Genomic DNA, 136,794 nt, shown 5'->3' on the forward strand with positions numbered 1-136,794 from the left:
TGGCGGCTGGGCTGGCTGGCTGTACTGGACGGACTGCTGCCACTGACTCGCTCAGGCCGCACAGCACGACACAGCACACAGCCTAGCTCGTGGTCCGAACCCACCCTGTTCTGTAGGGGCTGGAGCTGGATGGGTCTCTGTTTGCTGCTGTGCTGTGCTGCCCCATCGGTGCCGTCCTGAAACTGAAACCGTCGGCCGCGTCGTGGTCGATGATCGATCGGAACGGTGGTCTGAGCTCTCCCACGGCCGTCGCCGGCGCACTGCTCCGGTGTTTGGACAAGTCAATTGCCCGCAGAGATCCAGCTAGATAGCTGTGCCGCACGACCGAGATGTTGGATCGACGCTGCACTGCACATGTTTTCGGGGGCAGGGGAACCTCGAACGACTCGAACACGGGATCCACGCGCGCACTCCCAAGCTGCCAAGCTGGGAAATCGACACATCTGGAGCCTCTGCCTGCCTGCCTTGCCTCCAAACCCGAATCCTTGCTGGAATGAAACACACATGAGGTGGCAGTCTGGCACGTACGTACGTAATGATCTCATGTCAGAGCACAAGAAATCCCTCGTTCATGTGGATCCAAGCATACTACTACTACAGTAGGCGGTAAAACAAAGAGCCAGCCTTCTGTAAACCGACAATATTTCCAAGCGCGTTGCACGAATTAAAGGAACGTATGCCTAGTAGTTGCCAACTGCTAGTACTAGGAGTATTTGTTCAGGGAGAAAGAAAGAAACAATGGCCGGGCACGGTGTATCAGCATTGCATTGGTCAGCAATGCACCACCAGCTGTCCAGCTGGAAGCCAGCAGAAAGGGGTAAAAAAAAAGGGAAAAGAACCGGGGTGGGGTAAACTGAGAGCACGAGGCAGTGGGTAAAAGTGAAGGTGTGGCCTGCAGGATGAGCTGGCTTGGCAGCTGGACCTGGCAGCGGCAGTGGCAGTGGCAGGGTTTGGAGGGGAGGGGCATTGGATTGATTGGATTGGATTGGCAGCTGGACCACGGGCTTGTTTGGTTCGCACTAGAATCCCAGCGTGCTAGAAATAGTAACAATTTTGACGGTTAATTACGGTGTCAAATAAAATCAGTTTGCAAAACCAACCTCAGGACCCCTGTGCTAGTGACCATAAAGAATCTAAGAGGCATTTGACCGTGCGATTAGAGGATGGTACTGTAGCATCACTGTAGCAAGTCGTCGATTAATTACCGTCATTAGATTCGTCGCAAAAAGTTACATCCACCCCTAAAAAGATTTTACAAATAGACTTTATTTAGTGTTTCATATGCATGTGAGATTTTTTTTCTAGAAAACGTGCACGCTGGGTTCTACTATGCAGAGGAATTTAGTGGTTCTACACTTAATGTGGGAATCACATATATGTCTAGCCACACTACTTTGCACAGAGTATCTGTCAGTCATATTGACTCATCTCTAAAAATTTCAGTCAATTTCGATAAAATTTTATAGTGTGAACGCGAGGTTTTAATTCCAGGATCCGGCTCTTGATGTGGAGCCCACGTGTAGTTTTAGCCACGCTGCTTTGCACAGAGTAGCTACCATTCGTACTGAGTCATCTCCAACAAATTTCAGTCAATTTCATCAAATTTTTATAGTGTGAACGCGAGATTTTAATTCTAGGGTCCGACTCTTGATGTGGAGCCCACCTGTAGTTCTAGCCACGCTGCTTTGCACAGAGTAGCTGTCAGTCGTACTGAGTCATCTCCAACAAATTTCAGTCAATTTCGATAAAATTTTATAGTGTGAACGCGAGGTTTTAATTCCAGGGTCCGGCTCTTCATGTGAGGCCCACAGATAGTTCTAGCCACACTGCTTTGCACAAAATAGCTGCAAGTCGTACTGAGTCATCTCCAACAAAATTCAGTCAATTTCGATAAAATTTTCTGATATAAACACGTGGTTTTAATTTCAGAGTACAGCTCTCACGTGGGACCCACATTTATATATAGTTATACTATTTTATAAAAAGTATCCATTTCAACCCACCCCAACCCGCCTCAACCCGCATTTATATAGAACCCGCCCCGATCCACCCCATTAACTAATACAACCCATTTTAACTCATCCAAACACACTCCATTTCAAAACCCACACCATAAAACTCATTTCAACCCAACCCATTAACAGACCTAGTCGAGTGCGCGTGCTAGCTGTAGCCAGCCACGCCGCGCTGCCGCCGTACGCGCGTGCGGACCACGCCGCCGCGCACAGTAGTACTCTGGCACCGCTGCGCGACGTCGATCGTGTCGACTCCGATCGGGCGGCCGGCCTGGGATTTATGGAACCCGGCCGGGCCGGTCGGTCGGATCGGAATGTTAGGTGTACAGTACAGCGCGATTTTGAGTCGCGACGTCGTACTGACGCGTGTGCAGGTACGGTCTCGGGAGCTAAGCGCGTGCTGCGTCCATGATGGGCAGATGATCGCATCGCATGCAGGGGCCGGCCGGGCTGGACGCGTTTGTGGTATGTAGCGCAACTCATGCGCAGCACGTCCCCTTACCTACGAGTACGTGGAAATTTCATTCCGCGCTCGGCGCCGTGCGTTCCGTACGCTGCAGGTACCTAGCTGTATTCGTATACGAACGTCGCAATCTTGTGCTAGGTGTAGCTAGGTAGCTAGGCTGGCCAGCGGAGAGTAGCTGCTGGGTTGGTTAGACTATAGTAAATAATGTACCTGCACGCCGCACCTGAACCGCATGCATAACAATGTCAATGCAAGGACGACGACGCCCTGCTCCGATCCACGCACGTCTCGTACCGGCCAAAATGCGGTTGCTCGTTCGATCGAGCTGGCTGCTGTGGTGAGGTGTACTGTCAATAATGTTACGTAGGTACATATATATATTATATATTGCATTGCCGACGATGGATGCACGGCAACGTACCGATCGATCGATCCAACTATTCAATGAATCCGACGGCACGGACGATCTCTTTTGAATTTTGATGAGTACCGTGAGAACCGCCCAATTTACCCTCAGTTTAGGTGAAATTATTGATTAATCCTTTAAGACGAGGGCTAACACGTGTCCGTCTCTCGACACGCCACGTGCTAATCCACGCCTTAGAGGCACTTAATCAACACAATTCACCCAGAACGAGAGCAAACCCGGTAGTCCCGGTACGTGTTTGCCACATGCCCAGGATTAAGCACACGTACCGTTATACAAACGCATACATTGCTGATGATCCACAAAGAGCAATTTTATTCATTTATTATTACAAATTTGATATAGGTGGGTCCAACCTAACTTCATTACAAACCTTGGGCTCACAGAAACCATATTAAACAGAAACTTAAGGATTATTATATTTACATGCTCTCACGGAGTTCGATTACGAAGAAACTTACTACGATGATGATGTCTTGCTCAAGGACACCATCCCAGCCTCAACGACCTACTCCTCCCCCGCGCCTAAATCGGCGGGGTAGAAGTGGCCGAACACCACTTCGGGTTCACCTGCAACTAGGGTTAGAAGCACCCTGAGTACAAAGGTACTCCGCAAGACTTACGCAAATAAATAAGCAAGGATCATGCAAAGGCTCAAATAAAAGCTTTAAGGTTAAGTAATTATTGCATAAACATGAGCTCTTCTAACAAAATTAATTAAAGTTGCCCAAACCCCCAAACACTTTTAGTTGATTAAGAGAGTAACATCATCTATAACTGATCATAGATGTAACAAGAACCGTTCCCATCATAAACGATAATCTATGAGGAGTTCATGGGATAATGAGCTTGCTCATAACCGAGAGCGCGGCAATTCGAATTGGTTATAACCTTGCAAGGGTGTACTACTTTACCCACACGACGCGAGGACCATGCGACTCACCCAACCGGCCAAAGTTGGATAAGGGGGCACTCGCGACAACCGTTCCCAACATGGCTCGATCATTGAAATCTTCACACCTAGCTTACGCGTAGAGACTTAGTTTCCACCGGGGACATCTCTAAACTTTCCTACACATAGGTCCATCCGGGGGACACCTCTAAGCCTCTCTGCATAGCCTTTAGCCACGTATCTAGGACTGTACATCAATGATCAAGTCAAAGAAGGTAATTGGCTTATCCGTTCCATTATATTGGACATGTGGTAGCACGGAAAGGTGCTCAAAACCAACGTCGTCCACTCGGTCCTTAATCGATCCAAGCGGACTATGCCCATGTGACTTCATTCTCTAGGCCCTAACATTCCGCTCGAATCTCGATACTGCACTCCACTTGTCCCAGATACTCAAGTGCACTCAAGGATAATCAGGTAAGTGTGATACTCCAAACCATTCCTTTCGAGCAAGCAATATGAGTATTCTAAGCAGGGCTAAGCATCTAATCAGATTAAGTTATTAACTGACTAACAAGTGACAAGGACATGGATAACAATTCAAGAAAGGGTAATGCAAGAGAATAGGTATCAAAATGCAATACATACATACTATATAACCCCATATTACCCGGTGATGTAACTAACTAACTCAGATTAAATAGGAGTAAAGAATCATGCTTAGCTGCTTGCCTGGGTTAACTTCGGGCTCGACCATGAACGGGATTCCGGGTTCAGGCTCGACGGACTCGGCAGGCTCAACGGGTTCGTTCTCCGACGGTTCAGTCACTATAATGCATGAATGAGATGCCAGAATTAGCATGATGCCCTGATTGTGCAACAAATGCTATGCATGAAATGAGATGCATGCATTAGTGTGATATCCTAGATTATGCAAGGGTGACAAGACGTGAATAATGAATGGCACATATGCGATGATGCACAAACGTAACACACGCGACAACAACCAATCACTATGCAAACACGAACGAGGAAACTAGAGCAAGAATTAGGAAATAAACTTATAAAACAAACATAAATCACAAATTAAATTGAGAAAGCAAAGAACATTACAAGGAACTCATGAAAATTTGGATTTACATCAAAAGCATTTTCCTAGAATTAATCATAAATATATCAATTTTTAGTTACTCTAAATAAGATAAATAAAAAAAGAACATGCAAACGAGTCCAAACAATTTCCATAAAATTTGCACAGGAACTAAACATGTAAACAAGGCTAACAAAAGTGGTTTTGCCATTTTATCATTTTCAGAAAATATTTATGCAATAAACAACATTTCAGACCAAGCACAAAATCGAAACAAAACGCTAACCAACATGCGAGATTCATGCAAGCAAGTTGTACCACTGGAAAGAACATTTCACAAGGAGCCTAACAAAATTTGGTTTAGCATTTTTAGAGCATCACACAAATAACTAAGCATTTAACTCACTTTTGCAATATTAAACCACAAGTAAATCTACAGGACAGTAACATGCAAAACTATATTTTTCAGGAGTAGATCTAAGCAAAAGGAAACTAACAAAACAAGTTTCACTATTTTTGGATCTATATATATTTTTCTATGATTTTTGCAAACTCAAACACACACAAGTACAACAAAGATTGTTATTAGCTTCTACCACTGCTCATCTTCTTCGTGTCCCCGAACAGACCCACGACACGCGCGACGCGGCGGACGGCGGCGCGGCGAAGCAGGGCTGGAGAGGGGCCGGAGGCGCGCGCAAGGCATGTTCCAGGCGACGGCAAAGCTCACCAACAACGGCACGGGCGGAGAGGAGCGACGACGGGGCGGCGCGACGACGAACAGCGGCGGCGGGCGGAGGGCTGCGCCAACGGCCCTGCAGGGAGGGGGAGGAGGCCTGGTGAGGAGGGAAATTGAGCGAGGGAAGGGAGGAGATGCTCCTCGCGCAAGGAATCGAGAAGTAGCTCACCGGAGACGGCGAATCGACGGCGGCCGACGGAGCTCCTCGCGGCGGCGTCAATGGCGGCCGGGCGGCGCGGGCTCGATTCCGCCGGGAAAACGCGGGAGCGAGCTCGAGGAGGCTGGAGGAGGTGGAGGGCGAGGTGAGGGGGCCGTGGGCGCGCGAAATCGAGGAACGGCGGCCGGAGTTCGTCGGCGCGGCGATGGGGGCGAGCTCTGCTCGAGTTCCAGGAGGAGGAAGATGGGGAGGAGAAGGAGAACACGGCAGCGGGGAAGGATAAGGCCGCGGCGTCGTCGTGGAGGATGGGGCGAGCGGAGGACGCGCGCGGCACGGAAGCCGGGGATGGCCGGCGCGTGGCGACGCGTGCGTGCCGCGGCGCAGAACAGAGAGGAGGAGGAAAGAAGGAGGCTGACGGGTGGGCCCGGCGGGAAAATTTTATTTATTTCCTTTTTTTTCTTGGGCTGTGACAACTCTCCCCCCTTAAGAAAATCTCGTCCCGAGATTTAGGTAGACAAGAGGGAAAGGATAAAACTCGGACTAGGTTGATGTCATATTCACCTAGACAAGATAAACATCTAAGAGATGGTGCACAATGACACGAATGATGTGACAGAGAGACATTCCTAGGGCTTTCTTGATGGTGATTGTGTCCACATATATAAAATTTAGAACAATGAACTTCATCAAGAAAGTGGAGTGTGGTAGAGAGAGCACTTACTCATCGGAAAAGAAATCAGGGTATTCTTTGTAGATAAGACCTGATTGAAGATCGAGTGCCTCCGAATCGACGGGGTCGGTTGGGACGCTATGACACTTCTCCAATTGAGAGATAAGAATAACATTGTATAAGGCGGAGAGTGATTGCGGATGAATGACAGAGAATGATACACCAGGAAACATTTCTTAGAGAAAGGATATATTTGAATAGCAGCACAGTAGATTAATTGGTATAGATTTGGAATCCAAAGAGGGAATACAGTCACCATCAAAGTCGGCTGAAAAGGGCTGGTTGACCATTCTAATGCTAACACATAGTAAGATTTGGCAGAGAAGAGAGGTTCTAAGTTCTGGAAGAATCAAATTCTGAATTAGGTAGTGATCCTATATAGAAAAGACGTCAAGGTGAGTTCTTAAGGAGCTCGGAGAAACTGAAAAGAAAGAGTATCAAGGCAAGTTTTTCTCAAGAACATTCTTGCTCGATATTGTTTATTAATTGAATTGAATGATGCAAGATGCATATGTTGACATGGCAGTTAGTGTACTAATACCCCTAGAAACTCAAAACTAAGACAACCCATTCGCATCGTCTATAAATGTAGGTAGCTTCTGAGCATGGACGGACAACCTAGCTACCTTGGGGCAATTCAGGATGTCTGCCTGGCCGGGCGGGACGCGGGCCGGCCCATTCATTCGCGACCGCGCGCGACCGGTGCGGCGCTAGCGCACTATCTACCGGCATGGGACGGCCACGGCGGCGGACATTATGGTATGCGTGGCCGGATCCACCCGCACCCATCCTTATATTATTAGGGTCTTGTTTAGTTTCTTTCAAAATTTCAAAGCTTTACAAGATTTTTCCGTCACATCAAATCTTTTAACACATACATGAAATATTAAATATAAATTAATAAAATAACTAATTAAATAGTTTGTCTATAATTTGCGAGACGAATCTTTTGAGGCTAGTTAATCCATGGCGGGACAATAATTACCAAATACAAACGAAAATGCTACAATGTTTTACACCCAAAAATTTATGCATCTAAACAAAGGAGCATATTAGGTGCAAACTATGGAAACTTTAATCTAAGCCATCGGATCAACATCCAAGGAGAGGGACGCAGGGGGTGGAAGGGAGAATTTGCAAAAGTGTGATTACCCAATCTAAAGGCGGGTCCAGAATGTAAAACTACACAAACCCCCATGCCCCTTGAATGTTGATCCGATGATCCAGATTAAAATTTCTATAGTTTAGACAGAGAGGTTGGTTTGCACATAATACAATCCCTCTATACAAGGCCTAGGACAATGCGTGCATGCATGCCACCGACCTGCCGGCTACTTGCAATCTCACCGGCCGGCATCAGCTTTTGGCTTGGGGCCGCCGGCCAGAGTCACTACCTAGGTCAGAGCTAGTTAGTAGGTAGGCTATAGCTCACGGCACGGCACGGCCGCAGCTAGCTACTGGTGAAGTGGCTATTATGCAAGGAGATCGAGCCCCTGCATGAACGCGAGTCGGTTTGATTGCTTGGGGATATATAGGGAGTAAATTCCCCCTATGCTATTAGAAAATTGAGATGATCCCTTATGTGCCATTGAAAATTAGCTTATCCCTTCTATGCCATCATTTATAATTTTTCATCCCCTCTATGCCATTGCTGTTAACTTTCCCTACCGGATCCGTTAAAGAGTATCGGGAAAAGACCAAAATACCCCTCCGTTTCACCCCGTTTCAGAGTAACGGACGGGAGACCGCGTGCCAGTGCCGCCCGCAGCGCCGCCTCCGTTCTCCCCGCGCTCGGCTCGACCGCCCGCGTCCGGTCGGCATGCCACGCTCGCCCCCAATCCAGCGGAGGTCCCAATCCCGCACCACGCGCGAGCGCCAGTCGACGGAGACGCCAGGTCGCCGCCGGGCCCGTCGTCCCGGCACGACTGGGGAGGCTGCGGCCGCCGCAGGAGCTCGCCGGGGACGCCGCCGCAAGCCGAGATGCCGGCGGGGAGCGGGCTGGAGAGCCGATTCCCCGGGAGCGCGTCGAGGCGGAGCAACCCGGACCGTGGGAGGCGGCCGGCCCGTGCGACGCCGGCGGCCGGTGGCTGGTGGCGCACGCCGGGGCTGGAAGAGAGGGCCGAAGGGCGACGACCGACTGCAGCGAGCAGAGAGGAGCTAGGGTTCATCCAGGGATGAGCCTCTGCCGAGCCACCGCCAAGCCGCCGCCGGGCCATCACCGAGCCGCCGCAGATCCGCGGCCAAGCCGCCGCCGAGCCACCGCAGATCCGCGGCCGCTGCTCCGCCGTGGCCATCGGAGGGAGGAGGCACAGCGAGGGAGGAGGGCCACAGGCCACCGCGGCCGGATGAGGCATGGAGCATGGAGGAGCGACGCCGAGTGCTCCATGGCAACCGCCGCGCAGACCCCGACCACCGCGGCGTAGGGCCCGGCCGCACCGCCCGCTGGCCCCGGACGCCGCCGCGCAGGCCCTGGTCCGGCGCGGGGAGGGAGGAGCGCTCGCCGGGGAGGGAGCAGTCGAGAGGAGGAAGGAGGCACCCGCAACCGCGCTGCCCGCGCGGAGGCTGCCCGTCCGCCGGGGTCGGACCGCCCCGTCGTGCCCGCTCCACTGCGTCGCGCCGCCGCGCGCGGACCGCCCTGCCGTGGCCGCCCGTCGATGGAGAAAGCAGGAGGAGGCACGCAGGCCGCCCCGACGTCTACTCCGCCGGCCCCGACAAGCTCACACGCATAGGCCAACGACACCGCCCAGGCTGCGCCGCCGCGCGCCGACCACGCTCCGCCGCCCGGTCGTGCCACTCCGCCCTACCCGCGGCCGCGCGTGTCGCTCTGCCGTCGCCGGCGAGGGAGGGGGAGGAGGGCGCCGGTGAGAGAGAGAGAGTGTGGAAGGGAGGAAGACGATGGGGACTGTGCGGGAGGAAGACGATGGGGACAGGCGGGGACAGGCCGCGGCGGCTGGGTGGTGCGCGAGGGCGCCGAGGCGAGGGCCGTGGCGGCTGGGCGGTGCGCACGGGCGCAGAGGATGGAAGGGAGTTCGGCAGCGAGAGAGGTCACGGGGGCGGCAGGGGCAGGCGCAGGCGCAGGTCGACAGCGCTGCCAAGCTGGGTGCGGTCAGCGCGGCGCCCCGGCAAGGTGCGGCAGGGCGTTCCTTTCCCCGTCGCCCCGGGAGAGGGGAAGGAGAGGCCGAGAGGAGGAAGGAGGGGTAAAAAAGTCTGAACTTGAACCAATTTGACGCTGTTAACGTGTTTTCTGACGGCAATGGCACGGAGGGGATGAAAAATTAAAAACGATGGCACTGAAGGGATGTGCTAATTTTTAATGGCACATAGGGGATGGATTACATTTTCCAATGGCACACAGGGAATTTACTCATATATAGGCCGGTGTTATGTTACTGTACCTACGTGTGCCATGCATCTCGACCACAGTCGTCCATGCCAATCCATGATCCTGCACCATACCAACATCAAAAGGCCGCCGCATGTTGTATATATGGTTCATCTAGTAGTCCCAACATCTCATCGCAATAATGCATGCACATCGCAAACAGTGAAATAAAGCGCGCTCCTGCACCAATCAGCCATATGGGGAGAGATCACATCCTAATAATCTATCCTATTATTTATCTTGCGCCCATGCATCGCACATACTGTAATAAGAAGCTATACTAGACGCTGCCCCAAGACACACGAGCTAAAACAAGCAAAAAGCTAGGTAGCTCGGTCTCTGGCACTTTCTGGACATGCCGTGCTCCAACGATCGGAAGCATGGGCACATCACCTACTACAAATTAAACTAACAGTAGCGACTTACCGGCGGCACCCCTATGTGTTTTGTCCATTTATTTTCTTTTCACTGATCCCCCCGTGTAGTCGATTGAGTAGCTAATAGGTGGGAGGACCGGACGCTGGTGCTGCAGGGGGCCAGCCATACACCCTCAGCGCCGCGCGCTTGGCGTGTTGCACGGTGTCGCCCGTCGCCGCTGGAACTGCAACGGCCGCAACAAGGCCTCACCGCCGACCACTGTCCGTGTCCGGCTGGCCCGCATCGGCCGACGGGGACGCCTGGTCCACGTACGTACAAAGCAGCTGACTGTCTATATATAGCTGCTAGCTACCAAATTAATCTGATGTACGTGGCTGCTCTGTACTGCACGTATTATATAGTACATAACATATACACAGCCTACAGTAGTGACAGATCATCTAATGCCTGTGTATGTTTATTTATATATCTGTATATATAGACACATGCATGTATATATATATATATATATATATATATATATATATATATATATATATATATATATATATGTGTGTGTGTGTGTGTGTGTGTGTCGCGCTATCGGTCGGTCATTTTCTTTTATGTGTCGTCTCGAGTTTGGTGGCTCGTGATCAATGTGCGTGCCGGCGGGGGGCCAATGCATGGATCCATGGATGGACGACGCAGCTGCAGGCAGGCAGAGCATGCAGGACAGCCGCAGGAGGTGGCCGGGCCTGGGCCAGTAGTGATGATGTGCTAGCTACCCTTGGCCGCTCATATGCGTTTGTATTTTGTCGTGTAGGATCTGGATCGCAGAGCTACTCCGATCCTAGCAAAAATCCATGGAAGGATCCAGCTCACTTGTGGCACTAGTACGCTGGATTGCAGTTGCAGATCGTTGCATGCAGTGGCGGCAGCACTGATCTGACACGGGCGCGCCTCGCCTGCCATCGTCATGGCGGCTAGTTTATTTCTCGGATACCGCCGATGTCTATGCGCGTGTGCCGGTCACGTGCACATATATAGAATCTTTTTGAAAATTCACATATATAGAATCACGGGTAGTTAAGCAAGTTATTTTTAGCCCAACAGCAGCCCACAAAACAGCCCACGGTCCATAATTCGTTTCGGCATCACCGCGTCCTGCAAAATTCTGTAGGCAAGCAGCACCGTAGGTAGGTAAGTCAGATGTTCAGTGGATAGAGAGGCCCTCCTACCCCTTCTTTTTTTCTCTCCCTTTCTATCCCGTTTCTCTTTTAGACGATTTTATTCAAATACTTCAATTAATTCATCAAGTGTGCAGTGTAGATATGTGCCATTCAACAATTTCAAATGGTTAATCAACATTTTTCTGTAATCTAATTCAACATTTAGTATAAACTAATTGAACATTTTATACGAAAATGTTCAAACAATATACTAAATTGTTCAACTAGTTAATTCCAAATGTTGACTTTTAAAATTTAATAAAAATATATTCATATTGGATCTCATTGTGTTGGATTAATTCTTAAGAATATAGTGGTTTAAACAGATTCGAAATTGAGTGTACCATTTATGAGAAAAATACATTTGAACCTCCGAATCCAAAAAATACCTACACCTACATGTGTCCAGCTAACTCCCTCAACGTACCAACTCTCGAGCCCGCTGCCCGCTGGGCGCTGGATGGCTGGATGGTCCGCTCTTGCTGTGTTGCCTTAAATCCGATGGTAGAAAATATTCGCACGGATTTCAAACATTAGAAGATACGTAAACAATTTTCTTCCGGAAGATGTACAAGATCCCAGCCAGGCAGAGGACGTTTGAAGTGGCCCAAGCTAGCCCGGCCCAACCCATTTGAACGAGAATTGGGTTTAAGGCACGGCGTGGGGTTTATAACTAGAAAATGGCAGATAGATTGGTGCAAGGGAAAAGAAAGGAATATAGGGTCAGTTTCGCAATTAGCAAATGAGCGAGGGTCTCGTTCGAAAGAGCACTCCCACACCTGTAACTCGACTTGAATTTCTCTAAGGTGGGTCCAGTGTGCTCGCAAAGTTTGATCATTCAACGACAGGTGATGCGGATCGGAGGAGGAAGACGACCGCTGTCTGCCTCTTCACGTAGCCGTGGAGCCGCAGAGCTAGAGCAGGGCGTCGCTCACCGTTGATGTACGTCACGTGAAACTGCCAGTGAACCTGGCCTGGTGCCTGGTGGTCACCGGCAAGCTCAGCGTCGCTTTAGTTAGTGATGTGCATGTGCCCAAAGAATCCACACCCACGACAGTTACTACTACACTGTTTACGACGAGAAAAACGCCGGATAGAATAGGATAGAAGAATCAGTGGTGCCAGCCAAAGTTTTTTTTTTTGACAGCTCAGGGGTATAGTGACAAATTTACCAGAAAAGATCAGGCAGAGACGATGTCTTTTCTCCAATAATACGGCTGCAAGAAATTAAACGGGTGGCAGTCTGCTCGGCGGGGCTCCGGCTAATTAAGTGGCTAAAATGAATTCCTCATACGACACGCGCACGTCAGGCAGCGCGGTGCGGTGACGTGACACCAGCGGTTACAACATGCGTGCGAGGGCGATGACGTGGGAGCGTGACGTGACGTGACGGCGGCGCGAGGGAACTAGTAGCTGCTGCGCCCGCCGGGAATTGAAAGCGAAAGGGAGCGGAGGAGGAGGAAACCGGGCGACAAGCAGGCAGCTAGTAGCCGCACGAGCCAATTGCGACGCCGACGGCGACGCCCGCCGACCCGCCTCCGGTGGTCGCTCGGCAGCGACGTGCGATCTTGGCCGAAAGCAAAGCACGGGAGAGCAGCCAGTGGGGATTTGATTAGAGAAAAGGAGAGCCCCGGCGCGACGTCGCCGTCACGGACACGGGAGATCACAGACATAAGTAAGGAGTAGATCAGTAGATTACAGCAATAACAGGGGGGGAAACGGAAAATGACGCACGCCTTGGTCGCCCGAGGTGACGCTCTGGTTGTGCTTTTGGCTACTTTCTATTTATTTTAAACAAAGTATTGGAGCGTGCCACCCGGAGTCCCGGACCCGGTGGTGACGGGATTTCCCATTGGCTCGTAGAGCAGCAGCGGTTTTGTTTATCTTTACTGACCGACGCCGGTGATCGCGACCGGCTGGGAGATTCCAGTTTCCTTGGTGCAACCACCTCCACTTCCCTTGCACCGAATTTTCGTATGTTGCATGCATCATTCCGAATCTTCGCTTGCGGGCCTTTCAAATCGAAGGAAATAAAAAAGAGAATCGCTTGCGTCATGGCTTCGAAAGGAAATTTATATGGAAAGAGTCCAATTAGTAATTGGTTTCGGCCCATTGGGTAACACAACACAAACGATCCATAATTTGGCCTTTTATTTTAGTGGCCCACCACCAGCAAACAGATATGGTACGTACATGGGCTGACCATTTCCACACGCTTTGCTTTTGGTGCCTAAATGGGCCTAGAACGCCTCCCAAAGGCAAGTGGCAAGTGGCAAGTGGCTGCAACAACAACGGATAAGGCAGGCAGGCGAACGCTGCTGGGCACGACGCGCGGCGCTGCGCTGCGAGCGGAAGGCCTCCCCGCAGCCGAGCGAGCCCCGCTCTGAAATCTGAATCCCCCCCATGGCGCGGGGCCTCGTCGCTGGTCTCTCTGTGCCGGTGCGTCTCGGCGCCAGCGCCGCGCCGCCCTGCACCGGGCGGGCCTCCGCGCGGCCGGTGGGAGGGCGCGGGCGGCGGCGGGGCCTGATGGTGGTGCGCGCGGGCGGGCCGCCCAGCACCAACGCGCTCATCCTGGCCTTCGTGCTGCCGCTCTCCCTCTTCGTCGGCACCCTCGTCACCGCCGCCCGCGTCGCCGACGACCTCGACGACCGCTTCCTGCGGGAGGTACGTACGCAGACGAAGCGGAGCGATATATACTTGCATGCTGACCCAATCAATATAATTTGCCTCTTCGTACCTGCCACCACACCAATGCAATGACAGTAATCAGTAGCAGATGCTCACTAATTGGCTAGCGCATTCCAAGTGAGATTAATTACTTGAGCTGGTTCGTTCAAAAAAAAAAAATTACTTGAGCTGAGTTCCGTTAACATCGCAAAATTAAAAGTGAGTAAAGTTGAGCTACTTGAGTACTACTAGAGTCGTGCGACAGATTATTTTGATTTCTACCTGTGGTTGTTTGGTTGGGATATCTACACAAGTCTAGGAGGCATCAAATTCGTCAGGAGCATGCATGTATGATTGTGATCTAGCGCTGGGCAGAATAATAAATACTCCCATATGTTTACACTTGTCAAAACGGTTGCCTACCTGTACGCAGATGGAGATCAACAAAGCGATACTGGAAGAGAACGAGGCTTCTGGTGAAGACGATGACAGAGAGTACGACGAAGACGAAGGGTATGAAGAAGAGGAGGAGCAAGCCCCGGTGGAGGAAAAGGAGGCCGTTGTTGTTGGTGCTGCGGTAGCTGCTGCTGGTACACGCACCAGGAACAGGCCGAGAAGACAAGTATAACAAGATCCCTGGAAAGATGCGCGTGATTTTCCTTCCCCTGTTCTAAGACTTGTGATGGTCGACTCTCTTGTCTTTTAGGGAAAAAAAAGGGGATGCTTGCAAGTGTGAAGTTTGACAGGCAGAGCCCGCATGTTATAGACAAAACTGCAGTGCAGTATTTTGAAGTAACTTGTCCTATATAGTATGCGATCACAGAACGGAAACTTTAACTTGAATCAGCCTGTGTGTTTGATGAAGCTAGCGCAGGGTAAACAAGTGGAAGGTACAGCCGCGATGTATCACATTTGCATTGTGTACCCAACCACTACTGCTTGGTTCATCATTCCCTTCCGTGATAGCACTGCTCATTATACACAGCACAGAACACATGCGTGCCTGTCATTCTGTAGTTCGTCAGCTGGTTGGTTAGTGCGTCCCTTAATTATACTGACGCCGGCCGTCAGTATAGTTAAGGGAGGGACGAGTCTTGTGTGGACTATTTTGTTTGGCAGACCGGCCGTCGACGGACGGGCTGGTATGCACGGGCCTCTTGGGCCGAACCAAACTATTTTGTTTTTGAGGGCGGGCCGAAACAAGCAAGTTAGGCTTAGGCATGCAGCTTGTCGGGCTTGTCGCAGATCTGAACGGGGTTCACGACTTGCACCCCCCGAAGCCGATGGTGACTGCATGTCTGCATCATTCACAAAATTTCTGTTCCTTTCCGCGGCGGAAGCGGAGCTGCGACGAAACGAAGCGAACGCCTCCATGGGAGTTAGGCGATGATGCCGCCGGAGCCCCGTCAAACGGGGCAAGGCAAGGCAAGGTAGGATGGATTCAGCTATGAGTCCGGCCGGTCAGCGAGGCTTGGAATTCCACGAGCCCGGCCAAGGCGTGGCTTCGTATCGATCTGTATGTACGCGGTGCATTCTCCTGCGCAGACACACGAGGCCGCGATCGGCGGAGGACCTCGCCCTGTACGTTATGTATGTTAGGCCGCCCGGGATAGCGACCACCACCGGTACAGTTCAGTTCACTGCAGCAGCTGTTTCAGTAATCTACCAGCTAATCTGGTACAGGCCCGTACCTAGCCTGCACGTAGCTGCAGATAATCAGCAGCAATCGAAGATGGCGAAGCATCAGGGTGTCGTCGCACTGGCATTGCTCCTCGGAACACTCGCAGCCATCCCTACAGGTACGAGTACTACTGTTATGCATGGCCGATGGCGCCGGCGTGCGATACCTTAATTTCCGAACCCATACTCCGATGTTCAACGAGGACCAGAGGCTCGGAGTAGAGATGGAGAAGCACTTCGGAATATTGTTCAACCCGGACAAATCCCCGGCATACTCCATCAATTCCCAAGCGAGACTCGGACGGATTAATTTGATTATACAAGAACAAGACAAATTACGTACAGATCGATATAGATACACGTACAAATAACCAGATACTTCAAATTTGATGAATAAACTATCAGATACTTGCCCAGCGCGGCAGGGAGACCTGCCCCCGCTGACGGTGGAGCCGGTCGATCCGTCGTCGGCCGTCTTCGCCGGCGAAAGGGAATCCCCCTCTCTGCTACCTTCTCTTGAGCCCGCGGGCCACCACGGCGCGAGGGGTCCGACCTCGAGGAAGACGACTCCCTAACCTGCTGAATCCAGGCCGTAGAAATCCAATCGAACGGAAGGTGTGTGCCCAGGGGGTGGACGGTCCACCCCCGGTCGGTATTTCAAACGACGTCCCCCCCCCCCCCCCCCCCCCCCCCGCGTCGCGACGCGAGCCGAGGAACGCCGCCTCCGCTTCAGTCCGTGCCTTGCCGGATCTCCGCCGCAGCCAGGCCGCTCCGTCTTCCCCTCTCCCCTGCCCATACCATACCAAACGACGACCAGTCGACCAACGCTCGGGCGCACAAGGGATCGGAGGCCACCTCTCCGCCTCGCTCTCAAGCTCGCCGCCGGAATCAGGTCTGGCTTACCGTTCGTCCATCTCGTTTCTCATGGAGGTCTCGCAGCCGCACGCCCTGCTTCGATCAAGGTCCATGGTCCACGCGATCTCAGCCCAGCTTCGAGACCAAGGACTGCAACTCTGCAAAGCTGCAGTAGCGCTGATCACTGCCTCAAGCCAGCCTGAGAATTCCGCTGTTTCAGTTATTCAGTTCAACCATTCAACGTCATCTCAAAGTCCTGCCGTATTTGGCCGTCTTCACCAGCGAGGCAGCGACAGGGAATCACCTCCTCTGCTGCCTTCTCTTGAGCCGCGGACCAGCACGGGTCCAAGCTCGAGGAGGAAGACGACTCCCCAATGCGCTGAATCCAGGTCTCGCAGCCGCACGCCCTGCTTCGACCAAGGTCCAATGTCCACGCGATCTCAGCGCGCGGGTTGCTCTTTTGCAGGAACGCAACTCTGCAAGCTCCAGTAGTGCTGAGCGCTTCCTCAAGCCAGCCTGAAAATTCCGCTGTTTGTCAGTTATTCAGTTCAATCATTCAACGTCATCTCAAAGTCCTGCCATATTGTTCCTTTCTTTGATAGTCACCAAATTTTGTGATCCCCCACTACAGTGAGCTGTACCCCTTAGAATCTTAGATGATTCATCATGCGACCATTATTTCAACTAAATGGGAATACAACCCCACCATTTTATCCCAAAAAAAAATCAGGGCTCACACTTTGTAATTTACAGAAAATAACCACTCAGTCCTATGGTTCTCTTTCTCTCTTTTTTTCTTAAAAAAAGAAATCTCCTCTGTACATGAAATTCAGGCAGATTCAGGAGCTTAGTGTAACATCACTGTGCTTCGTCCCGTTCTCCATCCGTATCCATGACACAGTCGAGGATGGGTTCTCAGTTATCTGAATGATCCTTGCTCCTCTGGGCCAGTTGCCGTAACCTCCATAACCGGTGTGCCGAGCAAAACATAGCCACATCTTCTCGTACGGGCAGCACCAGTCCAGCCCGTGGTTGTGCCCAACAAAGATTGCCTGTCAAAAGAAAACAGTGTTATTTTACATACGCAGTAGTAAATACCATGGCACATTACTGATCTGAGTCTGTGACATACCTTAACTGACGGCCTCTTTGCAAGAGCATCCATCATACCCCATTCAGCTGCTTGTGGCGCCACATCCTCCTTGTTGATAGAGCCAACACAGGGCTTCCTAATTTCAGATTTGGCCTTTGGAGCTACCTTGACATATGCTGTGCTTGGTATGTGCCAAAAGATCAGCTCAGGGATCCTGCAGGCCTCAAAGAAATGATGGGGTAAAAAGACAACATAGCAGTATCATCAGTGCGATTAACAGACAAGTTGCAGTATGTCTGACCTTCCATTTGGATTCAGGAACTGCGACTGGCTCTGAAACCACTTGACCTGAGCACTAGATAAGACCTCCGTGTACGATCCTCCACCGGAATCAAGGAAATACAGGAGCAGAGCCGGGTCGTCGTGGGAGCGTGAGAGCACTTGCAGGACGTAGTTGGAGACGCCGGGCCACAGGTCCTTGGGGCCGCTGGATGAGTAGGACAGCCTGTTCTTGCTGATCTCTGCTGTGATGAGATCAATCCGCGGAGTCCCTCGGAAGCTGCATCCTTGATCCGCACCTTATTACACACAACGGGAAGCAAAGCAATCAAGGACCTCAATCAATTGAGAAAAAAAATTAGATGTTTATTTTTCTATTTCAAGTTGTTCATTCATGTTTACCTGAAGCGGACATGCTCGTGGGTGGTGGGCAGCGCAGCGGCGGAACGCCGTCAGGGGAGAACCACTCGGGCGGCCACTCGAAGGGCATGTCGTCGTGGTTCCCGAACACGGACGCCCACGGGATCCCCCTGCCTCTGGCCGCAGAAACCGCCCTGTCCCAGTAGAGGCTCGCGTTGGGGATCGGGAGGTTGTTCGCCGTCACGAGATCGCCGAGGTACACCACCAAGTCTGGAAAGGAGAGGAGCTTCCGAGCTTCAGTCTTCAGAGGAAAAAACTGGGATTTTGCAAGTGCGCGTGCTGCATAGGGGTACACAAGGGCAGAGCAGAACGCAGGGTCTAGAGAGACAGAGCAGAGCAGAGCAGGCACCGGACCGGGCTTCTCGGCGTCGAGGACGGCGGCCATGACGCGGTCGGAGCCGGCGTCCTGCGCGGGGCCCCAGTCCGTCCACGCGTCCTCGCCGTAATGCAGGTCCGCGAAGAGCGCCACCTTGAACGACCCTCCCGACCCAAACCGCAGCGGCGGCCGGCTGGCGTCGGCGCCCGACGGCGGCTGCCCGCGCTCCGTGGCCGTCGGGCGCAGCCCCGCGGTTGTGAGCGCCAGCGCGGCGAGCAGGACGCCCGCGGCGGCGAGGCTGCGCCGCCACCGCATCTCGGCCTCGGCCTCGGCGTGGCCCCTACAACGGGTTTGGTGCGCTCTCGGTGGAGCTGGTGCGCGAGACGTGACGCCTGGCCGTGGCAGCTCGGACCAGAAAAGTCAGGCAGGCAGTGATTGATGCCGGCCCGTGTGAAATTTTAAACCACAGCCAACAGCGCAAGAACGTCGCTGCCGCTCCCGTCCTTGAGAAAACAACGTCAGAGCTGCCGTGCTTGATCAGCCGATGCATCTGCATAATTTCGTCACGCAGATTGGAGTCATTAGTAGGCCGATGAAGGTAAGAAGAGTGTGTGTACAGGAAAGAGAAACAGAGGCTGTTTCGTTACGCTGACGGGACTCGTAGCATCGGAGCCCGTCAGGTCAGCAAAAACCGGGGAGGGGAGGGGAGGGGATATGCTGCAGGAGCGCGCAAGAACATGCTTTAACCAACTGGTGCGCGTGAATCCTACGTGTGTCCCACTGCACCATTTTCTTCTTAACCAACTAGTTAAAGCCGTGCGTGCTCATCGTGTTATTTTCTATGAGATTCTAATCTATCTGTTTGTCAGAACAATAATATTATTACTACTGGTAGAGTTAGCAGTAGATGTGAGGAATGTTGATTACTCTATCCTGCCTGTGATGAGTGAATTGTCAACCGTGTGGTGTGATCGTGCGCTTGGTATTTGGATTGCAAGTACACGGGCGTCGAGTGTCGACGGATAGTTGCCGTGGAGGAGCTCGGGCCGGGCGGCAGCTGTGGCGTCCACTCCTGAATCGAGGACGCAAGCGGCGATGGAAGGCGGGTTTCTTGGTTTGCGCCACAAAACCAAGGAGGCAGACGACGGTTGAAGACGCCAATTCGTGGAGGCACGAGCGTCGGTCTCGGGACTGACGGAGGCGACGGGCGTCGACGGCGTCTAGGGCCTCACTGTGGGCGAGGAGGTGACAGGCGTCGGGCAGCGTCTAGGGCTGTTAGAAGGCCGAGGCGGGAACGACGTCTAGGGCCACGGCGTGGAGGCGGGAATCTTCCCTCGCGTGAAGTTTTGGCGGTTTTCTCAAAACCAGCCACCTACCCGGGTTTCGCGGACCCTCCAAAACCGCGGACCGGATCTTCGTCCACACGGCGGCATCGCGAAGAAGACTTCGACTCGAAGAAAGAACCTCGGCCGTCGGATGAGATCATGTATCTTTTTCCGATTTTGCCTCTACGGGCTTTCTAGTTTAGTTTTATGTCTAGGGGTAGTTTAGTCCTTCTCGTATTAGAGCTAGTGGGATATTTAGGAGAGGTGGACAGCCACCTTCTCTCTCAGTTTTTTTCTTTCCCCTGGCGCAAGAATAGAAGAGCTGCGCTCTTCCCGTCGCCCCCTTCCTATCCTTCATCTTCCTCCCTCTTCTCCCCTAGGGTTAGGATTTTGTGATGAAAATTTGAGACCTTGTATCATGGATTCGCTGGGAATGGAGGCCCTACTCTCCTATGCCCTCTTGGGGTTTTTGATTTGAGGTGATTCGAGTTCTTGCTGCTGTTCTTTTTCTTTTTCTTTCTGTTTCGTGGCCTAGCAGGTAAATCGAAGGTGCAGCTCGCCCAGGGAGGCGCAGGCGGCGGCGGCGGCAGCTTGCTTTGCTGCAGGGATACGCGCGGCAGGGCACAGGGCAAGCACAGGCAAGGCTCAGCACACGCGCAGCTCCAGCAGGCAAGCACTTGGGGGTGCGGAGCACACAGCACAGCAGCAGCATGCAATAGCTCGTTGGTGACCAGGTGCAGCACGCAAGGTGAGTTCTTGTGCAGGGAGCCAAGGCGTGGCCTAGGTGTGAGGGGAGATGAAGCTCGACTCAATCCACGGCGTGCAAGGGATAGCCGCATCACCACGCACTCAAGGTGCTCGACTGAATGCACAGCCGGTCTAGAAACAAATCAATTAGCTAGCTTTAGTTAGTTTTATTCTTGCTAATTCTTGTTAGCTTTTGTGTGCTTATTTGTTCTAGGCTTTAGTCATGCACCTAATCACATTCCCGTAGTTTGTTCTTTCTGTAGCTTTTGAAGTTTTGCTGTGGAATTAAATTTCTTGCTCTAGGCCATAATTAATTTCCTGCTTAATTGAAATCAGAAAAACCTCTAAAAATTAGTTGCTAGCCTTTTAATCTTGCTTACTAGCATGCTAGGGTTAGATTAGTTTTTACTTGAGCATTTAATTTCGTTTTTGTTCGACTAACCCTCTCGTTTTGGTCTGTTCTCGTTTTGCCTAGTTTCAACTCGTTTTGCTATTTGATTGCGTGTGCTCTCGGGTTTTGCTTCCGCAAGAGTTTTGCAACATTTTGATTGTGCTCCTAGCACTAGCTGCTTGTCCATGCTGCGTAGTGTTGGCACATTTTAGAAGCAGTGGTGTGGTGTTTGTATCGGGACTTTTTTTTCCTCCTCAATTTTCGGATCGAATTTGAGGCTCTCATTCAACCCCTTCTGGTCGACTGTCCGGTCCCTCAAGATGATTACAAATATCGTGGCAATACCGGGGAGGTGGCTGCCAAGGTAACAAGATCGCTCTCAAAAGTCAAAGCCAACATTCGCGGCAAAGTGATTCAAATTAGGAAATCGGACCACTAAATCAAGCATAAAAATTTATAATCATTAAGTATTTTGTAAATGATATATTAATAATAATATTGAGCTATATGTACCAACCAATTCAAACTAAAAGTTTAAACTGATGGAAAAAGATGGACGATTGACTTATATTTTAATAGATAAAAAATAATTGACAGTCAAATCCACGTCTAGTTTCAACTGTACTTGAGAGCACGGTGAAATGAAATTCAACTTTGTTAGCCCAACAAACGTGTCGAATGCCCAAATCTCATTACACCTCGCACACACGCACACTACGTAGACGTGCATCAACTGCTGTCTGGCACGTATACTATACACATGGCATGGGCCATGGACCCCTCCCAGCGTACACGTCCGAGCAAACAAGAACTCAGCGGTCGCAATAACCAAAAAACGTACGTATTCAGTATTCAGGGTTTGCCATCAGGCGCCGAAGGTGATTGGGTAAACCCTGTCCATGTTGGGGTAGAAGAGCCCCCAGTTCTGCTCCACGCCGGCCTCCTTGAGGTCCTCGTTGAACATGGCGAACACGTAGGCCTCCACCCTCCTCGTCGGCCGCCGCGGCGTGCCCTGCCGCACGTGCCGCACCAGGTTCTGGTTGTACGTCATGGCGTTCTCCACTGACGCCGCCGCGCCGCCGGCCGTTGGCCACCCGGTCTCCGACACCACCACCCGCACCCTGCCGCCCCCGAGCTTCGCCACCGCCGTGTGCAGCGCGTCCACCGTCGCGTCGAACAGGTTCTGGTACCCGTAATCGCCGTCCTGCACCACCGTCCCCGGCGACGTGAACAGCGCGAAGCTCATGTCCATGCCCAGCGTATTGGTGTAGACGAAGTACGGGTACAGGTTGGCCAGGAGCGGCGCGCGGGTCCGCTCCAGGAAGGCCACCACGTAGCCCATGAACGAGAGCGCCTCCGCCGTGAACTCGCCGGCCGACGGCGGGAGGTGCACGGCGATGGTGCCCTGCGAGATGGCCGTCGTCACCTTCACGTGCCCCAGCCCCGCCGCCGCCAGCGCCGCGTGGACGTTCTCCATGGCGGGCACCAGGTGCGCCGTCTCGCCGGCGGGGACCTCGTTCCCGACCACGACGTACCGGAAGGTCACCAGCGGGTGGGCCTGGATGTTCTGCCGGACCCAGGCCGCCGCCGCGGACTCGCTGGTGGCCAGCGCCGGCAGAACGTCGTTCGGCGCGCCGACGACCACCTTGATGCCTGTGCCGGCGAGCGCCGCGAGCGCGGCCGGGTCCGGCCAGTAGAGGCGCACCACGGTGAAGCCGTTCTCGCGGAGCATGCCCACCACGGTGCTCGCCGGCGGCAGGTTGTCGCCGCTCGTGCCGTAGCACACGCCAACGGACGCCGCCCCTGCAGCATTGGACCTCGCCATTATATTGATCCACACAATTCAAGTGAGCAAAAGCTCAATTATTATAATCTCTAATAAACCAACACAACAAGATTAATAATCCAATTAAGATTGTGGTTTATTAGTAGGGCAGCAGGGTATGTAGAATGATCACCAGCTACTTCGATTTATATCCATAAAAAACTGATGAGCTATGTACTTGAGCCATCGTATGCGTGGAAGGATCGATGAGTGAGTACTAAAGATGGGTCGCGGTACATGAATGGAGAAGATGAGTGAATAACTGGATCCGGTACATGTTGGGGATGAACATGCGTGGAAGCATGTATCGGTAATCGATTTGATTAGTTTGATGTTTCTTGTTGCCAAGAGTTAAGTTGTGATGGCGTGGTAGTACCTCGTATGAATGGTACGTACTCTCTCTGTCTCGAGTTCTCAGCTGCAGAATCAGTCAACTACACTATATGGAGTGCACAGGACGTTCAATTCAGAAAAGGGTGGGCTTAATGCTGTTCAAACATCCTTTTCTGAACTTTTTCTTTATGATGGAGGAAGAAAAGGACAGGTAACTGAAAATTCAGGTAGATTCCAAACGTTGCAGCCTGTTTCTTTATGTAGTGCTCTTTGATGGAACATGGTGCTAACTTATGTTGATTATTCTCTACTTTCTGACTGACGATGATGTTTTACATTCTCCCGATGACTTCCAAGAATCTAGCTAGGTGAACTACATGTCCTGTAATGAAGGAGGTAGTTTTTGACCGTTAACTCAACTGTGAGAACAAAAGTAAGCAATCAGCAGGCTAGACCAGCGACTTTTGTAACCCAAAAAAAAAAAGGATTAGAGAGCTTCTGTTGCAACGTCTGCAACAGGACCGTTAGTTAGTCCATCTCGCCTCCGAAAGGGAACAAAGAGATGTCCATTCCGACAGAAAGTAGTAGCTGCTGGCTGCTAGCACTAGAGCTCTCCGAGCCGGCGGGCAAGCTCGAGTGCCTTACAAGCAACATGGATTAGTGCAGAGGAAATGCAGTAATAACATCTATTTTGTTAAACTAAACAAAAACTTCCTCATGATAATCAAGCTGCTCGATTCGCACTGGGAGAAGTAACCTGGCCGTGCATGCAGGTGATCTGATGCCTGAATAATCGGTTGGTGCAATATTTTTCGGTTGCAGCCAGAAGGCATGAAGTGCATACGTGCTCTCGTACCAACAAAAGCTGGTATACAGTCAAGCATCGTCATGGGACCCAATTGACTAGATTGCGGTCCTAACGGAATGTAGCTTGATGAACCAAGCGACCAAGGGAACTTAAGCTAAGAGAAGGAAGGCTTTGCTTGCACGGAGAAATTAGACTTGATGAGCCGAAATATATGCTGATGCTAGACTGCTCGTAGATCGATCCAATCAACAAAAATGCTGGTGCTGTTCCTAGACGCCACCGCTGTCTCTCTTGTTCTCGGGCGGCACTCATTCAGAAAGAGACCTCTCGAAGACGAGAAGGATTAGCATCTACGGACAAGCTTATTATTATAATCAGGGTTTCCTGAAACGAACAAGGAAGAGAGATGGAGAGGGTTACTTGCAAGGATAGCAGCCAAGACTCCGAGGAGCAGCGCCATGTCGAAGCCGGAGAAGAATGGGGGAGCAGCAGCAGCTGCAGCTGCTGCTGCCATTGACCTCTCTCCCAAGACGATGACTGCCCAGACTTCTATCTAAGCTTCGAGCTGCTGCTGCTGCTGCTACTTGCAGAGACCGATAACCACCGTTTCTGCAGTACTGGCCAATATATATAGAAGTTGCAGACATGCTGCATCAGTTGAGTCCAAACCAATGTATGGTGCTCTCTGACGTATTAAAGAAAAAACGGCGGTCTCTGTATGCGCAGGTCAGCGTTTGGCCAACTTCACTTTAAGAAGGATGACCCACTGACTCAGCGAGCAACATGCAGCATAGTAGTATGATTTTCTAAAAAAAAAACATACAGCATTTGGGTAGTCGTCACACTGTCCGGTAGGATTAGGAGACCTCACACTTGCACTTGGCTGCTTGCTTGTTCTCAAGTCAAATTAGGCAGCAGGAAGAGGAAGACAAGCAGGCTCATATTCGATCGAGCGTCCGTGCAAAACATGACTCTCGCGGCGCCAAACAATTTGTACCAGAGATGATCTCTAGTGCTCGCACCACTTACGCTTGACCAATCTTTGTTAAATCTGAAGTCTTTAAAATAAAATAAATCTGAAAAGCATCAAGTCAGAGCTAGTGAGAGCCTACACATTGTGTGCATGGGTCTCTGAACCTAACTGCCCCTATGTTTGGGAGTATTTAGGGGGTGTTTAGTTGCGCTCCGTAAAATTTTTGAAAAGACATCTTTTTACATTTGAAGTATTAAACATAGACTAATCACAAAAATAATTACAAAACTCGTCTGTAAATTGCGAGACGAATCTAATGAGCATAACTAATCCGTCATTAGAGGTTGTTTACTGTAGTATTACTGTAGCAATTTAGCGTCTGATTACATCTTAATTAGATTCATTAGATTCGTCTCGCCATTTACAGACAGCAGTCGCAATGCGTTTTTTATTTCGTCTAGATTTAAGTCTCCATGCAGGTGCCGGAAAATTTTTTTGGAATTTGAAATTTTGTAACTAAACACGGGCTCAGTTTCTGAAATATAATCCCGAGACTGCTATCTAGCCTCCAATTTCAGGGCCTACACTACATGCGCCGGACGGACAATGTGCAAATTTGGTGGCCGGAGGACGGATAACCTGGAGTTTATGCAAATGGTCCTTTAATTAAGAGTACAACTGCGCAACGTACGGCATGCTCTGACAAACTCCCATAACCACCGGTGAGGACAGCATGCATTTAGGTGCACCGAATGTTTGGATGTAGTTCCATGCATTTTGTTTTGGAAAATAATGCTTCTACTCTAGCGTAGTTTGTGGCTACCTATAGCAGTACGTAAAATTATCATTTACCAAGGCAGAATAATTCTCTAGACTGATTATCGGTTCTAGCAAATAATGTCCATGACATTTCTATAACACTCTCACTGAGATTGGAAAAAAACATTTTCTTGCTTCGGACTTCGGAGACATAGCTAAGCCAATTTTAATTTACCTCTAGGGAAAAGCTATAGTACCATGCATTTACGTACCTCATGATTCTGTTTTCGAGCAAAGCCAAACTTGCTGGACGGAATTCGCTTTACCAATATTAGGCCCACACCAGATATGAGATGATATCTAGGATGGAGTAGTACTCATCATGCATGCATGGTTTAATTTGTAACGTGACATTTCCTTGGTAATCAGTCCCTATTGCCATGATATAGGTAATCTTGCTTCCCTTTAATTTCCTTTGCTTGCACTTTCTCCTTGCTACGTTTAACTTTTCACTAGACTAATTAATAATGGACCAGACCATTTCTGTTACTCGAATAGAAAATATAAAACGAAATAGTACTGTAGATTCTCGTCTCTTTATTTTAGCTATGATGATGCGTAAAGTCGAAACTTGGAATTAGAAGGCAGAAGCAATAATTGCATAAAACTGCTGTTCATTGCAAAAAAAGGGACCTACAAATGAGTTTGATACAAACGACCTGTACGGATGAATAATTATATATATATATGGTACAGTACTAAACTATGAAAATAATCATAATTTCTAATATTGTTTTTGAACATATGGCTTAATTATTAGGTATCTTCTGCCCTCTCACAAAAAATTTGAACTTAAAAATTTATCCAATATAATACGACGTTAGCGTTTAAAAAAGAGAACTATAACATATTTTAGTGCATGCAGATTATATATATAGCAACCGAATTGAAATAATTTGCGAGTAACCGAGCTGAAATTTTTGTTGAGGACTTAAGTGGTGGATTGTTTGGGTGGTGTTGGCGCTTCTCTTTACTTGTTTTGCGCGGCTGCTCATCGTACACGCAATTAGTGGCCGGGCCGGTTTATGGTTAAGCGAAGCGAGCGGCCAGTAGCGAGAGAGCCCAGCGACCGGCAATTCGGCGTGTGGTTTATGGTCGCCGAGAGAGACGTCAAAACCAATTCCAATGCCTGCTGGCTCTCTTTGGTTTGGTTTATCCACTAGCACTATATAAAAGCTGCTTGCTTAAAGCCGTCTAAAGCCGTCGTCGTCGCCGAATGCTGATAGTGGCCTACGTAACGTAGTGGAAGAAGCAGGTGAGGTGTCAAAAGCAGAAAGTGAACAAGGGCCCGGCTAGTTCTCCCCAAACATACGGGCCTGGGAATTGCTACACTCTTCAATTGGGCTTCATTTGCTACAATCTTGCCTCAGAATTCAGAAATCAGCTCCACACAACGAGACAGTCATATACTAGATTTGTTTGTCAGTTTGTGCCTTTGTGGACGATGAACAATATTGACGACGAAGATGCAAACTGGATCAGAATTGCTTTCCCTTCATTCATGCGTGCACGCTGCACTTTATTAGTTTAGTTACCACTGCTGTGCTTGCAGCTTATTACTCTAGTATTTAGTATTTAGTACTTATTTAGGGTGATAAAAGCATTGAAGAAGATAGAGGCATCTCCTTCCCATCATCTTCTTCTTCATTCCATACTCCGGTTGTTTAGAAGCGGATCGGGTACACGGGCTGCTTGTTGGGGTAGAAGAGCCCGAAGTTCCTCTCCGTGGGGTCCCCGCCCTTCTGGTTCTCGTTGAACATGGCGAAGATGAAGGTCTCCAGCGCCGCCCCGGGCCTCTTGGGCGTCCCACGCCCGACGTGGTCGATCAGCCCCTGGTTGTAGCTCCGCGCGTTGTCCACGCTCGCCGCGAACCCGCCGGCCGACGGCCACCCGCTCTCCGACACCACCACCCTCACGTTCGGCGCGCCGGCCTTCTCCAGCGCCGCCACCACCGCGTCCACCATGGCGTCGAACAGGTTGGTGTAGGTCAGCCCGTTGCCGCCGTCCCTCACCGTCGTCGAGCCCGGCCGGAACGTCGCGTAGCCCAGGCTGATGTCGCGCGGGTTGCCCCGGTACGCGAAGTAGGGGTACACGTTGGCCAACAGCGGCGCGCCGGTGCCCGCCAGGTACCGCGCGACGTCGGCCATGTACCCCTGCGCGAACACGCCGCTGGACGGCGGGAACGAGCTGGCGACGGCGTCGAAGCGCACCGACGTGGAGACCTTGATGCTGCCGCCGAGCCCCGCCGCGGCCAGGGCGGCGTCGAGGTTCCGCATCGCCGGGAGGATCCTCGCCTGCGCGGCGGCGCCCTGGACCTCGTTGCCGACGGCGATGTACTTCATGTTGACGGCCGGGTAGTAGGGGCGCACGTTGGTCTGGACCCACGACGCGGCGGTGGAGGCGCTGGAGGCGAGCCGGGCGAGGACGTCGTCATCGTTGCCGGTGTCGAGGATGAGGGCGATGCCGGAGCCGCGGAGGGCGTCGAGGGCCTGCCTGTCGGGGAAGTAGATGCGCATGCCGGTGATGCCCCTGGACCTGTAGAGCTGCACGACGTCGCTCCTGGACGGGAGGTTGTTGCCCACGACGCCGTAGCAGACGCCGATGGAGTCCACGGCTGCGATTAATTCATGCACACTGTACTGTTAGCTGTTGTAACTTGTAAGCTGACGATGCAAACTGGTAATATTTAATTGCTGGGTGTGATGAGTGCTCTATCGGTTTAATTATGATAGACCTAATAAGATTCCTCCTGTGACGTGCACGCATAAAAATTACTAGCAGACCGATCGTTAGTACTGGTACCGTAGCAGCTACTGTAAAAGTTTTGTCTGAAAATCACCCGGCAGTTTCTTGTACAGATCCATTACAGAATAAAGCAAGGGACAGCAACGAACAGGATTGATTAAATTGCAAAAACAAAAACGCAAAGCAGCAGTTAATAGTTCAGGAACTGCGTCCATATGGGCGCTAGCAGCTGTTTTTTCATTCATTCATTAACACTACTAGTACTAAACGCTGGCAGCACTAGCCGGATGCAAGCAAACAAAACAGAGCGAGAGAAGAGGCAGAGAATGTGTATGGCGATCATCAGTACCTGTAGGAATGGAGGCAACGATGAGAGCAACTGCAAGCATGGAAGAAGCAGCCTGTTGCCTCGCCATTGTCGCGACGTACACCCTTTGCTGGGCACTCGATCGAACAACCGATGTGCGGGGAATGCAAAGCCATGCTCCCCCGCCGGGTCCTTTTATAGACAAGTTTCGATCAGTTGCCAGCCCGGTGCGTTTCCCGCGTCCAGAGACGCATTGCATTCATGTGGTGGCGCTGCGTCGCACCGTTCGCCGCCAGCCGGCCGGCCGCGTTCGTTTGACCGGCGCGGCCGGGATCAAGTTGCGTCGTTGGCATGGCCTGGCCGCGCGTACGTGTCACTCTCCGCTCCGGCCAGCCCACCGCACGTCGCCCTCCGCCCATTTTCCACGGCAATAGCTAACTAGTAGTAGCGTCTTCCCCAAGTCCACCAGCTGTGGCTACCGGTAGGCCGGTCTCGATCTGTTCTTCTGCGCTTTGTGCGGGCGCACCTGACCCCTGAGTGATCTGTGATCATAATGAGCGAGCGAGCGTGCATCGATATGATCGTCCCAATGCGATCGCGTGCAAAGAATAATTTCATGGAATTTCTCCTCTCCCTGCCGGTACACCGCCGGCGATCGCGCACCTTTGCACGGATCGCATGGCGGCGGTCACTGAGCTCCGAACACGTCGTCGTCGATCTCCGATCCTCCCCCAATTTTTCCACAGCAAGGAAAAAAATGGCCATCTCTGAGAAAGTCCAGGGGTTGTGGAAGACGGCCGGCGGGCCTCCACGATCGGTGTTCCTCGCGTACTACTACTCTGCTTATCTCTGCGTCTGCGGACATCCCAATTATGAATTATCTTCCACACCCGCCGCATGGAAATTCTTCTCTCCCTCCCTGCTGCGGCACTCGGAAATTTTCATTTCATCTTGCCGTGTATTTCTCTTGGATGTGCATGATGCGATCGTATTCATCGCGTGCGTACGCCGCCGTATGCGTACGGGTAGAGATAGATGTTGACGAATACTGTACGTACGTGGAATTTCAGGTCGTCGTCTGGGGTGTGCTAACGGATTTGACTTGGACTACGTACCCAACTGGATCGGATTTGTTTCTGTCTCTGTTGTTGATCCTTGTTTTGTCAGATAGCAGTAGCTGCAAAGAGTATTTGATTTCTTTATTGGAATTGTTTTTTCTTCAAGTCTTTATTATTGTTGAGCTAGTATATTTGTGCATCATCTTGCACTGATCTGCGCTGACACGCCAACATAATCCGCCTCGTCGTGATGACACTTTCACCGGAATCTGATGGGGGACACCGCAGACTTGTTTGGATGGAAGAGCCCAAAGCTTTTCTCCGTGGGATCCCCCGGCTTCTGGTTCTCGTTGAACATGGCGAACACGTACGCCTCCAACGCCGCCCCGGGCCTCTTGGGCGTGCCCTTCCCCTTCCCGGAGTGCTCCACCACGCCCTGGTTGTACGCCCGCGCGTTCTCCACGCTCGCCGCGAACCCGCCGGCCGACGGCCACCCGCTCTCCGACACCACCACCCTCACGCCCCCCGCGCCGCCACCACGGAGTCCACCATGGCGTCCAACAGGTTGGTGTAGACCAGCCCGTTGCCGGCGTCCCTCACCGTCGTGCCCGGCCGGAACGTCGCGTAGCCCAGGCTGATGCTCCGCGGGTCCTCCTTGTAGGCGAAATAGGGGTACACGTTGGCCAGCAGCGGCGCGCCGGCGGCCGCCAGGAACCGCGCGATGTCCGCCATGTAGGGCTGCGCGAACACGCCGCCGGAGGGAGGGAACGAGCTGGCGACCACGTCCAGCCGCACGCACGTGGACACCTTGACGCCGGCGAGGCCGGCCGCGGCCAGGGCGGCGGCGAGGTTCCGCATGGCCGGGAGGATGCTCCGCGCCGCGCCGCCCTGGACCTCGTTGCCGGCGGCGACGTACGCGATGCGCACGGCCGGGTTGTAGGGCTTGACGTTGGCCCGCACCCACGACGCGGCGGAGGCTCTGTTGGCGGCGAGGTCCTCGTTGGCGACGCCGAGGACGAGCCTGATGCCTGACCCGCGGAGGGCGCCCAGGACATGGGTGTCGGGGGCGTAGATGCGCATGCGGTTGATGCCGAGGGACTTGTACAGCTTCACCACGGCGGTCGGCGGCGGGAGGTCGTTGCCGACCATGCCGTAGCAGACGCCGACGGACTCCACACCTGCACGCGCCGGCCGCCGTGTGCTAACCATAATTAATCTTTCAAACTCCAATTTCAGCACGTCAAACTCTAATTCGCTTCTTGCTTCATATAATGACGATGAAAAAACAAGTCAAATATGAGCACGCACGTACCCTTTGGAACCAAGCTGTGGAATCCAATAATAACAAACAATGCGAATGCAAGCAAAGGAGCAACCCCGTTCATACCCACCATCTGAAATTCTGAATGAAACCAGCAAATGCAATGGGCAGGTCAAACTGGCACACCTTGTTTTATACTTGACGTCGTCCTTTTGCTGATGGAACAGAGGGATACGCAACTTGTCATGGATTGCACTGTATAGCTAACACATTATTTGCTACGATCGAGATTATGCAACTTCGTTCTCACGAGCGTATCCAAATTCTTGTGGATTGATGCACATGTTTTATATAAAAGGATGGAATAAAGACATTCCTTTATAAGAAAATATCTGTATGAATTATTACATCCCAGCAAGGTATACTTGAGACATATGATCCTTGTACCACAAATTTATTTGGTGCCAACTATAGCTAGTGATGCCTATTTAGGTGCTAGAAATGCACACATCATTCAATTACCGGATAGTATATGCGTATGCGTATGCGTATGCGCATGTGTATGTATAGCTGTAGTGTTGCACAGGATTATTATTGTCCTTTGCCACAATCATCATAGCAAATCTTTGCATCACTATTATTACTATATATTGCAAATTCGCAATGTTTGTTGTGGGAGTAATTAGCATGTAGTACGATATTTTTTATTGAAATAGTTTTTTTGGGGATCATTTCATCTGAAAGTGAGGGGATACACCGGAGACTTGTTAGGATAGAAGAGCCCAAAGTTCTGCTCCGTCGCCTCTCCGGGCTTCTGGTTCTCGTTGAACATGGCGAACACGAAGGTCTCCAACGCCCCGGGCCTCTTGGGCGTGCCCTGGGCGGCGCGGTCGATCAGGTTCTGGTTGTACGTCTGCGCGTTCTCCACGCTGCCCGCCGCCCCACCTGCCGACGGCCACCCGCTCTCGGACACGACGACCCTGACGTCCGCCGCGCCGGCCTTCTCCAGCGCGGCGTGGACGGCGTCCACCATGGCGTCGAACAGGTTGGTGTAGATGAGCCCGTTGCCGCCGTCCCTCACCGTCGTGCCCGGCAGGAACAGCGCGTAGCTGAGGCTGATGTCGCCGGGGCTGCCCCTGTAGGCGAAGTAGGGGTACACGTTGGCGAGCAGCGGCGCGCCGGCGGCCGCCAGGTACCGCGCGATGTCCGCCATGTAGGGCTGCGCGAACACGCCGCTGGAGGGAGGGAACGAGTTGGCGACCACGTCCAGCCTCACGCACGTGGACACCTTGATGCCGGCGAGGCCGGCGGCGGCCAGGGCGGCGGCGAGGTTCCGCATGGCCGGGAGGATGCTCTGCGCCGCGCCGCCCTGCACCTCGTTGCCGACGGCGATGTACAGGATGTTCACGGCGGGGTAGTAGGGCTGGACGTTGGTCTGGACCCAGGTTGCGGCGCAGGATGGGCAGCCGGCGAGGTTGCCGATGTCTTGGTTGACGACGCCGAGGATGAGCCCGATGCCGGAGCCGCGCAGGGCTTCCATGACACGGCTGTCGGGGGCGTAGATGCGCATGTTCTTGATGCCGCTGGACTTGTAGAGCTGCACGACTTCGTCCGGCGCCGGGAGGTCGTCGGCTACCATGCCGTAGCACACGCCATTGGATTGCACGCCTGCACCGCGTAATATGACTGATTAAGCATAACAACATTTACAGTACTAGTTCCCTCCGTTTGAAAACAAAAAAGTACATTTCTGGCTATGCACCAACTAGACAGTATGTCCAGGTGCTTAATTTGATCGGGATAACCATTCGGGAAATATGTACAATCGTAGGCTATTAAATCGATAGATTTTATAGGAAGAATAAGATATCTTTGTATTTACACCACTCAAACCTACAAGCGGCCTGTCTAATTATTTTTTAGAAACCTATGTCGTTATTATTTTTTTTCTGATTTCTTCTTGCATGGAGTATATGTATGAAGTCACATACACCTTTCATGCACTTGCCTAACATGAAACCAAATTAAATAAAATAGGAAAAGGACAAAAGTCAGGATACTGCAGCACTGGAAAAGGACAAAAGTGTCCTGCTCAACTTGTTGTTTTTAGCTGTAATTTCATTTTGGAGGCCTAGTCCAGGATAAAAATCGTTTCTTTACCAAAAAAACAAAAAACAAAAACTAGTTCGCAAATTCAATACAAACGCGTTCACAGTGCAGTGCTCTAGTTATTCATTAACAAATAATCGCAACGTTCAAGAAGCATAGTACATGCTTCTGTTACCCGCAGAAAGAAAACCGTTCTAAACGAGAAATTGTTAAAACACAACTTTGGAGCGTAAGAATTGCATTTTTTTTTATGGAACTTCGGTTTAGTGATGAAGCATTCCAACCACGTACCAGTAAGAAGGGAGGCCAAAACTCCAACAGCCATTGCCCCAGCAAGCATAGCGGCAGAGCCCTGCATAATCGCCATCTTGCAGCCCAAGACTGAGGAGGCCGCCAAAACTCCAATAACAAGCAGCAGAAGTTTGCACCTGGTTACCTAGAACATGTAAGTATTCTACAAGGAACGCACCAGGGCGACCTTAATTTATACTGGTTGTACCCACCTTGGGTTGGTGGTGGGGATTATTAATTTCCTTTAATGTGGAGCAGCAGAGCATGTGTGGTTGTTTTTAGAAGGAAAAAGAAACGCGTCCTCATTGTGTGCAAAAATCAAATTGGATTGGGAGATCTTTTTCCCCGATGCTAAATTATTTTACAGTCATTTTACACCGTTTTTTTTCTCATTCTGAATGTAAACACTGTCAAATATTTGTAATTTCAAATGGACAGGAGAGGCGCCCCTACGGCTGGAACTTTGCAGTTTCTGATTTGTGCCACCTCACAAAACTTGCCATTCCGGAAGAAATAGGACTGGAATTGTGAGGTTTGGATACGCATGGCTCATTAAAACTTGCCATTCCGGAAGAGAAATATATAGAACTGGTGGAGTTGTGAGGTTATTTTGATATCTGCCATCTCGAAACTTTAAATGATGAAACCTCAAAAGAGGAAACTTGACATTGAACAGCTTTGTGGAGTATATGTAAAGAAGGCTATGTGCCACCTCAAAACGAGCCAATCTGTACAAACCTGCAATTCAAGGGAGAATTTCGACCTCAAAAGATTTTATTTCGGTGAATCTCTCTGATATACATGCCACTTAATTTTGCGTTCCAAATGTGGAGAATGGCACCATTAAACATTTTATTTCCAGCTAGTGGCATTATTCGAGGAGATTAAAATGAGAGAGAAAATATATAAATCGCCAAGACCAATTCTACCACGCTTCGGTTCTAGTCCAAGCAGTAGTCACAAGAAAGAAAGAAAGAAACAAGGGTCGTGGAAATAGAGGCCAATGCAATATTCTTTTCTTTTTCATCAAAGGAGCAAACAACCCAATCAATTATTAAAAGATCAAAGCGAGGCCAACGCTCCAACACCAGTGGGCTACCTGGGGCTCCCTCGGATCTAAATGCAATATTTTAAATAATGGGCTGAATGTACAGCTCACGATGATCATTTTCAAATTCCTCTGAGCTTGCAAAATAAGCCTTTAATTTGCTCTGTCCTCGGCACAATGGTTATTTTTAAATTGTATTCCTATCTCTCCAATCCTCTATACTTGAATTTTTTTTTGAGGGATCTATACTTGAAAATTAATAGCCATGATAACATTGGAGTAGTGTCCGCCAACAAAGGAAGAGTGTCCTTGAGCAAACTTACCCAGTAAAATATGTTGCCGTGGGATGATTCTTAATATGTAAAATAATATCATTCCATGCTTGTTCTCAAACTAAAAGTGTACTTATTCATGAGTTATTTATTTATATATATGGTTGCAAAAAAAAGTTATTCATATATGTATATGCAGCAAGGTTTTAAATCTTCCGTTATAGCTTCCGCTATAGCCCGCTATAGCTATTTGAGGCAGGTATCCTTATTTGAACTCATGTGTAATTTAACATTTACAGTCCGCTATAATCTTATTTAGCCTGCTATTAGCTGTTCTTATAATTCAACCGCTAAACCTCTTAGCCCGATATTTAGAACCATAATATGCAGTATTCGAAGTATGTGGCTTGTATGTACTCCTGCTGCGTCATGCGAAATTAATAGGGTAGACTGGTGTCTTGTCAGGATTGAACAGCCCGAACTTCTTCTCCATGGGGTCGCCGTCCTTCTCGTCCTCGTTGAACATGGCGAACACGTACACCTCCATCGGGCCCGGCTTCCTCGGCGTGCCCGTGCCGGCGTGGCTGATCAGGTTCTGGTTGTATGTCCGCGCGTTCTCTACGCTGGCGCCCCTCCCGTCGGCCGACGGCCACCCGCTCTCCGACACCACGACGTCGACGCCGCCGCCGCCGACCTTGTCCAGCGCGGCGTGGACGGCGTCCACCATCGCGTCGAAGAGGTTAGTGTAGGCGAGCCCGTTGGTGTCGGTCACCGTCGTCGTGCTCGGCTCGAACAGCGCGAAGTTGAGGTCGATGTCCTGGCTGTCCTTGTAGGCGAAGTAGGGGTACACGTTGGCCAGCAGCGGCGCGCCGTTACCGGCGAGGAACTGCACGATGGGCGACATCACGGAGGGGTCCCTGAACACGCCGTTGGAGGGCGGCGAGGAGTTGTCGATCACGTCCATCTTCACCGCCGTCGACACCTTGATGCTGCCGGCGAGGTTGGCCGACGCGAGGGCGTCGTGGACGTTCTGCATGGCCTGGAGGACCGAGGCTGCGCCGTCGACCTCGTTCCCGACGACGATGTACCTGATGTTGACGTCCGGATAGTAGGCCTGCACGTTGTCCTTGACCCAGGACTCCGCGGAGGCGGGGTTGGCGGCGAGGTCGCGGAGGTTCTCGTTGCCGACGTCGAGGGCGAGGCCGATGCCCGATCTGCGCAGGGCGTTGAGGACGTCCTGGTCGGCGAAGTAGAAGCGCATGTTGGCGATGCCGTTGGACTTGTAGAGCTGCACGACGTCGCTCTTGGACGACGACCGGAGGCCGCTGCCGATCACGCCGTAGCACACGCCGATGGCTCGCACACCTGCACGCAGCAAATAAAAGCAAGGGCCGCCGCTAGCTTGATGAATATAATCTCTTAGTTTAGTTTCCTCTCTACGCTATAGCCAGATGCATGGTTCGCCGGAGCTCAAGAAGAAGATGGACGGATATATACTTGTAGCGGTGGCGGCGAATGCCGCAACGACCAATGCGGCTGCGAGCACGGGAGCAACGCCCCGCTTAGCCATCTTCTTCGACGCCGGCCGGCCTCTGCAGCCGCTGCGAGTATCCAGAGATCGCCCGGCCTTGCAGTGGATGCCCATCACAACGCAACCCTGATTGTATTTATAGCCGTACCAGCCTGCCTGTTGCTTTCAGCCCCAGCAAATGAGACTTGTGGTGATGAGCAGAATTGGCTACCGTGCAATTAGGCGCAAAGACCGGACAGGGTCAGCTGATCGAAGAAAATATCGCCGTCTTGCGTACGCTTGCTTGGAACAGATTGTTCTTTTTCTTTTTTGTGGTGCGCCCATGGCCACCGAAACAATTTTGCATCCTTGGCGAGAGTCCGAGAAGTTTGCAAGTACAGAGAGGGCGCGGACTTGGAAGACCTCTGCAGACTCGCCTGCCCAAGTTTTCCAATGCCAACCAGGACTTGGCGCTACGGTGCTTCAGCGTGTCACGCGTGAAAACAATCAGCGCATGCGGCGAGTCTTGTACGCCAGTTCTTGTGGACAGCACACGTATGGATCCAAAGCTGAAATTCCACGTATGGGTCCAAAGCTGGAATTCCAGGCTATCAAGCCGCGTAGCAACAGGAATTCCATGATATCAACATAAGAATTTCAGGAGAAATGGCCCTCGATTCAATGAGGTAAAATCCAGTAAGTTACAGAGCAAGATGCATCATATATAAATCTACTATGAATACACGATACAATCATACAGCAATGCCACACGCCGAGATCAAGACAACTTGACTAACAATGCATTAGCCTCTCTAATTGATCATCATCCCTTAATCACACTTCCTTTGTAGAATAAATGATAGATTAGATACTTAAAATGATTCCTCGCCAGTGCAGTGTGTCCCAATTTTCTTCTCAGATGTTATAAAAACTGTACCCAGTCAAGGTGACGACTGACGAGAAAACTTCAGAGCCAGCCAACTTCCAGTGGGCTTCGTTTGTCACCTTTGAAGGAACTGATTTCTCACGGTATTGCAGATCTCATCTGCCACACCAGCGTTTTCATGTAGGAATTTCTCAGCTTCCCCCTTGCCAGGCAGGAACTCGCCATTGATCCAATACCCAGATCCATCCTTCACAACAACTCCGACAGAAGAAGCCATCTCCAGAATCTCAGATTCATGGCAGATCCCCTTCCCAAATCTGATGTCGATACCGGCTTCCTTCAGACTCGCTGGAGCTAATTTGTTCTTCATGATTTGCACAGATATACTAATGCCAGTAGCCTGCATAAGCACAATACATTTGTATCACCTAAGTTTTACGTGTTATCATGATGCTTGTGTGTAAGACTCCTACCTGGTCTTCACTATAGCGCAGTTCCCTCCTTGAAGTCCTCATTCTGACTGCAGCATAGAATCCTAACGCGTTACCGCCGCAAGGCACCTCCTTGTAGATCCCTGGACACTGATTCGAGCTCAACTTCGTTCTAACCTACAAATATCACCAATAAATAGCCAAAATAAGGCAGAAACATCGTTTTCCATATGTCAAAAGAAATCAAGATACATAAACGAGGCCATACCTGATTCACGAAAATAATAAGTGATTCAGAGCGACACAAAGTGTACTGAATTTTCCTAAGCGCCCGAGTCATCAAACGGGACTGTATGTCTTCAGAATTCGTGTATATTTCACCTTCCATTTCACACTTGGGAATAAGTGCTGCCACCTGTCACAAGTCCCATAAAAGCAAGGTAAATAATGGTGTTGCCACGCAAATATACTGAGGTTGGTGAACTTAGCATTAGCAAATCAAGCAATAGATATATGAAAAATAGGATTTCAGGCCTCAAAAAAAGGAAAGAAAAAAAAATAAACAAGAGAGAAGGCATGCCCAGACAGTGCTATCAGCAGTACCTCTAATCCATATTCTAGCACTGTGTTACTTAGGGGAACATACCTTCGTAATAATTAAAGAACTGAAGACATAACATAAATATATGAAAAAGATGTAAGGAAGTAACATACACTATCCACTACAACAACAGCAACAGATCCACCAACAAGAGTGTTTACAATGCTCAAAGAATTTTCAGCAGAATCAGGTTGGGCTATCAAGAGCCTTTCACTGTCTACACCAATAGCTTCTGCAAACGAAGGGTTAAAAGCATTTTCTGCATCAATATAAGCGCAATAACCTGCAAATATGCAGTCACAATGCCAATCAGGTATGATAATATTTAGTAATACGAGAAGGCAGTAGTAAATATCTTGCGCGAAGAAAGAAAGAAAATTTCAATAGATTCATCTGTCTAAAATAGTAAATAGTAAGAACAGCACACTTAATGACAATCTTTAATAATGCTTGTAAAGTAAAATAATAAAATATGGCAAGAGGGATACAATATAAATGTATTGATAAAGATCACCAACCATACTAGGTAGCCCCCTAATATGAAAGAAGTAAAAAATGGAGAAAGATTTCAGGAGTATAAAATAAAATGTTTTCCTATTTGGATTCTTTTTCAATAAAATACGCACAAGCCTTAAAAGTGGAAGGAAAAATAGGGCGTCATATATGAAACTCAGACCTCCATTCTTTTGAGCTTCCTTGACAACATGAAGTGCAAGTGTTGTTTTCCCAGATGCCTCTTTCCCAAATATCTCCACCATTCTACCCTGTAGAGATACTCTAATCAGTAATTTGCGAAGCAGGACCAAAATTAAATAATGATAAACATCAAGTTCAATACAATCTACTGCCATGGATCAAATTTCTCAAGGAAATGCTGCTATTCAACACATTATGCTGACCAGAGAAAGACAGCTATAAAGACATGGGTGATCATTTTTTTTTTCTCGAACAAGACGTGGGTGATCATGATGGCAGCATTTCTAGGCAAGACATCCTCTCAAGAAGAAATTTTAGGCAAGAGATAAGCATAAATGTGTTCTGGTGCTTATATTTTTCTGAGCAGATATGCTGAAGGAAAAAAATGCACTTAACTATAACTAAACTAGCATGCTTACCAATTGCAAAGAGAAGGACCTTTGCCACTAAATAAACTAGTTCACCTCTTGATGGTGATTAGATCGATGCATAGAGTAGTAGGCATCAAAAGATACTAAGAATCACATGACATACTCCATGACTTTTGAAACTTACTGGTACTGACATATGCTATCCATTAAGTGTATGAAGTTTGTTTCTTATGTGTAATATCAACAGGGGATATGAAACATTAAAGCCTCAAGTGAATACCTCTAGAAATATATATATATAAAGTATATCACATGGATAGTTAAAAATGATATGGGAACACATTATGACCTTTGGTAATCCTCCAGTGCCGAGAGCAAGATCAAGCTTAAGAGAGCCGGTAGAGATGACAGATGCACGCCTTGTACGGGAAAATCGCTCCAAACATAGATTAGATTCTCTATCAAAACCACTGGCAAGTTGAGAGACAGCAACATCTAGTGACGACTCCTTCTCAAGAGCTTTTGCATCATCAAGTGGGGGGTCACTCTCATAGTCTAACTGCATATCAACTGGAAATTTGTAGAAATTCCTGAGTAACGATGCAACTCATAAGGTAGTGTGGATACAGCACACTAATGACTAACCGTTCAACTTTGGAAATTATCAACTCTCTGCTACCATACTAAATTTTTTAACAAGTTGCTTCGCAAAAGGAACAGTAAAGGTGGAATCTTTTATGGTAGAAACGCTAATATTAAGAAACATTTGAACAATGATAGCATAAATGGGTATACCTGTGGTTGACATTGAACAGCCCTTAGACCAAGAGGAACAAAAGGTCTCTCTTTTTCCATTCTAGCAAATCACAGAGAAGAAAAGGTGATCAGCAATATGTGCAAATATCTTGAAATCTAAGCAACTTAGCATTCTGGAACTCCACTCAAACTAAAAGCCACAATTATCCCGAAGTGGAAAAACGCTGACATGGGAATAGCACTAGCAGTATTCACAGCACAGTGCTGAACTGCTTATTTTCTCCGCTTTTCAGTTTTCACACTGCTATGCTAGACATGAGCAGACTTGTAGGCTCATGTTTAACCTAACACGGGAAATCGACAGCAGAAGCGAGAAAATAGTTCTTATCCGTCTGGTTGAAAATTCTCCATTACAAAAAAAAGGTACAGATCCCTAACACATGACAACAAGCAACAAGCCCAGAAGCGATGGAGCGGCAGAGAGATGGGGAGGGGGGGGGGGCAAACCTGGCGGAGAAAGCGGCGGAGAGGAGAGGATGCGGATGCTGTGGCGTCACTCCAGCCCGCGCGGGAGAGCAGGGCGGCGGCGGCGGCGGCGGCTCGTCGGAGGAGAGTGGAGGAAGAAGAGAGGAGCCCTCGCATGGCTGCGGCTGTCTCCGAGCAGTGGGCCGCGCGCGCGCTGGAGCTGCCTTCCTACGCCGCTGCTGGTGGGCTCGCCTAATCTTATCGGCCCAATCCAGATAGGCAGCTCGACCCAACAACCGTCTCCCGTGTGGGCTCTCTTATACCTACGCGCCTCGATCTCATCCCATCTCGGAAAAAATTAAACATTGTGAACAGTTGCGTGGAGAGATTCAGATCAACATGATCGTCGATCATTACCAAAACACCACCACAGCACCACCTAAGAAAAATAAAATAAAATTGTGGCTCCACACAACATAATGAAACGGAGCCATTACAGGTCAACATTGGTGATGGGCCCTTGGAACCAGAACCGGGCGTGGAGCACCCAGGCGGCGACGCTGAGCAACAGCACGCCGCCGACGAGGACCGGCGTGTAGTTGAAGTTGTCCTCCGCGACCGGGTACGCCACCGGCAGGGAGAAGAGCACGGTGACGAGGGCCACCCAGGCGACGGCGACCCAGCCGACGAGGAGGCCATATTTTCCGAGGTGGAACGGCCCCGGAACGAAGGGTCTCCGGGCGGTGGTCACCCGGAAGACGATCAGCAGCGCGTAGGCGACGTACTGCCCAACGGTGGCGAGGGACACCATCGCCTGGAACGCCACCTGGCTCCCCAGCGACTGTCAATAATTAATGAAGCACAAAATGAGCCATGTTATGAGATGGCATGTAACTGTACTGCAAGCTAAGTCTGAAACCACTCCGAGTTCTTGAGAGATGAGAGCAGGGCGCACACAACGTTAGGGCCATGACGAAGGCCACGGCCACGGAGAGCCAGACAACGTTCAAGGGGACCTCCTGCTTGTTCACCCGGTACCAGACATGCGAGAATGGCATGGCCCGGTCCCTGGAGAAGGCGTACCCCATCCTGCATGTACATTACAACTTGGGTTTCAGAAAGATTGACAAAAAAACAATGGAGGTAATTGTCAGACGCCGCTTACTACCTTGAGTTGCTCGTTATGCACGCACAGCCGCAGAGGAAGGTGGCGATTGCAACGATCCCCAAGCAGACGAGCCCTCCGACGCCGGTGCCGAACCTCCTGTTGAAGGCGGTGTAGAGAACCTGCGTGACGACGTGTGAGAACCGTCCAATTTAATACTATTTTAAACGAACCGCCGGTCATTATCATCCAGATGAGAGTTAACACGTGCTTACCGGAGAGCGTGTCACGTGTTATCCCACATCTAGAGACACGAATAACCGACACGTCATTCATCCAAAATAATATCAAATCCGGTAGTCCTGGTATGTGCTCCAACATACGTCCAGAATCAGCATATGCACATACCGTTTACAATCGAATACATCGCCAATAATCCACAAAGAGCAATTTTACACACTTAATAATACAAGTTCAAAATAGGTGGGTTTCAAACTTCACTTACAAGCCTTGGGCTCACGAAAGTCATATTAAACAGAAACATAAAGTTTATTGCATTTACATGCTCTCACGAAGCTCGATTATGATAAAGACTTACTAAAGTAATGACGCCTTGCTCAAGGACATCATTACTGCCACCACGACCTACTCTTCCCCCGCGTTTGGATCAGCGGGGTAGAAGTGGCCGAACACCACTTCCGGCTCACCTGCAACTAGGTTTAGAAAGCAACCTGAGTACAAAAGGTACTTGCAAGACTTACGCGATTACATATACAAGGATTATGCAATGGCTCAAATAAAAACTTTAAGGCTAAGTAATTATTGCATAAGCATTAGCTCTCTACACTATCACCTATCAGAATTAATTAATCTTACCCAACCCCAAACACTTTTAGTTGATTAAGAGAGTAATATACTCTATAACTGACCATAACTATAACATGAACCATTCCCATCATAATCGAAATTCTATGAGAAATTCATGGGATAAAGAGCTTGCTCATAACCGAGAGCGCAGTAATTCGAATTGATTATAACCTTGCAAGGGTGTACTACTTTACCCACACGACGCGAGGACCATGCGACTCACCCAACCGATCACGCCTAGCTTACGAGTAGAGACTTAGTTCCACCAGGGACATTTCTAAACTTTCCTACACATAGGTCCACCTGGGGACACACTAAGCCTCTCTGCATAGCCCGTAGCCACGTAGCTAGGACTGCACATCAATGATCAAGTCAAAGAAGGTAATTGGCTTATCCGTACCATTATATTGGATATGTGGTAGCACGGAAATGTGCTCAAAACCGACGTCGTCCACTCGGTCCTTAATCGATTCAAGCGGACTATGCCCATGTGACTTCATTCTCTAGGCCCTAACATTCCGCTCGAACCTCGGTACTCCCACTTCATCACCACCCAAACCGAACCAGTGCGATCAAGGATTATCGGTAAGTGTGATCCTCCAATCCATTCCTGTCTAGCGAGCTATGTAAGTATTCTAAGCAGGGCTAAGCATCTAGTCAAGTTAAGTAATTAACTATCTAACTAGTGCCAAGAATAGAGATAACAAATCAAGGAGGGATCATGCATAAAGATAGGTATAAAAATGCAATACATACATACTATACATATATAGCCCAACAATACCCAAGTGGAATAGCTAAACTAAATCAAATTAGAGAGGTGCAAGGAATATGCTTAGCTGCTTGCCTTGGTTAACTTCGGGCTCGACCACGAACGGGATTCCGGGTTCCGGCTCGACGGATTCGGTGGGCTCCTCGGGTTTGACCTCCGACGGTTCGGTCACTATAATGCATGAATGCGGTGCAAGAATTAAGAAATGAACTAAAAAACAAGAATAAATCATGAAATAATTTGAACATGCAGAGGACATCACAAAGAACTCATGAAAAATTGTTTTGTAGCAAAAGCATTTTCCTATAAATAATCATAAATATATCAATTTTCTGTTACTCTAAGAAAGATAAACGGGAAAGACATGCAAACTTATCTAAACAAATCCAAGAAAATTAACACAGAAATTAGGCATGAAAAAAAAGCTAACAAAATTGGTTTTACTATTTTCTCACTTTCCAGCAAAAAGTTCTATATTAAACCATTTTCAGATAAAGCATAAGAAAACAAGCTAAAACTTTGACAACCAGCAAGAAAGCATATGAACAAGTTGCTCCACTGAAAACTAAACCTCACAAGGAGTCTAACAAAATTTGGTTTGGCATTTTTTGAGCAGTACACAAATAACTAAGCATTAAACTCACTTTTGAAGATAAAACTATAGATAAATCTACAGCAAAGTAACATGCAAAACAATAATTTTCCTAAGTATATCTAAACTATAGGAATCCAACAAAACAAGTTTCATAATTTTTGGAGCTATACACGAATTTCTACACATTTTGCAAGACTGCTGCTCAACTAAACACCCAGAAAAACGCTAAACGCACCCACAGCCGGCCAGCCCAGTAGCTGACAAGCGGGGCCCATGGGCCAGCGGCCCACCAGCCCGAGTCAAGGCCAACCAGGGGCCTTGACCCGCGGCGGGGCGCGGCCAGGGCACGCTGGGGCGCGTCCACGGCTTCGCTCGTGCGCGCGCGCACGCGTCGCGCGCGGCGACGGCGAGCGGCGGCGGCGCGCGGCGGCGCAGCGAGGCGAAGCTGGAGCGGGGCAACGGGCACGCGCACGGGGTGGAGGCGACGACGGCGAAGCTCACCAGCGGCGGCGCGGGCAGGGAACGGCGACGGCCGGGCGGCGCGACGACGCTAGGCGGCAGCGGACCGAGGTGAGCGGCGGCGGCGCTACACGGCGAGGGAGGAGGCCGGGTTAGGGGTGGAATGGGTCGAGGAAGGGTAGGACTAGGGGGTGCGCGCGCTAGATCGTGGAGGACTTCACCGGCGGCGGCGGCCGGCGGAGCTCGGGGCGGCGCCAATGGTGGAGGGGAAGGGCTAGGGTTTGGGGCGGGGATGCCGGTCGAGCGCGGATAAGGAGAGGGGGCGGGCTCAGCACGGATAAGGACGTGTGCGCGGAACGGAGATCGTCGACGCGTGTTACGAGGATCGACGCCGGCGACGGGGCGACGCACGGCACCGAGCAGAGCAAAGAGGAGGGAGAGGGAGATGCTGACGGGTGGGCCCGGCAGAGATTTTTATTTCCTTTTTTTCTGGGCTGTGACACGGCGTACCCGCCGGCGTCGTTGCCGGGGTCCAGGAGGGACGGGATGTCCGTCACTAGCGACGTCAGGGCCACCAGGTAGATCCACCCCAACACGCTGGACAGAGCAACAGAAGTCAGGATCCCCATTGGGCCACTCCAGTCAGCGTTCTTCGTCTCCTCTGTCTGCAGTTGAAAACAGATGCATCATGCCATCATCAACCGCCTGCTTCTGCTAGTTTTCGTGTGTCTGAAACTCTGAATAATACGTAGCTACTGTAGAAAGATTTACCATATGTGCAGATGCATCTAGCCAATAACAGAGTACTGGCTCATTAGCAGCCCCACGGCTAGAGTGTAAGCCTTGTCTTGGATCCCTGTGGCATCGTCTACGTTGAAGTGGGTGAAGATAAACCCCACACTCGCTCTCTCCTTAGCAACTGCTGGAATCAAGATGACCAGAACAAGTATACCTACCATACATCCGATCCATCCAGTTAAATACCAATGATCAATGTGTGCATTCAAGTGTTATAATTCTTTTTAAGAGAACTAGCAAGGACAACAACTACTTGTAATTTGCTTAAACCTTTCTTTTTTTTGTTGCATAGATAGATACAATTCTACATTTGTAATGAGAAGGATACCTGCTGCATTCCAAAATGCTCCAAGTTGGCCAAACCATGCCATGTATTGGATAGGGAGGCTGTTGATCAGCCCGTGTATGACAAGGATGGCACCATAGATGGCCAGTACCACATACTTGGAGGCTATGTAGCCGCCACCATTCAGTCCCCCGGTGCCAAGCAGGACGATCACTTGCACAAGCTGCGCCAAGGAGAAGTCGATGCTCGTGGTAGCAGCCCACTGTGTGACAGTTTAATCAAGAAGGTCAAGCACTAGCTAGCTACATGATTGATGCATTAATAACTCATGGTCATGGAAACGGACGAGGTAAATTTTCAACATTAGATATTAACATTTTATATATTAACTTGTATGTGATTGAGACATCGATAAATTTTCCAAAGGATTGAAATCAATGTACTTTTTTGCAAGTTGAAACTAGTGTGCCTGATTGTGCTAAGGCCGATCTCAATGAGAGTTCTATGTCACATCATCAATTTTACTAACATGATGAGGAGAAAGAGGTGGGAGTTTCATCTCTATGAAATTTATCCGGCACAGTTACCTTGTTCTCAACTTTTAACTATACCATAAAACTGTGTACACCTAGTATATTAATAAATATAAACTGAAAGTGCGGCCAGCCGGTCAGCGTATGGAAGCAAACCCACATGCCAGGATGCCTGCTTAGCAGCCAGTGAGCCAGGTGGCAGTCTAAGCACGCAATACTAAATTTAATATACTATCCTCTCTCTTTTTTTGCGGGTAAATTTAATATACTCTCAAGCTAGTATACGATCTAAGCCTGGTATAGATTGACCCCATTAAAATTACGGGAATACTCAAATAAGGTGCAATGGCCAGCGTACCTGTCCCACGATGTTGAACCTGTAATGTAGGACACAGGATTAAAACTGTTAATTTTTTTTGAAGAAAACAGAGGAGCACAGCTATATCAATTAAGAGGAGGATGTCCATATATACTTGACGATGTCCATATCATAGATCATTCTTTGGAGGTGTGTAAATATTTATTTAATTGTGAGCCAGCTATGTGTACACACAAAAAAAAATGGCGAATAAATGATACTAATAATACTCAGAAAAATCCGAACAGAACGCACCATCCAGTGATCCAGGAAGCTAGTGGAGCCCATTCCTTGCCGGCGAGCTTGGCGCTCCATAGTAGAGGCCACCGGAGGTCGGGTAGGCCGAGCAGATCTCCGCCATGGACAGGGCGACGCAGCCGTTGAACAAGGTCACCGCGAACCACCCGAGCGTCATGGACACCGGGCCGCCGTAGCGCAGGCCCGTGTTGTATGTTATCGTCACGCCCATCATCACGGAGATGATCGAGAAGGACAGGGCGAAGTTGGAGAGAACGCTACATGATGCAGGAATGGAGCAGAAACGTTCAGTGGCGAAAGGAGGACGGAGAAATTAAAGCAGCAGGGGCATGGGGAATTATTATCGATGGAAGCCGCACTTACGAGAGGCCGCGCTTGAGCTCCTGCATGTAGCCCAGTTGGTGCAGCCGGGCGCGGTCCGGATCTATGGATGGCAACGGGTAAAAACCCGCTAGGGTGAGGATACAGTTTCAATTTACACCCACGGGTACGGGTACGGGTTTAAATTTGTGCCCGCAGGTACAAATATGGTGGGCACAGAAATGTCTTACCCGTGCCCGTGAACCCACGAACCCGCTTCAAGTCCTTGACATGTGGACCTCGTGTATTAAATATATAATGGGGAAGCATCAAGTTTTCTAGGGTTGCTTCCATTTCACTCCTCCCCCACACTTCTAGCCACCTCCCAGGCCCTCCCCACCGCCGCCGCCCCTCCGATCTGCCCCCCGCCGCCGCCCCTCCGATCTGCCCCCGCTGCCGTCCCTCCAGTCCTTCCCACCGCCGCCGCCCCACCGCCGCCGCCCCTCCGGTCCTCCCAACTGCCGCCGCCCTTCTGGCCCTCCCCCGCCGCTCTGGCCCTCCCTGCCGCCGCCGCCCCTCTGGCCCTCCCCAGGTGGCCGCCGCTAGCTGCCCGACGACGCGACCCTGATTCGACCCCGTCCGCATCTCCCTCGTTCCCCGAGGTCCCGAGTCCCCGACCGCCCGATCTCCGTCTCTAGCTCTCCGGCGGTCCGCGACTCTGCATCTCCGACCCCCGTCTCCGCCTCCGGTCGCTCGGTCCGCCCTCGTCTCGAGCTCCTCCAAGCCGCCGCCGCCGGCCCACTCTTCGGCGTCCGGCCGCCCTCCATGCCGCCACCGCCGCCAGCCCGCCCTCCAAGCCTGCACCGCTCGCCCGCCCCCCAGGCCCCCAGGCTAGGCGCGGTCGCGAGGAGGAGGTGAGCAGGGAGCGGTCGCTAGTGCCTGAGCCCCGCCGTCTGCCGCCCCTATGGATCTCCAAGGTATTGCGGGTATGCGGGTACCCGCAGGTATCCCGCGGGTGATGGGTACGGGCATAGCATTTCACCCGGCGCGGGTTGCGGGTGCGGGTACGGGTTTGAGGGTAGCCTTGCGGGTGCGGGTCTGTACGTCCCTTACCCGCGGGTAATGTGCCCGTTGCCATCCATATCCGGATCGGCCGCCGCCGGGTCGGCAACCGGCGGCAGCTCCAGGGAGCGGCGAGACAAGGCCATCGTCGTGCTCTCCGGCGGAGCAGGCCCGTCGATCCTCATCCTCTGCAGGTGCGGCAGGGTTGCTGCTATCTACTTACTGATGATGATGCTGGTATAGTTATCTTTGGCACCGCACACACATGTAGTCAACGGAGTGAGTAGAAATTTCGTATGGTTGCCCGTTCCGTCTTTCTTCAAAGTTAGGAGATTCTTTGGTGTGTACGCTCCCCCCCCCCCCCTGCGTCGTCAGCAATATTTCTTTCCGTCAGGGAAGCAGACAAAGCGAGGCAATCTGCGCAAGCGACTGGGAGCAGCAACCTCGCTGACATCCCACACTGTCGCTTTGATGTGACGGATACTATAGGAAATTTTTTAGAAACTAAATAGGACCTGAGTATATATGTTTAGAACAGTGTGCACATAGGAGGCGCTCACATACTAAAAAGAATATTCAATGAGCGCAAGCTGCAGCTGAATGCCATGGCTGCCAATTTACACGTCAACATTTGTGATTGGCCCTTGGAACCAGAAGCGGGCGTGGAGCACCCAGGCGGCGACGCTGAGCAACAGCACGCCGCCGACGAAGACCGGCGTGTAGTTGAAGTTGTCCTCCGCCACGGGGTACGCCACCGGGAGGGAGAAGAGCACGGTGACGAGGCCCACCCAGGCGACGGCGACCCAGCCGACGAGGAGGCCATATTTCCCGAGGTGAAACGGCCCCGGAACGAAGGATCTCCGGGCGGTGGTCACGCGGAACAAGATGGGCAGCCCGTAGGCTATGTACGCTCCGACCGTGGCGACGGACAGCATTGCCTGGAACGCCACCTGGCTCCCCAGCGACTGTCAGGATAACAGAGACAAGCACAGAATGGTTGGAATTGACATGGAAATCCCGTTGCTGTGACTGTGACCGCTTGATGAATGAAGCTATGGAGGGTCAGATAGGAGCAGATCACCCCATACCGTGAGCGCCATGACGAAGGCCACGGCGACGGAGAGCCAGACGACGTTGAAGGGAACCTCGTGCTTGTTCACCCGGTACCAGAAGCGCGAGAAGGGCATGGCCCCGTCCCTGGAGAAGGCGTACCCCATCCTCGAGTTGGTAGTTATGCATCCGGAGCCGCAGAGGAAGGTGGTGACCGCGACGACTCCCAAGCACAGAAGCGCCCCGCCGCCGCCGCCGTACCTCCGGCGGAAGGCGGTGTAGAGAGCCTGCGCGACGGCGTACCCGCCGGCGTCGTTGCCGGGGTCCAGGAGGGACGGGATGTCCTCCGTCATGAGCGACGTCAGGGCCACCAGGAAGATCCACCCGAACGCGCTCGACAGAGCGACGGCGGTGACCAGCCCCGTCGGCCCGCTCCGGTCCGCGTTCTTCGTCTCCTCTGTCTGCACTCGTGACTGATCGGTCACAACTCTGATGTGCTGATGTCTGCACTTAGTGTCTTACCATGTGTGCCGACGCGTCGTAGCCGATGAGAGAGTACTGGCTCATCAGCAACCCCATGGCAAGAATGTAAGCCTTGTCGTGGATCCCCATGCCATTGTCCGTGTTGAAGTGTGTGAAGATAAACTCCAAGCTTGCCCTTTCCTTTGCAACCGCTGGAATCAAGATCACCAGAACAAATATACCTAGCATACGATGCAACCATCCAGTTAACAGTTAACACCAATGCTATAGTTTGCATAGCATACGTTGTCTATTGTATTCAAAGTCCAAGTCACTACTACTAAAAAAATAAACAATGACCTTTAAAAAAGTCCTCGGAGGCGGGCATGATTTTGAACCGTCTCGGTGAATGCTAGCGATTAACCGAGACAGTCATTTTTCATTAACTGAGGTGGTTAAACAAATCAACTCGCAAAATCGATTAACACAAGTGGTTGTTCTAACATAAACGCCTCGGTTAATACCGAGGCAGCTACGCTATAATGCCCGCCTCGGATAATTGTAGGTCATCTCGGAGCCCAAACAGTCCATCTCGGCCCAATATGTCGCTCGAAGTATATAAGAAGGTGTTAGGGTTTCCCTCGCTCATTCCTCTCCTCCCTCTCCCAGATGCGCCTCTCTCCATAGCGCCGCTACCCCTCCCACTCTCCACAGCGCCGCCCCTCACTCCCTCTCCACAACAGCAGCAGAGGCAGCGCGACCCTCTCCTCTATAGGCGGTGTGGCTCCCTCCCCCACCCTCCCCTTCATCCGCAGCGGCACGGGGAGCAAAAACAGCAGCGGTGGAAGCAGCATGGCGCGCGTGAGCTGGAGGTGACGCATGCAAGTGGAGGCAGTGCACGCGAGCGGAGGATCATCACCCTTCCTCACCTTGAGAGGTCTCTCTCTCCCCGGCGGCGCCCTCTCTCCCTCAGGCCCGGCGTGCCCTCTCTCCCTCTAGTGGCGGCGTGCCCGAGCCGGCCCGGCACGCCCTCCGATCCTCCGGCATGCGACGTCCGGATCCGACAAGCAGGGACCGGATTCGACAAGTAGGCGCTCCTCCTCCACGGGCTGGATCCGATGTCATGGACACCAGATCCGGCGAGCAGGGGCCGGATCTGGCCTCCCCCGGCAGCACTCCAACTCCTCCATCCACAGGCTCAAATCCGACGTGGAAGGCCGGATCGGTGAGCGGCGGCCGTGGATGGGCATGGCGCGGGCCCAACGATGGGCTCGTTGGGCTTATCCATGGACTTTCTTTTTTTTTATCTGATTAACCGAGGCGGGTGGCCAACCGTCTCCATTAATGCATGATTAATCGTGACCTTTTATTGGAGGCGGTTGGCAAAACCGTCTATGTTAAGATTTTTTGCCTGCTTCAGTTAAAAATATTGTAGCAGTGAGTCCTGCATATATATATCTGCTCTGTGATCAAAGATGCATGTACAGTGTACCTGCGGCATTCCAGAATGCTCCGACGTGGCTAAACCATGCCAGGCACTGGATTGGGAGGCTGTTGATGAGCCCGTGAATGACCAGGATGGCACCATAGATGGCGAGCACGACGTACTTGGACGCCATGTAGCCGCCGCCGTTGCGCCCCCCGGTGGCAAGCAGGATGATCACTTGGACGAGCTGCGCCAACGAGAAGTCCACGCTCGTGGTACCAGCCCACTGCGTGACAATTCATTCAACCATGTTGTTGCGGTCAAGGAAATGGACATAAATGTTGTTGCGGTCCAACTAAGGAATTTGACCATCTCAATTCTTCCAAGATCATATATTTTGTTATTGATTGGTCTAGGTACCACACTACTGCACCTAGCAAGTAGCAATGGATTGGGAGCCAAGAGTAGATTTCTTTTACTTTCACCGTCAGATTTTCAACCATTAGAGATCAGCATCTGAAGGTCCAATTGAACTATTAATATTGCAGTTTTAGGCTACATAATCATAGTATGTGACTGATGAGGCATGAACAAGCTAGCAAGGAAGCCTAGTAACTAAATAAAACCTGGAAATGCGGCCTGCCGGCTCGCGTGTGGAAACAACAATGCCAATAATGCCACATGCCAGGATGCCAATAGGTGCAGCCAGACGACAGTCCAAGCATGAGTGCAGCATGACCAAGTAATAGCATAAAGCTAGGTACCGAAAGACCTGTGAACATCAAGCTAGCCGGCGGCGTACCTGTCCCACGATGTTAAACCTGTAGTATAACACAAGAAACAAGATATAAAACTTGATTACAGTACTGTTCTCCCCAGTTTCATAAAACAAATAAGATACCGAATCTCTGTCTCATACAATTGTTCGTTTCTTATACTAGCTAGGCACAAGATCATCAATCTATTGTAAATGTTTTTAAGTATTTGTGTTTATTTGTTGGCCAGCTACAACTAACATAGACCAATACATAGCAAAATTAAATGAGGTTAATATCTAGCACCCAGATTAATAAAACTCCGAACAGAGCTAGCTAGCGTACCATCCAGTGACCCAGGAAGCGAGGGGTGCCCATTCCTTGCCGGCGAGCTTGGCACTCCAGTAGTAGAGCCCGCCGGAGGTCGGGTAGGCCGAGCAGATCTCCGCCATGGACAGCGCGACGCAGCCGTTGAACGTGGCCACGACGAGCCAGCCCAGCGTCATGGACGCCGGGCCGCCGTAGCGCAGCCCGGTGTTGTACGTTGTCGTCACGCCCATCATCACGGCGATGATCGAGAAAGACAGGGCGAAGTTGGAGAGAACGCTACATGCACGCATCGAGTAGAAACATTCAGTAGTAGTGATGGCTCTTTAAAAAAAAAATCAGTAGCGGAAGGAGCGAGGACGAAGAAGCAGCAGCAGGGAGGCAGGGACATGGGGGCTCATCGATCGATGGAAGCAAGCACTTACGAGAGGCCGCGCTTGAGCTCCTGCTTGTAGCCCAGTTGGTGCAGCCGGGCGCGGTCCGGATCGGCCGCCGCCGGCGTGTCGGCAACGGGCAGCTCCAGGGAGCGGCGAGACATCATCGTCCTCGTCCTCTGGTGGTGGCCTCTACCTGGTGCCGCACGCACGCAGACGCAGCAGGTTGCTTCTTACTTAAGGCAGCTAATGTGAGATAGATGCCCAAGGAGTCAACATAAACTGTGGAAATTTGGAATGGTTGCCTGATTCCGGCATGCATGTGAGAGTGCTAATCAGCATTCTTTTTCATATGATTGGGTTATGGATTTTTTTTTTGTGTGCGTGTGTTTTGACTCAAGGGGATGCATGCGTCTGTGATTGCGATGTGCGATGCCTAGGCACTCTACTCGCCATACGACGTGTAAGCATTTCTTTCTTTCTGAGAAGAGGGAAGATGTGGATCATAAAAAATATTAGAAGAGGCTTATTCACTTCATCTTCTACCTACAGCTACTCCTTTCAAATTTCAGTGGCTATAAATTTATAGGAGAGGCTTCATGCTTCTAGCATGGGTAGGAGAGGCTCGAGCTCCGGTTGACCCAGTGCTAGATCCACTCCTCAATGGAGCCATGTGACGGGGATTGGGTCTTGCTTCCCATTTCTACATTTCTAGAGCATGGGAGAGCCAGGCGACGGTGATGGGCACCTCATCGTTCAGAAGGTACCCCAAAACGCCGAACCGCCCAAGGTGAAAATGGGGGCACGTTCAGTTCGCACCTTGCTCCAAAAAAAAAAAAGTTTGCTCCTTGCAAGAGGTTATGAATAGGAGAAAGTGGCCCGTGTAACTAGGCCTAATGCATATGGGGCCCAAGTGATCTTTGTGGATGGGCCTCCACCTCATAACCGGAGCAACGCAGGCCGGATGGCCCATCAACAATTTGAAATCGACCAACAAACGCTTAGAAAATCTTACTATTACTAATTGCAGGCTTCTTTTAAAGCCTCCGGGTGAAGCCACCTAGGATCCTAGGTGGACAGTCTAAAAAAAATAGAGAAATTCTACAAATTCTCACAAAAATTAGAAACATCTAGCCATCAATTCGGTTACTCTAATCATAATATCCATTGGATCTGTTATTTATTCTAATAAATTACCCACTTTTGCCATTATGAAAATAGACTAAAATAACCCCCTAAATATGTATCTAAATTACCCACCTCTACCATTATAAAAATAATCTAAAGTAATCCCTAATCTTCATATAAATTATCCACTTATTCCATTATAAAATAATATCAAATAACTCCTTAAATATTTATACATATTATCCAATGATAACATAACCAAAAGTTAAAATAAACCCAAAATCTGAATCAAAATTATATTTTTATGATAAAATCTTAACGCACATTAATATAAAATTTTAAATTACTATTTCTATCATTATTAATATATTATTTATGTTATTATTTATATAAAATACTAACCATAATGTGTGTGTCACCATATATTCATGTATAAGAGAAGAGATAAGAGTTTGACATTTATTACAATTACATGATGATAAATATGTATCTTTATAGTATTAAATTATAATATTTAATTGGTTAAAAAGAGTTTGACATAGATAATTATTAGATAACTAGCCCGTGCGGGAGCACGAATTGATAGACTAGTGATTCCAAATTTGAAAAGAAGCAAATCGATGCTAGCTAAAAGCAGCAATTTAATTTCCCCACAGCGTGTTCATTTTTTTTTTGAACAAATTCGGGGGGGATCCCCACCTACTTTTCATTCATTACAATTGTACTAGAGTTCAGGTACAAAATACACCCGGCATACCGGGGAGAGAGTACAGCGTTCTCCTGCAATGGAGGAGAAATCAGGAGACTAGAGACAAGAGAGCACAAAGGAGTGCCACCTGTTAAAATCAGAGGCAAAATTTCTAAAGCGACACCTCCAAAAGTCTATATCCTTTACAGTTTTAACAAGAACCTCTACAGGAGAGGTGTTGATCTTTTCAAAAATAAGTGCATTACGGGCCTTCCACAATTGCCACAGCAACAGAAGAATCACATCCACCTGAACTGAATGAGGAAGCTGGAGTTCGCATCCCAACACCCAAGGAGCTCGCTGCATGCCCCCCACGACGCTGACACCCAGCCGACGCCAGACCTCTTGCGCCCGAGGACAGGATATGAAGATATGGTCATCAGTTTCCAGTGTACCTGGGCAGCGTGTTCATGATCGCATCTTAATGCCCTAACACACGGCACAAAGCTGTTGGGCCGCACAAGTACCTCCCGAAGTGGAACAACCCCGGTACCAAGCAGGACGATCACTTGCACAAAGCTGCGCCAAGGAGAAGTCGATGCTCGTGGTGGCAGCCCACTGGCACTGTATGACAGTTTAATCAAGAAGGTCAAGCGCAAGCTAGCTACATGATTGATGCATATTACTGACTCGTGATAACGGAAACGACGAGGTAATTTTTCACAATTGGAGATTAACATTTTATATATTCACCTGTATGTGATTGAGACATCAATAAATTTTTCAGAGGATTGAAATCAATGTACCTTCTTTTGCCACGTGAAACCAGTACCTGACTGTGCTAATATACTAGGTGATGGTGATAAGGGTGTACTAATGTTTTTTTCCATAATATTCTTATACTATCGTACTACTCATGTATACTACTACATGGTGATTTTTTTTATAGTAAACCTTCTTTCCCCTCCAACTCCACTCTCTCCTTCTATAAGAATTAATTTAAATAGTCAAATGTTTTTCACTGGTATAGTCTCCGCAGAAGTTCCAGACATAATATACACTCAATTGAAAGAGAAATACGCAATAGGGCAAATAAAATAAATTACTACCTATAAGAATTGTCTCATGGCTACAAGAAACATCATCCATGCAACATTTCAGCGGGTCGTTGCAATACTCCTAATGATTAGATGATGGTGACAAGCTAACATTTGGTTCTACAAAAGGCATAGTTTGCCCTGTTATGAGGTGAGGAATATATGGAACGCGGCCTCGGATGCTGTGGAGAGTAGAAACCGTACGGTCTTGAACGCGGTCTCCTCTCATGATGCCGACGAGGTGCAGCCCCGTGTGGAGCTGCTCCACCAGGAGATGGGACAGGAACACAACAGCTAGTTCCGCTGCCAGCACCTTCACACTCGCCGAGGTGTTTGCTAGAGCTCCGATGACATGCCAATGCCAGTCAATGAGTGGAGAAACTAATGTATTCTTCAAGACCTCATTCCAGAAAGGGGCCGAAGCCCCCCTCCCCCAAGAACTGCGCCGCGCTCACGCCGGAGGCCGTCAGCACGCAGAACGACGCCTACCTCCACCGCTTCGTGTGGCATCAAACGAAGACGAGGTCGAGCCGAACGAGGGCTGCTGCGCGGAAGCGTGAAGCCGAGCCGCTGCGGACCTAGGTGGAAGCCGAGATGCAGAGCCGTCGCTATCTGACGCTGCCGAGCTCTGCTGAAGGAACCGTAGGATCTCCGCTCGGCGAAGATCCGGACGGGGCTGCATCACATGGGGTTTGCAGCCCTCCTCCACCAAATTTTTTTCCGCCGCTGGTGCAGTAGGATAGTGCCACGTCTAGTGCGTGCGATTAGCAGCGAACAGTGTCCATGCTCAGCTTCGCCTTATGATCGGCCCATCAACAATTTGAAATTGACCACAGACGATTTGCATGAATGGAATGATTCGAAATTTGAAAAGAAGCAAATCGATGCTATAAAAGCAGCAATTTAATTTCCCCACAGCATGTTCATGATCAATTCCCCATACCAGCACTGTTGAGCCGCACAAGCACAGCCAATTGTAGAAATCAATGGAACGCATACCCATGAGGGCGCCGGTGATCTTTATTATATAGGCCGGTAGATGACCGACTCGGGTAGGATACAAAGTAGAGTCCATGTAGGACATCGTGTACATGAACAATATATGAATTAGGACTCTAAAGTCTGTATCCTATTACTCTTACAGCCCCCCCTCAATCTAAACCGTGCAACACAATTAGCCACTTGCAAGGTTAAGATTGTGTCGAAACTCTTGAAGCTGTCGCAAGGATTGAGCCTTTGTAAAACCATCCTCCACTTGATCATTGGTGGAAATAATGTGAACATCCAGGAGCTTTTGAGCAACACGTTCACGAACAAAATGATAATCCACTTCAATGTGCTTCGTGCGAGCATGAAAGACTGGATTGGCTGTTAAATAAGTAGCTCCTATATTATCACACCATAAGATAGGAGGGCGAGACTGCACAACTCCAAGTTCATCAAGCAAAGATTGAACCCAAATAACTTCAGCAGTAGCATTGGCCAAAGCTTTATACTCAGCCTCCGTACTTGACCGAGAGACGGTAGCTTGTTTCTTGGCTTGCCAAGAAATAAGAGTGGCTCCAAGAAAAATAGCAAAGCCACCCGTGGACTTGCGGTCATCCGAGCACCCTGCCCAGTCAGCATCTGAGAAAGCACTAATTCCTTGAGATTTAGATGCAACAATCTTTAAGCCAATATCGATGGTACCACTGATGTACCGTAGTATTCTCTTGACAGCACTATAATGCTCTGAAGTGGGACAATGAAGATACTGACAAACCTTGTTGACAGCAAACGCAATGTCAGGACGTGTAAGTGTAAGATACTGAAGACCCCCAACAATGCTCCGATATCTCTTAGACATGTCATCATCCAAAGGATCACCACTATACATAGAAAGCTTCTCAGAAGCCGAAAGAGGAGTAGCCATAGGCTTGCAATCTCGTAACCCTGCTTTGAGCAATAATTCACGAGCGTACTTGGATTGTGAGAGCAACAAACCACCATCAACAGCGGACACTTCAATTCCCAAAAAATAATGGAGTGGACCAAGATCTTTTAAGGCAAAATCATCTCTTAACTGATGCAGTAGACGATCAACAGCTGAATCACAAGAGCCGACCACAATAATGTCGTCAACATATACCAACAAATAGATGATATCATTGCCATGACGAAGGAAAAATAAAGATGTATCAGCTTTGGAACCTTTGAAACCAAGATATTGTAATTTGTTGCTCAACCGAGAGTACCAGGCTCGTGGCGCTTGCTTGAGACCATAAAGGGACTTGTCAAGTTTGCAAATATAGTTTGGATAATCTTTATCCTCATAACCAGGCGGCTGTTTCATATAAACATCCTCCTCCAGAACACCATGCAAGAACGCGTTCTGAACATCTAGTTGGCGAATACTCCAATAATTTGAAACAGCTAATGAAAGTACGAGACAAATAGTAGCTGCCTTAACAAAAGGACTAAACGTGTCCTCATAATCCAAGCCGTACCTTTGTTTAAAGCCCTTTGCAACAAGACGAGCCTTGTAACGATCCACAGTACCATCAGCTCGATGCTTGACCTTGAAAACCCATTTACAGTCAACAACGTTATTGGCTGATGAAGACGGTACAAGATGCCATGTTCTGTTGCGTTGTAGAGCTTCAAATTCGGAGTCCATGGCAGCCTTCCACTCGTCTGATTTAAGAGCTTCTCGAACAGACTTTGGTTCTAAAATTTCACTGAGCAAACCATAGCGAACAGTCCCATCCGTATATGTTTTTGGCTTGCAAATATTATGTTGAGACCGAGTCATAATACGAATTGGTCCCTGAATGGGCCGGGGAGGTCCAGGCGGCGGAGGCAAAATCTGACTAGCTCGAACCAAAGATGTAGGGGCACCCGGTGTAGAAGATCCAGAGGGCACACTAGATCCATGCGGCCTGGACGGGGTTGCATCCATCGGTGTAATAGCAGAAGAAGTAGGCACAGTTGGCGATGGCGGGGATAGCGCGTCAGGAGAGGCTGCAGCCGAATCAGCCTCGACTGCTGGCTCTGACAGCGCAGGGAGAGCTGCATCGGGATCGGCGACAGGAGATTCCTCGACCGGGGTAACAACTGTGTTAGATACCCCGTGTTGATTAGAAGACACGCCATCAGCTTCCAAAAAAGGAAAGACCGCAATGCGTCGTGTTGAAATGGGTGAAGCTGACCCTGCATCATCAGACAACAGCTGTATAGGCTCTAGAAGAGCATTAGTCACATTAGCAACACCAAAATCCATACTCCTGTCGTGATTAGTAAGATGATCGGGTAAAAGAAGGATTCTGTCAGCAATACGTTTACCAGAATTTGGAGTAAGTTCAGCAAACGGGGAAACACTCTCATCAAAAACTACATCTTGAGAAATATAGACACGACCAGAGGACGTGTCTAAACATTTGTATCCTTTATGAAGAGTGCTATAACCAAGAAAAACAAACTTCTTTGATCGGAATTGGAGTTTGTGTTTGTTGTAGGGCCTAAGGTTTGGCCAGCAGGCACATCCAAAGACACGAAGAAAAGAGAAGTTGGGTTGTTCTTGAAAGAGACGAGTCAAGGGTATGTCAAAATTAAGAACACGACTAGGAGTGCGGTTAAGGAGATAAGTGACTGTCAAGAATGCTTCATCCCAAAATTTGAGAGGCATAGATGCATGTGCTAGAAGAGAAAGACCAACTTCGACAATATGTCGATGTTTGCGTTCAGCGGAACCATTTTGTTGATGAGCATGAGGACAAGAAACATGATGGATAATCCCAATTTGTTTAAAAAAGGAATTAAGCTTTTGATATTCACCTCTCCAGTCGGTTTGCATAGTCATAATTTTTCTATTAAACTGGCGTTCAACAAGTTTTTGAAAGTCAAGAAAGACTTGATAAACATCTGATCGATTCTTAAGAAGAAAAATCCATGTAAATTTACTGAAATCATCAATAAAACTTACATAGTATTGATAATGACCAATCCATTGACTGGAACCGAAGACACAAAAGGATTGTAGTCAGAGTCCAATCCATTGAGAATATAACCAATGAGGTCATCATCTTCAATCTTCTTGCCAGCTGCCGCCATCTCATCTGCAAGGCCTGTCATCTTGCTGAAATATTCAGCGGCAGAGTAGTCTCCCTTCTTCTCTCTGGCTAACTGAGATCGTAGCTGCAGAATCTTGGACCGAGACTGTGAGGAGAACATCTCCGTGATTGACTTCCATAAGGAAGCAGCGTGTTCATGTGATGACACTTGCACCAAGCTCTCTTTGGTCATGGTGGATAGAAGATATGCGAGGAGCTGCTGATCTTGAACGATCCATGTCATGTATGCAGGATTATCGACCTCTTCATCGCCACCACCTTGTTTCGCAACACGTATCGTTGGCGTTGGTTGGACGACGGATCCGTCGAGGATGCCCATGAGACAAGAGCCTCGAACGGCAGGGAGAACTTGCGCTCTCCACATAAGAAAATTGGCGCGATTGAGCTTCTCCGAGACAGGGATGCTGAACATCACAGAAGCTGACGTCGAACTTGATGAAGCCATAGATGTCGCCGAAAAAAAAATTGCAATATGCAACTAGATGTATTTGGTTGGAGAAGGTGGCTCTATTACCATGTAGAAATCAATGGAACGGCATACCCATGAGGGCGCCGGTGATCTTTATTATATAGATCAGTAGATGACCGACTCAGATAGGATACAAAGTAGAGTCCATGTAGGACATCGTGTACATGAACAATATATGAACTAGGACTCTAAAGTCCGTATCCTATTACTTAATTTGGTTTCAATTTACGGCTGGCTCGTCGACGTTGGTGACGGGCCCTCGGAACCAGAAGCGGGCGTGCAGCACCCACGCGGCGAGGCTGAGCGCCAGCACGCCCCCGACGGCCACCGGCGTGTAGTTGAAGTTGTCCTTGGCGACGGGGTATGCCACCGGCAGGCAGAAGAGCACGGTGACCAGGGCCACCCAGGCGACGGCGGCGGCGCCGACGGCGACCCCGTACCTCCCGAGGTGGAACGGCCCCGGGACGAAGGTCTTCCGGGCCGTCGTCACGCGGAAGACGATCGGCAGCGCGTAGGAGATGTAGAGACCCAGCGTGGTGATGGACACCATGGCCTGGAACGCCACCTGGCTCCCCAGGGCCTGCCGAGATCGAACAGGAGCAAATTACTCCACTTTGGAACTGTCAATGTCAATGCCGGCCGGTTGCAGTTGAGAGATGGGTGGGATACGGATACCGTGAGGGCCATGACGAACGCCGCGGCGACGGAGAGCCAGACGACGTTCAGGGGCACCTCCTGCTTGTTCACTCGGTGCCAGACACGCGAGAATGGCATCGCCCCGTCCCTGGAGAAGGCGTACCCCATCCTAGAGTTGCTGGTCACGGACGCGGTGCCGCAGAGGAAGATGGCGACGGCGACGACGCCCAGGCACGCGATTCCCCCGGCGCCGGTGCCGTACCTCCGGTGGAAGGTGGTGTAGAGGGCCTGGGCAATGGCGTACCCGCCGGCGTCGTTGCTGGCGTCCAGCAAGTAGGGGATGTCGGTCACTACCGACGTCAGGGCCAGCAGGTAAATCCATCCGAAGATGCTGGACAGAGCAACGGAGCTGACGATCCCCATCGGCCCGCTCCAGTCCGCCTTCTTCGTCTCCTCCGTCTGCGGGCGCTTGCATTGCGTGTCATCAGTGCGCGACGAAGAAATGAGTAGAAAGAGGCGTTTGATGATTGATTGTTCACCATGTGAGCAGATGTGTCGTAGCCGATGCTGGAGTACTGGCTCATGAGCAAGCCCAGAGCAAGGATATAAGGCCTGCTGTGGATCCCCATGCCGTTGTCTGTGTTGAAGTGGGTGAAGATGAACTCCACGCTCGCCCTCTCCTTGGCCACCGATGGAATCAAGATCACAAGGACAAACACACCTGCTACGTTCCAGAGAGCCCCGAGCTGGCCAAACCAGGAGAGCCACTGGATGGGCAGGCTGTTGATGAGGCCGTGCACGATCAGGATGGCGGTGTAGATGGCTTGCACGACGTACTTGGAGGCGAGGTAGCCGCCGCCGTTGGCTCCGCCGGTGCTCAGCAGGATCATCACCTGGATAAGCTGCGCCAACGAGAAGTCCACGCTCGTGGTGCAAGCCCACTGCACGAACGCGACACTTGAAATCATCAGAGGATCGCAAGTATAATAGTAGATAGGGTACGGTGTCAGTCAGCGTCCTGACTACTTCCTGATCCTGTGCAGCTGGAGATTAGCTAGAGTACCTGACCCACGATGTTGAACCTGCAGAGCACAGGACAGAAGATAAAACAAATATAATTAGACTCGTGACATGATTGCTTGGGAGGACGTACGTCATCCATGGCATCATGGAGAAAATTACAGAATTAAACCGGATGGCTTGCTATGAGAACAACAGTATTGATCATCAGGGGGAAAAATAGAGAATTCTGAACAGAACGTACTCACCATCCAGTGACCCAGGACGCAAGGGGAGCCCATTCCTTGCCGGCGAGCTTGGCGCTCCAGTAGTAGAGCCCGCCGGAGGTCGGGTAGGCCGAGCAGATCTCCGCCATGGACAGCGCGACGCAGCCGTTGAAGACCGCGACGACGAGCCAGCCCAGCGTCATGGAGGTCGGCCCGCCGTAGCGCAGGCCGGTGTTGTACGTCGTGGTGACCCCCGTCAGCACGGAGATGATGGCGAAGGAGAAGGCGAAGTTGGAAACAACACTGGAAAAACCCATACATGCATAGATCGATATTAAAACCGAACGGGATCAGAACTTGAGAAGCTAGCGACATGGAATGAAGGAATCGAAAATTGCACGGAAGGAATCGCAGCGCGTACGAGAGGCCGCGCTTGAGCTCCTGCTTGTATCCCAGCTGCTGCAGCCGCGCCCGGTCGGCGTCGGCGTCGGCGAGGGGCAGCCCGGCCTCGACGGTGCCCATCGCCCTCTCTCCGGCCGGCTACGGCGGCGCTGGAGCTGCTGTGCTCTCGTCTCCGGCTGGCAGGGTCAGTGCCGCTCTGTAGTCGTTGTAGAAGAGTAGTCGGTGACGATGAAGGAGGAGCAGTCAGCAGAAGCAACTGAAATCGTCGCCAAGGGCAAGGGCAGCTGCTCAGCCGGGCCGGCATGTGCGAGTGCAAGCTAGTCCAGCGCATCTCTTTCAGATGACTCGGTCGACATGCTTTGACTAGAGGGCGGCGATGCGCCGTATTCTCGCCGTAACCATTTCCATTCGCACAAAAAAAGAAGAATGACATGATCGCACACGTCTGTTAGTCAGTCAGGGGTAGCGTCGAGTCGTGTCTCGTGCGAGTGTCGGTGTAAATTGGACTTTTCCCATACAAAAACAGATCTATCTATCTATCCATTATATCTATTATATTATTAAAGGAGTGTTAAAAAAAGCCACCACGTTCGCCGAGAAGGTCTAGAAATTCCCACATTAATCTAAAAAAGAGAAGAATTTGCACCGTTGGATTTTATGAAGATCTAACGGTTCAAACTAACTCAAGAGTTCATATCAAATACGATTAATAAATAGCTAATTTCGGATTTAAAAAATTAAGGAAAATTAAGACATGGCAAAGAGTCCATGTTGAATACTATTAGTAAATAGTTTAATTCGGAATTAAAAAAATAAGGAAATTAGGGCTTAATCAAATAGTCCATGTTGAATACAATTACTAAATAGGAAAATTCTGAATTATCAAATTAAAAATATAGCATTACCACTAGATAAAAATTAATATTAGCTGAATAGCTAAATTTAAAATTAAAAGTATAAATTCTATTATATTAGTAAGGGAGTGTTAAAACAAACCACCACGTTCGTCGAGAGGGTCTAGAAATTCCTACGTTATTCTATGACTGTCCAACTGTTGTCAGTTGACTAATTTTTTAGTATGTCATATTGTTAGTACCTGTTAAAAGTTTTGCAAACGGATTATGCGTTCTGGACGATTGAAGAAGAGGGGGGCATGGGTAATACATGAGCTTGATGGAAAAACATATGTTTTAGAATTAATCTGGACTGTTAATACCTCTTTGCAAAGAGATAATGTTGACTTGAATTCCTAGCAACTATTGGTAGCTAGCAGCACGGTGGTCGCAGGCAACAGGCTGGCAAAGGGAGCCTCCGACGCGATGTGCCCCCGGTGTCGTGGCACTGCCCCCGACGTGAAGGGATGTCGAAGATGGATGGACGGACGATTTTGTGATGATGATGGAGTAAAGAAACACGATGAGATGTCAAATACGATTAATAAATAGCTAATTTCAAATTTAAAAAATAAAAAAAAAAGACACGACAAAGAGTCCATACCAAATACGATTAGTAAATATAGCTTAATTTGGAATTAAAAAAATAAAGAAATTAGGACTTAACCAAAGAGTCCATGTTGAATACAATTACTAAGCAAATTTAGAATTATAAAATTAAAAAAATTAGCATTGGCACACGACAAAAAAAAATTTATTATTAGCCAAATAGCTAAATTAAAAATTAAAAGTATAAAAAAATTGGCATCAAATATGATTAATAAATAGATAAATGCAAGAACTAGAATAAAAAAATTATTGTTGATATGTGTAGGGATTATGAATCATATTAAGAAGAAAAATAGCTAAATAAATAGTATCAAATGCAATAATAAAAATCCAAGTTTGAGTTTCATGGCAAATAAAGTTAATAAATACTCTAAATTAACGAAGATCTAAATAGTATTTGTGTATAGGATTTACACCATTCGATTTAATGAAGATCTAACGATCTAAATTGGACAAAAAGTGTCTGTATCCAATTAAAGTTAAATACAGGGTCCGCATGACATAAAAACTCATGTTACCATCTATGTCTCGCATTAACCTTCCTTAAAGATGCAAAAAAAAAATGGCAGCAGCATAAGCGTGACAACACAACCATAGTTGTATTGTATTGGTACTATTGAAAGAGATAATTGCTTTGAAAAATCTTTGGAACGCCCTGCACTACGACGCGACCATAGTCTTTGCCCGAGATTCCAAATCACAACTTTTTGAGTCTCAAGAACGTCCTGCAGTACATGCAGCTGCATGAAGCACACTGGATTCTACTCAAAATCATTGCCGAACTCAATAAATCCATTTCTTCTGGAGCAACCAAACGTCAAGATAGGGACAAAAAAATAATGATGATGCGCAGAGTTTCACATATTGCAATCTATTGCAAGACCATTGACACCTTATGATTGTAAGTGTGGGCCAATGAATACGCAGACGAATTAATGTGAGAGAAATATCCGCTAAAGAATCAATGCTTTCTCCAAACAAGGATTATCATCATAAATATTGCATATTCTTGAACAACTTTAGTTATACAAACTAATCTGATGGTGGTCAACAAAGAATTATGATTCTATGGGCATATAAATAGTTCCATACAAGTAATAATCACTGGGATAAAGGGTAAAGCACCGAAACCTACAAATAAATGTGACTATTATTAGCTCAATCTAAATAGATGCATGGGAAAAATCAGAGAGTTAGTCATGTGAGGAATCAAATAGCATAGATAATTATTAACATTGTTATCCCCATCTAATCTTCTATAAGTACACACTAGGCATGGAACACAAATGTGATCGATACCTGTAAAGAAGTATAGAGAAAGAGAAGAGAAAAAGATAAAGAAGCACCAAGATTGAACTGGTAAGGAAAGTAGAAAAAGGTGAATAGAAAAAGAAGACAGGAAAAATGAGAAAATGAGGGCAAAAAAAAGGACAAAAGTGAATTTATTGGTTTAGTCTATAAATAATATCATTAGAATGAGAAAAATATTAAATTATAGCCATGTCATGTTGGACATTTGACATCTTTCATATATTCATGAAAAAAATAGAAGAAGCGGTTCTACCGAACGGTTTTCAAAACAGCTCTATATCCATAAAAAAACTGCTCCATCATAGAAGCCACAACTGAAGTTATTTTAGCCACAGATACAGGCCTGAAACCCTGCTAATCTATCTCAAAGTCGATTGCCTACAGTACAAAATCAAATGATTCAAACAAATATACGTTGTCGATGCTCCTCTTCGCTCAGGAAAAAAAAACCCGAGGCACAATACTAAACAGGAAACTTCTCCATTAGATGCATCGGATGCGATACACACTAATCGATTTCAAATATACCGAGGAACAAAATAGAAGACAGAGAAATCAATAAAAATTGCTAGAGAAAATGAAAAATAAAGAAAAGAGTTAGAAACAACAACAAAGATATATATATGGAACTATCTATCACCGAGATGACAAAACTCTAAAGTAGGCCAATATATGCAGTCATATGGGCTAAAAACAAATAAATTGTGCAGTAACCAAAGTGGGAAAAATAATAATAGGTTCGGTTAAATAAAAAATTTAAAACATATATGCATTAACATAGCACGCATATATATAAGTTTTGCATAATATTTATTTACAAAAGCCAGCAGGAGGCCTCAACTTATTTTTTAACATAACTTTTTTTTGTCTAATCCATGATCATTTTTTTTCGCTCGATGATGAGTCAGGTCTAAATCTGCTAGATGTTACTTAAGTGCTCTAACAACTACACTAGATATATTTTCGCTAAATATTAATCAAAATATTGCAAGATACAAATCGAACTCCAACATCTAAGTTACAGATTGTTGGCAAACATAACTATCAAATACATATAAATATATTTCATAATTATAAAAAAAACTTTATATGAATACAATTATGTACAATTTGCTCCGTATTCAAGGTGATCCAAAATTGAATTCAATCCTCAAATTTAGATTTTGCAGGTTTAAGTACTAAAATATGCAACTATAATATAGAATAAAACAACATAAAAAGTGATGATTGATATGAACTCCTATGCATAGAAAGCTGCAAGTAGTATAATATTCAACAAGAGCAAATGAGAGATAAATAAATTACAAAATACATCTCTTCTGTCATTGTAAATATGTTTAAAGAATTAAATAAAAAAACTAGCTACCCGCGCTATTAGCGCGGGCCACCTTGCTAGTTATATTAATAAGAGAAGGTTAAGAGAAGTCGAAAGAAGCCACCACGTTCGCCGAGAGAGTTTAGAAATTCCCACGTTAATCTAAAAAAGAGAAGATTTGCACCGTTGGATTTTATGAAGATCTAACGGTCTAGATCAACTCAAGAGTCCATATCAAATATAATTAGAAAATAGTTATTTTTGAATTTAAAAAAAATAGGACATGACCAAAGAGTTCATCGCTCACATTATTAAATAGATGCAAGCTCAATTTTAGATAATGAGACACCCGGTCTAGATAGATGCAAGCAAATAAATCCAATCTATTATATTAATAAGAGAATGTTAAAAGAAATCGAAAGAAGCCACCACGTTCGCCGAGAGAGTTTAGAAATTCCCACGTTAATCTAAAAAAGAGAAGATTTGCACCGTTGGATTTTATGAAGATCTAACGGTCTAGATCAACTCAAGAGTCCATATCAAATATAATTAGAAAATAGCTATTTTCGAATTTAAAAAAAATAGGACATGACCAAAGAGTTCATCGCTCACATTATTAAATAGATGCAAGCTCAATTTTAGATAATGAGACACCCGGTCTAGATAGATGCAAGCAAAAAAATCCAAGAATTAGCAACATAATTATTGATGAAAAGAAGTTCAATCCAATAAAGAACAAGATCTCGATAGGGATAGGGTTGGACGGTTGGCTAGGCCGCGATCCGCAGATGAGAAAAATCAATTTGGACAAGAAGTAATTAAATTGAGTCATGAGAACTTCGTTTAGGCAGGAAACAACTCGATCCCGCGGATGAGGAGCTCGATTTGAGTGCTGTAGCTTCCATCCTAAGGCTATGTTTAGATTCCAAAAAAAATTAGGACCTGCAGTAATTTCGAATGTTTGACCACTAATTAGAAGTATTAAATGTGGATAACTAATAAAACTCATTCCATAACCCCGAGTGTAATTGTGAGATGATTCTTTTAAGTCTAATTGGACTATGATTAGATAATATTGTGCTACAGTAAACAATCTCTAATGATAGATTAATTAGGCTTAATAGATTTGTCTCGTGATTTTCCGTCCATCTGTGTAATTAATTTTATAATTAGATCATGTTTACTCCTTCTACTTTCAGTTGAAAATTGCTACAGTGAATTTCGTCTAAATTTTTTCAGCATCTAAACACAACCTAATTTGTTTTATTTGCTATGCGTACAGAAATTGATCAGCCTGACTAGCAATTCGACAAAAATAAGAGGCACGACTTGCATATGCCAGTACTAGGGCCTATGGAATAGTGGTTCAAATATTCGCCCTATATATATCGATCTGCACCATATTAAATTATTTCAACTTAGTCATTCAGCGGGTTTGTTCTCTGATGCTGTGGAGTGTGCAAAACTATATGTTGAACTATTCAAATAGCAAGAAGCTAGCAGCATGCATTACGAATAGCAAGGCACCAATGTGGTTGAGCCCGTATCCATAATAGACGAAAGCACGATACCCTCCATGCGCCACGCTAAACCATACACACGTGTGATATTCTTGATGCGTAGGCAAAGCGTTAATTTCCATTAATATGAAGAAAAAATTAACCTTTCTAAGTATAATAATTAATTATTTATCTATTATCAAATGTAATAGTGTTAAAGGAGACACAACGTGGTCTAAACTAACTAGAAGAGTTCATGTTGAATTCAATGAAGATGTAATATTCTAAATTACCCAAAGTTCGTATTACCAAAACAGAGCCCGTAGCAAATACAAAGTTCGCATAAGAATCCATATTTCCATTAGTGTCTTGACTTATACCGTGTTTTAAAATATTACATATTACATAATTTATACATAACTTGTGAGGGGAAAAGATAAAGAAGGAGCAAAGTAGATCGGACAAAAAACTAGAAAAAGAGAGAAGAGAAAAGAAAGATAGAAAAAATGACAAAAGTGAGGGGGAAAAAAGAAAAGATAAATTTTTGGCTTATTCTATTATTATATTACTACTATGTTACTTCATATAAAATTATTTTATTATAAAATCATATTATAAATTGTAGGAGAATAATAAAATTTATTTGTACGGAATCATAAGCTAGGAGCACTTTGCATATTTAACATATTCCATGTATTCATGAAAAAATAGAAGTAGTTTTACCAAATGTTTTCCAAGCTCCATCTCCATTAGAGAAGTTGCTCCATCAACGGAGCTACAACCGGAGTCGTTTCAGCCATAGCCGAAGTCCTGCCAAACTAGCCCTAAGTTGATAGTCTACAACAAAATAATTCAATCCAGTTGGTGTTGTTTCTCCTCTTCGCTTAGGAAAAAACAGCAAGAGACACAATCTAAACTCAGCAAGTGAGTCGAACTAAACAGGGAACTACTCCGTTAGGTGCATCGGATGTGAAATACACTAATTGATTTCAAATGTGTGGAGAAAAAAGCGGAAGATGGAGAAATCAATCGAAATTGCTCAAGGAAATGGAAGTCAAAAGAAAAGAGTTAGAAACAACAGCAAAGACATGTCTGGAACTATACATCGCCGAGCTGACAAAAGTATGAAGTTGACCAATTATGCAATCAGTCAGATGGGCTAAAAATAAATAAAAAATCTACATAAATGGGGAAAATACCCATAGGTTTCACTGAATAAAAATTAATATATAGATATATATAGTAATATAGCATGTATATAAGTTTTGTATGGACAAGTAAAAATGAATAAAAAAATAATATATTTTGACCGAAGTCAGCAAAGAGGCCCAACTTTTTTCTAAATATTTTATCCATGATTATTTTTAATTTGCTTCCACAATAAGCTAGACCTAAGTCTACTAGAAGCTACTTAGGTATTCTAACAACTAGGTTTGAGATCTTTTTACTAAAGAATAATAAAATATTGCAAGGTACAAATCGAGGTCAAACATCTATTCAACATGACCCAATATTAAATACGATTCTCAAATTGATATTTTGCATATTAAAGTATTAAAATATGCAAACGTAGTATAGAAATAAATGATTGATATAAACTTCTATACATAGAAAGGTATATGTAATATTAAACGAGGGCGAAAGATAGGTAAATAAAATAGCAAATACATCTTTTCTATTAAGGTAAAAATACAAAAATAATTCAATAAAAAACTTGCTACCCGTAGCTATAAATTCGAAATTAGAAGAATATAAGGAAATTAGGAATTAACCAAAGAGTTCATGTTGGATACAATTATTAAATATATAAAGTCATAATTATAAAAATAATAAAATTAGAATTATTAGCATTAGCACTTGATATAAAAGAGTTACTATTAGCAAAATCGCTAAATTTAAAATTAAATATATAAGAAAATTAGCAGTTCACCAAAGGGTCCTTATAGAATATAACTAATAAATATATAAGTGTAATAATTAAAATATAGAAAACAATTAGTAGTTAGTTTGTATAATGATTAAGAATCACTAAATAAATAGTTTAGGTCAAATGCAAATAATAAATCATAAATTTGAGTTATAAACGAGACTACAAGTTCTCAAACATTTCATGTTCAATTAATTAATAAATAGCTAAATTTAGAATTTCAATGAATAAACTTAGTAGTTAATTTGTATATGAATTTTAAACAAAGTGTTAAAAGAAGTCATCACATTCGCCAAGACGATTTAAAAATTACCATATTAACTAAAAAAAGAAAAAAAAATATGAGTTAGCCACCAAGAACCTTAGCCGAATAGTAGCATATTCTACATAATTGGAAGATAGAAAAATTGCTAAGAAGTGATTTTGATATGGAGAATGATGAGCGGATGAGAGTCTCTAAACATGAAAAACTCATAGATAACTAGCCTAACAAAATTAGAAGCATAGCGATGACTGCATGGTGGTGCATCTATATCATAGCCACGACATAATATTAGCCCTATCACCAAGTTGATGATTGCTCTAACATGGATTGCATTGTCTCTATTACCAAAGCATGACGATCATCACTAGCGACACCAAGAAAAACTGAGATAGTGATGTTTTGCTACGTAATATTGTCATTTGATGATGACCGAGAGCTAAAAATATTTATAAGAGAAGAAGGCACGATAGATGATACAACCATTATGGAGCGATGATGCGAGATGTAGAACAAAGCAACTTGAAAATTGATGTTTGAGATGCACGCCCGTTGATAGCAAGCCAAATGTAGTGTTCAAAAGTAATAGCGTGCACCATCAGTGATGCATCTTCGGTTACCATAGTATAGCGGACAAAGGTTTTTGGAATCATTATGGAGATAACTATACCTAAGATAATATGAGAGCATGCATTACAAGGCTATATCAACGGGTGATTGGAGGATAATGAAAAAAAGTATATTATACTTTTATTGGTATCTAGATTAAACCACTTACCAAAATCTTCTTCTACAAATTTTGGAGTAATTTATTTATCATGCACCATAACTAGAACATTCAAGAAAAATCATACATCACAAGTGTTTTTTAAAAGTAATATTGATGTCAAAATAAAATATATAAATATTTAGTTACTCCAGTAAATACCCAAAAGATGTATTTCTATATAAAGCATTCATTTTTCTAAATTATAATAAAAAACACACCACAAAATATAATAAAAAAATAAAGATGTACCTGTGTGTCTGGACCATGATCATTAGAACAAGACAATCACAAGGATACAACTAAACAAAACTATTTGCATTCAACTTTTCTATTGTAAAAAAATCTAAAAGTTTAGAGGAAAAACTAGATACCCGCGCAAATTGCGCGGGGCACCTTGCTAGTTATATTAATAAAGGAGTGTTAAAAGAAGCCACCACGTTCGCCGATAGAGGCTAGAAATTCTCACGTTAATCTAAAAAATGAGAAGGATTTACACCGTTGGATTTTATGAAGATCCAACGGTCTACATCAACCTGAAGAGTCCATACCGAATACGAAAAATAATACGCTTAAATTCATAATTAAAAAATAAGCTAAAAAAATAGAAGATATTTCTCTACAAACAATCTGATTTGGCACCGAACCATGACAGGGAGGTCGAGAGAAGCAATCGTGGTAATCCGATCAAAATCTCAGCCATATACCATAGTCGAGTCATCGAAAGACTCCCTGCCGCACAACACATGGGTCTTCAAAAGCAAAAACTGAGCATTACTACTCGAGTGTGCTTCATGAATCTTGCTAGCTCAGATTGGGTCTTCACGTCGACACTACAGTACTGATCATCTTACGCAGTGCAAGCGGCGCTCTAGCACAAGCTGGGTTCAAGGCTGTTCCGGACACAAACGAACACATGCATACGGCGTTGATCAACAACAATGTTTCATGCAAATCACCCCCTGATGATGATGGTTTTAGACTTTCTATTTTTGATATTGCACATGGTTCAAAGTTTCAAGTGAAATTAAGATCGCATTTAGGTGGAACAAGATGAACGGGCCAACTATACGCACGCACGAAAACAGCCTCTATATTTCTCTGTCAATATTGCCAACTATTAAATAGTAGATCAGAGGTTGTACGTATATGATCTGTTTTGGTGTACCAACCAGACATGATCTTCCATGAAAGAGAAGGCAAAGATACAGGCAGGAGTGCAACAGTAAAAAAATAGTGAATCTATGCAGCTTTTCATGCAAAAGCATAAACTTTGGCACAACAATATATAGTTCACATCTTTATGTTCAATAAGTTGTAGGCTGATAAGATAGAGATCAACGGAGGTGATTGTCCTTGAGTTCGGTTCTATATATCTCCTGTACAATACTGACAATGTCATATACGGGTTGCTAACTTGCTATGTAATTTGATACTGTTACCGGCTTCATTGTAAGCACATGTCATTCAACATCTAGACTATAAGAACCTACAGAGGCACTTTGTATATGCTTTCACTAGCTAAATGGTAGTAACAAACCTTAATCGACTGATCAAATTTGAACGACATGCATAATGTGCATGTAGTGCTTGCTGCACACACTTCAGCGTATGATTGTAAAAAGAAGTTACATTGAGATAAATTTTCTTTGTTCTCATTTTGTTGGTACTAAGGTCACATGCAAAAAGCACCCATAGGAACATTGGAGACTGATTTGAGGTGGTTTAGAACAACATAAACTTTGGTGGACATTAGATTGCGGAATAGTAGTGTTGGCTCATGAAGTTGAGGAATAGAGAGAGATTGAAGGAGAAAGAGAGGGCCAATAATACATGGTTGGTGAATAAAGTAATATCATTTTTTCCTATAGCAAAAAAATGTTAAATTCAAGATTTTTACATCAAGTTGATGTAGACACCTTGAACCACACGTTCTAGGCATCTGCTGCATTACCAGAATATACAGAGCCAAAAATAAAGAAAAACAATGAACTAAGATGCTACTAATGGTAATCAATCCATAGACTAGATCATAGGAGGAGGAGGATAAACAAAGGAATACAATGTTCTTTGTTTAATAAAAGATAAATGAAAAATAATTGCATTGACAACTGAAGAGCAGTGAAAAGGGCTCCAAAGGAATCGGATTCCATTTGTTTTGGAGTTTGAGCAGTCCGATGCCATGACCAATAGGGTCATAGCAACTGCACTTTAATGATTTCGAGCTCATATGTGATTAAGCTCAATAGACAATGTTGGATTAAATATATTAGCAAATATTTGATTAAATTTATTACAAAATCAATGACCATCATAGTACGCCATGAGCCGGACTTGGATCATGAAGCTTACAATTACAGTGGCAGTCCTATACAATACGTTTGACTTACTACTACCTTCATTCCAAAATATAGCTACTTCTAGCATTCAAATTTTACCTCATAATATATACTTTTAAGTTCCCAAGTGAGTTTTTTGGTATGCTAGGTCAAAAATGCCCCTCCTTGCATGCAAGTTAATTATGAAATGCAGATCTTCATACAAGCTAAATAGAAAAATTATAACTATTTTCTAAATTAGTACATGGTAATTAAAGAAGGGTAATATAGACTTTTACTCTCCATCATTAATCTGTCTAAAAAACTTTAGAGTAACAAAAAAAACTTTAGAGTAACAATATTATGGTTTTCATATTAGTTAGAATAAAAAATTATAATGATAAAAGTTTATCTGGAATCTAGCCGCGCTATTAGCGCGGGCCATCACGCTAGTTATATAAATATTTGAGTGTTAGAAGAAGCCACCATATTCACCGAGAGAGACTAGAAAATCCCACATTAATCTAAAAAAGAGAAGAATTTGGACCGTTGGATTTTATGAAGATCTAACGGTCTAGACTAACCTAAAGAGTCCTTAACAAATATAACAAGTAACTACCTAAATTCAGAATTTAAAAATAAAAAAATACTTGACCAAAGAGACCATAATGAATACGATTAGAATAGCTAATAGGTAAATTCAAAATTTAAAAATAAAAACAATTAGCACCCATTGAGGAGATCGTCGTCCATCCACCGAGAGCGTACGAGACAGAAGTATGCATTAGGATCATCTTCACCGCGCTCTGCCACTGGCAGGCTAATGTAAAGATGGTGCCCAATTCCCAGTGGCCGCAGCTCATGATCAATCCGAGTTTTATTCATTCTCACCTTATCCCTAGGTGGCGCCAGCAAGTTTCAAAAAAAAAAAGGTGGCGCCAGCATTCCGAGAATAATCTTAGGCCACGAGACCTAGATCTAACGGTCTAGACTAACCTAAAGAGTCCTTAACAAATATAACAAGTAACTACCTAAATTCAGAATTTAAAAATAAAAAAATACTTGACCAAAGATTCCATAATGAATACGATTAGAATAGCTAATAGCTAAATTCAGAATCTAAAAATAAAAACAATTAGCACCCATTGAGGAGATCGTCGTCCATCCACCGAGAGCGTACGAGACAGGAGTATGCATTAGGATCATCTTCACCACGCTATGCCACTGGCAGGCTAATGTAAAGATGGTGCCCAATTCCCGGTGGCCGCAGCTCATGATCAATCCGAGTTTTATTCATTCTCACCTTATCCCTAGGTGGCGCCAGCAAGTTTCGAAAAAAAAGGTGGCGCCAGCATTCCGAGAGACCTATGTATGGATACGTAAACCAATATGTTATTTGTTCATTGAAAAACAATAATCGCGTGCTGCAAAACGGCTGCTGATAGAGATGCAGCAGGGTGGAGAGCGTTGGCAAGCACGTAGAGCGGTAGAGGGCTTCGCCGCCCACGACGTGGTGGTGCTTACGTTGCTACTGTGCATCCAAGCACAACAACATGTGCAGCTCAATGCTGGCGACCTTAGCCCCCGGGATGCGGCATGACGGCAACATCCGGTAACCCGCTGCATGACCTCTTAGGTGTGTCCAGCTTTAGCGAGCATTATCGTCGATCTGACCCAGGTCGTCAAGGTTGACCCGGCCATCCCGCCCAAGATTGTCTGTCCTCCTCGGCCGCAATGCCGAGGGACTGAGGAACCGTTAAAAGAAAGCCACCACAGGTCGTTAAGGTCAACCCGGCCATCCCGTCCAAGATCGTCTATCCTCCTCGGCTCCAGTGCCGAGGGACTGAGCGACCATTAAAAGAAAGCCACCACATGTCTTCAAGGTCGACCCGACCATCCCGCCCAAGATCGTCTGTCCTCCTCGGTTGTGGTGCCGAGGGACCGTTAAAAGAAAACCACCACAGATCGTCAAGGTTGACCCAGCCATCTCGCCCAAGATCGTCTGTCCTCCTCGGCTGCGGTGCCGAGGGACCGAGGGACCGTTAAAAGAAAGCCACCACATTTGCTAAAATGTATTAAAATTCGCATGTTATTTTAGAAAACAAAAAATTTATACCATTGCATTTATAAAGATCTAATCTATATCAAATACCATAATAATTGCCAAATATGTTTACTAAATAGCTAAATTTGAAATTTAAAAAATAGAAATAGCTTGACGAAAGAGTCCATGAAAAATAATATTAGAATATCCAATAGCTAAATTAGAAACTAAAAAATGAAAATAGCAATTGGAAAAAGAGTACAAACAAAAAATATAAAAATATTAGCAATTGACTAAAGAGACCATCTTTAATATGACTAATGAGCAAATTTTGTATTTTAAAAAATAATATATCAGTAGTTAGTTTGTATACCGATTAGGAAGGAAAATAGTTTAATAAATTGTATATGTCAAATATAACTAATAAATAATAAATTTGAAGTTAAGAAGAATCGGCCGCGATGCCGAGGGACTGAGGAACCGTTAAAAGAAAGCCACCACAAGTCGTTAAGGTCGACCCGACCATCCCGTCCAAGATCGTCTGTCCTCCTCGGCTACGGTGCCGAGGGTCAGAGGGACCGTTAAAAGAAAACCACCACAGGTCTTCAAGGTCGACCCGACCATCCCGCCCAAGATCGTCTGTCCTCCTCGGTTGTGGTGCCAATGGACCGTTAAAAGAAAGTCACCACAGATCGTCAAGGTTGACCCAGCCATCCCACCCAAGATCGTGTGTCCTCCTCGGCTGCGATGCCGAGGGACCGTTAAAAGAAAGCCACCACATTTGCTAAAATGTATTAAAAATTGCATGTTATTTTAGAAAACTAAAAATTTATACCGTTGCATTTATAAAGATCTATCTTTTTAGGCTAACATAAATAATCTATATCAAATAACATAATAATTGCCAAATATGTTTACTAAATAGCTAAATTCAAAATTTAAAAAATAGAAACAGCTTGACCAAAGAGTCAATGAAAAATAATATTAGAATATCCAATAGCTAAATTAGAAACTAAAAAAATGAAAATAGTAATTGGAAAAAGAGTACAACCAAAAAATATAAAAATATTAGCAATTGACTGAAGCGACCATCTTTAATATGACTAATGAGCAAATTTTGTGTTTTAAAAAATAATATATCAGTAGTTAGTTTGTATACCGATTAGGAAGGAAAATAGTTTAATAAATTGTATATGTCAAATATAACTAATAAATAATAAATTTGAAGTTAAGAAGAATCGGCTGCGATGCCGAGGGACTGAGGAACCGTTAAAAGAAAGCCACCACAGGTCGTTAAGGTCGACCCGACCATCTCGTCCAAGATCGTCTGTCCTCCTCGGCTACGGAGCCGAGGGACTGAGGGACTGTTAAAAGAAAGCCACCACAGGTCTTCAAGGTCGACCCGACCATCCCGCCCAATTGTCTGTCCTTCTTGTCCTTCTTGGTTGTGGTGCCAAGGGACCGTTAAAAGAAAGCCACCACAGATCGTCAAGGTTGAACCAGCCATCCCGCCCAAGATCGTCTGTCCTCATCGGCTGCAGTGCCGAGGGACCGAGGGACCGAGGGACCGTTAAAAGAAAGCCACCACATTTGCTAAAATGTTTTAAAATTTGCATGTTATTTTAGAAAACTAAAAATTTATACCGTTGCATTTATAAAGATCTATCTGTTTAGGCTAACACAAATAATCTATATCAAATACCATAATAATTGCCAAATATGTTTACTAAATAGCTAAATTCGAAATTTAAAAAATAGAAACAGCTTGACCAAAAAGAGTTCATGAAAAATAATATTAGAATATCCAATAGCTAAATTAGAAACTAAGAAAATGAAAATAGCAATTGAAAAAAGAGTACAAACAAAAAATATAAAAATATTAGCAATTGACTGAAGAGACCATCTTTAATATGACTAATGAGCAAATTTTGTATTTTAAAAAATAATATATCAGTAGTTAGTTTGTATACCGATTAGGAAGGAAAATAGTTTAATAAATTGTATATGTCATATATAACTAATAAATAATAAATTTGAAGTTAAGAAGAAAAACTACGAATTCACTAAATACTTCATATCAAATATAATTTATAAATAGTTAAATCTAGAAAAAAAATAATAAAAAAGCAGTTAATTTGTATATGAATTTTAGGAAAAAATGTCTACATAAAAGTATTTGTGAACTACAATTAATAAAGAACTAGATTTGGAAATAAAATAATAAAAATAGATATTTTGATTTATTTTAAGTTGGGAAAGAAAATGACATGTGTGAATAGTCCATATAGAGAAAATTTATTTAAGCTATGTTCAAAAGTATGGGTTGAATCGTCAAGATAATAGATAAATATTTACAATGTTACTTTTATAATCATCTAATGTTTTAGGTTAATGCAAAGGGTTCTATAAATATATTTAATATATGGGTTAACTTGAAAATAAAAAATAGAAAAATTTTACTATTTTACTTGAATTTGGAAGGAATTAAAAATATAAATTCCATGTAAATATCAAATGAATATATGACTATATTACAAATTATATAATGGAAAATGATGTTTTATTTCCATTAATATTTGGAACCAAATTAGTTAAATAAAAGCACATGTCCATTTGCGTATGTGTACTGCTTGCTTCACCAATTGTCCAGTATCGTGGAGTACATCAACTATGTTATAGTAATTGCTACCTTCTAACATCAAGCTTTACTCTACAATATAGTTTGAAATACATTACGAATCAATCATCATAGATCAGTAGCTAGGTTGAGGCTCGACCATGGCGTTCATCGAGCCTTGATGTGCACTTACATCATATTGGCAACGTCTCAAACACCAGTGCTGTTGATGATACCACAAGTAATCCTTGTGATTGTTAGGGTGTATTTGATTGGACTTCTCTAACATCAGATGAAGTCCTACCAAATAAGTTAAAAAGATTAAACAACTTCACACAATAAGCCCACATGGATTTCCAAAATAACTTACAAAAGAGGGAAGCAGCTAAAAAGCAGCTTCATCGACTTATCCTCTTTCCTTTAGCTCTAAAATATTCTTAGAATTACCAAATTATCATTAAGAAGCTGATTTCCTAAATATTTTTTAAAAAATAACTTTGACTCAAAAAAGTAGTTTTATAAATGAAACCAAAGCTAAAACTATTTTTGAAGGTTTTGAAACTTACCATACAGACCATCATTGTGCAATTTAGAGAGCGTGCTAATAACAACCATGAAAAATCATTGGAGTGGCTGCGGAGAAGCACAACTTAACAGTAGTATGTTATATGGAACAACTACGATGAGAACAACGAAGAATTTTTTTTTTTTAAAATTTCTCGAATTCCAAGAGGGTGATGACGAATATACAGACTCTGCATTCGGCTGGTCAACTTATGGCTGGTCTGGACTGGAGGTGTTGTAGCCCGTCGTAGCCAACGAGCAGCCAGCTTGCTGATTCCGCCGTGGACTGTGTGAGCGAGCCGTGGACTCCATTTTGGATCCGGACTGGGTGAGCGAGCGACAGACGGCGATCGAAACTACTAATTGGCAAGTTGGCCAACCGAACGGCTGCTGTCTTCTAGCCGAACAGTTGAGCTGTGTCAGCCCAGCCGAATTCAGCCCAAACAACTTGCAGTCAGCCGAACAGTGTAAGAGTGGTGAGCATAAAGGAGAAGTTTGTACCTTGCCAGCAGTAATACTAAATTTGTAGACCGCGTATGGACGACAAGTGACACAAAAAAGATGAAATACTCATATACAGAAAAGAAAGAAGACTACTTGCTTTTACTGGTATACACCGCCAATCAAAAATTTTAAAAATATTCATACAAATAATATTAAAGCATGAACATGAAAATATAAAAATATATGTTTGTACATAAGAGATTCTATTGTCTCTTAAATTCATGTTCCAAAAATATTTCATAAAATATAAATAATGTAAAATGATATAGATGACCCTCAATTTGAACTATTTGGAAAACGAATTACAATAACATTATCGAAAAATATAGAGATTAGAAAGGAAAAAAACTAGCTATCCGCGCTATTTGCGCGGGTCACCTTACTAGTTAAGCAGAACCAAATGTTTGGCGAACAGGTCTACCACGTCAGAGAGATTAAGCTGATTTGTCTAAAGAAAAAAAGGATTAAGAAGGTCGATAAGTACAAAAACAAAGACCGAATCGTAGCTTAACACAAACAAACAGAGCGTGGGTGGCCACCTCTCCTCATCGGTCATGAGGCGTCGCCGAGGTTGGTGACGGGCCCTTGGAACCAGAAGCGGGCGTGCAGCGCCCAGGCGGCGAGGCTGAGCAGCAGCACGCCCCCGACGGCCGCCGGCGTGTAGTTGAAGTTGTCCACCGCGACGGGGTACGCCACCGGCAGGCAGAAGAGCACGGTGACGAGGCCCACCCAGGCGACGGCCGCCCAGCCGACGAGGACGCCGTATTTCCCGAGGCGGAACGGCCCCGGCACGAACGACCTCCGCGCCGCCGTCACCCGAAACAAGATGGGCAGCCCGTAGGCGATGTACATGCCCAGCGTCGTGATGGACACCATCGCCTGGAACGCCACCTGGCTCCCCAGCGACTGCCATTTTGTTCATCAAGAGAGATGATAGCTAGCATGGTTTCCCCGACTTAGCTGCATACAGTTATCAAGAGGAGATGATCCAGCGAGATCAGCAGGCGCACCGTGAGGGCCATGACGAACGCCACCGAGACGGAGAGCCAGACCACGTTCAAGGGCACCTCCTGCTTGTTCACCCGGTACCAGACCGGCGACAACGGCATCGCCCCGTCTCTCGAGAAGGCGTACCCCATCCTGCATGCAGAGATGTGGTTGCAGGGCATTGTATTAGTAATGGTCAGGAGGCTCTTCTCTTTTAATTTGTTAGGAGCCGAGGCCTGCGCACCTTGAGTTGCTGGTCACCGACGCCGTGCCGCAGAGGAAGATGGCGACGGCCATGGCCGCCAGGCACACGATCCCCCCGGCGCCGCTGCCGAACCTCGAGCGGAAGGCGGTGTACAGGGCCTGCGCGATGGCGTTCCCGCCGGCGTCGTTGCTGGGGTCAAGGAGGGCCGGGATGTTGGTGACGATGGATGTCAGGGACACCAGGTAGATCCACCCGAAGACGCTCGACAGAGCAACGGAGACGACGATCCCCATTGGCCCGCTCCAGGCCGCGTTCTTCGTCTCCTCTGACTGCATGCATTCATCAATTCGTAAACATCCACCACAAGGATCAATTTTTTTATTACATCTCTGGATTGAACAATTGATGATTACTGGACATATCAACGAATGATTTACCATGTGGGCGGATGTGTCGTATCCGAGGAGGGAGTATTGGCTTGTCAGCAAACCGATGGCTAGTGCATAAACCTTGCTGTGGATCCCCACACCAGTGTCGGTGTAGCAGTGGGTAAAGACAAACTCCATGGTTGCCCTCTCCTTAGCAACGGCAGGAATCAATATCGTCAAGGCAAATACACCTACAATCATGACCGATTAAATTTAAAAACCATCACCATGGATAATAAATGAATAATGCCATTGTGAAAATGACATATATACCTGCAAGGTTCCAAAAGGCTCCAAATTGGCCAAACCATGCCAGCCATTGGATAGAGAGGCTGTTGATCAGCCCGTGTAGGATCAAGATGGCACAGTAGATGGCCAGCACTACGTACTTGGAGGCCATGTATCCGCCGCCATTGGCTCCACCCGTGCTAAGCAAGACGATCACCTGGACGAACTGCGCCAGCGAGAAGTCCACGCTGGTGGTGCAGGCCCACTGTGTGTGTGACAGATTAACCAATAAGAAAGTAGAGTGACAGATTAACCACACTGTCTCGTGATTTGCAATAATGGTTCAGATAATCCCATGGCTCGATCAGTTGGTCCAATGATTCAGGGTTAATCAAAAGTAGAGAATCCGACATGCCAGCAGTATGACGTGCTGCCCACAAGCGGCCAGGACAGTTCAGTTCAACTTGACTGCATGGAGCTCAGCTGCAGCAGTTGCTGACTGCTGTAATGGCACGCTACTGACTAGCACACAAAAAATCTAGGTTGTTCATTACTATATTTGCATTATTGGCTACAGTGTCATTGTTAGAGTTCAAGGCCGTGTTTAGTTACAAAAATCAAAATTCCAAAAAAAATTTCCGGCACCTGCATGGAGATTTAAATCTAGACGAAATAAAAAACGCATTGCGACTGCTGTCTGTAAATGGCGAGACGAATCTAATGAACCTAATTAGACTGTAATTAGATGCTAAATTGCTACAGTAATACTACAGTAAATAACCTCTAATGACGGATTAATTAGACTCATTAGATTCGTCTCGCGATTTACAGACAAGTTCTGAAATTATTTTTGTGATTAGTCTATATTTAGTACTTCAAATGTAGAAAGATGCATTTTCAAAAACTTTACAACGCGCAACTAAACACGGCCCAATGCTTTCTTTTTTTACTTGAGATCAACTGGAAGTCTGGAACCTAGTCCAAGTTGGCTGGCTGCCTATATATAGCTAATAAATATATAAGACTTTAGTGACAGGGAGCATAGATACTACTAGATAGATACTGCTAAATATAAATAAGAGTTTACTAGTTTAGGGGCAGCAGACTTGTATTATTCATGGTCTGATCTGATGGAGGATCCTGTGAAGTGAAAGCGCATACCTGGCCCACGATGTTGAACCTGTTAAACATGACACATGATTAAATACAGTAATAACTAGCACTTTGACAGACGATCATTCGAAAATGTCGTTTTTGTCTTCTTCACTATATATGATAGTAACATAAAGTCATAAACAAAACAAAAAGGTTTCCTAATTTTGAAATGGTGAAAAAAAACCCACAATGAAGCGTGTGTTGTAAGTAATTACCATCCGGTGACCCAGGAAGCGAGTGGCGCCCAGTCCTCGCCGGCGAGCTTGGCGCTCCAGTAGTAGAGCCCGCCGGAGGTCGGGTAGGCCGAGCAGATCTCCGCCATGGACAGGGCCACGCAGCCGTTGAACGCCGCGACGACGAGCCAGCCCAGCGTCATGGACGCCGGGCCGCCGTAGCGCAAGCCGGTGTTGTACGTCGTGGTGACGCCCGCCAGCACGGAGATGATGGAGAAGGAGAAGGCGAAGTTGGAGAGGAGGCTACGACATGCTCATGCAGGGGGAAAAGATTTTACATGTCAGGTGTAGTAGTACTACTCAACTGAGCAGCAGGGTGAGAACGAAATTGCTTGAGGGATGGAATGGACTAGCTAGGAATAATGAAACCGCATGCTGTGCAGATTGCGCAACGTACGAGAGGCCGCGCTTGAGCTCCTGCTTGTATCCCAGCTGCTGCAGCCGCGCCCGGTCGGCGTCGGCGTCGGCGTCGGCGTCGGCGAGGGGCAGCTCGGCGGTGCGGGGAGACATCACAAACACAAAGCAGAGTTGCTACTTGCTGGCTGCTGCTCCTAGGACTGGGTTGGTTCGCACTTGACAGGGCCAGTGGCGCTCAGTACTGATAGTCGTAGCCCAGCCGGAGGCTTCACCTGCTTTAATTTGTGATATTTCTTGATGCATAACAAGGTAGGAGTAGTCCAAGTCAACAGAACGCCGCTCTTGCAAGTCGCAGTCCGTTTCGAACGAGATGGTTTCGCCTTCACGTTCCTTGACTGACTCGTAAGGGAATACGCAGCAAGCTCTGTATGATTGCGAATTTGCGATGATTTGTATGCAACGTTACGTCAGCTTCATCAGTTCGGTTGATCCTCACGCTGAGAAATTTCAGTTCTACTTGCTTGCTCCAGCTTCAACTTGCACCAACAGCCAACTAAACTAACAGGTGCAACAATTATTCGGAACCCGCACAAAACCAGTGTTGCACAGTTCCAACTCAAAAGTAACAGCCGGGAGTTTCAAAAAGTCACACAAACGAGCATGAAAATGAAATCACAGAGCATTAGTATATTACTGTGTGCAATCGACCTTGAACGATCGGTAAGTTGTTCAGCCAGGGTGCAAGGCAACGCCTGTCGGCTAATAAGTTTTTGCAAAAGTTTTTTTTTATTACAGGCAGCAGTTCCACACAATAACTACAAGGCTGCCTTCATCTTTTAGCACCAATGTTTAACAATGACAAAGAAATAGCACCATAGCATTTCCATGTTAAAAATTACAACATGAACAAATAGATAGGTTCCACACGCCCCACTTAAGGTTCACATACCACTTAGCATTCTCAAACAAGTATTTCTTTTCCCCATCTCCACAGTTTCCTCCCTCTAGAGGTGAACTAAAACAGCACTTGACAATAACCGACACGCGCGACTTGTTCAGTAAGGTCGGTATCGCCAATCCCCTCTTGATCTGCTGCTTCCTCTGCTGGGACCATACCCATACTGGAACATGACAAGGATTGATTATTAGATCATGCAAGAAACAGGTAACAGCAGCAAAGAATTTTGAAGATTTCTGTTTTACAGGACCAAACCAACCAATTTCATTTCTACCATAATAAGCCTACTATGCCATGATAACATCTTTTTGTGCTTACATTATAATCTAGACTGCCACAGAACCTGCCGAAAGATCGCATTGAACCATAAGCGCCATAAAGGTCCATGGGATCAACATAAGCGCCACCAGATGAATCGCTCTCAAGCGGTGCAGCTGTGTCAATTGCAACCTGAAATAGCGAACACAACTCACATTTTTCCCCCACGGTATAAAGTCAAGACTATCATATTTTTATACTAGATGCAAGCAGCACAACCGTCTGTAACCGGAAGGTCCCGGGTTCGAGCCCCAACCTCTGCACATTTGTATGGGTAAGGCTTGGGGCTTAAAAACAACCCTTCCCCAGACCCCGCACAGTGCGGGAAGCCTACGGCACTGGGTACGCCCTTTATGCAAGCAGCACAACAGCCGCAACAGCAAGGGATGCCCCTTACCTCTTGTCCCAGAATTTCATGGCTTCTGCGAGCTACCCGTTCTGCCACACTCTCATCAGCGAAGGTGACAAAACCAAAACCTCGGTGGCCACTTCTTTTAGGGTCCTACAAGGGCAGAAAAGTTTATACAGATAATATGCCATGACATGGCAAACAGTAGCAGTCTTAACCTCACCTTTGGAATATATGCATCTACGATTCGACCAAATCTGCCAAAGTAATGCCTCAGGTCATCCGTGTTTGCTTCTTGTGGAAGCCTACCAACAAATATCTTCTTGCCAACTGCTTGAGAGGATCCATAATACCCTCCTGCTTGAGAGGATCCATAATACTTAGTCCAATAGAATAATTGCTGCGTGTTCAAAACTGAGATAAACTTATAACCGAAGACTTACTTCCATAAGCTGATCCTGGATGGTCATACAGTGTTGGTGCACCTAAGGCTGCATATCTGGTAGCAGCTGAAATATATGCGTTATATGCACCATAGCCACCTTGCGATGCCCTGCTCGGGGGGTACCTGACATCTTCATCCTGATACAAACATATTTCAGGTCATTAGCTGGTTATAAATAGTGGGCACCTAAGTTGATGATCTAGTATTTTAGTTTACACAGTGCACTAAAACAATTACAAATGTATCACTAGATAACCTAGTTGGAGCTAATAATTCAACTTGACCACCATTGAGTTCTATTTCAGAACAGATAAGGTACCTTTGGAGTTGCACGATCAACAACTACAGTTGTACCATCAAGTTCATGCGACTCTTGCATGATGCTGTCCACAGATTCTGTTAAATAACATTTAAAATTAAAAAATGCAAAAAGGAAATAACGCAGAAACAAGTAAAAGGCTCAGGAGAATGAGCACAAGACAACTTTTATGTTCAAAACTGAGTAGTAGAACAAAAACAGCAACAAATAGATGGTTCAAGCGTTACTACAACTAGAAACCTATCCCAAAACCTAATATATCACATGTCAAACACAAATTGGAAAATCAAAGAACAAGGATGGTGTAACAATTGTCTACAAGCGTAGTCATCTAACATAGAAATATATCCTTGGCCAAAGAACAATTTGCAACAAGATAAGTAAGACTGTTGTAGATCACTCTAGCATTTACTCTCCACAGCTTGACACGTAATTGCTACCTCAAAAAAAAAAGTCAACTACTTCTTTTGTCATTCTGCTTCTGTTAAAGCTGCTGTTCCCCACCCCCTCGACTCAGTCGAAAAAACTATTCACATATAACAAACTAGAAGGTATCCGTAAATGTACCTGCACTCTGAAACGTGATAAACCCAATTCCACGATGCCCTTTTGAACCATGTTCCTACACAGGAGATAAGAGTGTGGAGTGCAAATTTTAGTAAGATCTTGTCATATCACCAGCTGAATTCTACATCAAGTCCTGCAATGCCGCATAACTATTGAATGCTACTCTAAATTGATTTACAAATAATGCAGCAAAATACTAATGAAAAAATAAAGTTTCTGCACTATGATCTTAACGCCGATAGCAAGTACAACGTCTGTCTTATTCAAATGCTATGAACGTGCTGATATAATTTCAATCCTCATCCTCCCTAGCACTACCCATATTCCCAAACTGCTACACGAATGATACCTCACCAGTAAGGCTAAAGAAATCCATGAATGTTGCATACAAGTCAGGAACAAAGCAATTTCATTCTGTGACATTTAAGGACTAAATTAGGGATTTAATTTTACATATCAAACATACTACACTTATATTTTTCATTGCATGTTAAAGCCTAGGCACTGATGTAAACCACATACGATTTATTCAGATTAAGATGAGGTGTCCCACAATTACATAGGCAACAATGATAAAATTACTGAAGTTCACCTTACTCAATACTGCTGCGAATTAATAGGTTGAACAGGGCAACAAGCATATGCGCCTTATTTATGAAACAGCAGTATCGCTATTGAAGGATACCAGATGCAATGCATGTCAAACAAGTAAAATTTTTCTAACCTTTGGCATGTAAAGATCAAGAATTTCTCCAAAAGCTTCAAAATGCCTATTAATACAAAATCCCAGTTTAGACAAGCTCGATACAAATCAATATGTAAATAAATAATTAAGAAAAGTCGGCCTTTTGCTCACCTACGAAACATCGACTCATCCACAGATTGTGGAATTCGAGCAACAAATATCCTTGTAGCTTTCTTTGTTCCTTGTGATTTCATTTCTTCCTGCAATAAGTGAAAATTACACCATAATCGATTTCAACGTCAACTTGATCACGCAGAGGAAAGGTAAGTTCTCGTGTATGTTATTTACCTTTGGAGTAGCTATCTTCACTTCTAAAGTCCGGCTCCCAAGAACATGTTCACATTCAAGAACATTCTGAAAGGATAATGTAGTGACTCAGAAAATTAAATTTGGCACGCTGCATATGGATTCTAGTGAAAGGTTGCACTATGTGCAGAATTTACCTTTGCATCATCAGCTGATGAGAATGTTACATAGCCAAACCCACGTGATCGCCCAGAAGACCGCTCCTGTTATTTTCAACATGCAAGAAAACATATAGTGATCAAACCCATGTAATGAGCTGATGAACACAAAAAAGGTTAATAGTTGCACGCTTTTTCACTGCCCTTGAATACCACAAAAAAATTCAAAATGAAATAGTAAACTTCAAACAGATCAAATGGATAAAAAATTAATACACAGGACATGGCCACACATAGTTACCAATTCCTAAGCAAATCATCCATACAGCAAATAAATATGAGATAAATAATCAAGAGTTTCCATACAAAAATTATCAAATACTGCTGAAATTGCGATGCCCCAAAATTTTGTGGAAGCAAACATAAAGAGTACGCCAGTATGATATATGATACTCGATCTGGATGTGAAATTATTTCGAACCTTCATGACAACGCAGTCATCTAGGGGTCCAAACTTGGCCATGTACTCCCGTAATCCTTCAGTGTCAACATCCCAGGGGATACCAAGAACCTAAGTGCATTAATCATTTAATTGTGCGTTCTCATTATTCCTCAGGTTAGCATTCGTGTATAGAATCTTACAAAGGAAAGAAGTGGGGTGGTCACTTACCACAAGTTTTGTAGCCATTATAACACTGGCTACAATGCAATATAAAAAAATCTTAGGATCCTTATTCCCCTGTGTCCAGGAAAACTCTCAGCAACGTACTGGAGGTTACCAAAATTAACAAGGATATTGCCTTGAAGTTATGGTGAAGCGATGCTTGAATTTCTTAAACACCTTATGTCGAGTTGGCAAGCTTCACTGGATCTGAAAGTTGATATGATTTAGCGGTTGCTCAGCCAGAGAATATCCATATCATATGTGGAGTAAAAAGTAAAAACAAGCATTTAATCATCAAAAATACAATGGTAACCCAAAATTTAAATACTACATAAGGACGGTATCTATCTGTGCTAGATGACAAAAGAAAAGAATATGACATTATGATATCCTCAAAAAGCAATATTGATACTCGTCAGGGGTTAGCTGGGTATACCATAAAAGGTGGCATTAATGTGTGAACAAAAGAGGGGGAAGGATAAACAGCAACTCGACATTAGGTAAAAAAAAAACCAAAGTGAGTATTGTGGCAAAAGAAACTATTACTGCAGAATCATTGGATTGATCTCATCTCCCTCTATCTAGTTATCCAGCAGTTACATGGATACAACCATACAATTTGGTGTTGCCACGTGCCCCCATTGGGCTCATGCCGAGGCCCAAAATTTACTTATCAGATGCCGAGGCCCAAAATTTACTTAACAGCTACACAACAGGGTTTCAAAGCTAGAAAGAAATCATCTCCAGAAATCCCCCCACCCCAATGCGAAAATGGCAAAATCATAATTCCAGATGGACCACACCGTACCAAGCACAGGATCCCATTGCCTTGGTCACAGCTATTGAAAGCTGCAACCCTAAATTTCGCGGTTAATCCCTCAAAATCGCAGGGGAAGACTTGGGGGCGGGCATGGCAGGCGCAGGGGCGGACCCAGTAGCGGACATGGATGTACACACGGATACACCCAATAAATTTTGCAAGAGAATCGAAGTTAGTAGGTGTGTGATACATGTGCATACTTGCAATTGGGTCAGATCCGAATACGAATAGGTTACTCTAGGGTTTGGGCCGCTCAGTTTCGCACAGCGGGATGAGAAGAGAGGGGGCGGGCGTACCTGGTGGGCGCTCGTCGCCGTCGAAGGGCCCGGCGAAGGGCGTCGGCGCTCGCCAAGTCGTCGCCGCCGCCGTGAAAGGAAAGCCACGAGAGGAGAGGGGGGGAGGGAGGGGGAGCAGAACGGGAGACAGAAAAAGACGACAAGGGGGGTGCGCAGCGCACAGCAGCAGGAGGGAGAGGCAGCGCTTGATGGATGGATGGATGGTAGAGCGAGGATTTGATGGGCCGAATTTAAGAACAACAGCTTGGAATTCGGCCCATATGGGCCTTTGCTAGTTCATTCTCCGTGGGCCAAATTTAAGAACAACACTCTGGAACTCAGCCCGTATGCGCTGCGGGCCGATACTTTGTTTGGTTGGATGTACTAGTGTGGTTTTCTATTCTGTTCTGCATTTCTCAGTTTCAGTTCTGACGCTAGATACTTTTGAATCGGTCGTGGAGTTTTGGATTAGCGATAAATAAAAGAAGAACGTACTGTTCTTAATAATATGTTTAGCTCGATCGACTGCTTCTGCTGGGGCTTTGGAAGGTGCGTGGAATTGCGATGATCAAAAGCTGGAGGCTGGTGTCTCCCATTTCACCAGATTCATTCATCTTTGACATCATCCATCCATCTACTATGTGGAAAGGAAACCGGAGCAGGAGCAGTGGAAGCTAACCAAACTGTCACACGCTCCATGCTCAGGTCAATGCCACATGGCGGCCGGCCGGGTCAAATCGTCAAATGCTCACGAAATCCGCGCAGCATCGCTTTCTTGATCTGAATCATATCGCCCATCAACAAGCTGATGCTAATAACGTTGTCCGTCCATTATTCAACAGATTATTTCAGCTAATAATATGCGTTTGGCATTACCTTGTGGAGGTTTCTGGTAATTTTCTGCTGCCACTCGAGAGGGTTTTGAACGTTTCTGCCGTTGCCATGATGATAGAAACCTCCTCCGAAATCCGAATCAGTTCCAGCGAGCGATCGTCTCCTTCGTTTTCAGGTCGAGCTCTGCCTGCTCTCCACTCTCCTCCCACCTGCATCATCAGAATGATGAACATTCTCCGATCCAAAAGCTTTATTTGTTGATTGGTATATGAAAAGGAAGGCAACTGAGAAGCTTGATGAATAGCAGAAACACGATCGAAGTGCCTTTCTTTTTCAGTCTGGGCGGAAAGGTGTTCTCCAACTCCAACCCAAGGGCGGCAATTGCTTCATACGCGGGGCATGCATGATGCATATACACCCGAAATCAAACGCCGTACGTACTGCGACTTTTGCTTGCATTGGAGTGGAGCGTCGTATATAAAATTTGAAAAAACTTTTGAACCTACCGCATTAGCGTAAACAGCGCGTGCCCCCATTAATTTGTTTTTCGGCTCGCGTGCGTCGTCAAACCAGCCAATGCAAGCTTTTGTCTCCGGAGCCAGCTAGCGGCCCCTACAACTACGACTGTCAACGCACCAAGCAAGCAAGCTGATACAAAAAAAAAATCATATATATAGTTCCCTTCCTTCCCAGCCATTAGCCATTTTACACGTGATCGATCGATATGAGCTTGTTTCGTTCGAATGCTAAATCATTCAGGTTTGATTGTTGAGTGTTTGACGAACAAGCTAGCTAGTCTCTCCTGCTTTGCCGTAAGCAACGTAAGCTTAGCCGTGCGAGGCCGATCGATTACAGGTGGTTGCGAGTAACCTGTCAGGCATAAATTGTACAAGCGTGTATGTTCTCTGCAAGTGAAGATAGCCGGCGCGGCACAATGCAATCAGCTGTCGCAATTTCGCAGTAGCATTATTCTGTGGTCCGGCTCTGGTCGGTGGATAAATAGTGGCAGTCGTAGCTGCAAGTTCGTTCAGTAGACTAGTAATCCAACAAGGACCAGTCTTGAAGGGAACTCCAGCCACAAAAGTTGGGTGCATGTTCATGCGAAAAAGGTCTGTCGATCTACCAGGTACCAGCTGTGGTCATTCCTTTCATCTCCTGTTTCTGAGGCCCAAGTCGGCAATCGTTTCGTTGCATCGTCGTCGTTCAATGCACCGGCTGTTAGTTTGCCTATGAATCAATCATTTTCTGTCGTAAGTGCTTAATGATCAAGCACACCGAAAAGACATGATGAGGGGCTAACTAGCATGCCAAATGTCGGAACGAGGGCAGAAGAAACGAAAAGCGTTCTCCGTAGTGGTCGCATCGCATGTGACCTCTAATCTCGTCTTAATTTGTAGTCGTCCATAGTGGGCGTACGGCCCTGATTGCGCGCATGTTTTCCATCATGGCGGATGGATCATCGATAGCGTCGTATTCATAGCTCCACAACGAATAAACTAATCGCCGTCTTAATTACAGTAGCTCCGTAGGCGATCGGCGATCGCGCACCTCAAGCATCCGACCCTTAAACACGTTGCTACCGTTGCAGACATGGTTGACGAGTATGAAAATCAGACGGAAAAATCGCCAACGTTTAAGCAGAAACGCTCTTTTTTTTGAAAAGATTAGCACAAACGCTCGGGGATCCATTCCAACCAAAAGCTTCTGCAGTCTGCACAAACAGACGAATGGCCTGTTGTGCTGCCTGATTCAGGGAGCGTTTAGTTCCCAAAATCAAAAAATTTTGGGTGTCTCGTCGTTGTTTGACCAGATGTCGGGAGGGTTTTTCGAACACTAATTAAAAAACTAATTTCAGAACTCACTTGGAAACCGCGAGACGAATCTTTTGAGGTCTTTGACCGCATCATTAGCACATGTGGGTTACTGTAGCACTTATGGCTAATCATGCCCTAATTAGGCTTAAAAGATTCGTCTCGTCGTGTACATCCAAACTGTGTAATTAGTTTTATTATTTAATTACATTTAGTGCTTCATACATGTGTTTTAAAGGGGAGGTGAAAATTGTTGGGTGAAAATTTTTGGGAACTAAACGGGGCCTCAGAAAACGGAAATAAAAACAGAGCTTTCAAACCGTAGTGGCCCAGCAGCAAGCAGCTCGCCTCGACCTCGACGTCGACGGCAGCAGCAGCCTCCAGCACGGCGCCTAGCTAGCAGTAGTAGCCGTTGAACCGCCCCCGTGCGTCCCCGGCCCCACCCGCCCGCCTTTAATTTTAATTACCTTTCCTCTCTCTCTCTCTCGTCAGTCTGGAACCGGGGGGGGGGGGGGGGGGGGACAGAGAGACAGCAGCCTACCCAGCCTTATCTGGTCGTCGTCTTAAAACGGCCGGGCGCCCCGCGCCTCTCTGTCACCAACGAACGCCCAGCGCCGCGCCTCTCCTCTCCGCTATCTATTATAGCCATCACGAGCTCGCGATCGCCCCCTCCCAACGTCTCTCAGCCCCTCCCCCTCCTGACCTGACCTAACCAACCATGGCAATGCCCGGCCAAGACGACCGCGCCGCGGTGTCCGCGCCCCTGCTCCCGCGCCCCGCGCACCTCTCAACCTCATTCTCCTTCTCCTCCTTCGACTCCACGTCCTCGTCCTTCACGGACGCCGCCGCCTCGCCGCCTTCCGCGGAGGGAGGAGGAGGCGCGTCGCCGATGGGGGGCCCGACCGCGTGCAAGGCACTCGCGGTGCTGCGGGACCACCCGGGCTCCGTCTCCTGCCTCTCGCTCTGCGGGGAGTTCCTGCTCAGCGCCTGCACGGGCGCCGACATCGTCGCGTGGCAGCAGCCGGACCTCCGCCGCTTCGCGCGCTTCGGCCACGGGGAAGGCTCCGTCAAGGCACTGGCCGCCGCGGGCGGCCGCGTCTTCTCCGCGCACCAGGACGGCCGCGTCCGGGTCTGGCGCGTGTCGCGCCGCTCCGAGAACGCCTTCAAGCTCGTCGCCGCGCTGCCCACCGCCAGGGACTACCTGGGCCGCATCTTCCGCCAGGCCAGCTACATACAGACGCGCCGCAACCACAAACGCCTCTGGATCGAGCACGCCGACAGCATCTCCTGCCTCGCCGTGCACGACGGCCTCCTCTACTCGGGATCCTGGGACAGGACGCTCAAGGTCTGGCGCACCGCCGACCTCAAGTGCATCGAGTCCATCCGCGCCCACGACGACGCCCTCAACGCCCTCGCCGCCGACGGAGGCGTCGTTTACTCGGCGTCCGCCGACGGACGCGTCAAGGCCTGGGAGAAAGGCAAGGCCGCGCATTTCCTCCAGGGCGTCCTCCTCGCCCGCGACGGCGTCTCGTGGAACGCCCTCGCGGTCGCCGCCGACCACCGGGTGTACGCCGCGGGGTCGGACGGCCACGTCGTCGCCTGGGACCGCCTCGGCAGCAGGAGCGCCGCCCGGTGGACTCTCGCGTGCGACGTCAAGGCGCACGACATGGCCGTGCTCTGCATATGCATCGCCAGGGACCTGGTGTGCACCGGCTCCGCCGACAAGACCATCGGCCTGTGGCGCCGGCAGAGCAGCGGCGAGCTCGCAAAGGTGGGCGCCATCGTTGGCCACGAAGGCCCTGTTAAATGCCTGCAGGCTTCCTGGTGCAGGGTGAGCAATGGCTGCATGGTGTACAGCGGGAGCCTTGACAAGAGCATCAGAGTTTGGTGGGTGCCCGGTGGTTTGGACGGCAATGATCACCACCAGCAGCAAGATAAGTGTATCAAGGATCAGAATCAGAATGATAACAAGGCCTCTCTGTTCTTGAGATGAAATGTTTTTTCTTTCAAATTCAAAACGAAATTGTTTGTTACTGCTTTGGTCTAGTAGTTATTAGCTTGGATTGTTTGGCACTGCCGGGGTTGGTGATTCTTATATTAGAAGAGGAGATAGAGCATAAAAAGTAAAGTAGCCATAGAGTGCGTGTAATTGTGTAAATGGCTGTATACTATATTCTGATTTTTGAAATAATTTTTTTATTGGAAGGAAAAGGCTCGATGACCTTATTTCTGAATTATAATGTTTTTATTCCCTCATTTTGTTTAGAACGGATTAATTCTTGTTCGTATTCCCTAAGGTCATTGAGTATTCCCTAAGAAAGAAAGATGATGAATTGATCAGAGTTCAGGCTTTAGCTCAATTCTTTGAACATGAGGGCCGTATCAAGATTCAAGAATTCATACAACAAAGCTCAAGATAAACGACCACACATCGTTACATCTCTAGATGGATGTAGAGAATGTTGCTGCCTGCATTTATGTCTGGATCTTCATCACCACGAGCTGGAAGTTGAGAACCTGGAGGTATAGTCCCGGAGAGATTGGTGTGGTGGTTTAGCAAGTGAGGGATTAAGGAAGCAGGAAGTTGGTTCAGTGAGAGATTAAGGAACTTATACTGCCGATTGTATCTGGAATTTGGACATGGAGGAAAATCCTTGACAGATCCAGACTTATTTTTTTGAGTCCCACAGCAGCTCCACAATTTCAGCAAGAATTTCTGCAATCAGATCATTGTCAGAAAGCTTTAGGTTCTTCATCAGATGAAGAATGCTATCACTCTTTTCTTCTCCCTTGATTGTAATTCGTAGACCCTCATTGTAATTTATTAAGACCACTGCTAAAAGACAGCGACGATGTGAATAGGCTCTGATTTGCCATGAATCCCTTTCGGTAAAGTTTTGGGCAAGTGCCTCAAAAGCTTGTTATTGGCGAGATCCAACAGTAGGCATTGGAGTTTAAGGATATATAATGATGAATCATGTGTCAAGAAACACAAGGCATGAAATCAGCAATAACAGATTATAATATTATCATTCTGCTTATGATTCCTTAGTTAAAAGAATCCAAATACTGAAATATTGCCTTTAGTTCCTAACCATCTCCTGATCCGCTCATCAGTCTGATCCCACTGTATCTCATTCTTTTTAGATAAAAGGCAAAAACATGATCTTTGCAGAAAAGATATGCATCACTTCCACTGTTATTCCACTCTAGTTGATTAACGTGCAACAATGTTATAGTATCTATTGGAAGATGCCGGTGATGTGAAAATTTATATAGCATGATAATTGGAGGTAATAAATAAGGGAACATATCAGGTGCAAACCAATCTCTCCGTGCAAACTATGAAAACTTCAATCTAAACCCTCAGATCAACATCCAAAGGGAGGGGCGTAGAGAGGTGGGAGGGGGGATTTGCAAAAGTGTGATTACACAGTCCAAGGGCGAGTTCAGATTGTAAAATTACCCAATCGACTCATAGGAGTTAGGACAGCCCTATCCTCTTGTCCGACACCCAGTTCTGTCAGATTAGCTAGCCGCAACGCAAATTCTGATTTACGTTATGCTATTGATATTGCGGAAGGAAGCTTGTATGAAGCACAGAACGAGGGGGCATGAAACCTGAAGCAGTGGTAGCAAGTAGCAACAGCAAGCGGGGATCCCACACCTACGGTTACCGCGGGCGCCTCCGCCGCCGAGAATGCCGCAACTGAAGGGGTGATTGTTTGATCACTAGTGAATGGCGCGCGCTATCGCGCGCGGGCTTGTGGATAACGTTTCAATTTGTGATCTTGTTTTGATTGTATCACATGATTTGATTTGGACACTAAAAATAAATAAAAGACTCTAAGTTATCAAGCATTATGATCAAGGAATCATTGAGATATGTTAACTAATTTGCCAGTTCATTAATATAATGCAAACTAAAACAGCAAGTACTATTACAGAGCACAAATATTATAAATGTCCGGCTCGACAAATATTACTAAAAGTGATTCTAATACTACTTCACTGGAACGATGGAAGTTGAAGTGGCAAGTACTACTACATAGCATAATTATTACAAATGCTCGGTTCAGTGGACATAGCTAAAAGTAGGTCTAATATTGCTTCGGCTGAATCTTGGTGGAATTGTCTTAACAATTAGCTGTAGGTCCATGGGACGACCGCTGAGATGTGCCCTTGAACGCCTACATTTAGATGTAACATGTTAGCCCTCTGTTAGTATAGAAAGTATATCTTTGCACAGGCTGCAAGTTATATCAAATAAACAGTCTATTTAATACCTTTGGTAAATAGCAGTTCCAACGATGGCAAAGGCGTCTTTTAGCATAGCGGAATAAAGCAATGAGGTAATACTCAAATAAGGTTAAAACAGCCTGGATGCAATGTGCCAGTGTTAAGAGAAAAGGAGGTATCAGCTGCAGTAGGAGAGTGTTGTATGCTTTCGCCTTAAGGGTTGGATGAGATTCAGGCAAGGCAATGATGAAGGTAACTATCCAGATAAATGTTGGTAATGTGATACAGAGTTTGGTGTTTCTAATGGCTGTGAAACACATCCATTGAAGTGGATACAACCAAGCTGGAAGGTGTGGGTTTCTGTAGTTTTGGAGACTCTGCACCCATGCTGGTGAATTAGGCAATCTGAGACCGCAGTGGACAAAGAGAAAGTGCAGCAGCTTTATGAACATTTCAGTTACTATTGTGGCCAGGCTAAAAGCTCTTAAGATCGGAAGGACTGCCTTATATTTGTCTCCATAAGCTGGCTATCGAATGTGATTTGCATTGTTAGCGTGACAGCTACACTTAGCACTGGAAGTGTTAGCTGAAATCTAGGTATGTGGATCTGGGATTCACCTTCTGAATCAACAGAAATTTCAGCTAGTGTATCAGGTTCAGAAGTTTCTGGCAGAAAATCTTCTGTAGATATGTTTAACACCACCTCAGAATGGGCAAATAGTTGTTTCTGCTTTTTGAATGTGTCTTGCGCATGCTGATCGGGCAAACCTAGAAAAGAAGTAAAGAGTAATGAGCATATGTATTATACCTATAGCTAGGATAGAATGCTTATTTGGAATAGAAAAGGATAACATTATCAATTGATATGTGCAACATTTTTAAGGATCTAGATAACTGCAGCATTCTAGATCGAAGCTATTAACAAACTGAGAAGTTGAAAACATTGATATGTAAATAAGGAAGGAAATTTGGAGTATCAAGTGTGATGTGCTCTTCATGTTCAGCATGAGGATCTAATACAACATGGTTCAATGTAATAGGATTTTTGAAAGTGTTAGTTAACTCTTTGTACGGTAAGGAAAAGTCATCTTAATGCATTAAAGATATTCTTACAGCAAGTCCTTGGGAGATTGTGCTTTGGTAGAACAAATGTAGGCATGCAATTTTAAAGGGGAATTTAATTTCAGGTTTCGTGGGCTATATTTTGAGGAATGTTGAGTACTCTATCCTGCCTGTGATGAGTGAATTGTCAACCGTGCGGTGTGATCGTGCGCTTGGTCTTTGGATTGCAGGTACACGGGCGTCGAGTGTCAACGGAGAGTTGCCGTGGAGGAGCTCAGGCCGGGCGGCAGCTGTGGCGTCCACTTCTGGATCAAGGGCGCAAGCGGCGACGGAAAGCGGGTTTCTTGGTTTGCGCCACAAAACCAAGCAGGCGGACGGCGGTTGAAGACGCCAAGTCGTGGAGGCACGGGCGTCGGTCTCGGGACTGGCGGAGGCGATGGGCGTCGACGGCGTCTAGGGCCTCGCTGCGGGCGAGGAGGTGACGGGCGTCGGGCGGTGTCTAGGGCCGTCAGGAGGCCGAGGCGGGAACGGTGTCTAGGGCCACAGCGTGGAGGCGGGAATCTTCCCGCGCGTGAAGTTTTGGCGGTTTTCTCAAAACCGGCCACCTACCCGGGTTTCGTGGACCCTCCAAAACCGCGGACCGGAACTTCGTCGACGTGGCGGCATCGCAGCAAAGACTTCGAGTCGAAGAAAGAAACTCCGCCGTCGATTGAGTCTGTACAGCGGGCTGCTGCAGACCCGACCGGTCTGACCGGTCTAGCCAAGGCAGCCGAGTATTTAAGTCGCCCCTTCTCCAGGTCATGGCTGGCGAGTCTCTTGAGTCCTTTTCGGTTTTTTCTTCCCCTCCCCCCTGCTCCAGGTTAGGTCCAAGGTCTCCAACGCAAAGGAAGGTTAGATTATAGCTAATCTCTCCAACCTAGAGGGTGGATGATGGTGTGGTAGGCTCTAGCCTTTGTATAGGTGAATTCTTCTGAGATTAATGAATGAAATTCATTTGAGATTCACCTTTGTGTGCTGAGTTCTCGTCCTCTCCCTCCTCTCCTGCGTTTTGGGTTCGAATTCTCCTCTTTTGGTGTGTTTTTTGTTTGGAGGAGACAACCTTTTGAATTCGTGCCTTATTGAACTCTTTGTGACGATTCCGATGCATCAAGCCCAGTGCCAAACCCCCTGAAATCGCGAGTTCTCACGAATTGGAGTTTTTGTGTTCTTGAGAAAACCTCAATCCTTCTTGATCTTCCCTTAAATTCTCAAGTTTCATTGATCTTTTGGGAAAGATCTCTTGGGGATATGTTCGCAGGTTAGTTGCGGAGGTGTCCTCCAAGTTTTCGTTGGATTTGGACTTCATTTGCTCGAGATTCTTCTTTTGAAGTCTTGTTCACGGGTTTTCCTGAGTGGCACCGGTCAGACCGGACGGCAAGACCGGTCAGACCGGTCCGTTGCACCGGTCAGACCGGTCCAGATAGACTGTTCTGCGTTTCGACTCGTTTTGCTTCCGCATAGTTCCCTAGGGCGTTGTTGCTCAGAGATAGCTAGTCCATAGCTATTCTCTCATTTCCTAAGTGTGAGGGCTTGAGGTGATTTCTGGGATATAGGCTGATGGATCGATTTCGAAAGAAATTTTGATCGGCTCTCATTCACCCCCCTCTGGTCGCCGGTTTTGGTCCCTCATATTTTTGTTAAGTTTTAATGTTCAAAGGTTAAGTCCTTTGGATCCTGATGTTCAGAACATCATAAGTTAGGATATGGAAAGCAGTGCTTGTATTTATAGAATACGGTTCCCAAATCGAACAGGAGTTTGTAATGTGTAGATACTAACACACATGTCAATAAAAAAAGCAGCATAGATAGCATGCAAGCAGCAATACTCTTTAGGAAAATTGGAGCAGTTTGTAGGCTGCGAAAATGGCATCTAAACAGGAATACAGAACTACTGGCATTCAGTCTAGTAAACTATTGACGTTTGCTACTGAACATTAAGGAATGAAAAAAAAAACCCGGCCTCTGGCATCCATCGCGCAAGTCATGTATATTAAGTTGCAAAGGAAAGATTTGCCCCCGGTTCTGTCTTTGTGTCAAAATTTTATTTCGCATTTCGATTCTCGAGTTTTTTCCTTTCTAACCCCCGCGTGGACTTCCACTTTTGTCGCTATAGCTAAGATCTGTATTGAGTTGCCGGACTACCGTACAGGTCCGGACCCCCTTGCTACTGGAAGAGGGGTCCGGACCCCTAGGGACCTGCTCTGGAGAGGGGGTGCTTGTTTTCTGGGGTGGTTCGGAGTCCTGTGTAGCCGCTTAGCCGGTTCCGTACCCAAAGCCTACACACTCCACCACCCTGTAACGAGTGCTCTAGTACCCGGAGCTGGGTAATTAGGGGCCCGGACCTCATTCTAGCTCAAGGGTTGGCTTCCTAAGTCCTATACGGCAGTTCCAGCTCCATATCTCAAAGGATCGAGTATGACAGAATGACCTCACCCACTGCTAGGGAGGGGTCCGGAACATCGGAGCCGGGTCCGGCAAGGCCATGTTTGATTCCTGGAGTGGTCCGGAGCCCTGTGTAGTGACTTAGTCTAGTTCCGTACCCTAAGCCTACACACTCCACCACTCTGTAACAAGCATTGAGCTGCCTGGACCTGCGTATCTGGAGCTCCGGACCTCATACTAGCTTGGGGGCCGGTTCAGAATAGGTCCCGCGGGCCTGCTACTAAGCTTTGACTTTGAGTGGTATGCAGGTTAAGCCTTGACTGGTGGTAATTAGCCTCAAACCATTGAGCCTACCTACTAGGGGGTCCCGGCATCCGCTTTAAGGCTTCATGCAGATCGAGGTCCAGACTCAGTGGTAGCCATACTCAAAACAACTGAGCCTGTCTCCCAGGGGGCCCGGAGCGTTTGCTTTGAGCTAGACACCAAGGATCGATTCTGCATGCGTCAAACAGCTAAGTTACAGTATCATTACTACCATTCCAACGAGTTTTATTTTCCTCTCTGTAGTTTTTTCTGCTATACAGGGAATAAGTCGCTCGCTCGACTTGCAATGTATGCTACACCTATGCCCAAGGACGCTTGCTCAACCTCATACGGGGGGTCCGGAGTGTCTTCTTCGCCTCCGATGGTAGATAGGTCCTAACAACTGAACCTATCTACCAGGGGGCCACGGCGCCGGGGTGCTGCATACCGCAAACCAGAGCAACTGACAAACAGCTAAGTTGAAATTTTCTTCTATTAAAGTTTCAACAAGTACAATGTTTTTACATAACACAAAAAACAAAAGTACGCCTGTTGTGATGGTCCAGCTCAGGAATCTGAAGGCTCCCGCTTGAAGTAAGTAGCGGCGAAGTCGACGACGTCCTGCACGCTTTCCCGAGCGGAGGCCTCCGTCTCCACCACTGGACCATCGATGACGGAGGCTAGCGAGATGGCAGGGTCGTGGCTCCGGAGGCAGGTCAAAATGTACTCCGCCACCATCCGGCACAGCTCGCGGCCCTCGGCTTCAAGGTGGCCAGCAAGGATTGGCTCCAGGCACCGGAGTCTATCGGAAGCAGAGTTCAGCACTGGGAGGGTGTCAGCAATCGAAGCTGGCGGCTCCGCCACTTGGATTGGACTCATCCCAAGTGGCACCAGAGCTGAGCTTGCTTCGCTCGCCCAGTCGATGATTCCCTGGCCCCCCATGCGCTGGCCCTCCTGCAGCTTCCGGACTGCCTCTTGGACCGCCTCCTGCACCTAGGCATCCAGTTCCTCCTGAGCCGTCTCCAGCTGGCGGGCCTTCTCCAGGAGCGAGGCCTGCTTCCGCGCCGCTGACTCCTTCAGGGTCTTAAGACTCTCGCGCTGGCGCGCAAGGGCCTGCTCCATGCTGGTGGTGAGGGATTCCCGCCGGGCAAGGGACTTCCTCTCCCCCTCGAGCTCTATCTCGGCAACAGCCTGCTGGCTGGCGGTCTCCTGCAGCTCCTGGCGCCATTGATGCAGCGACTCGGAGAGTTTGTCGAGCTCCAGCTTGCGGACCTCGAGTCCCTGGATGCGAGACTCGAACTCGGATCGCTAGGCCGCGAGGCTGGCCTCCTCCTTGGCAATAGCCTCCTCCCGCAGCGCCAGGGCTTTCTCCCATCTCGACGCAGCGAACTCCCGGTCGAACACCTTCCGGAGCCCTTTCCTGTAGGACTCAAGGTTGGCCTCAAGCTCGAACCGGGCGGCGGTGGCACGGGAGGCTTCGGCCTTCGTGCGCTCCTCCAGGTGGATATGCCAGTCACCGAGGCGCTGACGCTCGCTCTCTAGAGCTGCGCACTCCCGCCGGAATGCTGCCTCGGCGGTAGAGGTCGCCTCCTCTATCGTCCGCCGGACCTGGACCAGCACCCGGGGGAGGGGAATCGCATCCTCCTCTGGGGGACCCTGCAGGAGCCGCCTACCAGAGACCACCTCCAGCTCTTCCTCTGCTGCAGGTTCGGAGTTGGGGGTGGGGACAGCTGGCACAGACGTCGGGACCTCGGGTACCGAGGTGCTCGTCATTGCTGCACCCGCTGCCGCTGTGCTCGCCGTCGCCAAGCCCGGTGTCGGCGCAACTGCCACCGTAGCCGGGGCCTCGGGGGCCACCGCGTCGGGCGTTGCTGCGCCTGGCACTGGCGCATCTGCCGCCGCCGCGTTGGGCGCCATCGGGTTAGCGGAAGTCGCCGCACCCGAGCTCCCCACATCCGCCGTTGCCGCCGAGGCGCTGGTCGCCTGAACCCCCGCTGACGAGCCAGCGGCGGCGGAAGAGCTGCCTGGGCGAGAGCCCCTGGCAAACAAGGAGAATAAGCCTTCAGCAAAAAGCGAAGCACCGAGAATAAATGGGAGTGAACAGAAGAACACTTACCCTGAAGCGCCGAGTCTCCAGCGTCCACGGAGGCTGGGCGACTGCTTCTGCTGCTGCTATTGCCCTGGTGGTGGCGGTGGTGGTGGAGGCTGCTGCAGCAGCAGCAGCAGCAGCTGCTGCTGCTGCCCAGGTGGTGCAGTGGTGGTGGAGGCTGCTGCTGCCGCTGCTGCTGCCCTGGTGGTGGCGGTGGTGGTGGCGGCTGCTGCTGCTGCCCTGGCGGTGGCGGAGCCGCACCTCGTGTCTGCTGCTGCTGCAGCAGCTGCTGCTGTTGCTGCTAATGCCGGGGAGAGGCACCTCCCGGCGGTGGGTCCTGCTGCAGTCTTGGGGCCCAGTGAAGTTCTAGGCAGGACGCGGCCGTAGCTTCAGAGGGGCGATCCGGCGCTTCAGGAAGTCCCCGAGCACGTGCAGCGAGGTGAGGCCGCTCTCCGCCAGCGCCCTGATCTTGCTCAGCACGGAGTCGAACTCTGACGGCAGGGACAGCTTGGCCCTCCAGGACTGGCGGTCGGAGGCGGTTCCCCCGGTCGGCATGACGAGGCTCTCGTTGGCTTCGGTGGTGGCGATCACCCATTCCTTGCGCCAATCCTCCCACTTCCTGCCAGTAAACCCGGGGATGTACGACGTCCACAAGTCGCTCCTCGTCTGGAAGTAGTATGCCCCCACTTCATCTTTGCCCTTCCCGGACTTCACCAGGACGAAGAAGTGGCGGAAGAGAATGACGCAGGGCCACACCCCCACGAACATCTCGCACAAGTGGACGAAGATTGACGTCAGGAGGATGGAGTGGGGCATGAGATGTTGGAGCTGGAGGCCGAAATCCTCCAGCAGCAGCAGGAAGAACGAAGAGATCGGCAGCCCCAAGCCGGTGGAAATGTGCGAAATAAACATCACAAAATCCCCGGCGCGCATATCACCGAGGGGAACTGAGCATGCTCGAATCCCCCAGGCAGTCTCCTGTGGACTCCACCCAAGCAGGAGACGCACCGTATTTAGTTCCTCCTCGGTTTGGAAACGACGGGGACGAACAAGAGACGCCATCTTGTTATGGAGGCGAGGAACAATCAGCGCAGAAGAGCAAGGGGCGAGGAGGCACGAAGGCAAAGGGGCGCAAAGGTTTGGAAGGAAGAAGGCGAATGCGGAAAAGTAGCCGCGGTATGCGGTTCGGCCCTTTATGAAGCCTGACCCATCCGGCGCCCCCCGGAACCATCGCTGGAAGCCAAGCGACGCTCACGCCTGGTGTTAGCCGCCTAGTCCATGACAAGGGGGCCCAGGCCCGCCTGTCAGGGAGGCGCGGGTAACAAACAAAGGTGTGAAAAGGCGGGATCTGAACCGTCGCCCGCGCGCGAAGCGAGGCGGAAGCTGAGCTGACGTGCGCGCATAAAGTGCTGGCATGACCAGGCTTTTCGGGAACTACGCTGGTGGTAAAGATTTCATTTACCCTGGCCGCAACGATGCCGAGCGTCGCTCGCATGACTAGGTGTACCACTGTATGTGGGGGCCACGAGTCAGTAAGCCGTTGCGATGTGATGAGGTAGCAAAAAATCCGATGGATGGTCAAAGCCGGACAAGACTACTTCAGTATGCATAGTCTAACGCTGGAGGCTTCAAGTTATGCAAAGCCAAATCACAGTAGTGGCCCCACCTGCGAGTTCGTCACCTCTCCCGAGATGGACCCGGGGGCCACTGTCGGTACCCTGTAGCAGGGATACCCACTCCTACTGCAGCAAGACAGGACTCGCGTAGTCATCCGTAACTACGTCATAAGGGGCGGAGTAGTCGGGCCCCACGGGTCGGGCTCTTACCTCACCGGGCCAACGGCCCCGGACCCGCTCCTCGCTCTGGGACGGGTCTGGTGACGCCACGTGTCCCTAAGGAGGGGAAGCTCCGAGCCAACAGCTAAGGGCTCGGACCCCCCCATAGGGGTCCGGGACCTCCCCGCGTCCGTCCGGATCTCCCACGCGTGTAGAACCAACATACCGTCGGGGCGGGGTCCGGGTGCGCCACGTGTCCTGCAAGCGCGAGCGCGAGTCTTCCGCGGAAGACTCGCCCACCCACCGCATTCTATGCGGGTGGTTGAGGCGTGCTCTGCCGCCGCGGCACGCGGGGCAGCCTTTGCCAGGCCACACTGTAGACCGCATATTACCGATGTACACAATGCAGCCGCATGCACCGCATCCGCGCAGAGCCTGTCTGCCGCATTAAATGGATACGACGGCACGGCAGGATTTCATCATACCGACTATGACACAAGCTATACGGCCCGTTCAGCTACGTTGCAGGCAACGCCGCAAGCTACACCTTGGCGCCGTTTCGACAAGACAAGACAAGGCATGGTTATGCCGGACGGGAGATTCCCACGGACAGAGCAAGGAAATTCAGGAATAAAATCTCTGTCGGCTGCAATACCATAATGTCTGTACAATATGTCATTTTATACTACGTCGTTGGGCCCACCTGTCGGGGACTCAACGGCAATATACGCGCCTCCCTTGAGATATAAAAGGGAGGCGCTCGAGACTCTCTCCAGACACTCTCTAGACTCAGCTTCAGACAGGCCAAGACTCGCACAACACAAGCTCAGTTGTCTCTCCGAGCAACCCTGCTCTCAACCTCTTGAGAGCGCAAGCAATACAACACACAGTGGACGTAGGGTATTACGCTCCGGCGGCCCGAACCACTCTAAACCTGCTGTGTTCATCGCGTTCTTCTAGCGAGATCGAACTAATCCTAGCTAACCCCCGAGTACTCACCCTCTGGGTTTAGGCGGGTGCACTACGCCACCCGGCTGTGAGTTTACACACCACGACAAATAGCTAAATAAAATAACTAATTACACAGTTTATCTATAATTTGCGAGACGAATCTTTAAGTATAGTTAACCCATGGCAGGACAATAATTATCAAACACAAATGAATGTGCTACAGTATTTTACACCTAAAACTTTATGATCTCTAAAAGGCCAGAGAAGGGGGAGTTGAAATTAAAGTGGTGGTTGACGAGGCACCCGTGTAGGAGCACAACTAGAAACTGTGGCAGAAGAACAGGAGAGTGGTTTTCATGATAAATTGAGAGAATAATCACATCAGGACTCCTAATAGTGTTCAGCCGCCTCTTTGTACTTTGGCAAGCTGCTGCTGCTGGATGGAAGCGGTCCACTCTACTCGCGCCGGGGCCCAGGAGGGGCCCATCCGTCCGGCACGGGTTGAAATATAAATGGTACGGATTTGGCCTCAAAGAGTTTTTATTCATCTGTATCCAGTTTCGAGTATTCGATATTTATAATTGATCTGTATTCGAATGCTCAAAAATTATATTTTATGATGTTGATATTCAGTACTTCTTATCCGACAAAAACTAACATTATTCGTATCGACTCCGTATTCGAATACAAATATAAAAATAAATATGATATCAGTGATATTCATCCATATCCGATCTGTTTTTATCACTAAACAACGGCCAAGCAATTATAAATAAAGGCGCGCTGCCCAACCGCGACCAGCGGCCGTCTCCCTCCGAATCTGCCTGTCTCTTTCTCCACGGCTCCTCCACCAGCGACGACTGGTCGGTCGTTGCAAGGAAAGAATGGAGGATGAGGAGCCGAATCTGAGCGCCGAGGAGGGAGCGGCGGACCACCTGGCGGCCGGCGACCTCGGCGGGTTCGACCCGACGGAGGACGAGCTGGTCCTCCACTTCCTGCGGCCGCAGCTGCGCGGGTTCCCGCCACGCGTGGCGGGCGCCGTGCTGGAGGCGGACCCCTGCGGCGCGGCGCCGTGGGAGCTGCTGGCGCGCTACGGGCTGCGGGAGCAGGGCCACTTCTTCGCGGCGCGCGGGCGCCGGCGGGCCTCCGTGCGCCGCGCCGTGGCGGGCGCCGGCGCCTGGATGCACAGCTCCACCCGCGCCGGCCGGTCCGTGACGGACCTCGGCGTCGTGGTGCACTGGAGCCGGGTCAAGTTCTGCTTCTACGCGCGGGAGCGGGGCACCGGGCAGGGCCAGCAGCGGAGCACCGGGTGGGTGATGGACGAGTACGAGATCACGGACCCGCGGTGCTACCGCCGCTGCGACGAGGAAGGGGAGGAGGACCACTACTGGGTGCTCTGCCGCGTCAGGAAGAGCAACAAGAAAAGGCGGTGGCGCAGGGTCGACGACCTGCAATCGGATTCCGGCCAAGATCTCACGGCCGCTGCGCGTTTGAGAGCATGACTGCATGAGGTGAGGCGACGATTAAAGACGCCATTTACCTTGTTATTATTATCCTCAACCTCCCGCCTGCCTGCCACAGCCTTTGTGGTGCCTGCTCTAATCTAACTGCAAAATTAAAAGGCACGCACATGTGCTCAGTTGTGCTATGTAAAACTCTAATAATCTAGAGGTTAGATGCAGCAACTAGTATTCGTTCGCGAAAAAATGCAGCAACAAGTATTGCTGCAACTCCCATTGTAGTTTTTTTTTTTAAAAAGTATTGCTGTTACCCATGATACTGATTTAGGTCTTGTTAGGTTACAAGGATTTTTTTAAGTCCCTGTCACGTCAAAAGAAATCTTACTATTTTATAGTATCAAATAAAATATGTTTATAAATGTTTTTTGACAGCTGGGTGCTAATTCGCGAGACGAATCTAATGAGCCTAATTAATTCATAATTTGCTACAATGATGCTACAGTAACTATCTACTGATTATGAATTAATATACCTCATTAGATTCGTCTCGCAGTTTAGCCCTAGGATTCTACAGTTAGTTTTATAATTAACCTTTATTTAATACTTTTAAATACTAAAATTCTACATAGTCTAAAATTTAGCCCATGAAACTAAACAATCCCTTAGTGATTCACAGACTGTCTCCATTTATCTCTCAGTTTTTTTTTCTAAAAATAGAGTGGGCCCTTGGTGGAGTACCCGATCATTGACACGACAAACCCGTGCTGATCATTGACACGAGAAAATGTTTTCCCTGCCCGCTGCACTAGCACAACTGGTTGACAGGAAAGAAAAAGGTTTTTCTATTGAAAAATGTTGGGAATCAATCGATCGATCGATTCTGCATAAAGCCCGCCATAGCTTGTTGCGTATGCTTCGATGCTGGGCATCTCCAGCCTTGTTTAATCTCCAGATGGAGATATCTCCGAGATGGATGCATGTGCAGTGCAGCCCACGGGAAAATTGTTTCCAGTTGGCTGCAGCATAGGCCTCAACTCTCAAAACAAACGGGCTTGGCCTGGCGCGGCCGACCTCGCCGTGAAGGCTTCAAACTATACTGACAGGGAGAGGAAGCTTGGTTGGCTCTTGGCTGCTTGTGATGTAATGTTCCAGATCGAAGCAAAACCTGTTTGCTAGGTAATATTTGACCACCAGCACTTCCGACAGCAGAAACGGAAATAAATTGTGGCTTCATCATGATCGAACTCAATTTCAACAAACGCTACAACATAAATTTACCATACAACTACATTGCCATTTGCAAACAAGTTACACAAAAGCTACCAACAATCTCACGGAGCTTCCTTTTCAAGTACATTGTCTTACATCATAGTAACCTTTGTATTTTCTGATGTTGTTCCCTCATGGTGTCTCCTGATACTATCATGTGCCTTGGATCTCGACCGCCTTTCGTACTCTTGGTTGATACCAAAGTGATTAAGGGTCTGTTTGGATACATTTTAGTCACCTGGCTAAAGTTTAGTCATTTAGTCACCCTTTTTTGGACGGAGGGACTAAAAGGGGACCGACGATGGCTGAGTACCACTAGTAGGTATTTCTGGGACTCCCGTTTAGAGATTCGGCCAGAGGTGTAACATGCGTAAGGATTACGTTCGTTGCAGGGTTTAGTAGACACGGTGGTTTAGACATGTTCGGACCACCTAAAGGCATAATACCCCATGTCTGTTTTTCTATGAGAATGGACTTCCCCTCTGAGTGATCTAGGTCTCGGAGGGAGTTGATCCAGCCAAGAGAATCTGTCTTTTACATGTCATACTACTACACTTTATAGTCTCATCCCGGCATGGGGGGCTATCTTCCGTCGATGGTGTGAACGTGGCCTTTGTGGACGGGGTGTCGTCCTGTGAGTGGCGCTTGCCAGAGGACCAGCCTACCGGGCCCAGCCTGATATCTCCCGAGGTGCCCCCTAAGTCATCCCGGGGTGACTTTCGTGCCCACCCCGGTACTCGAGGTTCCCCGGGGTCTAGTGTTAATCCTATACTCCGGTGTTCCGGGGTTATCGTGACGTGACGAGCAATGGCAGGCGTGGGTCCTGCCCCCCCTCCCACCACCAGATGATGTGACGTGGCCCGGGGATGTATTCCTCCGAGTCGGCTTTTCCACCGTCTGCGCCCACGGCTCCTCCGTAATCATACTGTTTTATGGGAAAGCCGCACCATCCTAGGCTCTACGTCGCGGTGGCAGTGCGGCACAGTAAAGATTCGTGTCGTGGCGGCTCTGCGGTGCGGTAAAAATCCTTCCCTTGGGCGGTTCCTTCTTGGTGAAATATAGAATACTCTAAAAATTAGATATTTGTATGGTTAGATAAGTATGAACAAAATCTAGAGTTATATATTTGTAAAGAAGTGCACTGTATAGAAGATAGACACATGCCAAAATTATATTAGTCATGGAGTCCTATAAATAGGGGTGCACTCCTCCCCTCTTGTCATACTATGGCATAAGAGATCTCAAGTAAGACATGATAAATTTGCCATGTAGTGTGTCATAGTAGGTTAGCTAGATAAAGGGTGCAAGAGTCTTGTGTTGTACTAAGTTATGACTTTACATGCAAATTAACATTAGGTTCCTTGAATAGGCATCGGGCTTCTTTGTAAAGTCAGTTATTAGGACATTGGTAATTGTTGCATACATGCATCACAAAGAAGCATTGAACATTAGACTGACGAACATAAGTAATGTCATTAGAAAAAGAAAAAAAAGAAATTTGACATTGGCTCGTAAACGCAGAAAGTTCAAAGCTGATAAATTCAACCAACAGTATAGTGCCTTGATGATAAATGTAGTACTATCGTGGATACTAGGATAACAGTTAAATCTTCAATATATTTGAATGGATGAACCTGTCTTTATTGTCCAAAATACTTTTTATTGATCCATGTTGATGATTAAGAGTCGGCACTTCTTCGCCCTCAATGACTGATGGACAAACAACTATAGGAAGTTAGGAAAAATATATGTTTCACAAGCTAAAATGTTTTTAGAATGCAGAAATTGACATATTATGGAATGAAAGAGAATCTAGACATGATACTTTTGATGTTGTTTGTAAGTGGGATCCAATTCCATAGACTGTGTTGTTTGTATTGCTTCTAGATTTAAAATCAAACACTGCAGTACTCCACTTAATTATAGAGAGGTAGGAGATAACTAAGTTCGATTCCTTTAAACGAGTAGCCCTCCAAATCTTATTGCCCCAATGGAGAGTTGGCGATGGTGAGTTTGTGGGTGGTGAGGAAATATGAGAAATTTTATAGTCAGCAGGCCTAAACATCTTTGAAGACTACACAACTGTGGATGAACTACTTTCCGATAACAGGTGCAACAAGGAATACCCTCCCATAGTATAACCGGTCTGAAAAACTTGTTCGTATTCTAGCAACTTAGATTCATCCAGCAACTTTTCCAGCAAGGGATGTAATAGAAAACATATCAGTTTGTTTATGCTGAATACAAAGATTCTTTCTCAAATAAGCAAGAGTGTAATACTAGAATTAGAAATTAGGTATAATTTGGTGCTGTTGTTGTCCTACAATTATATCACAGTGGACAGAATCATACAACTGGATTTTGTTTAGATGGTACCTTATGGATATGCAGATTCCATGCTGGGTGAAAATGGAGACAAATGCTAGTCATATTTTAATAGCTAAGGTGACTCAGAATCTTCATTAATCGCATGACTAGCATTTTTCAACTCCACCTTTGCAATGTTAGGTTTTGCTGCACCACAAACTTCACAGATTGGCGCCAAAAGGTTTCAAAAGTTCATATTCAGTAATGTGTCAGTCTTTCAGAAAAAAAGTTTTAATACCTAGATTAGAATGTGAGTAAAAAGAATATGAAAAGTACAGACTAGATCTAAGAAAATAGCAGGAAATGAGTATGTGCCAAAAAGAGCGAAAATAAATATTATTAAGCATGCAAACAGACTATATGATAATCGTTTGCTGGGAAAAAAAGGGAAAAACACTTTTAAGGTTGAACTCTGTTGGTGCTTGCTATGGTAGTTTAATTTGGAATTTGGCTTGCATACAGTTGAAATACATCTAGGTGAAATCTAATAACTAATACACTAGGTTACTGCTTTTTTAAGTCATGAAAGCTGCAGATAAATCTTGTCTCCATGAATCGCAAGCGGTAGATATCTGTACTAAAGAGTCATACAGCTACCACGAGGCTCAATACTAGGCATTTCGCATTACAGAAATTGCAAGTCATCTTAATAGTCAATCTAACCCTTGAGTTTGCTTACTATGATGTGATTTATAATCTCGAGAAAAGATAATAATACTTAGTAGGAACTATGTATCTTTGTAATAATAAGGCACCAAAAACTATATGTTGGATGTGGCGCCGTGCATCAGTACCTGTTGAGCTTTGCTCAGTTCTTATAAGTACGAGCTCCACATTAAATATGCATCCCAAGTTTAATCTAAACAGAGCAGTTAAGTAGTATTCTAAGGGTTGTGGTGTAAAATTCGTTCAGTTGTACTGAGATGATGAATTTCAAAGATGAAACCTATATGGACAGGATGGATAAGTTCCATCGGGAAACCCCTATTGTAACATATAAGAGGTTACTCTAACAAAATCTCTTCATGTAGTAAAAGATGCTGCCACAAGACATGCAGAAACTCACAGTTTTATAGTTGAAATGAATAGAAATCATGCCTGATTTAGAGGAGTGCAAGAGCTGCATTCCCACTTTGAATTATCCCCTGCATCACTTGTCCTAAATGACGAGGAACCATCCCGTGGCTCTATGTGGATTCTGGACAAAGTGCCGGATCCTGCAGAAGTGTTGGAACAGCTACACTTTGTGGTTTTACCATCCTTCGTTATCAAGTAAGGTGGTTCTTTAAGAATAATAACACCACCCGAATCATCAATACCAGATTGAACATGAATCCACATCACAAACCATCATGCATTCTCCTCAGCTGCGGACACAAACTGCTGTGATGGCTGCCGAAGAGATGGTTGTGGCAGATGTATTCTAAATCCACCTACTCGCCTTCATGCACCTCAAACCCCCTGTCCTGTTCCAGTGAATAGCGATACTATTTTAAACAAGTTCTTCCATCCCCGAATCATTTTTCTCAAAAACAATAGAACAAGACCTTTTGTCGTTCATTTGATTTTACATTTACAAATACTGCAGATTGCTGCTGATATATATACTCCCAACCAAAGAAATAGTTGGGCAGAAGGTATCAATTAGTTTGCCTGAAGATCAAAGATTGCTGGGGTTAAACATCTTTTCTCAAATAAATTGATACCTAGCGCCCCAGCCGTATCTGCCGATGGAGGTGGCAAGTTCAGCTGTGCTGGAGCAGTGGAGCTTCTTTTCTTGGTTGTGCTGGAGTTGAAGAAGGGGGCCGCTAGCTGTGCTGTCCTAGCCATGGCGTCCGCGGCGGCGGCTGGACATTTGACGAGTGAGCCGGGAGAGCGAACGGCAGCGGCATCCGAGCGTCGCCCACAACGCTGTGGGCTGGACCTCTAGTGCTCGATTGAGGCCCATGTTTCCTTTTCTTTTTAATAGATTTCAGCGGCCCACGTTTTAGATCTGCAATGTGAAAGTGTCGTCTCTCTCTCTCTCTCACCTGAACTAATCCAATTTGTTCATGTAACCCCTAACGATCACTCCCATGAATTATTTTTGTTGGTCCAATCTACATCACTTAATGAGATTTGTTGGAAGGTGATAAAGTGTCCCACTGATCGATACAGGTCACAGGAGAAATGGAAGGCGAGAAGCCGCCTCGATAAAAGAAGGTAAAACGCTAGCTCTTCTCTTCCTCAAGAGCAGCGGCAGCGCTATATATATACTTAGCAGATACTTGATGAGCAGCCATAAGCAGAAGTGACCGAGCCACAACATCCTCGATCGATCTCTGTGCAAAATGGGAAGTACTGTGGGTTTTCGTCCCTATTCATGTTTTGATCATACTATGAGCAGAACTTGTTGATCCGATCCGTCTCGTGCCGCATACAGGCGCGCACGGTGTCTGCTACAGCGTCACCGGCGACAACCTGCCCCCGAGTGCGGAGGTGGTGCAGCTCTACAAGTCCCGCAACATCCACGCCATGCGCATCTTCCGGCCGGACCAGGGGACCCTCGCCGCGCTGCGCGGCAGCGGCATCGGCCTCATCCTCGCGCGTGGGCGGTGTCGGCGCGGTCCGCGCCCTCGCCAACAGCGCCGCCGCCGCCATCGTCTGGGTCCACGACAACGTGCGGGCCTACTACCCGGACGTCCTCATCCTGTACATCGCCGTCGGCAATGAGGTCCCCGCCGGCGACGCGGGGCTCGTCCTCCTCCCGGCCATGCGGAACGTGCACGCCGCCCTCGTGGCGGCCGGCCTCTCCAGCAGCATCAAGGTATCCACGGCGGTCAGGATGGACGTGATCGCCGACTCCTACCCCCGTCGCGCGGCGTCTTCAGCCACGACGCGCAGCGGCACATGGTGCCCGTCGCGCGATTCCTGGCCGACACCGGCGCGCCGCTGCTCGCCAACGTGTACCCCTACTTCGCCTACAGGGACAACCCGCGCGACATCAGCCTGGGCTACGCGACGTTCCGGCCGGGTACGACGACGGTGAGGGACAGCGGCAGCGGGCTGACGTACACGAACCTGTTGGACGCCATGGTGGACGCCATCTACGCGGCGCTGGAGAAGGCCGGGGCGCCGAGCGTCAGGATCGTCGTGTCGGAGACCGGGTGGCCGTCCGCCGGCGGGTTCGCGGCGACCGTGGACAACGCGCGCAAGTACAACCAGGCCGCCATCGACCACGTCCGGCGGGGCACGCCCAAGAGGCCCGGGGTGCTGCAGACGTACGTGTTCGCCATGCTCAACGAGAACCAGAAGCCGGGGGATCCGACGGAGAAAAACTTCGGGCTCTTCTACCCGGACATGCAGCCTGTCTACCCGATCACCTTCCCAAATTGACATGTTCCGGTCCGATGGAGGTTTCAGTGTGATCGATAATGAGGCTACTTTGTCATCAAGAAATAAATAATAAACTCCGATAACTTGCCAAGAAGTCTATATTTAGACGAAGATTTGAACCAGTAGAGTGGTTATTATAAAGTCTACTATAACAAAACCTGAACAACTGAATTATTATGCTCCCCTCGGAAAGAGTAACAACAGGGGGCTCCTATCTATCTTCTGGAAGATATACTATCTAAGATAGATAGGAGATTCATCTTTAAAGCCCACTTAGGTCTAATTATCTGCTGCAAATATATTCAATATTTTAGTAAGATTAACTCAATATTTTGTTAAACATGTTCAACATTTAGCTTTCAAAATGTTGAAACTGTAAAAGACAAATGTTGAAATTAGAAACATAAAATGTTGAAAATATTGAAATGAAAATGTTGAAGAGTTCTTCTCCGACGAGGTGAGCTTTTCTTCTCCGGCTGTGGCGTGCGCGGGCACGGCGCCGGCAGCAGCGCGGGTCTCGACGGCGGTGGCAGCAGCGCGTGGCTCTACAGCTTGCACAACACACAGCGGCAGCACGCGGCGGCAGCAGCAACTGCAGCGCAGCACGCCGCGGTAGCAGCAGCGCGACAGGCTTGAGTAGATCCAACGAATGGGGTGACTTGCACGAATCTCAAACACTGGAAGGCGGGGAAGAAAAAAATCTTCCAGAAGATATATAGGATTTCCGGTACCAACATCCATCAGCTAGCTGTTTCCTGTGCATCCGCTGTGGCTTTCACTTCTACTAGTTGCTCGTCTTGAGCAGAATTGGGCTTGGAGTCAAACTGAAGCCCAATAAACCTTTGCTCTTCTTCTTCACTGGGCTTGTAGTAGGAAGCCCAGCCCAGATCTGCAATGAAAAAAAAAACTCAAGATTCACATTCACTTTGCAATTTCGGCTAGAAAATAAATCCCCATTTTTTTTTCCAATACTACAAAAGCAGCACCCGATGGCGAAGCACCCCCGATCGCAAATTCAAATCGCCCGAACGGTCGAACCACGAGCTGTTCCCCATCCGGCAATCCCTAGCCCCCGATCCAGCAATCCCCCTCCATCCGAAGCCCCGAGCGCTCGCAGATGGCGCCGCCTGCGCCGATGCAGCTCAAGGTGCGCCTCCCGGAGAACGAGGAGGTCGCGCGCGCCCTCCACGAGAAGCGGCTGGCGATGAGGGAGCAGCCGAGCGGTTTCAAGGAGCACCTCGACCGCACGTTCGGCAAAGCCTACCACAATGTCTGCGCTGCCACGGAGCCCATCCGGACCCTCAAAGACTTCTCCAAGATCAAGTACACCGATGCTGCCCGCTTACCTCTCCTATCCTATCCTTTCTTTTTTGTCCGTTGCTGGGGTGAATGTTGCGGTGAGACTGGGGTTTGATTGATTTCGTTTGGCGCTGAGGATTTGGGTTCGCGAGAATATTTCATTTCGAGATGCAATTAGATTTAATAGTCGTAGGCTCCTCTTCGGCGCCTTCTGAATGTGGGGAACCGTATAAGGCTAAAGAATTGACCGTAGCTTTGGATCCAGACGCTTTCGACATGTCAGTTCTTTCTCTCTCTTTTTTTTTTGGTATAAAATTTGGTTGCTTACTCCTTAAATGAAATGACAGAGCTCCTGCTTTCTTTCGAAAATAAATGTCAGGATTTGTGGCTGATCTTAATTTCATGTCTTTGGCTGTAATTGCAGAAATTTGCTTTGCATATGTTTTAGGCTGCAATGTGCAATGTGAAGTTGGAGACCCATTGTTGATAAAGCTTTTTTTTTTCTAGTGAAACTGATAATCTAGGCGCCATATATGGTACTAGAGTTCTGAACTTTCTAAATAATTTTGATATATGTATCTGGATAACTGGATGTGTCTAATGTAGCTAAACTGCTTCGGGCTGCAGTCCCAGCTTGGAGCTTGCTTGCACCCATATGATTTCTGTAACAGTACTCTGGAGTTTGGGTTAATGTGGAACTTCATGATTTTGGTTTTGATTATTTTCTTCAATAGGGAGACATAAGTCACCAGAGCCTTTGGCTATTTCATAAATGTATGGAACATTTCTAGTCAAAACATCAGTCTGTGCTTCAAACTGCAGCAAAATTGTTCAGAAACTTTTACATTCTTTGTTGTTTTATCACCTTCCCTGATGCTCTCCATTTTCTCCCTGTAACATATCCCATTTGAACACTGCTATTTTTCTGGTAAGCATAAATTTTTTCGCAAGCTAATGTTATTCATAAATGTCGGTCTGAAATGCTTGTTTTGTTCCATATGCTGCATATAACTATAAATTTGTTTTTTTGGTCGCTATTTTCTGATGCAGTATCGCATCTTAAAATATTATATATTTTTTAGAAAAAAGAATTTAAAAGGTACTAATTTTTATCCTTTTCTATCATTTTAGAGGTGTGGGACCATGGCTCATACGTTGTATGAAAGGATTCTTTGCAGAGTCTAGCCAGGATTTATCTCCTGCTAAACGTAATGTAGCAGGAGAGAATGGTAAGTCTTTTTCATGTTTGACTGCAGGCCCTTTGAAAACCACTTTCCTTTTCTCTTTCAAGCATCCATTCTCTTCATCTTTGAAGTCAGAAAAAGTGGTTGTTTATTCTTACAGGGAAGAAACCAAGGGGGCCAAAGCGTTGTGTGCCAAAGAAGAAAACTGCTGCTTCTGGTTCTCCTGGTACCATTGTGCTTGCTATTTAGATGTATACTAACCAAAATAAAAGTAGTGTACTTTACCGCTCTTTTGATTTATAATTTCAATACTTTTGCAGGAAAGGAGGCTCCTGCCAACTTAAACTGTCAGATTGCTCTGTCTCTTCCTCCATGCCAAGGAACACTTGATCTGCAATCAGCTGGTAAAATGGTATGTTTGACCTTTGATGTAGAACACCACCCCTCCCCCTGTGCATCTGTACCGTACATTTTCTATTTTTTAATTGGAATATTGATTGTTCTCTTTTTTCCATCAGGATTCTGCTGAATTTAATGTGCTAGACAAGAACTCCGTATTAACGGACCACTCTATACTAGCTATGCCACCTCATCAATCAAACGAGGAGTTTCTTGAAGCTTATGAAGTTGTTTTGATACTAGATGATCGTGAGAATTTCGGGTTTGTATGATTGTATCCTACTTATACAAGAATTATATATGTTGAGACACATCAGAATCTGTCATCGTGATTGTTACCATTTTTTGTAGGTCTCGTTCGAGAAAAGTTGCATCAAGAAAAGTTGCTGATAACATATGTTCACAGTTTAATGTATCTGTAGAGGTTAGTTATAAACAGATTTCAACTAAATCTTCTTTTTGCCCTGCTTAACCTTTCCTAGATTCTTAAAACTGGTGAATTGATTATATGGTAGCACACACATTGTTATTATTGAGTCAAGTTGTTGACAACATTGCACTTGTTTGATCATAGTTATAAATATCTAGAACACAAGCCTGTTGGTGATGTTTCAAATGGGTTTGTTCTTTTGAACATACAAAAGAAGGGTTTTGATGCTTATATTAATCTGTTTGTGTTATGTTCCACAGAAAGTGTTGTTGACCCTTCTTTTTTAACCTTCATGCAGGTTAAGCGTTTGCCTGTAGGTGATGGCATTTGGATTGCTCGTCATAGGAAATTTCTTACAGAGTATGTTCTGGATTTCATTGTTGAAAGGAAAAATGTTGCAGATTTAGGTAGCTCAATTAGAGACAACAGATACAAAGATCAGAAATCACGGCTGCAGGTACTTTCTAAGTTACCCTAGCAGAATATCTCTAATTGGGCAGCAACATGATGAGATGCTTCTGACTGTTGTCTTTTGTAGAATTGCGGGCTAAGGAAGCTCATATATCTTGTTGAAGGCGATCCAAACACTGCAAACGGATCAGTGGCAAGCATTAAAACAGCGTATGAACACTGGTCATTTCACCTGAGTGATACATTTTATGCCTGAACATTAGCACATTTCTCTTCTTTTCTGAAATAAAAGCACCTTTTTCTTCTTTGTTATATGTCTTACTGTTATTTCACTTGCAAATATGTGGTGTGCATGTTCACGTGTAATATTTAAGACATAAGATGTTTGACATTTTAACTGTGTCATGTTATTTATTTCAGCTGTTTCACCACTGAGCTTTTCGAAGGATTTGATGTTCTGCGGACCACTGGGTACACTGATACCCAGAGAACATATGGCTATCTTACACAATCAATAATTGACTACTACAGCACAAATTTCTGCAGTCTTGCTAAAAGTGATCGTATTTGCCCAACCTATGATGAGTTTGAGGGAAACTGCCGTAGCCTTCAGAAGAAAACAGTGAGCCAAATATTTGCTCTGCAACTTATGCAGGTTATTACTTGGTCCTTCACGAAAGTTAGCCAGCTGCTTCAATTGATTCCATAGTTAAATGCAAGATTATCCTCAACGATTATACATGCAATGCAGGTGCCACAAGTAACAGAGAAAGTTGCGTTGGCTGTTATAGAGTTCTATCCAACTCTTTTATCTCTCGCAAGGGCATACTCTATGCTTGTAAGTCCTCACTTTCTTCTATTATCCATTAAACTTACAAGCTGCACAGAACTTGCTTCATCATGGGAGCAAGTATCAGTAGCGTGTTCCATGGCTGTTGGTGTTCAAGTACTATCATATTACGCATTAACATTTCTGTGAACTAAAATTTACCTTTCTGATTTTGAAGGAAGGTGACATCTGTTCCCAAGAGGAGATGCTGAAGAACAAGAGCAAGGTGATAAACGCGGGGGCTAGCAGAAACATCTTCAAGCTTGTCTGGGGTGATGGATGTAATCTTCAGGCATAGTTTCGACTTTCGACTGACCAACTTAAATAGCTTTTGTATGTCACCATCTTGGTGGCCATGTTTTGTGTAGCTCACTAGCTCCTTATTTATCCGAGATTTCATGGCATGGCTTCAATGGTTCGGCAAACACTGAACGCTTCAGAGCCTGTGATTAGTTGCGCCTATGGTTTAGAGTGTGTGTGGCTCCAGCCTCCAGCCTCCAGGTTGTACAAGATGTAATCATGTGGAGCATATCTATTGCTCAGTGTTTGGATTATATGATGTTCCTTGTTATCTCTGCCTTTGTTTTTTATCTGCGTGGAAATCAACTGGATAACATGAGTTTTGGTCACCTCTGTTGAAGCCTCTGCTGTGCTGCCACGACGTTGAATTAGGCTTGGATAATATGATGAAATGTTCTGTATCAGATCTGTAGAAATTACCGACTGTACTAGAGGCCGGGCACTGGTATATTTATTTTGTCCTATAATAATCAACGGAATTCCTAAACGCTGCTACTCGAGTAATTTTCTGTTTTGTCCGTCAACCGATCCTATAAATCAAAAGCAGACGTCTTGTGTCTTTTTATTCAGTAGCCTGAGTGACTCCTAATATTTGCGGCATTGGGCGCTGCTGGGGTCACGCGGGTGACCCCTAGCAGACCTATCACCCACTACAAATTTTATGGCCCAACAAACAGGCTAATTTATTTTGTTCCAGAACAATTTTTTAATTATTCTAGCAATACAAAAAAATGTTTGGAAATAAAAAAAATTTGTTCCAAAATAAAAAATAGTTATTAAACCTTGTGCGATAGTTTGACTGTCAGTAGCCTGAGGGACTCCTAATATTTGCGACATTGAGCGACATGCCCAACTCGCCTCGGTGAACATTGGGCTTTAAGTACGACCTGAGCCCAAGTAGTGGGTCTTCTCTATATTGGGCTTAAAACAGGCCAACGATTAGAAGATGCTTTCAATTTCAAAGCACCCGACCCGACCGCAAAACTCAGAAAATCCCTCGAAACCCTAAGTCTCCATGGCGGGCTCTTCCTCCTCCCCACTCCGAAACCCCAAACCCTAGCCTCACCCCCAATTCCCAACCCGGCGATCCCCTTCCACCCCAAGCCTCAAACCTTCGCTGATGCGGGCTCCGGCGCCGAAGCAGCCGAAGCCGCCGAAGCCGGCGCTGCCGGTGCCGAAGCAGCTCAAGGTGCAACACCAGGAGAACGAGGCGCTATCTCGATTCTTCCTGGAGAAGTGGCGGGCTATGATGCAGGAACCGGACGGGCTCTCGGAGAACAACTACCTCACGATCGCCAAGGCCAACCGGAGCCTCTGTGCCGCTAAGGAGCCCATCAGGACGCTGAGGGACTTCTCGAAGATCAAGTACGTTTGCTTTCTCTGCTCGTGTCCCCTCGCACCGCTCCCCAGTCGATGGGTGTGAAATGCTGCATTGAGGCAAGGGTTTGTTTGATTTTTTTTCGTGCTGAGTGGATGCATTGTGTTGGTGAGGATGCTTCATTTCGAACTGGAATTGGATAGAGAACGTTTGTTTTATGTTGTTTCTGGCGCCTAATAGTGGATACTGTAAGACCTGTGATCTACTTTGTAATTTTGCCATGCTGGCGCATTCATTTAGCTAATCGAATCAGGGGCTCATCCCCCGTTCTAACACTGGAATACTGTAAATTGCATGAATTGCTCTGTAGTTTTGGCATGCAGTAGTGCTCATTTTGCTAATCTGAACTGGAGACTCACCTTGGTTCTGGTTGTTTCCAACATCTCAGGAACTCATCATTTTCACATCTTGGGATGTAATGTCACATACTTGCGTTTGCAATGTTCAATAACACTGTAATCTTTGTTAGTCTGCAATTTGTATTGTACATTGGGATTTGATTTCCCCAAGTAAACATAGTCGATTTGTAGGTCCTCTATTTTCTGATAAGGTTGAAGTTTTTGCAAGTTAATATTATATGTAATCATATAGGTCTGAAATACTTGATTTTTCCCTAATGCTACATGAGCACTGTGCTTTGAACTTGTGCTGTATCATACGGCATTTTCAATGTAGCATTTCATATTACAGATTTACAGTATTAATCTATGTTGTGTTCTATCAATTGTTGTCAGGGGTGTTGGTCAGTGGCTCTTAAGGCATATGGAAGGATTCTTTGCAGACTCCAGTCAGGACTTGTCTTCCGTAAAAGGTAATGTCGCAGGAGAGGGTGTAATTGTTTATATACTTGAGTACTTGACTATATGTCCTTTAAAATCCTCCTCTTTTAGGCTATCCATTCATGTTCTTCTGTGAAGTTTGAAAAATGTTGTTTATTCTTACAGGAAAGAAAACAAGAGGACCAAAGCGTTATTTGCCAGGGAAGAACACTGCTGCTTACGCCATACTGATCACACTCCACAGGTATGATTATTCTGGGATATATTTTAATATTTGTCGAGAAGGATACCTAAGTTTTCTGGAAGAGATCATATAACAATTGATTTTCTGTACAGGGCAAAGATTAAAGGGAAAGAATTTATGATGAAACAAGAGCTTATTGATGCTGCCGAAGCCAGCGGTCTGTCGCGAGACGCGATTGGGTACTGTTTTGAAGTAAATTTATGCTGTCATAGATAGCACCTGCTATTTTTAGTGCATTATTAACTAGCTGCTATTTTGAGCAGTCCGAATAAAAGTAAAGCAAAACAGAGTTTTGGGAAGGACTGGTATACTGGCTGGAGCTGCATGAAGACATTGATGTCCAAAGGACTTGTCATCAAGAGGCATAATCCAGCAGAGGAATACACTAGTTTCATCTTCCATGTCTGGGTTAGCATATGACCTTTTTTTTTCTTTGATGAAGACTTGTTGAGTTTAGAGAATGCAGTTACAAACGTTTAACTGTTGTCATTGATGGAGCAATGTTTTGGGCTCTGTGCACCTATTCTGCATTTTTTTTCTTTGGCAAGACAAATACTTGCCTATACAAAAGATTACACATAGACCCTCATGATTTAAGAGATGCTGTAGCAGAAAAACAGGCCGCAGACCTTGTTCTAACTATGTGTCGTAGGTGTATGTTTGGTCTCTACAAATAGTAACATTTTCTTAAGAAGAGGATTCTGAAAGGATAATTTGATGATTGGATGGGCTGTGAAGGATTGATGGATATTATCAGAGTGTTCCCACTGTTAAAACAATGTTTAGGAAGCCACCAGATTGCTCCCAAGGGGCAAGGGCTAGAAATTATCACATCAGTGCACTTGCATTTTTTATTATTTGTTGTGAGAAAACTTGTTACGTTAACAAAGTAAAGTGATTTTGTATGCTAACAGATATATTAGCCGTTTGCTGTTTGATTTTATCATGTACATTAGGCTGCCTAATATTCTCTTATCTCCTGAAAATGTTACAGGAAGATTTTTGTTAAGGTTAATTACTCCATGTCATAGTTCTATTGAGATAGAGATAAAAGAGGTCGAGTAACCTATTCCGTAGCCCTTTGCACCTGTAGAGCCCGCAATATGGTTGTGCAACATGTGTTTAATAACCTTGTGGATGTCCATCATGATTTTGAGACCTACCGTCTTTTTAGTCACACAAAGTGGATCCCATTCTCATCTATCTTGATCTTTTAGTCATCTCCCTCTTCTGCGCTGATCTTTTCTTCATTTTATCCTGTGCAACAGCAGGAGAATTGTCTCTTGTAGTTTATTCAATTTGTATGTCATGTATCTTCTGCTCTGTTTTTTTTTTCATCAAGCATCAACATTCTTTTGAGATGTTAAGCATAGCTTGGCGTTGGCTTGGTGAATTTTGTAGGTATTTGTTAACTGGAGAAGGGGAAAGCACTGCTCGTGATTGCCTTTCACGGTCTGGATTAGATGATTCTGCAGGGCCTTTAATGATAACCAATGCTCACAATGCATCTGCTGCAAGTCAAGTTCAAACTACTGTAAGGCCTGCCCTTTTCTAACAGGGTTTTCCCCCATGCTAACAATGTTAAGATAGCTATACAAACCATTTCACAGAATATTCTCGATGTTTAGGTATGATGAAAGACATGACGGTGTCCTTTGATGTCTTATTGAGTTGCTATCTTTATGAAGTTTCCCAAATTTATATTTATTCAGTCTTGGTTCCTGGCCTGACACAAATAAAAGTGCTTTTCAGTTTTTAAACTTCAATAGCAGAGCAAGGCTTAATATTATGCATTTGTTCAAACTGTATAGCCTTTTATATAGTTGATTAATTCTGCATACTCACATGCTCCACCAGAATATTTGTAGGTTCCGTGATAATGTGACAAGGAAAAATAACTTCAGTTGTTTAAATTCTTTTTGCCGAAGAGCTATTCCTATACCCGATCAAAAGATTTCCAATTTGTAAGGAGCTTCTATTACTTGCAATACATTCCTATGATACTGATATATTGGAGATTTACTCACACTTGCTGTTTAAATATAATATTAAAAATATTGCATAATTCCAGCTTGTATGTGTTCAACTTACTGGCATTCTTTCTTTTCTGGAAATGATGCACTAGGGGGAAACCCTACTATGGCATATTTTCTCCCATCATGCTAGATGCCATGGTAGTATGGTACATTTCTAACTCATGGTTTCTCTTATCATGTGCAGAATTACAGTGATGAAGAAATCATTTGCTGCGATTCAGATTCAGAAGAACCTTATAGAAAAAACATTCTTCTCAATGGTGTTGACTGATTTCTGTTAATATTGCATATACTCATAGAACTATGTTTGCATTTTTGTTCCTCTGCATTCCAATTCATTCTGCTACCAGTTGCGAGTTCTGAAGAATTCACTGAAAGGGGTGATCACCAAAATTGAAAACATGCAGTTCTGTTTCTTGATATCACCACGCTTGCTTTAGATAGTTTCCAGCTGATTCCTACATAGCCCTAAAAAAAAGCTGATTCCTGCATTTCTTTGCAGGCAAGGGACCAACTACAGATTGTGGACAGCCAGATTATCCAGTTTCTGTTTCTCCTCTATCATCCCAAGGAATATTTGAGAGGCAATTTTCTAGTACAATGGTATGTTTGACTTTTGATTTGATGCAAAAACTTTCTCAGCATATCTTTTTTTTAAAAAAATATTTATATTGAAACATACTGTTATTTTTTATCTTCTACAAGCAGGGTCCTGCTAAATTCAATATGCTGGACAATGATATACTAGCTATGCCACCTCGTCAATCCAATGAAAATTTTCTTGAAGCTTATGAAGTTGTGTTCATATTAGATGATCGTGAAAAATTTGGGTTTGTACCATCATTGCTGCATATTTTTGAAAAAGTCATTCAATTTATCACAAGGTTACCTTATGCAATGTTTATAATCATGACACAAGTTTTGGTATGGCTGGTGTGATTTACTCTACTATTTCTGCACACAACTCTGATATGTGACTTGACTTCGTAGGTTTATTAGGTATACAATTGTAATTTTTTATTCCTTTTTCAGTAATATTTATCCATATGCCAACACTATTATGGCTGCAAAACATTTTTTGGATGTCTCGTTGATTCGGTTCTATTCAGTGTATTTGCTGTGCATGGAATTGGGTTCTCATGTTTGTTACCTTTTTGTGTAGGTCTCGTTCAAGAAAAGTTGCCGATAACATTCGTTCACAGATCCATGTACCTGTAGAGGTTAGTAGGAACCAGAGTTATGTACAGTCTTCATCATATCCTACTTTCTCTCTTTCATAGACATGAAAGTAGGGAAATAGTCATACTAATTAGGGATGTCTAATATATGACACTAAACTGAGATGTGATTTCATTTGCTACTATATTTTCCTCCCCTTACATTTATTCCTCTACTACATAGCATATTAGCATGTTTAAAAAATGGGCCATTTGAATCCAAGTATCATCAGTTTCAGTGATATTTGACAATTAACAAAAAATCTGAAAAATAACTAACATTTGACTAAAAATAGAATCATAGAAAAGTCTGGAAAAAGACAAATGGCACAAAATATAGGAAAAATTGACAGAAATAATAGGATCACTTGGTTGAGTTTTTGTCTGTCCCAATTGCTCTGATGCTTTCAGCCTACAGAGCTTGCTTCCTTATGCTCAAGGTGGCATCAGTGTCTCATGTCACATTGTAGACAACATTGCAACCCATTTGATTTTAACTTATGAACGTCCAGAATATATCCTGTTTGATATATCTTTGTTTTTCTTTTTCAACATAAAAAGGTTAAGGTGTAATTCTCGATTGATCTGTTTGTGTAATCTGCTAGAGAAAGTGGTTTTGATTTCTCAGTTTCAACCTTGTCATCCAGATTAGAAAGTTACCTGTGGGCGATGGTATTTGGATTGCTCGTCATAGGAAAGATCACACAGAGTATGTTCTTGATTTCATTGTTGAAAGGAAAGAGGTTTTGGATTTAGATGGCTCAATTGCAGACAACAGATACAGAGATCAGAAATTAAGGCTCAAGGTACCTTCTGAACTTCCACTTGCTTCAGCTGTCCTTATAAAGCCTTGAACATTCACTCCCCTCTTCCTTCTTTGTACTTTCAGCTTAGACTGTTAAATATTCCATGCCTTAGATTGTTTTTTGTGATAATCCTGATGGGTTGTTGTGGCAAACTCACTTACGGTGTAGACCCCTCCACTAATTATTACTATCATTAATGCCTTTTTAATTTTTTAACATTAGTTTTTCCTTTTTGTTGGTTGATCATGTTGGGTTTCATCTCTAGCCTACCCCAATTTGCTTGGGACTAAAATGTGTTGCTCTATTCATCAGTGAATAATGCTGCAAATAGTTGGATGTTTAAATCATATATGTGTTTGCTGCCATGATCTTGGAGGCAACTGTAGCAGTCATTCAGAGACTATAGCGGCATGTATTCTGAACATAAAGAAATGTTGAATTAACCAGGAGTGTATCACGTCAAGGATTCACATCTTTGCACATGTCGAATGCTATTGGCCAGTCCAATGTGGCCCTAATCTAACCTTTACAGAGGTTATTTTTAATCTTTGTGAACTTAAAATCATAAAGTATCTCATCTTAGGCAATGATATGATAAAGGGGTATGGTGATTATAAGTGTGAGTCTATAGACTGCGAATCTTTTTCACAGAGAAGTCTTTGCTCATGTTAATGAACTTGCAGGAATTACCAAGTTATTTTGTTTATTTTAGCCATGACATCATATGGTACTTTCATTTCTTGCATCTTTGTAGAGATGCGGGCTAAGGAAGCTGATTTATCTTGTTGAAGGTGATCCAAACCATCCAGATGCACCAGAGAGGATTAAAACAGCGTATGTATACTGCTCCAGTCATAATGTTATGCTGAACACTAGTACATTTGTCCCTTTGTTGACATCTTAATTATTGTTATTTTTGTCACTTACTTTATATGTGAATGCCTATACTTGCTAACTACCAAAGTGAAGTGCCAGATGCATGGCTTTTTAATTGCTCCCTGCAATTTATTTTCAGCTGTTTCACCACTGAGATTCTCGATGGATTTGATGTTCAGAGAACCAGTGGGTTTGCTGATACTCAAAGGAGATATTGCTATCTTACGCTGTCAATAATCAAATACTATGATGCAAACTTCTCAATTTATGCTAAAACTTCTCGTGTTTGCCCAACCTATGATGAGTTTAAGAGGAAGTGCTGTGATCTTGAGAAAACAACAGTGAGCGAAATATTTGCCCTTCAACTTATGCAGGTAACTGGGCAATATTTGCCCCCATCATGAAAGTTATTATCCATCGGTTCATTAGCCTTAGTTGAATGCAAAAGTATCAGAATCGATCATGCATGTAATGCAGGTGCCACAAGTAACCGAAGAAGCTGCACTAGCTGTTATAGAGCTATATCCAACTCCATTCTTCCTGGCGCAGGCATACTCCACACTTGTAGGTCCCATCTGTTCTTTATCTTTGTGAACAGTTACTCATACTAAGTACAAATTGCTGTACTACGTGTCTTATCCTTTGTGTTCCAATGCTGTGTATCGCAAAATACTTCAGCTCATTTCTTTGAACTGAAAATTTCATTTACAATGTCGTAGGATGGTGATACCCATGCGCAAGAGGAGATGTTGAAAAACAAGAGCAAGAAGGTAAATGGAGGAGCAAGCCGAAATATCTTCGAGCTTTTCTGTGGCGATGGACGAAATATTCGGAACTAGTTTCAGACTGACATAGCAGGCTTTTGTATCACCCTCTTGGTGATAGGGTTTCCGTCTTTTTGTGTATAGCTGACTAGCGCCCTTAGGGCCTTAGTTATTCAACTGCAAGGCTTTCATGTTCTGAAGCAAATGGTGCCATCGAACACCGGGAGTTTCAGAGGATGTAATGTAGTCACTGCTAAGAAAGGTATTAGCATGGTTTGACGTCCTGTTTAGAGTACTCTTATGTGGTCACTAGATCGTACGATATGGGATTACTCATGGAATGAGGTGGCATATAAATATCTGCTACTCAGTCGGTTGGACTATGTGATGTCTGTTGTTGGCTCGGCTTTGTTTGAGTGGAGGTCGACAGGGAAACATAAAGATTGCAGCTACGGACCATGCACAGCTGCGTACCTACAGGGTTATGGGTTCGACCATGTGCCGAGACCAATTCACGGTCGGCGCCTTGTCTGGTCGGTGTTTGATTCTTGTTTGTGTCATCTTTGGTTGGTTGAGGCTCTCCCTCCCTCCAGCTATGATCAGGTAACAGTGTGCTTTCGGTAACTTTTGATCCATCCGTGAATCTTACGGCGATGTGCCTGACCCTGGCGCTGCTGGTGGTCTGTGTTGTCACTTCTCAGGGACGGTTCCAGAAAGGATGGTTGCAGGGAGGAGAGGACCAAGTGGCAACGGACGCTAACATCATCGCCTGATGCGTCCGTCCGTCCGTCATAGGGGCACCAGAATCAGGTTCCGTTCGTTCTATCACCCCTCTCGCGGCCGTAAGCAGGGCGTCAGAATTTCTGTTCCTAAATCCTAGACTATATATACATAGATCAGTGACACAAAATGAATGATAATATATTCCAGTAGTAGTTAGTATAATCAGGAGGGGGCACTAGCTAGATTGGTACTAGCAGCATTTGTGATGGAGAGAGTAGTGGAGAGCATAAGGGCAGCTGCAGAAGGTGACAAGGGGATGTCCTAGAATAACGTGGGAAAAAACGGCACGCCAGGCCGCTTGGGCGGGTGGCGCCAAGCGGACGCGGCCGTCCCGTAGCGCCACGGATAGGCGCTGCTGATGCGCGCCCCGCCACCGTGCCGTGCCTGGCTCCAACCAAAGCCAGACAAAAGGTTAGCTTGGCAGCTGGCGCAGGGGGGACGCGTCCAAACAAACCAGCACCCCCCGCTCCACGCCACGGGAACCGGCCAGCCCAAGACCAAGGCCCTACCAAAACACCTGTTGGTTCCCACGCACGGCACGGCGTGGCATAAGGCGGTGGCGCGGCGTGGCAGGCGGGCGGGCTGGGGCTTTGTTCCTATCCGTTTGTTCGCGGCATCCGTTTCCGGCGGTGGCTAGCGTCCAACGGAGCCGAGGCGGGCGGGGGCGGGGGCAAAGCAAGGAAACAAGCGAGCGGTCGCGTCCGGAGACCAGCCACAGCCAACCCAGCTCAGGTGGCCGCAGCGCAAGCCTCCAACCAACAGAGGGGCCTTGGGCCTTGGCTCGTGAGCTCGCGTTAAATCCGCGGCTCTGGCCGCCGGTGATGCGTCCAAAGAATCGGTTTGCGGACACGCGGGTGCCGACGCCCCTCCGCCCCCACACGTGCACGCCTGCTGTCTTGTTGGCTGCTCTCTCTACTTGCTCGATACCATACCCCCCCCCCCCCCCCCCTATCCTCGCGGCCGCTTGCTCTCTGTCCTGTTCGCTTCGCCTGACCTCACCCCCCATGCCTGTTCGCCGGCCACTACTAGCAGCCGCGGCAGTACGTGTATCGTGCGTTTCTTCCTCGCCAAGCGTTCCTCCTTGCTCGCCTGTTTGTTCTTCACCGGAAGGGAATAATGGCGAGAGATGGGAGCCTGCAAGTGGCGACCGCCCGTCGACGGATCCATCCAAATTTATTTGTCCTCGACCTTCTGGTTCGTTGCTGCAACAACAACAAGGTCCCCGTTATTATCTTTTTTTTTCCTCAAAAAAGGATGGACATAAAGTAAACATATATATTCTGTCCATGGAGATCTATCATCGGGCAAACAAATAAACTAAGGGTGTGTTTAGTTCATTTTGCAAAAACTTGTAAAGATGTAAACAAGGCATTTGAAGTATTAAATGAAGTCTATTTGCAAAACTTTTTGCATAGATGGGTTGTAAATCGCGAGACGAATCTAATGATGCTAATTAATTCATGTTTAATCAATAATTAGCGGATGGTTACTGTAGCATCACTATTGCAAATTATGGATTAAGTAGGCTCATTAGATTCGTCTCGCGATTTACAGTCATCCATGCAAAAAGTTTTGTAAATAGACTTTATTTAGTGCTTCAAATTAGCAAGATTCCGTTTCACTTTAATGTGTTTATGGCTTTTTTGTGTTTCCATGTAAAAATCTAAACAGGGCCTAAAGCCCCTGTAGTTTGAACCCATCAGTCAAGCCGCTGTACGTCATCCTATTGCTAGTAGGCGTTAGTTGCTTCATCAACACTGACATACAACAACCTATCGTGGTACCGAGCCTATTAATTATAAGCCGCGTCGGCTATATATCCATTCGTTTTTTTTTGCGGGTAATATATCCATTCGGTTTAAAATGACCATTCCACAATAAAAAAATATATGCACCAGAAACATCAACGTTTTCTTTTGTCTGGACAAGGTGGTACCAGAAAACTACTTGTATAATTTGTTAAGAACTGCGATTTGTATGGAGTAGTATTTTGTTATTAAGCTCGTGCTAGTCTAGTGACTCGGTTTTAATTTTTTTCCCGGAGAGAATGTGTGACAGACCCGCCGAGTTAAAACGTTTAATTAAGCGTAACCGCCGTCCTTTGGTGCATTAGTTTAATTAAGTGTAACTTGACAGATTGCTTCCAACCCACAGGCCGATCGAAACACACCAGAAGTCCCGCACGAAGGCGAGTGCAGAAGGTACCAGCAAAATAACAATATTACAAAAATAAAAAAAATAGCAAGACTTTTACAAAGCAGGTTAAATTTAAAATTTACAAATGAAATGATAGCAGTGGACGAGAATCTAGCTTACAGAGCATTTTTACTCGAAAGTAAACAAAATGAACTAAATAAGTCGAGGACTACCGAGACGGAAAGACGAGGCGCCACATCGAGCCCACCGATGTGAGACCTAGTTAGCTTCTATACATGAAATAGGGTAAACAACAAACTCTGAGTATACTAATACTCAGCAAGACTTACCCGACCAGTGAGTATAACTTAGCCCACATATCTAGACATGCACGGCCTTTGGCTGGTGGTTTGTTTTGCAGAAAAAGCAACTAGAGGTGTATCCTTACTTTCCATGTTTTAGCCGCATATTTTAGATAGATAAACTCTTACTAATATTTGCCTATCTAAACACTCAAGTTGGGGCATCCAAATTAAGATTCAGAATAGTATCCATTTTTATGTTTCTAATATCCTATCTCATTTGCTACGGTGTGACAAAGAGACCAAGGCCCTCATAACCGCGAGACACGGCGAATCGATCCGATTTAACCTTGCAAGGTGGACCTAACCAACACGGCACGTATTTGCCCCGTCGGACTATACATGCCAACCATTCCCCTCCCCGCCTCAAACTACAGGACCGCCCCACCATCATATGGTCAGCCGAGCTCAACGTGAGACCACCAAAAGTAAACATGCATCCCCATTTCTCCGCGACTACTCGACTACCCCAGGAGGTGAGTTGAAGTCCTGTACTTTCGAAGCAAGGCAGTACTCGGCTTACCGGTTTCGACTACCTCCTACTCCCGGTATGCGGTTAGTACAATTCAATCCCCGATCAGCACTGCCACATCCACCGGTCCTTAATCGACACAGACGGGGCTAAGACACCCAGGAACCCTGTCCTGCTGCCAAACCTAATACCATCATCCCCGCCCGGTCTCACATTTCCATAACCATTTCAAACCACTTCAACAATACTGATGTACAACGATAATAATGCATCTCGCGAGTAACCGGCAATTACTCGGCTTCTAAAGTTTTCCTGTGTCTCGCGAGTGACACGAAGCCACCCGACTTCTACCGGACTTATTTAGCCTAGCACCGCTATCGACCTAGACTTACTAGTAAACTCAAGGAAACCTAGGGATTATGCAGGTAGGGTTCCAATCAATCCCTAATATGTAATGCACAAGTAATAGATAAAACATATACATAGTGAGTCATAATTTAAAATAATAGGACATGCACCGGGGCTTGCTTGAGGGTAACACTAAGTTAGTGTTAAAGCTATCAAGGCCTTGGGCCCTTCCGACCTTGGGCCGGGTCTTCGGTTGCTTCTTAGGGTCCTTCCTTCTTCTGGAGATATCCGCCAAACACCGTCTTGTGGTTCAACTCCGCACCGCGGGCTTCACGTACACACGTCGTACATCTAGCGTCCTAAGTGAGGTGCAACGATGCATATGTATGAATGCATGGATAATGCAATAAAAAGTAGAGTAATACAAGCGCAAGGTCGATAATGTCTAACTATAAACAACTACACTGGCGGAGGTTACTTAAACCTTACATGAGTCTACACAAAGTTAACCCAACTAGTTTTGTATTTTTAGAATTCTCCTAACTCCAACTATGCATTTATAAACTATAAAAACATTTTATCTAGCACCATAAAAAATTACATGTAAAAATTGTCAAACAACACACTTTATAGTTCTCCCCTACCGAGCATGAAAATATAAAGCTAATAAACCTAGTTTTACATTCACCGCCGTTCAGATTCGAGACCAAAAATCCGGAGTATCCGGGCACATACCCGGAGTATCCGGGACAACATTTCCGGAGTATCCGGGCACCTTCTCAGAGTATCCGGACTCACAAATCCGGAGTTTCCGGGCCTATACCCGGAGTTCCGCCCGGAGTGTTCAAAACCCGGAGTTTCCGGGCTTATACCCGGAGTTTCCGGGCTTGACAGCATTTTCGCCCCAAAAACTGAAATTTTGATTGTGACAAAACCACCCCACCAAATTTGAAACCCTCTTGAATCCTAGTTGAAGGATGCATATGGAGTTGATTGACCAAAAGAAATCACTTAGAACCTCCTAGAAACATAGATCGGGGCGGCACAAGTTGAATACCTAGGATGAGCTTTTTCTTGAATGAGGAATTTGAAATCCAAGGCACCCTTGGGAGGAACTCGTGGGGAGGAAGGTTCCCCACCCGATTTGAATCTTCCTTGGCTTTGAAATCACGTTTAGATGGGGGATTTGCACCTAGGGCCTCATGGAGGGGGAGAGCTTATGAGGGAGAGGGAGAGTTCATGAGGGAGTGAAAGGGAGAGAGTGAACGTGAGGGAGAGTGAGCTGTGAGGGAGAGAGAGTGTGTGTTTATTATATTTGTGGGACCCAGATGACCAATTTACATGAACTAGAAACTCCATGTCCGGAGTATCCGGGCAGGTTGTTACAGAATGGAGGAAATTAGAGTTGCAGGATTATTATTTCAAGGGAATTAACACGAGTTATATATTAACATGCATCTCCATGCCCATCTTGAGAATAAGCAAGTTGTTTTTGCTATTTCTTGGCTGTAAAATGATCACCACTGGACCACCGGAGGGTGATGATCCTGCACATATGAACTCCCAACACTAATTAAAGTCCAGCCAAAAACTAATGTGATGTTGTACCCCTATCGATCATGAGCTGCCAATATCTTTATTGCAGTGATAAATCGCCGAATAGCTGAATAAGTGATGACCTCATCACATCGCAAGCTAGTCGATCTTGTCACCCACTCATCACCCTTTCTAGACCCTACCCTACCCTACCCAGAAGAGATCAGAGACGCATCTCTTTTTTTTTCTTGTCTTAAAACATTACGAAAAATTGGTTCAAGAAAAAAAATCGAAACATTGCGGCATCAAGCAAGAATTGAGTGGTAGCTTCATGCCTTGTCTTTCATGGAAGAAGAAAAAACAAGATCTTTGGTTCCAACGACTCGATTCTTTGTACCCGGGCGCCACGTTTGCAATAAGGACAAGTTTGGCTTCAATGTTTCAGGTCGTCATTCATTACACCGGTATGGTCAAAATCAGACACCTCACTTGCACACGGCATCCTGGAGAAATATGACAGGAAAGTCCGGCACTACACGAGTAAAATAAGGTTGGATCGGAGCTGAGCCAAAGTTGAAAGCCAGTAGCTAGCTAGCTAGCTAGTAGGAAACAAGAATATATCCTAGGAGAATAGAAGCTTATAGTAGTAACAAATTAAAAATGGCAACCGTGTCCAGATCTACTCTCCATGCATGATAGCCAATGCAACATGTGGCGCTAGCTGCCTAGCCGTGTGTTGTGCATGCATTGGCATGGCAGCGGCGAATACGTGCATCTTCGATGTCTATCTATACATCCACCGATCGATCGAATCTATCCGTCGGTGGCAACTAATTAACCCGTGCGGTGCCTGCCTGTTTTCCATCTGCTCAAATCTTTCTTTCTAGTAGTTCCCGGATCGAGTATATATGTAGACGCTGCCTTCTTGCATGGCACCACCACGACGGCGCCTTTTGAGCTGTCGATAAATCTGAAGGCTAGAAGCTAGCACCATCTTGTTGAGTTCCATCTATCATCAGCTAGCTCAGCTGCTCAAAGTGGAAACGTGTAGTACTAGTTTATGGGGGCTCCGCTGTCCGCTCGCCCGATCATGAGGTCTGGGCGCGTGACACGCCACGAACGTACAGGTAATTTTAGGTCGTGTTTAGATAGAGCGCAAAAAAAATTTCGACGAAATTTTACTAATTTGAAGGACTAAATGAAATATATTTATAAAACTTTTTGTACAGATGAGTTATAAATCGTGAGATGAATCTAATGATGCAAATTAATCCATGATTAATTCATAATTAGCGGATGGTTACTGTAGCATCACTGTTGCAAATTATGAGTTAAGTATGCTCATTAGATTCGTCTCGCGATTTACAGCTCATCCATGCAAAATTTTTATAAATAGACTTCATTTAGTACTCCATGCATGTGTCAAAATATTCGATGCGATTTTTTTTTTTTGTATTTACGGGGTTTACGAGTAAAGATCTAAACGGAGCCTTAATTTGGGAGGGAAGATCGAGACGACGGCCAGGTTGCAGGGAAGGCGAGGAGTACATTTCTGTTGTGGCGTCCAGATCGATCTTGCTGGTCGGTGGCTACTACTACGAAGGAATGCAGTAGCGTCCACATTCACTTTGTTCTGCTGTTTTGCTCCAACATCAACTAACAGTATTTTCCTCTCATAACATTCCAACATCAGCCTCCAACACGAGTCAGGCAGCAGTAATTTCTTCTCACAATATTTTAGCACCAGCCTCCGGCACATGCTAGCAGAACGCAGTGAATTGATGCCGGCCGATTGACCAATTAAGGCGGACAGCGCAGCGGACTACTACTACTCCGAAGGATCACGGATCCATTATTATAAAAAAGCATAAGAAATTTCGCGTCAGGCTGACCGGCAACAGCTTGCAGCAGCCAGCAGCACTAGTACGCGCGGTTTGTTGAACTGAACCAACGGTTTAGTACTCCCGCCGAATCACAAGCACATTACTACTAACCTCGTACAGGACAGGTACTCAATCCAGCAGGCTTTGAGCAGAGAGAGGGGGGGCCAATGCAATGCAGGACAAAGCGAGGGATAGATGCAGCTGCATTGCATTGACGCAACGCGACGGGCGCACAGACTCTGAGGCGCAACCGCATGGGCTTGCATTGGCCGCCTCCGCCTCTCCACGACGATCCACGGATCGAGTCGTCGACTCCACCACCCACCGCACCAATGCAATTGAGCGACCGGTGCTGGTGCAGCATCCCATCCCATCCCATCCCATTGTCGTCTCGTCTTTTAATACCACTAGTGGAGTCGTACTCCGGACGCCGCGCCAACGCGCTACGCGACGCGACGGCCCTCCTCCTCCCGTCGTCCTCGTTGCATTGCATGATTTTGGATGCCAAGGGAAGGGCCCAAGGGAGGTCGCGGATGGGTGGGATGGCTCGTTTGTTTGCGTTTGAAATATACTGTGGAGCTCATAGCCCAGCAAACATGAAAGCAACTACAGCAATAGTCTCTATTAAGATCCCCACTTTTTTAAGGAATAGGAGCTCATCTCATTTCATATGGTTATATTTTTCAACCTCAATTCCAGCAATAATCCTTACTGTTTAGCGGTCTCCATTTTAATTTTCTTCTCAAATCCCTTCCTCACCTCTCTCTTTTCCTCGGCTCTCTCCCGCACGCCCCGGTGACAGCGAGCGGTGCTCTGAGGCCAATCAGCGAGCGCCGCGTGGGGCCAGGCTCGCAAGGCAGACGACGAGGAGCACGCCACGGGCGAGGAGTGGTGCACGGGACTAGCTGACAGTAGCCGCCGAGCAAGGAGGGGAGCCTATATTAGGTGGCGAGCGGCGCGGCGCCGGGCGAGCAGCAGCGCATAGGGCTAGGCGAGTGGTGAACTCTGCAGCGGCGAGGTCCTGGTCGTCGCTCCTCCCACCAGGATGACTCGTGCGGTGGCGCGGAGGAGTGTGCGCTGTCGGTTCCGGCTGAGTAGGGGCCTCTCCAAGGACCCGTGGGAAATAGGGCTAGGAGGAGGGATTTGGGTGCCTCCCTAGTCCCTATTCTAGAAATTCGAGTAGGAGTTTTGCTGGAGTTAATTTTTTTTGACTCTCGGCTTCTACTTTAAAAATAGGGATTCAGGTAGGGACCTCTAAAGTTTGATTAGTTTGGAACGTATCGCCGAAGGCAAAGCACTTATTCTCCATCTGGTACAAGTGCCCGCCGGCCCATCCTGACTCGAGCGCTGGTTTAGTATTTTATATTTCTCAACCATTATCAGTCACGCGTGTTTTGTCCTGCTGTCCGTGTGCCTTGTTCTTGTTGAAAAGCACATACTACAGTACTCCGATCCTACTCGTTCGTTATCTCATGATCAATCAAAGAAGAAGAAGATGCCAATTAGGGGTCCAGCTGTTTGGATCCAGAGAGTGATTAATTTTTAGAGGTATATATCCAAACATCCCATAGGATGGAAGTAAATGTTAGTCCATGAAGACAAACGGGTCCGAATACTCCAAAGAAAGAAATAGAAATGGATTTGGTTCTGTGAAAACAAGCACAAAGCAGCAGCCACTCCAAGGAAGGCCGGAAAGGAATAAAAAGGCCGGCGGCAGGGGGCGGGCGTTTTTGTTTTGTTGCGGCGCCGTCGTCGCGTTGCGAGGTTTTATTCCGCCGCTGCCCGCCTCGCGACAAGGCCCGTGGGGATGGGGATGGCTCCCACTACGTCTACGTGACGCCAAAAGCTACGCCTACGCAATTACGCATGCTTCATTGCTTTGGGCCTGGGCCACCACGTTTTTAGCAACGGCACCTCCTCCCTATCCTAGGTAGACCTGGGCAAACGTCGGGTCGGGTCGGGTTCGGGTCGGGTCAAGGTCGGATCACGGGTCGCATAGGACGGCCCGCGCCCGACCCGTACCTATCACCGGGTCGGGTCGGGTTGGCCCGTGCACCCTGCGCGGGCGTGTCGGGTCGGGTTTTTTTCGGGTTGGGTCGGGTTTTTTGGCCTTTGGGTCGGGTTTTTTCGGGTTGGGTCGGGTTTTGAGTCAAAAATCACGGCCCGTGCCCGGCCCGTTGATTGTTGCGGGTCAAAAAATACGGCCCGCGCCCACCCGCCACATAGCTCGGGTCGGGTCGGGTCGGGTTTTTTTCGGGCGGGTTGGGTCGGGTTGTTCGGGTCGGGTGACCCATGCCCAGGTCTAATCCTAGGTATCCATCCTGTCCCAGCAGATTTCCCTTTATTACGACGGTAAGTCGGTAATCCATCCATCAGCACCCACAAATTTCATTTATACTTTGATGATTACTAGAGTAAGTTACAGATAAATCCTTGTAAAAAAACAGGAAGAAAACTGTAAGCAGTTACTGTCTGCGGGCTAGCAGATCATATCCTGACCCGACGCGATGAGAATGGTTTGGTGAGCGTTGAGCGCGTGTCGCTGAGAAAGAATCATAGAGACCTCACCAAACTGCAGGAGGATCCGGCCACCGCCAGGGTCTGTGCGCACAAAACTACAAGAACAAGGAGCATCGGTTTTGCATTGTTTTTTTGCGAGGAGGGTGGCGTGCGTCCACGTAGATTGGGGAGAATAGAAGGCCAGGGCAGGAGCAGCGCGCCTTGCCTGCGCGGGCGCGGACAAAAGCCCGGGACCCCCTTTTTGTCGCCACCCCCCCCGAAAAGTCCAAGACTCTGCTTCCTCTTCCTTCCTTGCTTGCTTGCTTCCCCATCTCACCATCTTGCTCGCCCCGCCCCGCCATCTTTATAACTCCACCTGCCGTCGCCCTCCATCTCCATCGTCTCTCCTGCTGCTACCCTGCCCTGCCCTTGCCGGCGTATCTGCGTCCGCGTCTCATCCCTCCCTCCTGCAAGGAGCAAGCGCGCGGGCAAGAGCAAGACGAGGTGAGCAAAGCATTTCCACCACCCTCTTCTCTTCTTCTGAGCCGGCGATGGGGGCGCTACCGCTGCCGCCCACCATTACGTACAGAAATAAATGGCGCCTCCTGTGCAGTGAAGTGATTTCCCTTTGTCCTCTTCCCCGTCCCCGGCTTGTATTTTTGTTTCTCGAGCTGTTCCTGCTTGGTGCCACCTCCATGGCCTTTCCATTTTGGCGCTTCTTCTCCTTTATTTATCCCTACTAGTACTAGCACTGTTTACGAGTTTCGTTTCGTTGTTCAATCCGTCCATTTTTTTCCTATCTAAAATAAAATTAATAAAAGCTGCCTCTGTTTATTGGTGCTGGATTCGCTCATCTTGCTCTGTCTCCTTCCTCACACCGTTTCTCTCCGCATGCAGGTGCCGCCGCAGGCTTTGCCAGGCCGCCTACTCCCACTGACTTTACCCGCTTGGCTTGGCTTGGCAGCCATCAATTAATTTGTTCCTTCCTCAGCCATACCATTTACGTCGTATAAATCCACAGGAATCAGCACCAAAGCTCCAAGCTTTTGCCCCGCGCTGGTGGGTGGTGCCTGCTGCTTCTTCTGCTTGTGCTTGCTTGATAAAAGTTGGAGGGACGCAGCTCCAAGCAAGCTGGCGAGGCTCGGGCTCGGGCTCGGGCTCATGGTCCAGGACGAAGCCTCCTCGTCGTCCGTCACATCCTCCCCGCTCCACAACTTGTCGTCCCACACCATGCCTCTCCACCCGGCCGCCGCCCCGACGCCGCCCTGGCTGCTGCGGGAGCTCCGCTCCGACGAGCGCGGCCTCTGCCTCATCCACCTCCTCCTCAACTGCGCCGCCGCCGCCGCCGCCGGCCGCCTCGACGCCGCCAACGCCGCGCTCGAGCACATCGCCTCGCTCGCCGCCCCCGACGGCGACG

At 46.9% G+C, this 136,794-nt stretch overlaps 13 protein-coding genes and 5 pseudogenes across 23 annotated transcripts in view; 7 read left to right on the forward strand and 11 right to left on the reverse strand.

Annotated features, from left to right (window-relative positions):
• Positions 1-13,793: 13,793 nt before the first annotated feature.
• Positions 13,794-15,098, forward strand: LOC120709215. The gene is made up of 2 exons (XM_039994760.1): positions 13,794-14,148; positions 14,585-15,098. The coding sequence occupies exons 1-2, from the start codon at positions 13,888-13,890 to the stop codon at positions 14,777-14,779; spliced, it is 456 nt and encodes a 151-aa protein (XP_039850694.1). The 5' UTR covers positions 13,794-13,887; the 3' UTR covers positions 14,780-15,098.
• Positions 15,099-17,296: 2,198 nt separating this feature from the next.
• LOC120709217 (probable inactive purple acid phosphatase 16) lies at positions 17,297-19,246 on the reverse strand. The gene is made up of 5 exons (XM_039994762.1): positions 18,833-19,246; positions 18,461-18,688; positions 18,081-18,357; positions 17,819-17,993; positions 17,297-17,738 (listed from the first exon to the last, which is right to left on the reverse strand). Exons 1-5 carry the CDS (start codon positions 19,107-19,109, stop codon positions 17,526-17,528), a joined length of 1,170 nt encoding a protein of 389 aa, XP_039850696.1. The 5' UTR covers positions 19,110-19,246; the 3' UTR covers positions 17,297-17,525.
• A 2,683-nt stretch (positions 19,247-21,929) lies between these two features.
• Positions 21,930-29,227, reverse strand: LOC120710322. The gene is made up of 4 exons (XM_039995950.1): positions 29,110-29,227; positions 27,683-28,629; positions 24,644-24,776; positions 21,930-23,060 (listed from the first exon to the last, which is right to left on the reverse strand). Exons 1-4 carry the CDS (start codon positions 29,174-29,176, stop codon positions 22,123-22,125), a joined length of 2,085 nt encoding a protein of 694 aa, XP_039851884.1. The 5' UTR covers positions 29,177-29,227; the 3' UTR covers positions 21,930-22,122.
• Positions 29,228-30,384: 1,157 nt separating this feature from the next.
• LOC120710835 lies at positions 30,385-31,519 on the reverse strand (annotated as a pseudogene).
• A 600-nt stretch (positions 31,520-32,119) lies between these two features.
• LOC120709218 lies at positions 32,120-36,739 on the reverse strand (annotated as a pseudogene).
• Positions 36,740-37,271: 532 nt separating this feature from the next.
• LOC120709220 (DNA repair protein recA homolog 2, mitochondrial) lies at positions 37,272-41,036 on the reverse strand. Of its 2 annotated transcripts, XM_039994764.1 has the most exons (8): positions 40,865-41,036; positions 40,397-40,457; positions 39,951-40,171; positions 39,211-39,298; positions 38,648-38,817; positions 38,202-38,348; positions 37,976-38,110; positions 37,272-37,902 (listed from the first exon to the last, which is right to left on the reverse strand). In XM_039994764.1, exons 1-8 carry the CDS (start codon positions 40,997-40,999, stop codon positions 37,618-37,620), a joined length of 1,242 nt encoding a protein of 413 aa, XP_039850698.1. In that variant the 5' UTR covers positions 41,000-41,036; the 3' UTR covers positions 37,272-37,617. The 2 variants fall into 2 exon arrangements, with proteins under 2 accessions (XP_039850698.1, XP_039850699.1); XM_039994765.1 differs by lacking the exon at positions 40,865-41,036 and having other exon boundaries at positions 39,951-40,191; positions 40,397-40,452.
• A 166-nt stretch (positions 41,037-41,202) lies between these two features.
• Positions 41,203-47,276, reverse strand: LOC120709221 (annotated as a pseudogene).
• A 1,437-nt stretch (positions 47,277-48,713) lies between these two features.
• LOC120709219 (amino-acid permease BAT1 homolog) lies at positions 48,714-52,859 on the reverse strand. Its single transcript, XM_039994763.1, has 7 exons — positions 52,661-52,859; positions 52,254-52,514; positions 51,956-51,974; positions 51,220-51,439; positions 49,788-49,969; positions 49,304-49,726; positions 48,714-49,180 (listed from the first exon to the last, which is right to left on the reverse strand). Exons 1-7 carry the CDS (start codon positions 52,774-52,776, stop codon positions 48,833-48,835), a joined length of 1,569 nt encoding a protein of 522 aa, XP_039850697.1. The 5' UTR covers positions 52,777-52,859; the 3' UTR covers positions 48,714-48,832.
• Positions 52,860-56,380: 3,521 nt separating this feature from the next.
• On the reverse strand, positions 56,381-62,874 carry LOC120709223 (amino-acid permease BAT1 homolog). Of its 3 annotated transcripts, none has more exons than XM_039994770.1 (8): positions 62,384-62,874; positions 62,005-62,265; positions 61,800-61,818; positions 61,458-61,677; positions 61,276-61,373; positions 60,776-61,195; positions 60,312-60,680; positions 56,381-56,497 (listed from the first exon to the last, which is right to left on the reverse strand). In XM_039994770.1, exons 1-7 carry the CDS (start codon positions 62,482-62,484, stop codon positions 60,321-60,323), a joined length of 1,479 nt encoding a protein of 492 aa, XP_039850704.1. In that variant the 5' UTR covers positions 62,485-62,874; the 3' UTR covers positions 56,381-56,497; positions 60,312-60,320. The 3 variants fall into 3 exon arrangements, with proteins under 3 accessions (XP_039850704.1, XP_039850702.1, XP_039850703.1); XM_039994769.1 differs by lacking the exon at positions 56,381-56,497 and adding exons at positions 56,504-56,665; positions 57,196-57,199 and having other exon boundaries at positions 60,311-60,680; positions 61,276-61,677; positions 62,384-62,870; XM_039994768.1 differs by having other exon boundaries at positions 61,276-61,677; positions 62,384-62,870.
• Positions 59,488-59,593, reverse strand: LOC120710877 (annotated as a pseudogene).
• A 16,341-nt stretch (positions 62,875-79,215) lies between the features above and the next one.
• On the reverse strand, positions 79,216-82,883 carry LOC120709222 (amino-acid permease BAT1 homolog). 2 transcript variants are annotated; one of them, XM_039994767.1, is made up of 9 exons: positions 82,627-82,883; positions 82,212-82,472; positions 82,003-82,021; positions 80,887-81,106; positions 80,623-80,804; positions 80,225-80,514; positions 80,004-80,133; positions 79,533-79,899; positions 79,229-79,441 (listed from the first exon to the last, which is right to left on the reverse strand). In XM_039994767.1, the coding sequence occupies exons 1-8, from the start codon at positions 82,737-82,739 to the stop codon at positions 79,546-79,548; spliced, it is 1,569 nt and encodes a 522-aa protein (XP_039850701.1). In that variant the 5' UTR covers positions 82,740-82,883; the 3' UTR covers positions 79,229-79,441; positions 79,533-79,545. The 2 variants fall into 2 exon arrangements, with proteins under 2 accessions (XP_039850700.1, XP_039850701.1); XM_039994766.1 differs by having other exon boundaries at positions 79,216-79,899.
• Positions 82,884-83,351: 468 nt separating this feature from the next.
• LOC120709224 (heterogeneous nuclear ribonucleoprotein 1-like) lies at positions 83,352-88,625 on the reverse strand. 3 transcript variants are annotated; one of them, XM_039994771.1, is made up of 15 exons: positions 88,472-88,625; positions 87,533-87,562; positions 87,362-87,430; positions 87,173-87,262; positions 86,731-86,796; positions 86,576-86,641; positions 86,399-86,487; positions 86,267-86,312; positions 85,543-85,597; positions 84,976-85,052; positions 84,655-84,793; positions 84,435-84,568; positions 84,260-84,364; positions 83,863-83,994; positions 83,352-83,707 (listed from the first exon to the last, which is right to left on the reverse strand). In XM_039994771.1, the coding sequence occupies exons 3-15, from the start codon at positions 87,377-87,379 to the stop codon at positions 83,642-83,644; spliced, it is 1,083 nt and encodes a 360-aa protein (XP_039850705.1). In that variant the 5' UTR covers positions 87,380-87,430; positions 87,533-87,562; positions 88,472-88,625; the 3' UTR covers positions 83,352-83,641. The 3 variants fall into 3 exon arrangements, with proteins under 3 accessions (XP_039850705.1, XP_039850706.1, XP_039850707.1); XM_039994772.1 differs by having other exon boundaries at positions 87,492-87,562; positions 88,472-88,609; XM_039994773.1 differs by having other exon boundaries at positions 87,362-87,390; positions 87,471-87,562; positions 88,472-88,609.
• A 2,997-nt stretch (positions 88,626-91,622) lies between these two features.
• Positions 91,623-93,329, forward strand: LOC120709225 (protein JINGUBANG-like). The gene has a single exon (XM_039994774.1). The coding sequence runs from the start codon at positions 91,814-91,816 to the stop codon at positions 93,086-93,088; it is 1,275 nt and encodes a 424-aa protein (XP_039850708.1). The 5' UTR covers positions 91,623-91,813; the 3' UTR covers positions 93,089-93,329.
• Positions 93,330-104,733: 11,404 nt separating this feature from the next.
• Positions 104,734-105,718, forward strand: LOC120709228 (NAC domain-containing protein 18-like). Its single transcript, XM_039994780.1, has one exon. It carries the CDS (start codon positions 104,820-104,822, stop codon positions 105,435-105,437), a length of 618 nt encoding a protein of 205 aa, XP_039850714.1. The 5' UTR covers positions 104,734-104,819; the 3' UTR covers positions 105,438-105,718.
• A 5,743-nt stretch (positions 105,719-111,461) lies between these two features.
• LOC120709229 lies at positions 111,462-112,406 on the forward strand (annotated as a pseudogene).
• A 999-nt stretch (positions 112,407-113,405) lies between these two features.
• LOC120709227 (crossover junction endonuclease MUS81-like) lies at positions 113,406-117,550 on the forward strand. Of its 2 annotated transcripts, none has more exons than XM_039994778.1 (11): positions 113,406-113,729; positions 114,837-114,934; positions 115,050-115,115; positions 115,210-115,301; positions 115,408-115,550; positions 115,640-115,712; positions 116,017-116,175; positions 116,257-116,339; positions 116,550-116,784; positions 116,881-116,967; positions 117,137-117,550. In XM_039994778.1, exons 1-11 carry the CDS (start codon positions 113,524-113,526, stop codon positions 117,254-117,256), a joined length of 1,362 nt encoding a protein of 453 aa, XP_039850712.1. In that variant the 5' UTR covers positions 113,406-113,523; the 3' UTR covers positions 117,257-117,550. The 2 variants fall into 2 exon arrangements, with proteins under 2 accessions (XP_039850712.1, XP_039850713.1); XM_039994779.1 differs by lacking the exon at positions 113,406-113,729 and adding an exon at positions 113,758-113,983.
• Positions 117,551-118,226: 676 nt separating this feature from the next.
• LOC120709226 (crossover junction endonuclease MUS81-like) lies at positions 118,227-125,741 on the forward strand. Of its 3 annotated transcripts, none has more exons than XM_039994777.1 (15): positions 118,227-118,623; positions 119,371-119,447; positions 119,581-119,659; positions 119,752-119,838; positions 119,923-120,036; positions 121,061-121,193; positions 121,517-121,623; positions 121,880-121,955; positions 122,198-122,298; positions 122,858-122,915; positions 123,560-123,718; positions 124,473-124,552; positions 124,734-124,968; positions 125,072-125,158; positions 125,314-125,741. In XM_039994777.1, the coding sequence occupies exons 1-15, from the start codon at positions 118,379-118,381 to the stop codon at positions 125,431-125,433; spliced, it is 1,758 nt and encodes a 585-aa protein (XP_039850711.1). In that variant the 5' UTR covers positions 118,227-118,378; the 3' UTR covers positions 125,434-125,741. The 3 variants fall into 3 exon arrangements, with proteins under 3 accessions (XP_039850711.1, XP_039850709.1, XP_039850710.1); XM_039994775.1 differs by lacking the exon at positions 121,517-121,623 and adding an exon at positions 122,404-122,579; XM_039994776.1 differs by lacking the exon at positions 121,517-121,623 and adding an exon at positions 122,404-122,525 and having other exon boundaries at positions 118,228-118,623.
• Positions 125,742-135,430: 9,689 nt separating this feature from the next.
• LOC120709231 (scarecrow-like protein 3) overlaps positions 135,431-136,794 on the forward strand; it is a 2,741-nt gene continuing 1,377 nt past the window's right edge. Inside the window, exons 1-2 of one of the 2 annotated variants that reach the window (XM_039994781.1) lie at positions 135,431-135,989; positions 136,275-136,794. The exon at positions 136,275-136,794 is cut by the window's right edge and continues 1,377 nt beyond it. In XM_039994781.1, coding sequence (XP_039850715.1) covers positions 136,539-136,794 — 256 coding nt within the window. In that variant the 5' untranslated portion in view covers positions 135,431-135,989; positions 136,275-136,538. The remainder of the gene's footprint in view (positions 135,990-136,274) is intronic. The other variant, XM_039994782.1, reaches the window with a different exon arrangement.

The sequence above is a fragment of the Panicum virgatum genome, chromosome 5K, assembly GCF_016808335.1.
Source record: "Panicum virgatum strain AP13 chromosome 5K, P.virgatum_v5, whole genome shotgun sequence".
NCBI classification, from domain to species: domain Eukaryota; kingdom Viridiplantae; phylum Streptophyta; class Magnoliopsida; order Poales; family Poaceae; genus Panicum; species Panicum virgatum.

What these genes read in the sequence shown, in the direction of transcription:
- LOC120709226 (XM_039994775.1), top strand. Translation starts at nt 118,379, where the DNA reads ATGCGGGCTCCGGCGCCGAAGCAGCCGAAGCCGCCGAAGCCGGCGCTG. An exon ending in ATACTGATCACACTCCACAG is followed by an intron (nt 119,660 to 119,751) that starts GTATGATTATTC and finishes TTTTCTGTACAG; the next exon opens with GGCAAAGATTAAAGGGAAAG. An exon ending in CGCAGGCATACTCCACACTT is followed by an intron (nt 125,159 to 125,313) that starts GTAGGTCCCATC and finishes ACAATGTCGTAG; the next exon opens with GATGGTGATACCCATGCGCA.
- LOC120709215 (XM_039994760.1), top strand. Translation starts at nt 13,888, where the DNA reads ATGGCGCGGGGCCTCGTCGCTGGTCTCTCTGTGCCGGTGCGTCTCGGC. An exon ending in ACGACCGCTTCCTGCGGGAG is followed by an intron (nt 14,149 to 14,584) that starts GTACGTACGCAG and finishes ACCTGTACGCAG; the next exon opens with ATGGAGATCAACAAAGCGAT.
- LOC120709228 (XM_039994780.1), top strand. Translation starts at nt 104,820, where the DNA reads ATGGAGGATGAGGAGCCGAATCTGAGCGCCGAGGAGGGAGCGGCGGAC.
- LOC120709222 (XM_039994766.1), bottom strand. Translation starts at nt 82,739, where the DNA reads ATGTCTCCCCGCACCGCCGAGCTGCCCCTCGCCGACGCCGACGCCGAC. An exon ending in GAGCTCAAGCGCGGCCTCTC is followed by an intron (nt 82,473 to 82,626) that starts GTACGTTGCGCA and finishes AGCATGTCGTAG; the next exon opens with CCTCCTCTCCAACTTCGCCT. An exon ending in CGTTCGTCATGGCCCTCACG is followed by an intron (nt 79,900 to 80,003) that starts GTGCGCCTGCTG and finishes ACAAAATGGCAG; the next exon opens with TCGCTGGGGAGCCAGGTGGC.
- LOC120709225 (XM_039994774.1), top strand. Translation starts at nt 91,814, where the DNA reads ATGGCAATGCCCGGCCAAGACGACCGCGCCGCGGTGTCCGCGCCCCTG.
- LOC120710322 (XM_039995950.1), bottom strand. Translation starts at nt 29,176, where the DNA reads ATGGCGAGGCAACAGGCTGCTTCTTCCATGCTTGCAGTTGCTCTCATC. An exon ending in CGTTGCCTCCATTCCTACAG is followed by an intron (nt 28,630 to 29,109) that starts GTACTGATGATC and finishes AATTAATCGCAG; the next exon opens with CCGTGGACTCCATCGGCGTC. An exon ending in CTTGGCTGCTATCCTTGCAA is followed by an intron (nt 23,061 to 24,643) that starts GTAACCCTCTCC and finishes CCAATGCTGCAG; the next exon opens with GGGCGGCGTCCGTTGGCGTG.
- LOC120709223 (XM_039994768.1), bottom strand. Translation starts at nt 62,484, where the DNA reads ATGGGCACCGTCGAGGCCGGGCTGCCCCTCGCCGACGCCGACGCCGAC. An exon ending in GAGCTCAAGCGCGGCCTCTC is followed by an intron (nt 62,266 to 62,383) that starts GTACGCGCTGCG and finishes GGGTTTTTCCAG; the next exon opens with TGTTGTTTCCAACTTCGCCT. An exon ending in CGTTCGTCATGGCCCTCACG is followed by an intron (nt 60,681 to 60,775) that starts GTATCCGTATCC and finishes CGATCTCGGCAG; the next exon opens with GCCCTGGGGAGCCAGGTGGC.
- LOC120709224 (XM_039994771.1), bottom strand. An exon ending in TTGATCTTTACATGCCAAAG is followed by an intron (nt 85,598 to 86,266) that starts GTTAGAAAAATT and finishes TCTCCTGTGTAG; the next exon opens with GAACATGGTTCAAAAGGGCA. An exon ending in GTGGCAGTCTAGATTATAAT is followed by an intron (nt 83,708 to 83,862) that starts GTAAGCACAAAA and finishes GTCATGTTCCAG; the next exon opens with TATGGGTATGGTCCCAGCAG.
- LOC120709220 (XM_039994764.1), bottom strand. Translation starts at nt 40,999, where the DNA reads ATGCGAGGGCTCCTCTCTTCTTCCTCCACTCTCCTCCGACGAGCCGCC. An exon ending in TTATTATTTTCGTGAATCAG is followed by an intron (nt 38,111 to 38,201) that starts GTATGGCCTCGT and finishes TGATATTTGTAG; the next exon opens with GTTAGAACGAAGTTGAGCTC. An exon ending in TGCGCTATAGTGAAGACCAG is followed by an intron (nt 37,903 to 37,975) that starts GTAGGAGTCTTA and finishes GTGCTTATGCAG; the next exon opens with GCTACTGGCATTAGTATATC.
- LOC120709219 (XM_039994763.1), bottom strand. Translation starts at nt 52,776, where the DNA reads ATGATGTCTCGCCGCTCCCTGGAGCTGCCCGTTGCCGACACGCCGGCG. An exon ending in GAGCTCAAGCGCGGCCTCTC is followed by an intron (nt 52,515 to 52,660) that starts GTAAGTGCTTGC and finishes GCGTGCATGTAG; the next exon opens with CGTTCTCTCCAACTTCGCCC. An exon ending in ACGACGCGTCGGCACACATG is followed by an intron (nt 49,727 to 49,787) that starts GTAAGACACTAA and finishes TCACGAGTGCAG; the next exon opens with ACAGAGGAGACGAAGAACGC.
- LOC120709217 (XM_039994762.1), bottom strand. Translation starts at nt 19,109, where the DNA reads ATGCGGTGGCGGCGCAGCCTCGCCGCCGCGGGCGTCCTGCTCGCCGCG. An exon ending in TTCCTGAATCCAAATGGAAG is followed by an intron (nt 17,994 to 18,080) that starts GTCAGACATACT and finishes TGAGGCCTGCAG; the next exon opens with GATCCCTGAGCTGATCTTTT. An exon ending in CAAAGAGGCCGTCAGTTAAG is followed by an intron (nt 17,739 to 17,818) that starts GTATGTCACAGA and finishes TTCTTTTGACAG; the next exon opens with GCAATCTTTGTTGGGCACAA.
- LOC120709227 (XM_039994778.1), top strand. Translation starts at nt 113,524, where the DNA reads ATGGCGCCGCCTGCGCCGATGCAGCTCAAGGTGCGCCTCCCGGAGAAC. An exon ending in AAAGACTTCTCCAAGATCAA is followed by an intron (nt 113,730 to 114,836) that starts GTACACCGATGC and finishes CTATCATTTTAG; the next exon opens with AGGTGTGGGACCATGGCTCA. An exon ending in GTGGCAAGCATTAAAACAGC is followed by an intron (nt 116,340 to 116,549) that starts GTATGAACACTG and finishes TATTTATTTCAG; the next exon opens with CTGTTTCACCACTGAGCTTT.